This window comes from Struthio camelus, chromosome 3 (genome assembly GCF_040807025.1).
Source record: "Struthio camelus isolate bStrCam1 chromosome 3, bStrCam1.hap1, whole genome shotgun sequence".
Classification (NCBI taxonomy): Eukaryota; Metazoa; Chordata; class Aves; order Struthioniformes; family Struthionidae; genus Struthio; species Struthio camelus.
The window spans coordinates 147,037,494-147,177,371 of NC_090944.1; the positions used below are offsets into that span (position 1 = coordinate 147,037,494).

The window sequence follows — 139,878 nt, forward strand, 5'->3', positions numbered from 1 at the left end:
GCTGGAGGTGAAGAACATATTGCACCTCAGGTTTTCCGTTTGTTCGGGCAGAGCTGAGCGAGCACGGGGAACTGCTGAGCTGGAGCTGGGCAGCGGCATCGCGCGGCCCTGGCGGGGTGCTGGAGCGGGCAGCTCGCACGGGCCGAGTTACTGGAGGTGAACGTGCCTGGCTGGAGGCGAACAGAGCTGCATCCAGCTCCAGAAGCGTTTGCAACAGGCTGGCCTTTTGCGGAGAGCAGCGTAGGATGATCCTGACAGCGGTCTGCCAGCAGGAAAACAAATCTCTAGCGCGATGTGTGTTAAGAAACAAATCACTGCTGTTCGTTTGCACTGGTGCATGGGTGCTTTTCAGGAACCGGGGCCTGCAGGAACAGGGAAGGCAAACGTTTAACACTGGGATTGAATATTTACCTGAGTCCTCTTCTGCTTTGAACGTTGTGTGTTGGGGGGGCACTTCTTTTTAGTCCTAGTCTTCCAGGTCAGCCATGTGTCATGTTGTACTAGCCGCTGCAGTGCCTAGACATGTGGCGGGGTGGACGCTGCCCTGGGAGCGGTCTGGGTCGGTCTAAGGGAATGAGGCTGGGAGAGAGCAAGAGAAGGGATAGGGAAATGAGGCCCTCAGGGCTCCTAACTCTCCTTGCTTTCTAGGGGAAGTAGGTGCTCTTAAGGGTCTGGACTCCACCCTCAGCTTGAGGGTGGTCCTTAAAAGGCCTGTCAGAGCAACCAAACCTCTCGTTAGGTGCTGAAGACTGCAGTTGTGTCCCTCAAGCTCCCTATGCTGCTGTGTCTTGTGCAGGCACCTGTGGTCCCCAGTAAAACTGGCTTGACTAGAAATGTAGCGTTATAGACTGAGCTGCTCACTCCCACACCAAGGCTATCTTGTATCAGGATGCACAAACTTGACCTTTTCTGGCATGCTTGGACCAAGGACCCAAGCTAGCAGGCTGGGCTGTCTACAGGAACCACGACAGCAGGAGCCAGTGGGGTGGCCTGTGATGGGGATGTGACATCCAGCACCTCAGCCCTGTTGGATCTGTGATTGTACAGGCTTTGAATGATGGAAGTCATATATATCCTGTTCCATATCCGGCCGTGAGGATTATTACTTGCAGCTCTGTTTCTTGTAAGCTAGCACAATAGGCCCCAGAAATGATCAGAGAATGCTTAGTATTGTGTACCTTCCCAAGAGTCTGGAGAAAGGAAGACTTTCCCTTGGTTGAGGAGGATCGGGTTAGAGATCATTTAGGCAAATTTGACATCCACAGGTCCATGGGCCCTGATGGGATGCCCTCACGAGTGCTGAGGGAGCTGGCACACGTCCTTGCTAGGTGACTCTTGATCATCTCAGAAAGGTCATGGCAATTGGGAGAGGTGCTTGAGGACTGGAAGAAAGCCAATGTCACTCCAGCCTTCCAAAAGGGCAAGCAGGAGGACCCAGGGAACTACAGGTCAGTCAGCCTCACCTCGACCCCTGGGGAGGTGATGGAACAGCTCATCCTGGAGGCCATCTCTAAGCATGTGGAAATGAAGGTGATCAGGGGTAGTCAGCATGGATTCACCAAAGGGAAATCATGCTTGACCAATCTGACAGCCTTCTCTGATGGGAAGATTGGCTGGGTAGATGAGGGGAGAGCAGTGGAGGTTGACTCTCTTGACTTCAGCAAGGCTTTTGACACTGTCTCCCATCACATCCTCATAGGCAAGCTCAGGAAGCACAGGCTGGATGAGTGGCCAGTGAGGTGGATGGAGAACTGGCTGGATGGCCGGGCTCCCGAGGGTTGTGGTCAGTGGTGCAAAGTCTAGTTGGAAGCCTGTAGCTAGCGGTGTCTCCCAGGGGTCCATACTGGGTTGAGTCTTGTTCAATGTATTCATCAGTGACCTGGAGGAAGGGACGGGGTGCACCCTCAGCAAGTTTGCTGATGATCCTAAACTGGGAGGAGAGGCTAACACACCAGAAGACTGTGCTGCCATTCAGAGGGACCTGGACAGGCTGGAGAGGTGGGCGGAAAGGAACCTCCTGAAGTTCAACAAAGGCAAGTGCAAGGTCCTGCACCTAGGCAGGAATAATCCCATGCCCCAGTCCAGGCTGGGGCTGACTTGCTGGAAAGCAGCTCTGCAGAGAAGGACCTGGGAGTGCTGGTGGACAACAAGTGAAGCATGAGGCAGCAGTCTGCCCTTGTGGCCAAGAAGACCAATGGGACCCTGGGGTGCGTGAGGCAGAGTGTTGCCAGCAGGTGGAGGGAGGTGATCCTGCCCCTCTCCTCAGCCCTGGGGAGGCCTCCCCTGGAGTACTGTGTCCAGATCTGGGCTCCCCAGTACAAGAGAGACATGGAGCTGCTGGAGAGAGTCCAGTGGAGGGCTACGAAGATGATGAGGGGACTGGAGCACCTCTCCTCGGAAGAAAGGCTGCGAGAGCTGGGCCTGTTCAGGCTGGAGAAGAAAATACTGAAAGGGGATCTGATCCATGTGTACAAGTATGTGAAGGGAGGGTGTCAAGAGGATGGGGCCAGACTTGTCAGTGGTGCCCAGGGTGAGGGGCAACAAATAGGACAGGTACAAACAATCATGGGAAGTTCTATCTGAACATGAGGACAAACTTCTTTCCTGTGAGGGTGACAGAGCACTGGCACAGGTTGCCCAGAGAGGTGGTGGAGTCTCCTTTGCTGGAGATATTCAAAACCTGCCTGGACGTGATCCTGGGCAACGTGCTCTAGAGGCCCCTGCTTGAGCAGGGGAGTTGGACAAGATGATCTCCAGAGGTCCCTTCAAAATTCAACCATTCTATGATTGAATCTCCTAATTGTATGTAAATATGCAAAATCCCAGTTCTGCAAAGTTTTTGTTCATGCATCTGCTGCTTGGTTTCATATTCAAAAAACACCTCTGCAGCTGCATTCTTTCATTTTCAGGGATGACTGTATGAATAATTGTTTTTTTCAGTTTGGTTTTCAAACCAAAACAGCAGTTTTGGTTTGCCACGAACTAAACAACTTTTGGATTACTTGTCACAAAATATTCTGAGCGTGAAAGGATGCTTTTAAAATGGCTTCCAGTATTTCTAAGTGGACTCAGATCTTAAAATGTCATTTCAAACTGCAAAAATCCTCACGGCTCAGTTTTAAAATAAGATGATTTGACATACGAAAGAAATTTCTTTATTTTGACAGAAATTGGTTTCATAAGGAATCGTCAAATACATTTGACCCAGCTGAAGCTGCATCTTTTGACAAGATAAATTTATTACCTGAATAATTCCACCAGCTGTTTGCAGTTTGCGTCCAGTGCATCCTGCCTGTTGTTCAAGTGTTTTCAGCCCTGCTCCTGCTGATGGTTTATCTGTATTTGCCCACAGAAGTAAATGGATGAGAAATAAGAATCAGCCTGCTTCGAGGACAAACGCAACAGATAACTTCTGAGCTGAAGCTGGAGCCTTTCTTTTGGGAGGAGGCTGATTTGACCTCTCTGCTGTCCAGCTGCCAGTTCCCGTGGAGCAAGTTGGACGTACACACATGCACACAGTCTTCAAAAACCTCCCCAGGTTGCTTTGCAGCATGTAGCTGCCTGGAGACCCTCCATAATAATAGTGATGCTTAGTGATGTAGCAGTTGATTCATACGGGGCCATGCTGAGGTCCGTCAGTGCCTCGCAGGCAGCTTTGGGCGGAAGGTGGGACCTCGGAGCCCTCGGCAAGGCTGGTGGTACAGGCAGGGAGAAGGGCGGGCGAGAGCCTTGTGGGTGCAGCAGGTGTGTTGGCAGAGGTGGACTGTCATGAAACACCCTGGCTTGGTGCAAGGTGCTGGGCCAGCTCTGACTCCTTTACACCCATCGGTTGACTGGAGCACGTGGTTACGCTGCTATCAAACCTCATGCAGCAGGGCAGTGGTGGTCCCAGCAAAATGCTCAGTCAGTGCCTTAAATAGTGCTTCCTCCTGGGCAGGAAGGACAGGAGTCTGCGTATCGCATGTAACGGGGCCGGAAAGGGAGCCGTGGATGCTTAAAATCTGACAATAAACCTCATCAGCTCTGCAAACCTCATTGATGCACTCAGATCCAAGCTCACATTTGCGCTCGTATGCCGGCTTTTATGTGCACGTATGCCTTTAGATCCAAACCCCGCATGTGATCTCCCAGCCTGCGAGTCCCTTGCTTAAAGCTAAGTCTTTCACTCAAAGGCAAGAAGGGACCTATAAATAATCCTGATATGACTTAAGAGGGAAAGCTGTTTTTACAGTACGTAGGACTTGCATAGGAGGTAACAAGCTAGGTATGAACAGGCGTGCTTGTATCTCTCTGACTTCCAGCTGTCACTGCATCCCCGATAAGAGCAATCTGTGAGCACATTAAGGAAGTTAAGGAGTCCAACAGCAGAGGAGGATCGGGACAGGGAGCGAGGGGAGGTCAAGGGGATGGGCTGATAGTGCCAGATTCGAGGCTGGCAGAGACGAGAAATGAAAGCAGAAAGCCGGGATGAGGGCCTGACTCAACACGTTGTAAGCGTGAACTACTCAAAAACAGGAAACCAAGCCACGGTGTTGGTTTTATGGATAACAAGTACCAAGACGAGCAATTGGCCTAGTGGCAGGAAGCATAACTTTTATGTGGCCTCTGATATCAACGTATCTTTTATCTGGTTTGTGTTAAGTGAAACATTTCTCTGACTGAGTTCCCCTCTGCCTTCCCCTTCTCATCCCCACTGCTTGCGTGGAGCTGGGACTCCTAGTTCTGAGGATTGTGTGTTGCATTTTTTTGGGGAGGTGGTATCCGTTTGCACACCACCCTCTGGGTCCTATCCTCAATCCTGCTATGAGGCAACGGGGCCGTAGGGATGAGGTTTCCCTATGCACAGGGACATAGGGATGGGGTTTCCTAGTACTCCAGGCCTTCCCAGCTGCCAGGACTCTCTTCTGGACTGGAGGCTGGAAGGGTGGATGTGCAGGTACCCTCTGGGCTACTCTTAGGATGGAGATTTGCATTAAGAAAAGGGAAGTGTCTCCCCAGAAGAACATAACCAGCAAGCCACAAACAGGACAGTTGTGTTAGCCACCTAGACTGACCTTGTGTCACGGGCATCCTGGAGGAGTTTGCCAGGGAGACTGTGAAATGACTGTGCTCTCTGGTTTTTTACAACATGAGATACGGACTGGAAAGGCGAAGATAAAGTGAAGCTGTTCCCGCTGTGGAGTTAGTTCTTGCCCTCTGGTCTCTAGCACTGGCATCTCACAACTGTCCCCCTCTTGGACGGCTCCTGGGTGATGGCTCCATGCCTACCGCCCTGTAGGTTGAAGGCAGGTTGCTGCCTGTAGTCATGGGAGGCTGTAACCCAGCAGTGAGCCTGCTTTGTGGACCACCAGTGGCTCGCCAGAGGGAGAGCAAAGAAAAATGAGCTGTAAAACAAAAGGCACAGTGTGGACACAGGGCTCTCTTACCTGTGGGCACCCTGCTCAGGCAGCAGCCCAGGAAGCCCTGGCAGCTTTGGCCAGCGTGAGAGGAAACCCCTGTTGGCAGGAGAGGACCTGTGTCGTTGCCTGCCGTCAGCCTCTCTGCTTGCCTGTCAAAGCCCCTCAGCGCAGCTTGGCTGCCGGCGGTAAATGGTTCCCAGCTGATGACTTGGGTGTTGTCTTCAAACCCCTGCTGCGGTTGCTGAACGGCCATTCCTCCCTCTCTGCCAGGTTTGCTCCTACAGCCAAACCCATCCGATTAAGAAAGAAATACCCCACAGCCAGCTCTCATCCGTCCCTTAGTAATTACTGTTGAGCACCACCGAAACTCAGCCCGTGTCCATCTGAGCGTGGGGCTGCGGGGTTCCCCCCAGGGCTGGTCCCGTGGCTCTGCCCTGTTGCAACCACAACTTTCCTGTGGTCAAGGGGGATTTCTTGCCCATCTCAAAAAGCACAAGCCAGGCCCAGGCGGGGAAGCTTCTTTCCTAGTTAGAGCAGGAAGGAGGCACCATGTGTGGGGCAGGCCATGTCCTCAGGAAACAAGGATGCCTGCAGCTGCACGCTCCATGCAGCTCAGAGTGAAACCGGGCTGAGCTGGCAGCTGCCCAGCCCACCTGCCTGCGGGGTCAGGTGGGAGCCACCACAGGCTTGTTATGACTTTCCAGGGTCTCAGTGCAGAGGCTGCGTGTTGTAGATAATCCCTGATGGTGCCTCTGTAAGTGTCCTGGCCGTTCCGGGGTGATTTTTCAGGCCAAAAATATCACAGTGGTCAACTCTCGGGGCCAGATCTTGCGCCAGGGTAAACTGGCACAGAGCTGGTCACGTTAGCAGGTTCCCAGCGGTTCAGGACCTGGCCCCTTGCGTCCCTTTCAAGTGGAGGACTTGCAAGCGTGCTCAGGTGGCTACAACAGACGGGCAGAGCTGTGCGACGCATTTTGCGTTCAGAGACTGTTCCCCCGGCTCTTGCGTTACCAAATTTGCGCGTCCTGAGCCTTGCCGGGAGCAAGCTGCCTTTTGGGATGAACAGAGCCGTGCTTGCCCTGTGTTCGGGGTTGCAGGGGTGAAACCGCGCAGCGCGCTCCCCCCGAACTGCTGCAGGTGAGCGCGATGCTGGTTTTCAAACAGCCCCTTCGCCACTGATTATAAGCTAAGACTTAAAGGTAAAAAAAAGATACGAGGTAGCACACCTCTTTAAAGTGGAAAGTAACTCATGACCAGTCAAACAGGGATGCGCAAGTCAGGCTGGCTGGCAAATTAACACAGCTAATAGCCACTCTTTTAGTTCCTGAAAGTGGCAGGGCGTATTTTTAGCACCAGGCTTTTAGGTGGACTCCAAGCGTGAGACCTGAAACCTCCTCTGAGGCTGAAAGTCAAGCCTGCTTTGCAAGACCCATTCGGCTGCACTTGGGCAGCCAGGCATTTAAAAAACAAAAAAAGAAAAGAAAAAGAAAAGAAAAAAAGTCCACGGCTTGAGATTTCAAACAAAGCCTGTTGCAAAACCCTGGGATTGCCTGGTAGAACTCGTACGAGGTGGCAGAGCCAGGGAAGACAGCGGTTGACGGGGCGTATCGTTGCCCTTGTGCCTGCGTGTTGAAGAGGGACTTGGGGAGAAGGTTGGGGGTTCACTGCAGCCGGGTAGCGGACGGGAGACCGTGTGCCCCTCGGCTCACTCTCCACCGGTGGAGAGACAGGGACACCTCCAGGTGGCAATTCCGGTCAATTGAATAGTTTTCCAGGACTTCTCTGCAACCTGCAAATGAAACAAGGCTTAAGCCTTTTTTGCAGTTTTTTTCCTGAGACACTTAGGCCCAAAGAAGTCACCTCCCATTCTGAAAAACAGGGCCATTCGCTGCTTAATTTTTACTTGCGTGAGTCTTATAATTTTAAAGGGCTTCAGGTATCTAATTCCCTTTAGAAGATAAGTGAATTGGAGACTCCAGGCCCAAGCTGTTCTGTGCCACAGTTCTGGGGAAGTGACTGACCTTTTGGATAAGAAAGATTTGTGAAAGATCTGTCTTGTAGATCCCTCTTTTTGAGGAGAGGCAGTGGGGGCTGTTCGCAGTCTGTGCTGTCTGTGTACGTGGCACAGATTTCAGTTAAACTAATCCGGTAGAAATGCTGCAATATCCTCTTTAAATCCCAGTTTGGATGAGCTGAGCTGCTATGCTGGATGGGGAGCTGGAAGGGCTGGCAGGTCTCATGTTCCCCCTGCCACCCTGTGACAGGGTAGCAAATTCACGTAGGGGGCTTGTGGGATGGCTAGACCTATTTATGTAAGAAAACTTACATTGAAAAGCAGCTCTGAAACTTCTTCCTTTCCCCTGCTTTCTACAGAAACAAAAGGGAACAAAACTCTCAGCAGAGCAAATAGTCATTTGGGGTACACGGGTAGTCCATCCAGATTTGCTGGGTCAGGTGGTATTCCCGTGGTTTGTCTCCCCTTTCCACAAAATCTTAATTCTTCTTCATATCACAAAGACAATTTCCCTAAGGTGAGAGCACTGTGCCATGCAATTTGCAGGCCTCCTGCAACAAAATTTAGAGGGGACTACAAACCCCCACTTTCACGGGTCCTGATGGAGCAAAAGATCTAAAACCAAAGTGATGATATTCCCAGGTCAGGATCCAAGGTTGTTCTTGACACTGGGATGTGGCTGGAGGAAATCACGGGCAGGGCTTGGAAGGAAACAGAGAGGGAAAAGAGAAAGAGAAGACAGAAAGAAAAAGAGACCTGGGGTTTTTGGAGAGGCTGATTATGATATTAAACAAGCAAGCATAACAAAAAGCTAGCAAGCATGTTAAAATCATGTTCTCTTTGATCCTGTACAAACCTCCCATGCAGTACCTCATTTCTGACTCAGTCCACATTTGATTAAAAGTGGCTCTGGCGCCAAAGGCATCCTGCATCCTGCAGTCCTCCGCTAGTGGAAATGAGGACAGCTCAGCCACGTGCCAAAATCTCTCTGCTGTTATGACACTGGATGGGATGTTCCTGCAGCTCAGAGGTGGCAAACCAGTGATTTTACAGGGTCAATATCTATGATTTGTCAACAACAGCAGTTAAGTATTACCTTGAGACCTCTCCAGTGCCTTCTACTCCCATAAGCACAGTCTCATGCATCCTGAGGCAAAGTCATGCGTGCATCAGTAGAGCAGGGCCAGCAAAGCAGGGCTGTTTTCCCATGAGTGAGCTCATGCCGTTATAATGCATGGACCAGGGCTTTCACCTGGAGACTCAGGGCCTGAATCTCCCACTCTTTCTGCAGTGAGAGCACTAGTCAGAAGATGCATTTGTTCCTCAACACTCTTGAGATGTTTTAAGGAGTTGGACTTAGCCTGGTTGGTCTTGGAAGAATCGTTGGAAGGAACATGGTCAGATGGGTTTCCAGTGGCCACTTGGGTCAGACGGTCCCAGAGAATGTGGACTGGGGGGGGTGGTGAAGGTCATATAGAAAGGCTCCAGAGGAAAGGGGATCTTTTGCCTACAGACAAGAGCGATGATACTGGTGTTTGAGATAAATTATATGTCTCCAGCTAACTTATGGTGCTGATTCCTGCTCACTGAGCCTAGACAAGCCCTTCAGGGAAAGTCTAAACATTAACAAAGCAAGCGGTATGCACACAGTGAAGCAGCTCAAAAACAGCGTGGGTGGTATGCTGAAGGGCATTCATGCACAGACACAAAAGAGGGGTCCTCCCCAATGCTGGAGGTGCAGTGTTCAAGGTTGCATTGCATTGATTCATCAAATATTTGCTTGCATCCGTGACCTTCAGATATTCCCATCACAGGGGTGATTTCAGCTACAGGTGCTCTGGCACCTACTTCGAATTTCAGCATGGGCCTGAAAGCAGGGCGGGAGGAAAGATCTTGCAGGTGACGTTCCCCTAGGATTTTGTGAATTCCAGCCATCCCTAGTGCCAGGCCTTGCTAAAATTCTTCACTGCTCGGTGGCAAAGGTGTCACAGGCACCCTTTAGAAAGGCCTTACTGAGCAAAGGTGGCGGCGCAGGAACCTTTGTGTCCACATGGGCCAATCTTGTCAGCTGGCAGAAATCACTGCAGCTCTTAACATCAGTGGAGAGCAGTGATTTATAGCTGCTGGGGATCCGCTCTTTTCCCAGACAAGGAGAGGGCAAACTCTCCTTATGGATGCAATGTCAGGAAAAGGAGATCTAAGTCCTCTTCTCCGGTTCTGTGCAACAATGCAAGAAAAGCACAGACCTTCTGGTGATACTTTACGTGCAAGTGAAAACTTTTACCCGCTTAGGATATCTCACTTGACCTGAGGGAAAATTTGCGATAAGCAAGATGGAGCTGTTACAGTAAAGTTCCTCTTATTCATATTTAGGAAAAAGGCATCTTTTCGATTGAAGGCCTTCTTCCTGTCACGTAGTTGTTTACTCTTGTGGAAGCTGAGCTTCAAACTTTCGCGTCTCTGGGACGTATCCACACTGTACAGATAGGCTTTTCTCAGCAGCAACTTCTCTTAGGAGTTTACTGATGGTCAGTGTGAGTGTGCCTGCTTCCTTTCGTGTTTACTGAGTTTAACCTGCGATTACTAATAACCATGGCAATATCCCCTGCTGCTTATAGGCATTTCCTCTGTACGGGCACAACATTTTTTGTGTGTTTTATTAGGAAAATGCTGTGTTGCTAGCTAGACTCTCTCTGGTTAATATCTTTTCTGGATTTCTGAGGAAGCTTCCCCTTATCCTACCCCTCTCTTCTTCCTTTCTTTGGACCCCTTTCCTCTACCTTTCCCTACCTCTTGCCCCAGCGTAGGGTGCCCCAGCTGCTTTGCAGGGTAGCCTTGCTGGTTTGGTGGCCTACTTGCCTGCAGGGGCAGGCTCATTTGAGTCAGTCCTCCTCAAAAACGTGTTCCTTGGCCACCTTGGTTTTGTCCGTTCCTTTGTAGCGCAGAATGGGAACAAGCTCGGCAGCCAGTGATGACTGTGGCTACCAGTGGTGATGTGGTTCTTGTTTCAAGTCCTGTTTCCTCTTTCCAGAAAGGCAAATTGCTATAATTGGGCTGTTCAGTGACTAGGGGCAGAGACAGGGATTAGATGGCCGTGTGACTACAGGCAGGCTCTCGCTCTATATGTCATTTCCTTATGGGAGCAACAGGGCTAAAATTCTCTGGTAGTCAGGACTTTTGGCCGTGCTGACCAAAATTCACTTTTTTTTTGTGGTCTGCTGTTGAAGTGGCAGCATACCTTCTATATAAATACTCCAGCAGAAAATAGCTGTGTCTATTTTACATTTTGGGACTGTATGCTCAGTGGCTACAGATAAGCACCCACCCGAAGTTGCTGTTTCTGACAGAAACGTTGGAGAAAATAACAGAAATGCTGTCCTACTAAAAATTCCTAAGAAATGTGTATTTTTTTTAATGACAATTCTAATGCCAAAAAAGAGAAAAGTAAAAATGCTGTCCTCAAAAATTAATAGTTGTAATTAGACTATGTTGTGCCTTTCAGGAGTTGCACGATAGGTGTCTTGTTCTCCCCACTCTTTCCAATTAGCCAAGTTTGTCTGGACAACCACAACTTCCATGACGTACTTTATCTCTGGTGAAGGTGAAACACTACCTTTGAGTCTCTTATAAGAGTGCATCCTGGGAGATGAGGTCTTTCTGTGGAGAAGAGAGATAAATAAGCATCAAACTGCGTATCTTGTACCTCATTATCACTGTATGTTTTGAATCCATCTGCTTTGGAGCTTTAGCCAAAATATATTTGGAGAATTTCCTTTTCCTATCAAAAACCGCTAGAAACTTTCTATGAGGTGATAATTTTCCTGAAAGCATATGCAAACAGGAAGTTGGATCTGTACAATAGTAGTTCCAAATGAGAAATACTGTTAAGCCGCTGTTCTTATGTCCTGGACTGGGCATAAAATCACTTCTTTTAGTCTTTCTTGTAGATTTGGAGCATTCCTGTGGGTTACAGGCTGTACCCCATTGGAAATCACTCATCACAAGTTTTATCTGATAAAGGACAGTATGAACATCCTTCCAGCTATGTTGGGATAAGGGATCCGTTTATTTCTGGCAGTCCCCCTAAGTCTCTCCACATTTCACAAAAGCGCCTCTGAAAGAAAGGAGGAGGAAGGCAGGCAAGGAAACTAACGTCTCCAAAAGTGATTCCAGGAATCTCTGGCTCTGCCACAGAGCCCAGCTGAAGACCAGGTGTTCGGCGGACCCACTTCCAGCAGTCTGAGGTATGGTCACCGTGAGACAGTCGAGCAACACAGACTTCTGGAAACTTATTGAATGGGAGCCCTGCTTCCTGCCGGTGGCTGCTACAATGGCATCTGTTCTGCATTTTCTTGCTTCTGGGTCACTGCCATCCACCACAGGGGACGTCTGCTGGCATGAATCAAGCAGGCCAAATAGAAATCTTCTCTCTTTCTCTGTCACTCACTCTCAGAAGGCCTAAGGTTGCTCTAGAGGCCAGAAGAAAGGAGCCCAGGAGTGAAGTCACCCTCTGATGCCTGGCAGAGACCTGAGCCCCAGCTTGAGGTTGGAGGGAAGATGCCTATCATGGCTACTGCCACGATCGGAAGAGCCGAGCAAGTGACTTTACCTTGGGATGTGCGAGTGTGGTGAAGTAATGTAGCCTTCCTCCTCTGCTCCAGACTCCTGGAGCCTGCCCCCACCCTTCCTTTAGCAGTCTGCTCAGCTGATAGCCTTTTCTTTTGAAAGAGATGGACTTAGGGGTCACGGTTCCCCAGAACTGCTTGGAAGGGCAGCAGGCCTGTGCCTGTAATGAGCAAACTCACCTCGATGTCTTCCAGATGTGGCCAGGATGCCAAAGAACCGTTGCGTGTCCCGCTGGAGGATGGTGAACTCCTAACTGGCTAACTCCAGTTAGCATTTTGTACAGCAGGTTGTGACAATTCACTGATTGCGCTTGGACATGCCCTGGTCAGCTACAGCAGCTTGTCTTCAGAGGAAGAACCAGCTCCTTGCCACTGGTTTGCTTAGAGGCACTTCACCTCCATTTGCCCACGCATTTTTTTGTTGCTTGTCTGCTTTCACTTTTAGTTCGTCACTGTCTCTACTATGTATGTGTGCAGTGTCCAACAGAACAAGTTCTTGAAGTTGGTTCTGGTCCCAGCATGATAATTCAAACAATAATGTGCCATGCTTTTTGTTTCAAGTGGGTAAAAATTGCTGAGAACAGCTAGCGTTTTCTAATACATAATACATATGTATATCATCCCTTTGGAGACAAAGCTGTGCAGAAACATCTCTGGTAGGGGTTTAGACTCACTTTTTTGGACTCTGAATGACTCTCGATCTTTTTTTTTTTTTAAGCTCTGAACAGTGTATGCTTGATGGATGTTTAACCTGTGTTTTGAAAGATACCCATGTCAATACACTGACCACTCAGAGATGCTGGAAGGTGGCATTGGCGAGGAGCAGGGTCGCTCACCATCTTGGTGATTCACCATCTCTCTCATTTTATCTCCCTGCTCCCCATCAGGTAGGTTGTTGGGTTTTCTCTTGTGCCTCCAAAACCATTGGGCGGTATTATTGGTGTAATGCAGATTGGTCAGAGAGGTAGCAGCGTGGTGGAGATGGACCATGTCTATGGCATCCCATCTTACCCAAAGACTTGTATGTTCCTGGCCTATCCCCTTAGGCCTCCTGGCTGACTGGTCTGTGGTACATGCTGAGCAATGTGACCAAGCTGTGGTTGGAGCATGAATCTGTCCAGCATGGTGGCGTTCATGCTGAGCCTGAGCCTTGCACAGTTGTCTCCTGCCACATCTGCAGGTTGGAGCTGCTTTCCTTCCTCTGCCTGAGGCTTCTCGTTCAGGGCTAGTATAATAATTTCTGGTATTGTGTCAGCTTGTGAACTGAACGCCAAGATAAAAATGACTGCATTATTTAAGGAGATACTTTTAGCTGCAAAGAAGAAGGAGGCTAGAAAGCCTAAAAGGAAAAAGCCTCTGAGAAACAAAGGGTTTGTGCATCTGTCTTGCATGCACCCCTACACTGTCTTGTCTGGCAATCCTTCTCTCTCTGCTTTTCAGTATTTTATTTGCTTTTCCAAATTGTCTTCTACAGCCATGTTTTTCTGGGGTCAAGACTCTGCATGTTTCGCTACCCATCCAACCCTACTATTCACAAAGAGCTATCAGCTACAAAGCTGGGATGGAGATGCTCAGCTGTCCTTCCTCCCTCATAGTGCCTGGGGAAGATATGTTCTTGAGTTTTCCCTTCATCCTACTGCTATCTTCATTTTTATATGGTAAGGAAGAGCTTGGGGACAGGCTTATCTGTTTATGGAGTCATAAAGATACAGGGATGAGTTATCATCAGCAGAATCTACTCTTTGGCCCAAGTCCCGTTATCCTCAGTTTTTGCTTCTCTGGCTGATGACACCGGCACAATCCTTCATGCCTATACTGCATCCTGGCATTGACCTTCTCCCAGTGCAGGACAGAGATGGTACTAGCTGGGAGTTTCCTCACTATAGGATCCATCTAGCTGCTGTTTCACCTGGAAGAAGAGGAGACTTGAAGGGTGCCTTGCTGTTCTTCTGGTTGGAATGCATCTTAAAATGTGACTGAGGAGCTTTACGAGAGTATCTGAAAACTGGACATATAAGCAGACCTAGCTGGAGGGAAGGGAAGCATCTCTGTGCAGAGCCCTGGGGAAAGGGATGCTCTTGTCCAGCAGAGGTGGCCAAACCAAGGCCTAGTTGGGTGGCTGGAGTGTGAAGATTGGCAGTGAGCAGGAGAAAAGTCTGTTCTGTGGTGGCAGAAGACAGGATTGCTATGTCCCAGGAAACTAGTCTTAGGCTTTCATGTGGTATTAACTCCAGGAGCGTGAGTATGGGCAGGAGATTGGTCACAGCTGCTCCCAGCAAAGGCAGTAGAAGTAATGAATAGCCAGCTGCTGCCTCGTGCATGGCTCTGGGACTCCAGGGAAACGTCGGAGACCGGCTGCTGTCTCGACAGGCCATTGGATTGGGTTAGTTGGACCAGAGGTGTGATCCAGTTTGGCTCTTGCTGTGTTAAATTCTAGCATGCTGTTTCTAGTCCTGCTTCTAGCATCCATGAGGCTGTGGTCAGACCTGCCAAACCAGTGGGCATAAAACTCAGTAAAGGTCCCTGCATCATGCTCACCTCCAGTATCTGTTCAGAGCACCCAGCAGTCCCACAGGAACGTGTTGAAAGGAAGAGCAGCCATGTCAGTGCCTCATAGCAGGGCTTCGCCTAACCTGCCGGCAGTCACAGCATGGCCCCTATAGGACCCCCCTGCATTGGATGTGCAGTAGGTGCACTCCTCTCGCATGTCTGTACACTGGGGACAGGGCAGTCTGGGCAGTTCTTCTGCGCCATGGATGCCAAAGCTTTTCAAGGTCAGGTACCAAGGGTTGGGAATCCGTGTTGCTAATTTGCCTGGTAGGGAGAAATGCCCTTCTTCTGCACTTTGCTGATCTCCTGAAGTGACAGAGCAACCAGGGGCTCTCCTTCAAGCCACAGAAAGGGCTAAGCCTTTTCTGATCCTTATTTTCTGGGCGATGGTAGGTGAGAAGAAAAAAGGAACGTACATGTCCGACCCTGCAGAGATGCCTTTAAGAGAAGGGCTACGTGAGTCCTGCTCCATCCCTTTGCTGCAGTGCAATGGCTCAAACCATGGCAAGGAGGGTAACAGGCTCCAGAGGGGATTTTTCCCTGCCCACTCCCCACTGCAAGAGCAGCACTAGCTCCTTGGTGGCAGAGTGATTTGCACAGGCTGCTCTGAGTCACGGTCCCTCATCTCTCCCGCCTTTGGTATTTTGTCACTGGTCTTTGCCACGAGCAGTTTGCTCCTCCGTAGAGCTGCACGTACCCTTCTCTGTGCTCATGCTGCCCTCCAGCTCAGGGATGGAGAGGGGAGATGGCACATCTCATGTCTCCCGTGCAGAGCTGAGATGCTGGTAGCTCATGCAAGAGGACTTGATGTGTACGCTCATACAGGATAACACTTAAGCCCCAGTGGACGTACTGCCTTCATGGCGCAGCACTGCTCTGGACAGCTTTTGATTCACATGGTATGGGGTGGGGGGGATGAATAGGGTCCGTGTGCTGTTTACAGTGATGGGTCAAGCATTTACCCTCTCTGGAAAGCTAGGAAATTCTGCAATTTAGTCTTTCAAAATCCTGCCTGGCTAGCCAAAAGGGTCTTTCCGTGTGTTAGAAAGGCAAATAAAACAGAGCCCCAGGGAGCAGCCAAAACGAGCCTTTTATTGCCAGTTCTTCTTGGCTAGTCAGAAGGAAGGAGAGGATATTTCCTGAGACCTACTTTGCATCTCTCTCTCTCTCTCTCTCTCTCCCTTTTTTTTTTTTTTCAATAGGAAATTGTGAGAGCATGAGGTAAACAGAGCCCTGGAGAGTGGGAATCTCCGGAGTGGAGTGTGGACAGCCGGGTGCAAAGTTGACACATACATATTAACCGTGGATTTGACATCGTTCAACTGGTTTATGACAGTCTTTCTCCTAGCCTCCACCCAGGCTGTCTCTTCCCTTCTCCTGTAGCTGCAGGCTCTTTGTAAACCAAGCCGTCACAGCACCAAAATAATCACAGCCTCCAAAAATAATCCCTGCTCCCCCTCTCTCCCAAATAATCCTTTTTTTTTTTTTTTTTTTTTAAAGCTGGATCCCTTCCCTAAGCAGATCCATGCATGGCCCCCAGTCAGGGGCAGGGGGAGCTGCGCTGGATGCCTGAGGATGGGGCAGGCAGGGCCTCTGCAGCGTCCCTGGCTGTGGGAAATGAGGCAGCACAGAGCAGCGCCATAGGTTCGCTGCCGGGAGCAGGCAGGGAGATGCAATTCCTCTCCTCTAGTGGGCTAGCGTGGCTGGAAAATACGGGTGAGGTTTGAGGCCTGTGGGTCATTGCGCAGATGGCTCTCTCCTGCATCCCAAGGCCATCCTCACTGCAGCCGCTCTGCTCTGCCCGTCACAGGTCCAGTGGCAGAGGCTGATGCATGCTGTCCGTGCTGCAACGAGGTGAGGCGTTTCACGACTGGAACAAGCCCCGAAACTCTCTTGGAGAAATCTGAGTGCAACAGAGCACCAAAAACATTGACTGATGCTCCCCAAGTGTCAGCACTCCCAGTCTGGCTGCTGTTGTGTACCCTGGACCTCTTTGGGTGCAAGTCAAGCCTTCAGGTGTTGGCAAGAACATTGCTAAAGTGCCCTGACAACAAGTTGAGTCCAGGGTATGGTGAGGAGCTCTGCTGATGTTCCTGGGGTAGCCTGGGGGCACGTGGACTCACCCAAGCACAGTTTAATGCACGGCAGAGGTGACAGAGGCTTTGGTGAGACCATTTACCTTGGGCCAAGTCTCTCCTTGTGGGCGGGCCATGAGTGTATCCTTGGAGGCATGAACAAGGGAGAGGTTACAGTACCTAGTATCTGAAACAGGGGTGGCCTGTCTGTGGTATTTGCCAAATCTAGATTTTCCTGGCATCCTTCTGTCTTTGTGTTAAATTACACTGAAGAAGATCTGCTAAGTTTTGACTTGCAGGGATATTTAGCCGGATGATGTTAGCCCTGATGCTAGTGCATCAGGCCTGAATCCACCATGGATCTACCTGAGGTGTAAATGCACAGCCTGGTATGAAAGAAACCAAATCATATGCTAGTGGGAGATGTCGGGAGGAGCCAGCCGGGCTCTTGGCTGGTGTAAATCAATGTTTCTGCATTGGCCTTATACACCAGCTGGGCACCTGACCCTGTGTATTATAAGCGAACAGAAGATACGGTACTGTGTTCCCGGCAACCAGCTGGAGGGAACAGAGACCTGAGTCTGCAGTGACTTCTTACCTGTGCACCAAGCCTAATACGTTGCTGCCAAAACATGGAGGATCCTGGTGCATGATGAGCTCACGGGCTCTTTGCAAGACTCTGGCAAATTAGCAGGGGCAGGAAAGATTACTTCTGATTGCTGTTTTGAGGTCAGGCGCTCATGTCCTATTTCTTTGAGGCAGCCTTTGTTCACTAGGTGCCTTTTCCCGTTTCCTGCTAATCTTTCTATTGGTGCGAACGGACACCAGGTTTGCAATCTGGATCATACATTGAAGGCTAACAGGGCTCTTCGTGTCATCTTGTCCAAGATGCTTGTCTGAATATCACAGTTGCCCTGTGTCGAACCCAAGAGCTTGTGCTGGCCAACACAAACTAGCAACTAGGCCTTCTGGGCTGACTTTGAAAGCTCCAGGAGATGGAAAGATTGTGAGCCGCAGCAGCTCCTCCCACAGTTAATGCATGGGCTCTGTTTCTGATCAGATCATCTCTACCTCTCGCCTTCAGCCACTGGAGTCAGTTCTCTTATAAAATGGCACAGCTGAAGTGTGCCCAAAGAGAGGCAAGGGCGACTGGTGCAATTTTGCATATCTACTGAATTTAGGTGGAGAAACAGAGTGGTGAGAATGTAAGACTCAAGGGATATATTTGGGCCGGAAGAATAAATAAGCATACTTCCCTGTGACAAGTGAGTGTCTAGCTTACGCCTATGCAGCACTTCTGCCCTGTAGCGTCTGCCTGGGACTTTAAAGTTGAAAGATATCGTGCGCTATTTACTCAACTGTCTCCTGACGTTGCTAGAAGGAACAGGCAGTGAGTGAAGTTTGTGCTCTATGTGCAAAATCAACAGGGTTTCAGATGTAATAACTCAGGTCTCAGAGAACGCAAACCTCCCTGGATGGTGCTGAAGGGGATGCAGGTTCTGCTGCTTTGCAGTTTATTAATAGTAGCCGCTTCCAGCTGCTGTGGGATGGGTCTTTGGTTCAGATGAGCTTCCCAAGCAACGAAATGCAAATTCTTCAGGGCAGGGCCTGTGCCTGCCCCTGTGTTTGGACAGCGCTGGGCACAATGGGACCTCCTTGTTCTAGGTCTGGCTGCAGAGTGAGCTAATCCAATGTTATTAATGACAGTCAGAGCAGTGATGAGGTAATTTAAACCACTAGGCTTCTGCAAAAGAAGTATTATTCTTAGGAGTTAAGTTGTCCAAGGAAGGGGAAAAACACTATTTGGTACAGAGGGAAAACCTCCCAATAGTTCCAAATGCCATGGCAAAGAGGAAATAACTGAAAGAAAATAAAGCAGACCAGATCATCCTCTGGTGTAAGGTTATCTGGTCAATGAGCAGAAGCACATTGGTTTACAGAGCAGCAGAGATGTAGCTGCCAGTGCTACGGCCCAAGACTTCTCAATGGCTACTGGTCTGGCTCTCTGAAATGCTGCAAGGAGCAGGAAATCTTTGTCTTCAAGCAGAAATGTCCTCAAAAAGCAAGCCTCCAGAACTACACAGTATCGTTCCTTCCCTCTCCTGTTCGACCTCCCTTTCAGCCATTGCTGGAATGGGAAGCAGGCAGAAACTGTGCAGAAAGACCTTACTGTGTGTATGGATGCTTTAACTGGAAACCAGCCTTCTCCTGGGAACATAGGGTCTAGTTTGAGAAAGGCCTTCTCTCTAAAGAAGGTGAGTGCATGAACCCCACAGAGCTGAGAAGGTGGTGGTCAGGACTCTTGCTTATAAACGCAAGAAGTCTCAAGTCTGTCCTGAGGGAGTCAGGCTTGAGACTGGAATCCTTGCTGCCCACTTCCCAAGATATTGGTTATTGTCAGCCTCTGGGATTAGGTTATTTTGATATGGGGCCCATTTCTTTCTCTCTCCTTTTGAAATCTAGAAAATTTGGCTCTGCATGATGCAGAACTGAGTCACTTTTTAAACAGTGGGTGACAATGTCCCCTTTCTGTGTCTCTTCAGGACATTTTGCACATCCTGAGATCCAGTGCTTCAGAGCATTAAAGCGTTCTCTCAGTGAGAAGTGCTCAGCACAGGTCCTCATCTTTGCACAGACCGAGCCCAGCAGAAGTCCAAAGACACTTCCATGTAGATACATGGAGAATCAAAGCTGAAAAATTGTAAGTTGAAGCTGCTAGAGCAGGTTGCCTAGCAAACCAGAGGCGGTACCAATCAGCTCTTCTGGCAAGCAGCTGTAGTGACATCCCTCAGGAGGGAAAGGGTTGGAGCCCTTTGGTCTTGGCTTCCACAGAAGTTAAGCTCTGGCCTGCACTTGATCTGAGCCACTGCAGAGATGGGAAGCTCACAGAGACCTTACTGATGCCTTTCTGAGTTGATGCAAAGCTGTCCTTGACTAGATAATGCTAAATGAAGCCAGTGAGCTGGGCCATTAAGGGTACAGCTTTTATCTAACTTCAGAAGTAGTTGTTTTGCTTTGGCCAGAGTATTAGGCTAGCTCTGTGCCTTGACCAGCATATCTCTAGGCCTTGGACAAAACCCAGGTCCATCTGAGACAGGTTGGGAAGTGGATTGTCCAGCAAATCTGGGCATTTCTAGCTCTGGGAACCTGCAGAAAGCGAGGCACCTCTGTAATACTGATGGCCATCAAGAATGCATGTGCTGACCCTCCCGGTCAGGGTTCTATATTCGCCTTGTGAATGGACAATTCAGAAGGAAGATCAGTGCCTTAACACTGACAAATGCCAGAAGATCAGACTGTGCCTAAAAAAAGGAAGAGAATCCAAAAATGCTGATCATGGTGTGTGACTAATGTTAGTTTGGGATGCTTCCACCGTTACACCAGCGTTGCAACACTGGTGTGCTGGGAAGCTGCCTCCTTGAAAAGGGTTATAGCAATGACCCAACAAGAAGAATCTACTTGCTTGTGCACATCACAGTGTCTGCAGAGCAAGGACCCCGGAGTCACTCGGTGCAGATGAGAGGAAAGTCTAAGCGCTGCGTCCTCAGTTTGGCTCCTGGAGGAGGTTGGGTGCCAGGAGCTGATGTGGGTGAAGGATGGCACAGAAAAGGTGCATTTTGTTTTGTGCTTATAGTGAGCATCTTCTACAGGCTGCAAAGCAGAACTGGTCGGACTAAGGAGGATCTGATCTCCTGCCACCGTTTATTGTGGTGGGGGAAATACTGAGGAAAGATGCAGGTAAGCTTGCAGCAGGGGATGTCCCCTTGAAACAGCTGGGCTAACGGGGAAGCACATGCTGCAACCCACATCCTCTCCACGTTAGCAGTTGAGAAAGGTTCTCCGGCTCCTGGCAAAGCCAGGGCAATGCATCTGTTGGGGCTTTCCCTGCTGTCAGTCAAGTGATAGTTTCCATGATGGGCAAATGTGGGCAACCAGGAAGAGATGAGCTCTGCTGTGAGGTGAGAATGTGTGTGTGTGTATGTGTGTGTGTGTCTAACCCGCCATGTGGTTTCCCTGTGCGCGACCTGGTAAAGACCATAACGAAGAGATGTTCCTCTGGAGTCAAGGTCTAAATCTGTATCATCAGCAAGACCCGGCCTCAACCTTCAAGCTTTCGCAGAAGGACCTGGACTGAGCTCAAAACCTCCAGGAGGGAAAGAACCAGGTATGGTCCATCCCTTGTCCTCTAAAACAAAGATCCATCCCAAGTGGCTGTGCTGATCTGATGCTTGTTTCTGTGGATCTCTGTGTTACAGTGGATTTCCTGATATCTAATAAGGGTTGAACTCACATACCAGTCTCTCCAGTGAGGAGGGAGGGCTTCACAGGATCTTTTCTCTGTCCAGCTTCTGCCTTCAGAAAACTCATGGGAATTTCTTATCTTTGGAAGCTCTCCCTGTCTGTCAAATCTGCTTGAAATGGGTCAGTGGATTAAAATGTTGGAAGAGGGGGAAATAATGGGCAGATGCAGCATTTGCTTAAGTTTCATTGTCTTACCAGCCATACTAAACCATATTAAAAAAGAGTTGTTTCCAGGAAAAGTTTTCTGAAGTCTCAACTCGATTTGATTTTTAGAAACATGAAATCCTCTCTTCGATAAATATTGTAAACAAAAAAAAAAATCTCATTCTTTCTCTAATTGGAGTTAATGTTATAAATTCAGTGGTGGAAGGGAGCAGTCAGAAATAAAATCAGATTTCCCAGAGAGGAAATGTCTACACTTTCTCATGTAAAAGGATCATTCTTCGGAAGGCACTTTTTGACAAAGATCCTTCTGTTGGAGGAGTGTTGCTTTGCTTTGCTCTGACAGCCCATGGATAGTAAAACTTAGCGTGGAGAAATTGAGCGACCAGGCCAGACTTGAATAACATTAATATTAATAATGGCAATTGTCCCTCTCTAGCTTTACTGTTACTGTGCAAAGCAATTCCCTGCTATGAACAAGCCTTGAAGCTCTAGCCCAGCTGCTGACTCGAGGCACGAAGCTCTGGAATGCATTTTTTTTCCTAGATGTCACCTTGGTTTTTTCCCCCGCCTCTCTGGATTTCTAGGATATTTGAACTCCTTTTTTTTGACTTTGGTATTGCTGATGTGGATGGGCTGGGCTGCATTTTTAGGATCTGATTCAAAGCCCATTGAAAGCAAGAACAATTTGCTGTTGATTTCAGTGGTCTCTGGAGCAGGCGCTGTGTAACCGATATTTTTCATACAGACAATCACAGTCAAAGGGAGTGAAGAAAAAACTCATTTTATTCAAAAAGGAAATAAAGGAGATGCAGTTCTTCTGAACTCTTTCTAATTCACGTGCACCAGGGATTCTGCGTGAGAGCGCTGCCACAGCCTCCCACGCTGCCTGAGCCCCTCTCACCTCTGGGGGCTTTTGCACGTAGTCTGCAGCAAGTAGACACCATCGCTTTTTGTGACTTCCTGTGCCGTTTGATAAATGCCTTTCCTGCCTACTTCCTGCAACCTGAAATCAGGCTTTTTTCCCCCCACTTCCTGTGACGCTGGCACACGGCAACCTATTGCTTTTTAGGAAGAGGACGCAGAGCAAGAGCTGAATTAATCTTCTACCTTCTCTCCCCTCCCACAGCCTAACCCCAGCCGTACCCCGTCTCCTCATCTCCCTTGAGCCATCTTCCATCCTTGTGCTCCCTTTCCTTATTCAGCTCTCCTGCGGCATGCCTTCTGCACAGTCCTGTTCCTGGCTCCAAGCTCCTTCCCACCCCACATCCTTGCTGGCAAGCACGGGCAGCCATCTGGGCACAGAGGCCCTTTCAGGCGCCGTTTTGGTGGCCTGAGAGGTAGAATGATGGCCACTCGTCCCCTCGGTGCCTCTGTGGCCGTCGCGGCTGTGTCAACGGGGAATTTCCCCCTGCGCAGATGCCTGTGGTGAAGCCACCTTGGCTCCTCTGGGGCCAGCAGACCAGAGCAGGCTCCTGGCTCGTAGGGCTGTTGGATCAGCACGTGGGATGCAGTCCATCCAACTCCGTGCAACTCTGCAGCCTCTCTCCCCGTGCTGCTTGATAACATTCAGGCCATGTTCACCAGCTGCTGAGCAGCCAAAACAAGGCTCCTACTCAAACCAGTGTCTTGAATTAGACCCCCCAAAAGCAGAGAGAGATACCAAATTACTCACCCCTTGGTAAAACTGAGGAAAATCTCACAGTAAGATCCCTTCCCAAGAAGAAGAGCTATGATCTGGAGGAACTGATCTCTGCCTACTGACGGTAGCAGCTGAAGGACTAGGCTGGACAAGAGATGCCACATTTGTGCCTGGCTGACTCCTGCCTTTCCTGTACAGGCAGTGTGGGCCAGACCGAGCGCGGTGAATGGTGCAGTTCTGCAGACGTGGATGGGGCATCAGGCTCCTGCCTCAGCTCAGGATCTGACTCATGGCCACGTTGTTATCCTAGGGAGCGGATGATGTGAAATGAGTCACTGTCATCAACCTTTAGCATTCAAAGTGGTTGCATCAGGGCCCAAAGAATCAGGCGGCAGGCTTAAAAGAGCGGGAGGATCAGTCCAATGTTTTTGCAAGAGGTGAGATGTTCTCCTTTGCCTTCTGGATTGCAGACCTCTGGACTGCGGCCAGGTTGCACCCAGTGCTCTTCCCAGCAAGCACACGACACAGCTGGCTGGCAAGCCATGTAAGCAGAGCTTAGTCGGGACTACAAAGAGCCAACTGACTTCTTGCTCCCTCTCACATATGCCTCTGGGCCCATCTCTGGCTGGGAAATGGGCACCTGTGGGAGGCTGGGGGCTTCCACCCAGCGAGGGGTGTGTGACAATGGAAGGGCTTTTTCTTCAGCCTACTGCCTGGCAAGTGACCGGTTGCTCCTCTTGCATGTCCGCCTCAGGGAACATGTATCTGTCATGCAAAGGGGACACTGGTCTCTGTTGGGTGACCTGGGACTCCCAGGTACTGGGTTTGAGCGCTGTGGGTGCTCTGCAGAAGGGTTACATGGAAACGTGCTTCTTTTGTTGCTCTTCAGTTTTTGTTTGCTGCCCTATGAAATCTTGACATATCCTTGTAACTACAGAAGGATCACGGAGAAATGCCAAATATTCAGTCTCATGATAAAGTCATAGACACCAATGACCTGTTGGGAGAGCAGGACCCAGTAGCATTTTGTGGGTAAAAAATACGTAGCTCTGGGTACAAACTCCCAGGAATAATTCAGCACAGGGTCAAAGATACAAGTGAGGAGCTGCCAGGGAAGGTGAATGAGATCTAGGTGGCAATTGGGAAGAACTGGAGAGTCATTGGGACTGGACACTTTTTTGTCTTTCCTTGGGCTGCATCCAAAGCCTGTTAAAGCTGACATGATTTTTTCCACCGACTTCCGTGGGCTTTGGATCAGGACCTTTGTGTCTACAGGGTTATCTTGATTTCCTGGAACTTGTTCACTGTTTGAACTTACTAAGTATATTTACTGCCAGACTTCTTTTTTCTTTAACTAACTCCTGCAATTTCACTGCAGAAAGTTCCCAGCAGCTACTCGTTCGTCACAGGAGCTGCGTTGCTCTCCTGCAATGGGCCGTGTAACTCCCAGGGTTTCCCCTTCTGGGTTGGCTCCATGAAACTCTTAAAATCAGAAGCTCCACTACGAGTTTGCCTCTTGCAGAAACCATCTGGAGCAACTAAAGAAGTTTCAGGAGCTTTCAAAAGCATTAAATCTTCTCTTGATGAGCCTCAGACATTTGCAAAGGCACAACTCCCCAGAATATCGGTTTGCTCTGAGTTTATTACCTGTATGCAATCATTTAGCTTAAGGGCTTTTCGCAGTTAGGTAAGGTACTAGTTTGAGCCTCTCCAGTGCTGTCTTCGTGTGATCCCTGCCTGGATATGTAACTGCCCCTTCATCTACGTTTAGGCCTTGTCTCTTCCCATGTAGTAGGCAGCAGTCCTCATGGGAGCACAAAATGTGTGAGCATAAACCTCCTTGTTCCTGAGCAGCGGCGTGAGTGGAGCAGAGCATTTAATTAGCTGGACTAACAAATGTGGTTTCATCAATCCGCACATTCAGTGAATGAGCATGGATAAATGAAATGTTCTCATTGACTCAGCTAGGATTTATTTGAATTATTGCAAGATGCTGCAGAGATATTTGAGAGGGGGAAATGTATTTGTTTTCTAGGATTTACCAAGCTGTGAAAAGAACCCATTAAAACTGTCTTTTTGAAGGTGAAAAAGGGTGGTGCTTATTTCAGCCCTGAAATAGCTATTTCCATGGGCTCATGCTGACAGAGGTGACCTGAGGCAGGAGAAGAACTGGGGAGAAAGTGTAGCCTTGTGGTTCAAAACCTGACCTTTGCGCTGGGAGATGGGGGGGGGTCCATTTCAGGCCCTACTGTGACCTTCTGTATGGCCTACCGCTGCAGTTTTCAGCAATAATCCAGGCACAGAGACTTGTCTATTGTCTGCTTTGACTGACAGCTTTTTGGTAGCATACTGGTGAAAAGAAACGTAACCATTTTATGAGCAACTAGGGTATAAGCTTGCACAGTCCATAGGATAAGCCTTTCCCTTCCTTTTCAAGTGTCAATATAATGCTGACAAATGCAGAAAATGTTGCAGTAAAAGGCCTGGCTATAAGTGCTTATCACCTTCTGAAGAACAAGGCGGCCCAGCATTCAAAAGCAGAGAAACGCAAAGTGATGGGGTGGTTTGGAGAGCAGAGGCTGCGCCTAAGGGATGAGCGGTGTTGGAGGTGCCCTGCCTTCCTGATGGGGAGAAGCAGGGCTGAGCCCCTTGAATTGCCCGCGGTGTCTCCTTGCCACGGTCCTCCTTGGAGCCCCATCAGACGATAGATGGATATTGCTCTCCACTGCCTTTCCCTTGAGGTGGACAGCTTTGCAACTTCCAATTTCTCAGCCTGAAGAGCAGGTGCTGATGGTTGAGCAAGGTTTTATTAATCCTAGCTTAATCACTAAGAAAGTACTTTTAATCCAGATGGTGTCCCAAGCCTTTGACGACGTCTTTGCAACAAAGTACCCTGATTAATATCTAGAGCACTTGTAGACAAGTGGATAACTTGCTTTTCCACTCAGACTAGAATAGGTTGATAGGCTGACATGAGAGAGAGCCCTTTTGCACATGACATTTATTCCTTGGAGAAGAAGGTGTTCATGCATGAGTGACCCTAGATTGCTTTTACAGTTGGGCCTGGAGTCTAATCTGAGCTTTATTCATTTATTTTTAACTGGTAATTTGCATTTCAAAGGTTGATGAGTTAGTATACAATTAGAAGCAGAGGTGGATGTGCAGACAAGCTTTACATGTCCTTCTAAAGGTAAATATTTCACCTGTGTACATAGAGTCAAAGTACAGCTTGCATATACATATATATATATATATACACACACACACACACACACACACACACCCAGGGACAAACTGCAGTTTCCCAGCGGCAAATATGCCCATTTTGCTCCAGGTCAACGCTAGCCCAGTCCTCTCCTGCCAGCGTGGAGGGAGCTCCTGCAAGTTTAGCATGGACTTCTGACACGTTGAAGTTGTGCTTGAAGTCCTCTCCCCCAGCATCATGCCAACACGTGAAATCGCAGCTCTGTCAGAAAGCATGTGTGTTGATTTCTTACCTGATGGCTGGGGAGAAAAAGTCTGCCAAGTGTGACCTTCTTCCCTCCATTAAGTTTTAAGCATGTGATGACAAGTCAGAAAGACCCCGAATTTACTACTCTAAGTCATTCACTGTTTTTTTTTTAAAGATAATCCTGTAATTTATGTCACATCTTAGTGCTCGGGGTTTACAATGTGTCATTCTTGACAAGCAATTTCCACAGGTTAATTTTGCTGTATGAAGAGATTAATGAACTTTAAGAGAGTCACGGCCGCTGGCGGCGGGAGTAGGAACCACTTCTGCTAGCTGGGACGGACCCATGCCGATTCTGCACTCAGGATTTGGCTCAGCGGATCCAGACAGCCCTTCCCCCTCCACGACGCCCAAAAACTGCTGCCCCAAGCGAGCCTAGAAAGCCAGGGCTGCAGGTATCCAAAAACGCAGGGGGGCTTTTGGGTCCGTCAGGCACAGCCATCCGCTCTGCGTGGCAAAGTGATGTGCACGTCGGGAAAGGGCCGTTGCGCTGGGCGGTCCTAGGCCCCCGCAACCGTGCGCAGCAGGACGCCCCAGCTTCGCCGGGCAGCACTGTTTGCCCTTAGTACATGATTAGTGTTTGGTTCCCGGGGAAGCGTGAACACCTGAAAGGCCACTGCCCATGCACTGGGAGGCTTGGTTGGGTTGTGTCAGAGCGCTTCAAACTGACACATGTCAAGATGACCTTATGCCGCAGCTTTCTCCGATTCAATCTATTTTCAGTCTGGTTTTATTTTTAAGGGCCTTCGTCAAATAGGAAAAAAAACAAAAAATGCTCCCTTTTGCCAAGGCGATTGCTGGCCAAAAGTCCTCTTTTAATCTGAATGGCAGGTGCTGGCTTTCAGAAGCTCTCAGCCACTCTGGGAGAGCAAGAGCCAAAGAGCGTGATGGGCTGGGGAACGTGCCTTTCCCTCTGGAGCAGGTTTCACTTCGGCACACCTGAAGGGCAAGGTAATAGCACTGAAGTGCTGGTCTAGCCTGAAGTCACCAGTGTTTTAGGTGCCACACGAATATCTGGGGAACTTCAAAAGTGAAGAGGTGAGGCAGGCAAACAGCAGGGTACAAGGGATTTTGCATTCAAGCAAAGCGGTGGTCTACAAGCCTCTCTTGGAGCTCCGCTTGGTGAGATAGAGCACAACTTTGGGATGTCTTCCCCCTGCCAGGGTTCAACACCTCTCTCACAGGGCTGGCCCAAGGAGCCACCCCGTAACTGCCCCACTCTGGGCTGCTGTGTTAATGTAAGACTAGGACTGTGTTGTCTGAGGGCTGGGGAGCAAATGAGGCACTTCAGGCAAACCTGAAAGCAGACTTTGAATTTCTCCAAAGGCTCCCCGCTGCGGGCCCCAAAAACTCCCCCTGCCCCAGCCCCAAACTTCTGAAGTTTTGGCTGCATTTTTTAAAGCCATGCCCGGACAGTCGCTCATGGCTTGGTGCTGAAGGGCTGAGATTTCAAATGCTGAGGAAGTTCAGAGCAGCAAGGCGTTTGGGGGGGCTCTGCTCGTATATCTCAAGTGCAGCGCTGATGGCTTCTGCACTCGTCACTCCCCACTGTTTAATCACAAGTTGTTCAGTCCCATCGCTGGGATGAAATGTAAACCTGGGATGTGGGTGTAATTGTGTATTTATTCAAAGAGGTCTTTTTTTATTTGCTAATATAAAAATCCCTGCTCTGATTAGAGACTGCTGAGCACAAAATGTTGTTTTAAGGCTGAAAGGCAGCTAGCACAGCATGTTCTTGGACGATGGTGTGCAGGTATGAGGTGCTGCCCTAAGGAGAGTAATTCACCATCAGGAATTATGCTGGTATTATTTGGTGCCACTTCATGCCCAGATTTAACGTTTCCCAAAGCCTGAGGTTCCCTGCTATATTTTTGGGAAGGAAGATGTGCTTAAAATATATTTTTCTCTTTCTTTTTTGTTTTCTTTCCCTTTCCTTAACCCCTTCCCACTTCCCTTCCCTTCCCATTTATCCTTCTCCTCCTTCTCCCTCTCCTCTTTCTCCTAAGCATTCTCCTCCTCCTTCTCCTTCTCCTCCTCCTTCTCCTCCTCCTTCTCCTTCTCCTTCTCCTCCTCCTTCTCCTTCTCCTTCTCCTTCTCCTTCTCCTCCTCCTTCTCCTTCTCCTTCTCCTCCTCCTTCTCCTTCTCCTTCTCCTTCTCCTTCTCCTTCTCCTTCTCCTTATCCTTATCCTTATCCTTCTCCTTCTATTCTTTCTTTTTATTCAGCAAAAGGACCCTAGGAGAAAACCCTGGGGATAGTAAAGGCTTCTTCCCCCCAGGCTGGATCCCCAGCCATCCTGTGCCAGGCGCTGGGCCATCCCAGAGCCTCACCCGTTACTTCGTCTTCGCATCTAGCTCATTAGCCCTATCGCAGAGGTGCTATGTATGTTCAGAGCGCTCCCTTTACGGACGCTCTGCTTCACTGGGTAAACAGTGATTCCTAGGTGTGTCTATTTTAGAGAAATTTTAATATGTTTCTATGTAGATGTGGAAGATCCCAGGATGTCTAAAGCACCCTGGATGAAGAGGGGTCTGGCCACTGCCCACTCTGTGTTGTGGGGCCTGATGGAGCACTTGTGTCCTATGCTGGACGAGAGGGCTCTTGGGAGACCTGCCTACCCTGGTCCCCTGATGTTGCTTCCAACATAGGTACCTCCGACTTCCCATCAGCCCCCACTACTGATTCACAGATAAATTTCCACATTTCATGGGTATCCCTCTGTCACGGTCAAAACAGTCTTGACTTGGGGAATTGCACTTAATTTATTGCCAATTAACATAAAATTTTAACTACTGGGCACTGGGACATCACATTGCACGGTGAAAGATTAGGTAATTTCCTTCCCCTCTCCTCTGCAAGGTGTTTTGATTAGTATAACCATTGTGTTCCTAAATTAGCTCGTGTTCCTGGCCTTGCCTTTAGGCTGGCTTTTCCTGTTATGAGCTGCCCTGGCACAATGATATAGCGTCCCAACTGCTGTAGCATCACAGCGCCCAGCTTACGTCCTCACTGCTCGAGTGACACCGGCGATGCGCTGGGCTGAAGCACCGTACTGACCGTTATAAATCAGAGCCCTTTTCCCTGGAGACTCTGTCTGCAGCCCCTGAGGTGAGCATTCTCCATAGTTGCAGGGACTTGGAGTCCTAGACGAGATGTGAAGGCACCAGGGCCAGCACCCTACTGCCTGGGCCATCCTCGCGACGTTCGATGATCGCTCCTGGGGAGGGATGGATATCATGCCAGAAGACAGGAGAAACCAGCTTGTACCCTGCTTGGCATTTCTCCTTTTTGGAAGGATGCAGGGATGAGCAGTCACAAATCAAGCTGAGGTCCCTGATAAGTTTTTCCAAGTCTTGCTCAGGTTTTTCATTGCCAAGTTGCCCAGAGGGAGCCATGTGCTACAGCAAGGAGCACTGCTGCCATGCAATAAGAACACATGGAATGAAGATTTTTTTTTAACAGGAGAAGGTGCTTTCAGACTGGAACCAGCTGTTTATGGCGATCTTTTTCCCAGGCCTAGCTGGAATATGAGGATTACTGGCATGGAGACCAGGCTTGATGTTTATGTAGGGCCTATACTGTTCACGGAGACACCGAGCAGGCCCATCAGCTTTTAGTACCAGGGGGATCCAGCTCTGCTCTGTCTACCAGCTGCCTTTCCTGAGTGACCCGGGGCTCATGAGCCACTTCAGGGCAAGTCTGCAGTGGGGGAGCTGGGAAGGGCTGCTGAACCTCTGAGTGATGGGACTCCAGGTAGCTCCTCCTACAGCCCTGCAGCTCTCTGATGCCTGCAATAGGTGTGTTAAAGATTTCAAACCTGATCAGGCTATGATGTGAGGCTGGTAGGACCACGGCATCTGCTGGATTGAGACTGGGAGCAGCTGGGACAAAGAGGCATCTTCTTCTCTGCCATCACTGCAGAGGGAATTGTCACTTCTGGCATAGGCAGAGGTGCACAGCTCTGGGTAGCTCAAGCCACTCTGGTGAGATCAGCCAGAGCCCATCCACTAAATTCCTCTGCTAGTGGCTCACCTTCTTCTGCTTTCCTTCCCCTTTGCATTGCTCTGAACTGAAACAATGCAAAAATCTGGGACAAAAGGAAAAAAAACCCATAACACGAAAAGCTTTCAGAGCGCTAAGAAAACAGCTATGTTAAAACCAATTTTACTACTGCATCACACCATCAAAAGCTCTTTCTCTACTGTTTGACTTTCAAATGAAGGTAGTTTGTTTCAAAATGTGGGGCATTAAGTAGTTACAATTTCTCTCTCCAGATTCTGTTGGTCTTTTAGCCTATGCCTTGCTAGTCACATCCTAATGGATATGCAGAGGGATGGCGTGTTCATTTCCCAACTCTATTCTCCAGAGATATGAACAGACATATGTTAGGTCTGTGCACATATTATTTCTGCAGTAGTCCCTGTGCTTGTGGTTCACAAGTCACTAGGGTTGTTGCTTTAAAAAAAAAAACTCACTTGCACCCATATTAGAGCTATATCCACAGCAAAATTCTGAGGATCTAGTGGATACGCAGTGAAAAATGCTCTGGGTTTGCTGTAGCTGCTATTGTTCGAGAGTAAAGGCAATCTGTTGCTTTACTTCCTAAATATATCCAGAGGTATTGCGACATGCTAAGTTAAAGTTTAACTTTTTGTAAGGAAGTAGCTACTGCAGATATCACCATTTTCCCCAGAATATTTAATATTTCTTGTGGGGGGAAATGAGAAGTATTTCCCACACAATCTTCACTACTTTTGAAACATTTCTATCCCCTTGGCTGGTGCATGCAGAGCCATGGCTGCATGGCATGAAATGAGTCACTCGAGTCACATTGTTGGTTCGGGAGGGACTTTATTTAAGCCCAGAGAAGATCACAGCGAGCCCACCTGGTGAGCTGATACTTTACAGGGTGGTAGAGCACCATTCTGTTAGGCAGGTGGCACACTGCATAGCCTGCCTCGAACTGGCACCAAAAGTACCTTTCAACCACTGCTGGAAAATCAAAGCATCCTTTTTCAGGAGAAGGAACTGGCCTAGCAGGATGTACGCCTGGAAAGGGAAGCAGAAGAGCATTTATTGGCCCGCAAATGCCATTGCAAGAGACATCCCACTCACTTGCAGACCACGTTAGCCTCTCTGAAAGCCAAGGCTCTGGGTGTGTGAGCAAATGTCTGTGAGTAAATGTAGCTGGGATGGCTCATACTTCTGCTGCCCACCTGATGTCTCTCTCACAGGCTGCCAGACCCACACTTTAGGGGCTAGGTTTCCCCTAATCTCTGGAGAAAAGGGAGTAGCTATGGGGCTACATCTGCTCACAAGTCTCATGGCACTACCATGGGAATGGAGACAGAAGAAAGCACGATGCAAAAGCCTCCTTCTTGCCCTTCTTGGTTAATCACGGATTCCTGAGTGCCATGGTGAGCAGGAACTGCTTGAAGAGCCAGACTGATCATGCATGCAACTGGGAAGCTGAAGCTACTGGAAGACTCCAGGTTGGTGGGTCTCATTGGTGTCAAGCCTCATCTCAGAGGACATGTCCAGAGGACCAAAGTTGGTGGGTTAATGCTCATTTACTGCTAGCTGAACCATGGGAGGTGCTGCTGCAGTTTCACAACCCTCCCTCTGAGAAGCTAAGTTTGTTTAAGTACATTCTGAAAATTCAGAAAAAGTACATTTTGCTTAACACCTCTCCAAAGACAGGTGGAGGAACTACTGAGCCACGTTGATATTTGACCTTGCTCTCTTACATAGCACAAGTCATCGTGCCTTCAAACAGCCTGGAGCAATTGGCCACCAGATTTCAGAGGGATTTCCACAGTGGGACATCTTTTATGGCCAAGAGGGGAGAAGAAAGGATGCCACAAGAATGTAGTGTTCTTGATGAGGTCAGTGGGTAAAGTGGACAGTGGTTGGGAAGGAAGGAAAGAGGTTACCTAAGAGGTTACCTTGTCAAAACCTTTTGCAGCTAGTTTAGATCCAAGCTCCTCATCAACGCCGTCTACTTCTGTAACAGTCTTATTTCCCATGGGCTCAGAGACAAAGTCTTTGAACTTTTGGCTTCTGGTTGCCATTTCTGTAGGCTGGAGTGGCTGGAAAGGCGAGGCAAAGAATAACCTAAAGTCAACAGCACTGCACCTCGGGATTAGGTGCAGTTGTTAGTATAGCGGTAGTTTCAAGAGCACAGGCTTGGCCAGGAACCTCCGGAGTCACACAGCCTTTGATGCCTCCACCAACGACAAGTGTGCTGTGGCATCCCCTTCGTAAACCCGCTTGCTCCTTCAGTGCTGCAATTAGGGGTTTTGCGCTCACACGTCCCATGAGAAGCATCTTCTGGGTGCCTTACCTTGAGGGTCTGTGATTTTGTACCGACTTGTTTCTCTGCCAGCACGGCCTCTTAGCTCACTTAACCCTTTCCTCTTCCCAGCATGTTTCCCATCCTATTCCTTTTTGGTCTTCATTTTGGTAAGCTGAATAGCTAAACTCTTGGCTCCCTTCATAACTTGGGTTCTCCATTCCTCGTTGGCCTCTGTGCCCCTGGTCCTGGAAGAATTTGCTTCCTCTTTTGAACATGAGCAGCCAGAATTGCATCCACAATCCAGGAGAGGTCCTAGTACAATGCCATCAGAAATCCTGTGGAATTTCTGGGATTCTAGGATTGCAGTTGTCTTTCTTGTCCCTTGAATACTCCCATCCTTCTTTCCTTCAGTCACCTCCTGTGGAGGGATTCCCCATTCGTAGCACCCCTACCCGCATGACCTTGCACTTGGGATTGCTGAATTTCATCTTGTCCTCATGGTCCCTGCCTGCTCTACCATCTTGTCCTCATGGTCTACCCCTTCTCTGTCTTAGAAGAAGCACAGCAGTCCCCAGGTCCTGCATTACACTCCAGGTGACCATAAATAATTGTCTTCCTATGTAACTGTCACTCCTATTGCTAAGGTAAAGAATTTGGGTTCATGTCTAGCTCCAAACATGATTTGCAAGTTGCAGAACTTTACTGCCAACGACTGTGGCACCACTTCTGAATTTTACATGTGGTATATCAGCACTCGCCCCCAACCTACCACATGTCCCAAAACTGGGAGCCACCTGAGGATCCTGGTTTCCACCAGAACCCAGCCTTGTCTCAGGCTCTGTCCTAGCCAGATATAATGCCTGCATTCGGCAGCAGTGAAACTGTGTTTCTTACACTGGAGAGGCAGGCTGGGTGGGTGCCTTTCTTGGCTAAGTCACTGCCAGCTGCGTGGAAGCTGGTACCATAGCAGGGAGTGCACCGCTGTTGAACGACAGAGGCTTTCAGGAGTGGTGTGGACCTCCCAACAGGAGCCCACCCCTCCCACCCTAGGACTCCACAGTTAGTGCTGGTGACCAGTCCTCCCATACCACCAGCTTCAGGGCATCTCACAGACCAGGGGCTCTGGAGGCTGGGATGGAGAAGCCTTGCCATGCTAGAAAAGTCCTTCAGTGACATCAGCTTGCCCTGTGAGATCACTACTTGTCTCATAACCAGGAGGGAATGCCTGGAGCTCACCCGAGCTTTCACCCACCCCTCTGGGCCTCCTGCTCTGTGTGTTTTCTCCCTTTCCCATGACAGTGACTGGGTGGCTTGGCAAAATATGTGTCTCCAAGCCCCAGCCCTTGTGCTCATTAGGTTGTGAGCATTTCACTTCACAGGGCAGTGAAATAGGAATCTCAGGTGTGAATACTATGAGTGCATCCCTTCTTCCAGAAAAGGGATATTTTAAAGACATCCAGGGTTCTATTCAGCTGCTTAGACACAGGTCTTTAATGCCACCCGGGGGACTAGACTGTCCCACCTGGTCTCTGGCTGCCAGCCCACTAAGGTCCTGTTTCATACTTCATATTCAGGTCATATTTCCCTAGCCTGTGCGGGCAGCCTGGACGCGAGGCAATGGCGCTGAATACTTGCGTCTGGGTAATCAGACACAGTATGAAGACTGTTTTCCTGGATTGCTTAGGTCCACAGTCCTGGCCTAGGAGCACCAGGGGTTTAGAGACGGATCAAAAAACGGGCAAGCAGCAACGTATCTTGCTCCAGAAGCAGATGCAGTGAGTTTCTTAGCTCCACTGTGACATGGTGTGTTTTCTAATCCAAACTTTGGCCACGCCAGCAGAGAAATATATGCAAGGACGACTGTAATCCAGAAATTATTGCTATAACTTCTCTGTGGTTGCGCTGCAGTCCCATGTTGTGCTTAGCTGCAATATCCACTTTGAGTTTCCATTGCTGGAGCAAAGCTGCTGCTTATTAAATCCAGACCAGCAAGCACTTGGCAAAGCGTGAGGCCTGGGAGGGACTGCCAGGGAGCAGAGGGGACGCCAGATGTACCAATTCCTGCTTTTATAAAAGGGGAGGCTGCTTCCAGCACCTCCAAAGGGATGAACTGTGGATGTGGGGCCACTCGGAGGATCAGCCCAGCTCATAAATAAAGCAGTGTCATGTTTATCGTACAGGCAGCCGTCAAATCCTGAGCCAAAGGACACTTCTGTTCCTACGAAATGTTGAGGCATGTTTCTGTACCACTGTGGGAACAAGGATGACAGGCCTGTCCCTGTCTCCCCAAGACCTCAGGACTGGAACGCACTACCAAGGCCTGGGCAGTCCTCCTATAACAAAATACAAGCCGTGCCTGTCGTCTGCATGTTGAGCCACGGTCCAGATGTGGATCGCTTTGGGCATGGTCACGGTCCCAGCTCACTCCCAAGTAGGATTTCATGGTCCTCTCTGCACCATTTGGCCTGGACCCTGAGAAGCAGTAGGGCGGTGGGGGCTCTCTGGGAGGCCTGCAGACCGTCCCCCTGCTTTGTGGCAGGATTTGTTTGACGACTGCTGAGCAGAGCTAAAAATATCCCAGCGATGGTTATGAATTTAGGATAACTAATACATCTAGTGGAGAGATTTGGAGCTGTTCCAGGGCGAAACAACAGCTTCTTCACCAACAGCCAAAGACTTGTGGATGCAAAAATAACTAGGAATGAAAAATCTTGAGCTGGAGCAAGGGATTTTAAAATCAAACCAAAAAGAAACTTTCTAGTGGTGAGGACGATGATGGATAAGTGCCAGCACTTTGGGTGTTTTAAGAACAGGGTACACAGACCTCTGGCGAGGCCAGATTTGGCTAGATGCTGTTTCTGGGCAGGAGTCGGGCTGCATGACTTGTTGAGGTCCCCCCAGCCCTATTCATACCCAGCCCTGTTTTGATCACTGGTGGACAGACCCCTGCACTCAAACCGTCCTCCAAGACCCTTCAGTTTGGTTATTTAAAGGTGCTTTTTGCACATAAGCATGCAGGGAAGACTTATTCCCGTAACCTACTTCTCTACCCCACCTGAAACAAGGGCTCCTTAACCCCTGACCAGGGCTCCTAAGTTATTACTGTCTGGCACAATCATCAGCTCTCCAGGTACCTCTCCAGGTACAGTTTTTCCTGAGCGCCTGTTGATCTAAGCCCTGAAGTTTTAGGATTTCTGTTCTTCCTCAGGCCCTTACTGTTCTTGCACTTTGTGTTATAGCTGGATATCTTTATTAGCCATGAAAATCACTTTTCAAAACTCACCAAGCTCTTGGGACTGATAATTGCTACAGGTTAAGCATGAATGACATAGGGTAGATTTCTTCCCAGGCCTAATTTCCGTTTTGGTCCTGGTGGAAAAAAAATGCAGCAGTTAGTTAGGGAGAACTCCTTTGACAGGGGGTGAAAGCGAACCAAGCTGATACTCTTGGACCCAGCGGCCTGGATCGGCAACGCGGTGCAAGAATCAAAGGGAAAATGGACCATGGTGGGAAGTACAGGCTTGACGTCTTATAAAGCAGGGAAAGGATCCAGGAATAGAGGGGGCTGGCTCAGCTCCGTTGTGGATGACGATGCCAGTTAAATCAAAGACTGCGGCCGCGGGGAGGAATGCTGCTGTGGGGTGAATCTGTTTCGAATAGATACTGGTGAGCAGGGGGTGAGCAAGGGCTTCAGATGTCCCTCCACCGGGCAGCACCTTTCGAGGAAGCAGACAGTCCACACACCTTTCCAGCAAGTGGGGAGATGTGAGAAGGGCTAGAGGGAGGATCTGCTAATGCCAAGGAGAGGTAGGCGGTCAAATTGGCCAGCTTCTCGGCGGGCACAGCTTGATCTTGTTTGCCTTCAGGTAGGAGGTGCCACCACCTAGAAGATAAGCTGGGCGAGAGACATTCTGGTGACTCTGGGGTTTAAAAACGGAGTGGGTTTTGAAAGAAAAGGTCTGAGCGCAGAGGTACACACAGTCAGATGGGGTTTAGGCCTCAGAGCGCAGCGTGGCCATGGCGTAGCCTCCCAGCGCCCATACAGCTGGGAGAGCTAGACGCTTACCCATGGACACGTGCCCTGAACACCCTAAAACAGCCAACTGGAAATGCCAGGGAGAGATGCAGGACCTGTAGCCTCTTCGCCTCAGTGTGACCTGACCTCAGGGCGAGCGGCCTCCTTTCCTTCCTCATGTTTTGGATCCAAAACACAACCTGGGAAGAGGGGGTGCCGTCCTCTGAGCACCCCAGGAGCTTACACATGCCACTACGGGATAGGAAACCCAGGTTCAAATCCCACCAGGTCCGTGTGGCTTAGGTTTGAACCCATGCCATGCATCTACCAACCCATGCGTGCATTGCGCTCTCCTCGTCGCTGTTCCATGCTGAAGCAAACACTGGATTCGTCATTTGGCCAGCGAGAGTAAGAATGAGCCCATCACCCAGTGCTCAGGGCACTTGGCCACCCAGTGCATGCCAGTCCCTGCTCCAGTGATTAATGAAGTACTCGACACAATAAGCTTCACTAAGAGAGCTCACGAGAGCCCAGCCCCACATCCCCCACACGCAGCAGGCATGAGATCAAATCGCTCGGGCCCTGAGATGCTCTTGGCCTGGCGAGGCTAAGCAGAAGCAGGCAGGGTGCCCAGCTGGCCTGCTCCACAGTCACTGCAGCTGGAGAAGTGGGGAGCTACATCTCTGAGGGGGCTTCGGACGTCATTGCTGTTGAGACCTGGCATTTCTCCTCAGGCCCCGCTTGCTGCAGGCCGGAGGTGAGTTCTGAGCATTTCAGTCTGGGCAAGATCCTTGGAGGATTTAACCAGCTGGTGATCCTGGGAAGACTGGAATAGGACTAGATCCCAAACTGTTGTGCCTTTGCCTGAAGGGCTGAACATTGGATTGCTCTTTGCTTATGGCCATCCTTTGCGTTTGCGGGTCTTGCCTGTCCTGGTCTTTTCTGAGAGGGATAGTCCTGCTCTGCCTAGCCAGCCAGGTTGTCTGCAGTATGTGGAAGAACTACACAAGTCCCCAAGTTCTCATGAGTGCTGGGAACAGAAGCGTTTGTGCCTATTTCAGGACCCTCTGCAGACGCCACATTACCATACTTAGCTGAAATGGTTCTCCACTAGCATCTTTTTTTCTCTTCTTTCATCACATCTGTTTGTATGAAACAGTCACTTATTCGCCTTGCTGTTGTGTCAAGATGTACCAGGCTGCAAACGAGACCTGCTGCCCTTCCCCATCGTGCTTCAATAGCGTGGCTTGTTTTCCGTGCAAGGGGCAAAGATGCCATGGCAGCTGATGTAAAGCTCAGGGAAGCCTCCGAGTGCAGCCCTGATTGCCACCCTGGGACACGCTCTGGCCGATAAAATGCAACGTTTTTATCTGCCTCTCTCCTGAACTGCCCGAAATTTCATTCTGCTGAAACGCTGAACTTTCCCTGGGACCCAGCCTTTCTGCGTCCATGACACTGAGCCCCAACAGCAGGCTGCAAGGAGGGAGACTGCAGGAGAGTGGAAGATCCTGACAGCCTACCCTATGGTGCCAAATTATCGTTCCCTCCCAGCTACTTTTACAGTAAATGAACTTCTTATTCTAGATTCAGTACCTAGCACCTGCAAAAGCCGTGATGTGCACCACAGCATGGTCAGGGCTGTGTAGGAAAAGCGGGGAGATAGCTTTGTGCTTGGTGGAAGATGTGGAGATGTGAGAGACACGTTCCCACCTGCGCCCAGAGCTTTTGCATGTTTTTGAGGGAAGCGCGTAGCTAATGCAAACTCTGTATTACAGAGTAGGTAACAAATGCCTGTTTTTTGGTAGTCATTGGCTTACAGGTCCTAGCTGGTTGGCTGGTTTGTTTTGGAGGTAGGACCCTGGGAGCTGGGCCTTTGGTCAGACCCAGGATGGCTCTTATGTGCTTACGACACAGGCAGGCAGGGTGCAGCATTTCCCAAAGAGCGCTCTGGCTCTTCTCCAACAGTTCAGCCTAAGAGCTGATTCCCTCCCAGCTGAATGTGGCTCCTTTTTTTCATTTATAAGGTCCTGAGGCATCTAAATCATTTCCAGACAACTATCTCCCTCTGGTGCAAATAGGCACCCGCATAATACATCTCAGGTTTCTTCTCTTCCACCATGGGAGGTCACTGTCAGGCCAGGAGGTATGCGGAGGGCATGGGCCTAGGGGACAGTCACCATGCTGGGTGGCACTGGGCAGCATGAGCAGCTCTGGACGTGGCTTTGCCCCTGCCCTGGGGCCCACGAACTGGTGGGTCATGGAGCAGACTCTGCGGGGTGTAGGAGGAGTCCGGTCCCTGCCTAGATTTGTGCGTTAACGTGTCCTGTGCCCTTCAGAATCCTGCGAAAGACTCCCGCTGAGTTTGGGGCCCTGGCTTTTAGGGGTCGGTCCCTTCTGTGACTCCCACACCCCGCTCTTGAGATGGGTCCAGTTGCTGGCCAGTACTTACATCCCGTGTATGGACACTCCTCAGGTTTCCCATCCGTTCCTAGACGCGTTCTTGTCCTCACATAGGAGACAGCTGTATCTTATGGCCAGGTTATACTGGCATTATCACCAAGGACAACGGGTAGTACCAGTTCCCTGGTTAGACCGCGGGAGCCTCGTGCAGGCTGGCTTACCGAAGCGAGACGGAGCTGCTGGGTTGTGCTAACGCAATGTAAGAGCCGAACGCCCAGTCCAGCAGTTGCCTGGTAGTTCACTGGCAATTAAAGCCTCTTTCTTCCCAGCAAAAATAGCATGGGTAAAGGTCTGCAAGATTTCCCCAGCTCAGCGCGGACTGTGTATATTCAGTAATGACTTGTGATCCTTTATTTCTGACTCGGAATTAGCGTGTTTGCCTCCGTACTAATTCAGCGCAAGAGCTAAATCCAGCTTTAATCCTGAGCGAGTCCTTTGAAGTGGTGGGAAAAGGCAAGGTGACTCTGGCATCCTGCGCTGCTTTATCTCAGCCCGACCGCTGCCCCTTTCCCAAACCGCGCATCCCGCCCTCGCTCAGTAGCTGCGTTTCAAAGGAGCTCGTGAGCGACAGCGCTGCTTTGGGCTGGGGGAGAGTTTGAGGAACCTCAAGAGATGTTTCCAGGACGGCCGTGCAACCACGCTGAGCCCAGAGCCAGCTTTGGGAGAGGGCAGCGTTACCTTTCCCCTCCCAGGGCTGGTGCTGATGGGTGACAGAGCATTGGCACAGGTTGCCCAGAGAGGTGGTGGAGTCTCCTTCGCTGGAGATATTCAAAAGCCGTCTGGATGTGATCCTGGGCAATCTGCTCTAGGTGACCCTGCTTGAGCAGGGGGGTTGGACTAGATGATCTCCAGAGGTCCCTTCCAACCTCAACCATTCTGTGATTCTGTGATTCTGATCTTGACCGGGGGCTGAATCCCACCGCGCCCCGGAGGGGTGATCCCAACACCTCCAGTTCGCCAGGCGCCGGGCAGGAGGGCTAAGGGTTGAGCTAAGGGGGGCGCAGCAAACTCAACTTCTCAAAGCTGAAATTTCCAAAAAAAAAAAAAAACAAGCAAACAAACAAAAAAAAAACCCTGAATTGGCCAAAGCTCTCGGCCCGAGTAAAACAGCTCCGCGGGGACTACGCGCCCCACAATGCCGCCGCCCGGCCCGCCCCCCCCGGCCCGGCCCGGCCCGGCCCGGCCCGCCCCGCCGCGCTCACTGGGCCGCCGCGGGACTGAGTGGCGGCGGCGGCACCAACCAGGGCGCCGTCGGGGGGGGGACGTGGGACGGGACGGGACGGGGGGGGGGGGCGGCCAGCGGGCGGCAGAAAGTGCCACGACTCCAGACGGCGGCGGCGGCGGCGAGGTGGGTCCGCGCCGGCGGGGGGGGGGGGGGGGTTGTTTTTTGTTTTTTGTGGTTTTTTTTGGGGGGGGGGGTGTCCCGTTCCCACGGGGCCCCGGCGCTCCGCGGGGACCCGCCGCCGCTCCCCCCCTCCCCCCCAACACCACCCGGGGGCGGCTGTCAGCGGGGCCGGGGGGCCGCGCATCCCCCCCCCCAAACCCCACGCCGGCGGGGCACCCACCCGCCCGCAGCGGCCGGTTTCTCTCTTCTTTCAATTTTCCCTATTTTTTTTTCCCCCCCTCCTTTTCTCCCTCCGGTTTTGCCTCCTTCTCTCCCAGTTTTGCCATGTTTTTTTTTTTTTTGCCGTCCCTCCCCCTTTTGCCGGCCACGTTTGCAGCTGGCTCGGAGCTGGGGGGGGGGACGGGACGGGACGGGACGGGGGGACGCGCGGAGCCGCCGCGCCGGGGCGGTGGGACGGGGCGGCCGCGGCGGGCGGATGAATGAACCGGCACCGGCACCGGCACCGGCACCGGCACCGGGCGGTGCGGAATGGCGACGTGTGCAGGCGGCCGGGGGGGAGGCGCCCTGCCCGTGCCCGCGGCCGCCGCGTGATGGACGGAGCCTCCGCCGCCTCCCTCTCCTCCTCCTCCTCTTCCTCCCTGCCCCGGCGCAGCGCCGGCCCCCGCTCCCCCTTCACCCGCACCCATTGCAGCGCTTCAGCCTCTTTCAGAAGACATCCTCCTCATCCTCCTCATCGTTAACTGTTATTGCTGCTATTAGGATGACTATTGCCAACTCCTTGCCTGCTCCGAGGAGGTGGAAATAACGTCCCCCCGCTGCTCCTTCCCCTCCAGGCCAGCCGAGCACCCAGGAGAAGCGGGGCCGTCCCAAAGGGGGAAGGAGACGTCTGGGGACGTGCAGGAGGTGGAGCGGGGTCCCTTCCCCGGCGCGCAGCCCCCCTTGGGCACGGGCTCAGGGCGAGGGGTTTCTGGCCCCGGGGAGAAGCTGCAGGGCGCAGCCGGCTGGGCGCTCCGCTGCTGGGACCTGCGGGACTGCCCCTCTCTGTCAAGCTTGGCTTTGCGCTCGCCACCGCCCCGCGCCTTCCCTCGCCCCGGACGCTTACAGTCATCGCCATCTGTTCCAGATATTGGAAAGAAATTCCTCTGACCGTAGCTGAGAGCCGATCTTATGAAATTCTGCAATCTGATTACGCGCAGTCACAAAAAGGTCATAGCTATGAGAAGATCGCTCCTTTTTCATTAACTCAGCAAAAAAAAAAAAAAAAAAAAATATATATATATATACACACATACACATACATACATATATCTGCCCCGGAGCTCACTGCTGGCGTTTGGCACCGCAGACGGCGTCTGACCGAAGCAGCCCGGGGAGATCCGCGGCAGCGCAGGGTCTGGGTAGAGGCAAAGCGCTGAGCAGAGGGAAGCGCGGGAAGGAGGGCGGTGGGCTTTGCAGTCCACCCAGGCGGCTGCGTGCGGGCTGGGGCTGCCCTGAAGGACCGGCTCGACCTGCGGCTCCTTGGACACCCCACGCAGGCGGAAGTTTTCCTTCCAAAGAGGCGGTTGTAAAGGGCTCTGTCAACCTTTCGCGCTCAGGGATCGCGGCAACGCGTTCGGTGAAGGCAGGGGCGACCCTGAGTTTAAAAGGTGCTTGCCTGCAGATGCTTTGTCTTCTGCAAAACCAGCCTGGAAGCTGGGACCCTTCCCCCGAGTGGAAAAGAAGCGCCCAAATAGTTGTGAGAGGTGTTTTCAAGAGCTGATGAGGGCCAGCGATGAGACAGCCCTTGGGCTGGGAAGAGGAGAGCAGGTCTGTAACAGCCGCTGCAGAGATCAGTCAAGATGCAGCTGCGTTGCGGTGCGATCACGCTCGGTTTCCTTTAAGTATGTATGGGGGTGGTTTTTTTCCCTGCCTTTTTGTTATTTCTGCCGTTTATTTAGAGGATGTGCTTAAACCTGCTCGAGGCCTGCGGAGTTTTCCAGTTTTGTCCCCATCTATCGCAACAGGGCAGAGGGAGAGGCTGCAGGAGACGTGTCCCGCCGCCGGGCTGCCCTGCTATCAGCAGGATCGGCCCTTGAAGCCAGCGCTGCTTTGTCCCCGGCGACGTCTCCCTCCTTGAGCTGGCTTTTGGCAAGGGTAGCTTCAAATCAGGAGCAGGGCAGGAGACGGGACTTTATTTTCCAGAACCGCTGGAAGGCTGGTCAGTGGCCTCCCGAAACGGTCCCTTCGGTCTCTGAGGTGCTTGCCCCCGTGTCCTGCAAGGGAATTTTGCACTTTGAAGAAGATGAAATCTCAGCCTGGAAACTTTTTTTTTTTTTTTTTCCCCCCTTCCTAAAACCACAACTTTGCAGGCAGGTATTCCTTCAGACTGTGCAAAGCCCAGCCCAGCTGCACGACCCTAGTTTTCTCTTTCTCTCCCCTCCGATACCCACTCGCTTCTTTTTCTACGTTAACTTGGGATGCTGCTTTGACGCTATGGCAGAGTACAAGTCTTGGATTGCAGGTGGAGCATCTTTTCTTTTCCCATCCGAAGCACCTCTTTAAAGGCAGGGATCGATAGTGTATGTATTTTCCACTGTCTGCATAAGGAAATAAGGTTTCTGTAACGATACAACCTGTCTCTTCCTTTACTCCTGCCTGCCTAACAGTTGACCTGGCTGCTTTAAACCCAGCTGGATGGAGGTGAAAGTCTCAAAGAGACCGGATTCCTGTGCATTTCGTGGAAGTGTTTGCAGAGAGGAGAAAACCTGGACAGGTGGGGAGGCTGGATCCTGATTTTGGCTCTTGCAGGTCTCTGGCAAACGCAACTGCGAGACACTGAGCTTGGCCCTTGTGCCGGCGTGCCGTGCTGACGCGAGTTGGTTAGTCCTGGAAATTGTCCTGCGCTTAAAACTCGGCAAGGCTCAGTGCCTTGCTGGCTTTGCTGCCTTACAGCACGTTAGGAGGTTTGCTCGGAGCAAGGAGAGGTGAGTGCGTGCCCCAGGGTGGCGGGGGAAGTCCCTTTTTCTAGCCTGTCTCCTGGGATATTTGGAAATTTCATGGATAACTGGAAGAAAAACCACAGGAACTGAAGAGTTAGAGCCCGGCTTTTTTTTGCTGGCTCTTTTACGCGAGAAGGCAAAGTTTTGTTTTCTTTCGTAGCAAGTGAAATATCAGCTAGCTGTCTTGTTCCTGTTTTGGTGGCGGCCAAGAGCTTTATCTGAGCAAGTTATTTAGAGGAAGGAGCAGGAGGGCGTTGACATATGGCGATATTTGGTGATTTTCATTGCTTTGACTGGGCGATGGTTGGAGGATAGTCCTGTTTGTTTGAGAAGCTGCACGCAGGTAAGTACGCTCTGCACAGGACGTGAGCTTTATCTTTCCGACGGTGACTCTGATGGCTGGTGCCGCCCGTGCGCGCTGTCGGAGCGGCGTGCAGGCCCTCTCCCAAAAGAGTTCGGGCATCAAATTGAAAAAAGCTCCCCTGCTGTCGAGATCGTGAGCGTATCTGGCGAGGCCAGTGCCGAAACAAACTTCCGGCTCCTTGAAGGGAGAATGCTGAAGTTCCTTGGGAAGAAGGCAAGGTCAGGAAACACCAACGCAGAGCTTTGCTCCTGCCGTTAACGTTGCCGTACGTTGCTGCGTGCGTTTGTGCATCCGGAAGTTCCCAAAGGAAGACTTCTTTTTTTTTTTTTTTTTTACCCCCAAAATGCCGAATCCAGTCTGGTTTAATTTTAAATGCACGTGGTATCCTGTAACCTGCCGCTGTTTTTGCTGTCGGAGTGATAGGCTCTCCCTTAAAGGAGCTGTTGGGCCAGTTTGTGCCAAGTCTCGGCCGCAAGAGGAACGCCACTGGTGTAACTTGTTCCTTGGAGGCGGCGCGCGGGTCGGCGCGGGACCCAGCCTCGCGCCGGGGGCTTTGAATGCTGCAGAGGACGAGCTTTGAGACGGGACTCGGTTTCTCTTTGCTGTGATAACGCTTCTCTGATAATTGCTGCGCAGTTGTTATTTCTCGTCCTCGTTTCGGATCTTCTCGCGGCAAGGGCATGCCGGTCCTCGGGATAGCGGCAGGGTTGAATCCTGGGTTTATCTCATCAGGCGGCGTTGGCTTGCGAGCGGCCACGTGTGAGTAGCTGCAGAGATTTTGTGAACTTCGCCGGCTGAGACTCCACTTCCAGCAGGGATGAGGTGTCCGCAGCTTTCCTAGGTCTGCGGGATGGCGTGCTGCCCCTTTCCTTGTGAAGAGGCTCCGCAGCTTTGGCAGAAAATGCATGAATGGAGCCCCTTTTCTGCAGTTTAGCCATGTTGACATTAACTGACCAGATCAATTTTTCTCCCTTGCGTTGGAGGCTGGATGCAGCGAAATGGTTAAAGCTGCGGGAACCTGGTGGGGCAACTAGGGCCTCTTTGTGCTGGGTGCTGTGGGCTGCTTTTTGGTTGGGGTGGGTGCTGGGGTTTTTTTTTGTTTTGTTTTGTTTAGTCTTGTTTTGTTTTGTCATTGCTGTGTTTTGTTCGGCTAGGAAGGACTTTTTCATGCTAATCTGCAGCCTTATCTCCCTCCAGCTGTAAAACCTGAGAGGAGGCAAGGTACAGTTGGCTTTTACTGCAGCACGTTGGGTGAGGCTCTCCGCAGGGAGCGTGTGGCTCTCCCGGGCTCTTGCTGTGGCACGACACCCTGCTCCTGGTCTCGTTGAAGGGCCTTTGAGAGGGACAGCGGCCCAGGGTGGGCCACAGGGCCGGTGAGGCGCTTGGGCACTGTGGTCTCACCAACCTCGTGGCTCGAGTCTCCGCTCGGTGAGAGGTTGAAGTGGAGCGCTGAGATTTCCGAGCTGCCAAGGCTGCTCCTCTCCCCAGCCCAGCGCCAGGCGGTTGCCTCTCCGACCCCATCCTCCGTGGGCTCCTTCCAGCTGCCTTTTGGGGGAGGTGGTAGCAGCTGATGGGGTTGGAGTATATTTGCTCGGACTTTGTGTCCGAGCTGGGTGATGCTCTTGCCCGAAGATGGAACAGCAAATTTAATCTAAATATGAGTATGTGCTAGAGTGGCGTCAGGAAGGGTTTCTTCTTACCCATCTGTCAGGGTTGCTGGGCCAGGAACACAGATCTTCTTGTTCCTGTCCCTAAAACCATCCCTAGCAGGTCCCAGACACTTCAGTGCGACCATTAAAACCAGTGCTCCATAGTGGGTCTGTGCTCTCCAGCCCCGGGGTCCCAATTTCTAGTTACTGCTGGGGAGAGGAATTTCTGCCTTCTTCCCCCAGTAGGTTCGGAGTAATCCATCATAGCGGGAAGGATCCCAGAGCACTCGCTTCATTGCAAGCGTAATTGGAGAGATATGACCGAATATCAAACATGCTGGGGAGGGAGGGTGTTTAAATCCCAGCTGAACGTGGCGGACCTGAAATAGCAAGGTCTCTAGCATCACCTGGGATGTAGAGCAGCGCCCGTGGTAGACAGTTGGCACTTTTGGTGGAAGCTCGTTCCAGCTGGCGTTTGAAGCTCTCCTGCCTGCCAAGTTTCCCCAGCTTCGCCGGGGATGCTTGGAGAGGGAGAGCCAGGCTGCTGATGGAAATCCCCCTCCCCGCGCAGGTGAATGTCTCCGGTGGGAGACAGCTGTTTTGCGGCTCTGCGTGCCCTGCTCCGGTGCTGGAGAAGAACCTCAATGTGTAATGACGTGTCCTGAAGCGGCCGTCTTCGTTGCATAGTTGCCCCACTCGCTGCAAGAGCAAAGGTGGAGCGAGTTTCTGCTGCAGTGCTCCATCGTGCTCTCTTTTCACGCCTTTTCTGTAACGTGTCACTGCGGTGCCAAAAAAACTTCTGAGGTCTCTCCCTTCAAGTCCTGAGGTTTTGAAAAGATGCTCATCTCCTTCGTGTTATTCTTATTCTGCCTCTTCTGCTTCCAGTCCCCCTGCCCCCAACCGACAACCTCTTAAAGAGGAAATTTGATAATTTTTCACAGTTAAGTGTGGAGATGGGAACTGCTGATAGCCGAGGGCTTTCTGCCTTTTCCCCATTATGGCTTTTAGGCACGATGGCAAGAAACTGCAGCTTTGCATGTCCTGGAAGGTGCCCCTCCTTAGGTTAACCACCTTCAGCATTCCTGCCGGAGGATTAATGAGCCATTTCGGGGCCACAGGGAGGTTTTGCCCAGACAGGAGAAACACATGAGTGGGACAGCAGGGAACAGATTGGTTTATAAGCTTGGGACAAGGTTTAATTAGCAGTTAAGTGGAGTGCCATAACAGCACCTCCTCCCCGTGTGGCTGCACACCTCCTGCCTGATCCCAAACCACTCTCTCTTGTGGTGGGTCTCTGTTGCTGCTTATTGTCTTGTGGAGGCAGAAACTGAGGCTGAAGAGGAGGTGGGGAAGGACGTGTCCTGTGCCTGTTTTACCTGCCAGGCTAATAGCAGAGGTGGAAAGAGAAGCGCCGCATCCAGTATTCCCTTTGCAAGTCTCCTTCGCTGCTTCTTGCAAGCCTCGGTTGGAGAAGATGAGATAATTGATGAATTATTTTGTTTTTAAGCTTGAACTTAGGACTTTTATTGGTATTTGCATCTCAAGGAAATGGCCATGGCTTGGTTCTCGGTGTGGTGTACGTGCACGCGACCTCGCTGCAGGGCGTTTTCCTCACTGCACCAGAGCTGCAGGCTGCTGCAGAGAGGTCCCCTTCTCGGGATGCTTGCATGGGTGCTGCTCTCTGCAACAGCCCGGGTGTGAGATTCCTGAGCACATGTCGCGCCGTGATGCATGTCGCGTCACCCTCTTTACCATCGCAGCCCCATGTGTCTTTGTGGAGCGTGGGAGAGCCGCTCCGCATGCAGCATCTCCAGCTCGCGTTTTTGTGAGATGAGCTATATGTTCAGAAATTGCTGTTACCGCAGGGTGCAGATGCTAAGGGTGTAATTTTTTTTTTTTTCTTTTCCCCCCTTTTGGGTTTTTCTGGAGACTGCTACCGTCATTGAAATTACTCCTCGCAGTACAAACTGGGAATAGCTGCTGTGAATAGGCAACATAGCAGAGGGGCACGGACTTGGGGATGTATAGACAGGTGGCCCTGCCCAGGGTGTGCAAATCTCAAGCGTTTGTCGTTTCGGTGCAAGGTGCCGTTTGGAAACACAAATGTCTGTATGAAACTCACTGCTCTGGGCCATTGCATCTTTGGGTTTTTCCTCCGCTAACTTTCATTCTGGTGTCTTGCAGGCGCGGAAGAATAAGGCAGGATGGACGTGTACGACCCTCAGACGCTGGGTGTTATGGTCTTTGGAGGTTTCATGGTGATATCAGCCATTGGAATCTTTCTGGTATCCACCTTCTCCATGAAGGAGACATCTTACGAGGAAGCCTTGGCCAAGCAGCGCAAAGAGCTTGAGAAGACCCACCAGCACAAAATGGAGAAAAAGAAGAAAGAGAAACCTGTTGAGAAAAAAGGCAAAGCGAAGAAAAAGGAAGAGAAACCTAATGGAAAGATACCTGAGCAGGAGCTGACTCAGGAAGTGACAGACTCTTCCAAGGATGTAGTTCTTGAGCCTGCTGTGGTGTCTGAGCCTGTAATTATTGAGTCTCCAGTTGCAGCAGTGTCAGCGACCCCTCAGGAAAAGGAGAAGCCTGCCCCATCTCCTAAGGAAAAGAGGAAGAAGGAAAAGAAGGTGGCAAAGGTGGAACCTGCTCCTAGCCCAGTGTTGGCTTCACCTCCCATCAGTGTCCCCAAGAGTTCCCCTGTCTTGGAGGCGACCCCCAAGGAAGTGCCTGTTGTGGCTGTGCCACCAGTTGGCACGCAGCAAAGCGCTCCAGTCATCAACTCCGTTGCTGTCAAGAAAGCCGATGCTCTTGCCACCCATGAGGAGCAGAAGCACGATGGAGCTGTCAAGAAGAAGGCTGCGTCCAAGAAAAAGAGCGAGCCAGGTAAGGCCAAATTCCTCTGCATATATTCCCACTGAGTAAGCAAGCAGGATATCTTGGTGCTGTTAAAACAGAGCTGGCCTGTCCTGAGATCTCTTGATTCTTCTGTGTTAGAAACATGACATCTCTGGTGAGAAAGGCAATCTCTGGTGACATGAACCAAGTGCACAGAGGGAAGGTGATTGGGAAGACTAGAGCTCTCTCTGGGGAAAACAGAGTTGAAGCTAAGAGCTTATTGACTTGTTTTCTCCCTGTAATGTGTTGCCTCCTGCATTGGGTGCCCCTGCTTGGTACTTAGCTCCTCTGTCCAGCACACAGATGTTGGAAAGCTACAGGTTCCTCCCGGATTTGCAGTTGCGTCATAGGTCTCTGAGCAGATCTCGGCATGCTGAGAATGAACGGGAGATGCAGGTAGCTGCCTTGGGAGAGGGGGGTGTAAATAGGCGTAGTGAGGAAAGAAATAGCTCTGTAGCTGGATTCTTCCCTCTCGTTGCATGGATGTGAACAGTTTGGTTTTTATCTTTGGTACTGCATCTTTGAGAACACCTGAGAGGTTTCTCCTGTTTGTCCATGTGGGAACACTTCTACGAGAAGGGCTGCGGAAAGGTCAGAAAGCACTCACGTTTTTAGAGCCTGCAACGTGGCCACGTGCATTTCTTTTGTAAGTAAACACCTACTTGCTAGCCTTCCCCAACACAAGCCAACCCAAGCTGCAGTGTAATCTGGCAGTTTTCCCCCTGTGTTTCAGGAGAGGACTTGCTACTCAGCAGGATGGGGGGAGTTTTGTGCCCACAGGTCTCCCAGGGCAGGTGAAAACCCTTGAATCTGCTTGTCTGAGGAAAGGATTTTACTAAAGGCCAACTGCACAAAGGGATGAGGTTTGAAATTGTTTGAGCTCAGGAGCAGCCGCTACTGGAGGGTGTTGCAGAGATGGTGCTTAGGTGTTCAAAGCCATGTCCTCTGCCCTGATACAGATGGCAAAGCCGACATGAGTGGCTTGGCATGTTTTTTCTCATTTGGTTAGTTTTTAGCCTTTTGAAAAGGCTAAAAGTGGTTAACATATGCATGGATCCAGGGTCATCAGCTGTGATAATGAGACCCAAGCTTTGCCTTGTAACGCTTGTTGGTACCTGATCTTCGCTTCAGCAATGATGTGGTTCCCGGGCTCGGGGCTCCAGGCAGGGAGCAAGCTGTGTCTCTGGTGCCACGTATCTGCGAGGGTTTGAAGAGCCATGCTTTTAGCGTGGAGGTCAAGAGGGTGATCTCGAACCTCGTAGCGCTGGGGCTTACACCTCGGTGTTCAGGCCAGCAGGATGCTCAGGGTTATGTAGGAGCATCTGGTCATGGTTGGGAGAGTACAGAAACAGAGTTGGTTTTGGTGGAGAGAGGTACTGCCACAGCTGATAACCTGCCTAGAAGTAAGGGACCAGCTTGTAACAGGGAAAACAGCTGCAACGGCAGCTTGCCGAGGGCATGGGGAGCTGAATCTAGCTGCCTTACTCATGCTGTTGGCCCGGGTCACGGCATGCAGCAGAGTTTGTGTCTGGAGCAGGAGGGAATTGCGGTTGAGTGTAGAAGTAATACTGACCCTGAGGAATCCTCCCTTGCTCTGATCTGGAGTTTGAACCTGTTTTTTTTCAGTTTTTGTTGTTGTTGTTTTCCTCTCCTGGAGCTTTTAACTCAAATAGCTGCTTCTTGGGGAACAGATCATCCCCAGGGTTAGAGGAAAGCAATGTGGGCATGTGCTTCTGCTCTTGCGCGTGTTTTAAGATCATGAGCCAGATGGGTCTAGTCACTTACTTGCCAGAAGAGTTTTGAGCGTGGTGGCTATCATGGGCTGCATTTTTTATTTCTTTTTTTGCCTCTGAGCTCTGAAATAGTGGTGGTGGTGAGAGCTAGTGTCGAGCACAGGCTGGGATAGCTCACCACGCAGAGGGCCTTGTGCTGCTCCCCCTCTCTGTGGTCGCCCTTCCTCAGCGTGGGGGAGTTGCGGGATGGGTACCTGAGACAGTGGTGTGAAGGTTGTGCCCAGGGCTGTGCAACTTCTCCTGAAACTGCTGCCTGAATGGGTCCTGATCTCCGCATTCCAGAGACTTTGGTGTTAATGCCTTTAGAGACTCTGGGCTTATTGGAGTCCAAACTGCTTTTTCAAAGAGTCAATTCATGTGGATTGTGTTCAGAAAAACAAGCACACTGGGTCGTGGATACTGTGGAATAACTCTTAAATCTCTGCCCATGTCCCTCTATCCATCATGACCTTGTGTGCTGTGGGGCTGCAAGAGCATTGCAGTCCTGTCACAGACTACGTGATGCTACCTGGCCTTCCCAAGTTCGCAGAGGGGTAGGAAGGGGGTTGGAGATGCATCATTTCCTTCACAAAGAGTTGCAGCAAACCTGTGTGGTGGAAGAAGGGGGACTCCTAGCTCCACTCTGCTCCACCCTGCAAGGTGATGTCATGGTGTGGTCCAACTTCGGATCCCTCCTGGCCTAACAAATCTCTGATCTGTGGCATTGGTGAAACATGTCTTGCACCTGCGGGAGATCATTCACTTTGTTTGATGGGTTGGAGGTGACCTGTAGTTGTGTCAGACAGAAGTGCTAGGTGACTCCTGAAGCATGCTTGTGCAGTGAGCATTGTCTGTTCTCTAGCACTTCTCGTATTGCCCTCGTTTAAATGAGGTATAAAACATGAGTGCAGCAAACCGGCTGGATGCTGGGTTGAAAAAGCAATTGTCCGGCTGAAGCCAGCTAAGGTGTTTGGCTTAAAATCAAGTAATGCGACTCAGCTCCACTGCTGATGTGAGTGGTCTCAGTGCCTCCTCTTTTCTCTTTAGCACCCGTGGACTCAGATGGGCCCCTCTACCTGCCCTACAAGACACTTGTGTCCACCGTCAGCAGCATGGTGTTCAGTGAGGGGGAGGCCCAGCAGCTGATCGAGATCCTGACGGACAAAGCGGGCATTGTCCAGGATACCTGGCATACGGTAGGGTGGCGAGCTGTGGATGCTTGCTTCTTCATGACCAAGAGCCACCTGCCATTGGCTCTTGTCACCTTAGCTCTCAGATGAGACTAGGGGCTGGGATGTGATGTGCTGAAGGAAGGAAAGCTCCATGTTTTAAGGCAGGTTGGGTGGCCTACTGGCTACAAAACCAGCAGGGCGTTCTGGAGGATAGAGGGCTGGATCCTTTATGAAGCCGCTCCTGCAGGTTTAGGAGCCACTCCTGCTCTGTGCACGCAGGGACAGAGGAAATGGGATGGATTTGGAGGTCCCCATTAACATGCTCTCTCACTCTCCCAGGCAACACAGAAGGGTGACCCAGTTACTGTCCTAAAACGCCAGCTGGAGGAGAAGGAAAAACAACTTGCTGCCGAGCAAGAGGATGTGTCTGCTGCCAGAAACAAGCTGCGGGAGCTGAGCAAGGTGAGCATTGCGGGGCCTTCCTGAAGTCTCTGGCATGGGCTCTCTCCTGTGCTGATCATCTTGACTTGCTCCATCTCGGCAGAGCAATCCTGCTGGTGTGCAGCAAACCGCCTAGTCCCTGCGTGTGGTCCCACTTGGAAGCAGAGGCCAGTGGGGTCCGGGTCCTTAATCCATGTGCTGTTTCCCCAGAAAGTGGTGGTTCGGTGCAGAGCTTTCGTCTGTGGAGCGTGGGCGCTTGCGCTCCTGCGCTGCCCGATCGTCACGCTGCTTCCAGGCCTGATCTGGAGCAGGGAGGTGTCAGCCCAAAGGACTGTGTGATAGAGCAGGTGTGTGGCCTGCAAGAAGCGAGGAACAGTGCTTTCTTTAAAAGATTGCACCTTGCCTCAGCCTCATTTTAAATGTTGAAATCAGAATGAACTTTTGCCACCTTGAGGTGGCCTTGCGATCACCAGATTGATGGCCTTGGCATGGCTCGCGTTGCTGCTGATGGGAGGTGGGAGCAGTGAGCCTGCCCGTCTGGTGGTTGGCAGGGGAGGAAGGTAGGAGAGCGATGTCCTAAGAGCCATAGGGGTCTGCGTTCACGTGGGCGGGAAGCAAGCTTTCCTGTAGTGTCCACGTCGAAGGAGGTCTAGCACCCTCAAATCCCAGCCTGAGGATGTCCCTTTCTTTCACTGCTTTGCCCTAAATTTTGTGTAATATAAAGCTTATTGGTCTGGAAAAAATCTAGGCTGTCTTACTCCTTTCTCTTAGCTGGCTCAATGTGGAACAACAGTGGCATCCAGTGGCCACAGAGCCCAAAACAAAATACAGGAAGAAACATAAGTGCTAAACAACGTGGCTTGGCCATGCAGTTTTGGCATGGGACTTCACAGATCGCTTGTAGCTCTAACACAGCTGAACTCTTAAGTCTTCCAAACCAGGAGGCCTGGTTTTGTGTTCCCTTAAAGCAAGCAAACTCAAAGCAAGTGCTGAGAACTAAGCAGATGGCTTCTCTCCTCGAAGGAACTCACGGCGGAGAAGGCCAAGGCAGTGGCCGTTGAAAGCAAGCTGAAAGAGCAGCTGCTCACTCGCGAACGAGAGATTGCTGCCGTTCAAGCCCGAATGCAGGCCAGCTACCAGGATCACGTGAATGAAACGCAGCAGCTCCAAGGAAAGGTAGGCTGTGTGTTGTGCTCTAGGGTCTTGCTCTCCCCTCTGGCTGGGGGATAGCTTTTGGCACACGAGGAGCAGATGCATGGCTGTGGCCTTTTCAATTAGATCGACATATAGGGTGCTGCGAGGGGAGCAGAGCCTTAGAGAGGGGAGGAGAGCCCATGACGTTCAGCTTCCTAGCGAGGGTTTTGCTGAACGTGGGACTGAGGTAAGGGGAGACCTAGTGCGTGGTTTCACCATGCAACGAGATGGCAGGTGCCCCTTCCTGGGAGATTTAGGCTGTCTGATGGGGAGGGACCACTATCTGAGGTCCCGAGTACTGGAGACTTCAGAGGCACCTCCTAGCGCAAAGGTAGCTCTCGAGAGCAATCTGTTTTTTGGTGTTAACTGCATGAATCGCTGAAGTAGCAGAACCAGAAACCTCGCTTAGCCCCAGGCTGCCTGGAGCATAGTGCTACGGGGAGCATCCTCATGAGACTTTACATACCTGGGGGCTGTAAACGTCTGTCAACTGAGCAAGGGGGCAAAGTGCACCTGCACAACCCATGTGTGCACGTGTGCATCCCTCCGTGCTTAACAGGCTGGGCTGGGATGGTACATGGGCTTCTCGGGAGAGGAAAGGGGCTCGCAATGGAATAACCCGTGTTGGGGTTCCCTAGATTCGGGCTCTGCAAGAGCAGCTGGAGAATGGCCCCAACACCCAGCTTGCTCGCCTGCAGCAGGAGAACTCCATCCTGAGGGACGCGCTCAACCAAGCCACCAGCCAGATGGAGAGCAAGTAAGGGGCCGGGGTGTGGAGCGGAGACAGGGACTGCATTCTGGCAAACGCCAGGAGTTAGCTCTCCTTCACAGCTGGCCTGTCCTCTCTTCCAAGAGGCCTGTACAGAGACCACCCTGCAAAGGCTATTGCCGACTTCAGGTAGCTGGAGATAGAGGAGGGGGCGACGAAGAGTTTGTCAAATGGCCTTTTGGTGGCCGACAGAGGAAACGTCAGTGTTTTTGCAGGCTGCAGCCCATGTCAAAGGGGAAGGACAGGGGAAGGAAGCCCTGTTTGCCTTGAGCTGTTTTGATGCTAGAGCCAACAGATAGCGTGAGGAAGAAGGCAGCTCAGCATGGGCCTGAGATGAGAGATGCTCACTGTGTTGTCTGCACTGCACAGCAGTTGTCAGGGGACAGAGCTTTGGGAATGGAGGCTTTTTCTCTCTACTAACAGAATTAAGATGCTGTGTAGGACTTTCCAGCTCATGCAAGCTCATGCTTTCTGACTTCAGAAGACATCTAGCGGGTTCTTTGTCTTTAAAACAAGTGATGCTGCAGAGAACCAAGACCTGCTTGATGTATGTAGAACAAATATGAGCCAGGTAGAGGTATTTCACACTCCTTTTCATAGAAAATAAGAAATAGCTGGTGATTAACAGCAGTAAAATAATTACTGACTGGACTCCAGATGCTTAAAGAACTTCCTCTTGTGTCTGGGAACACAGATCCTCATGTTTTCTACTTCATAGGAAAGGAATGTCTCCTTGTGACTGAAACGTAGCTTTTGAAAAGTGATCTGTCAACTCTTTCCACCCCCTCCGTGAAGGACCACGCATGCCCTAGAAATAGGAAAATGCAACTGCTAAGATGTTTCCAAGTTCTGTGTTATGCCCACAAGAGGTTGTATTACCCCATAAGTATAGTGAGGATGCTCAATTGGCCTGTAGGTTAAAATAACCCTGCTTTTCTTGGTCCAGGCAAAATGCTGAGCTGGCAAAGTTACGACAAGAATGCAACAAGCTGACGAAAGAGCTGTCTGAAAAACTGGAGATGCTGCAGCAGGAGGAGCAGCAGAAAAAGACCTGGGAAATCAAAGCGGTGGCCTCTGAGAAGCAGATCGAGCAGCTACAGGTCAGGCAGGCACCAGCAAATCTGCTCTTCTCACAGAGATGCTGCGGCTTGCAAGAGGAGCCTTGCCAGCTGCAGCTTGAGTTTACAAGACGGGGATGTCTGGCTGGAGCAGAACAGGAGTGCTGCGGTTTGCCAGCTGTTTTCCCTCTGATCTTGTCTGGGTTGCTTAATCTCCATGTGTTTCTGGTCCTTCTCTCTTAAAACTGCATGCATGAAGGTGGAGAGTAAAAGAGATGCTTCACTGCAGGAACCAAGCCCGTGCAGTGTTCATCTGCGTTTGTGTCCTTATGAGTTGGGTTTAGGTGGTTTTTGGTTTTGTTTTTGTTCTTTATGGAGATGGGAGCTGCTTAGAGCAAAGGCACCACCAGCCTTCAGAGGAGAAGGTGCTTGATGACAGACAAGCACTGACTTCTCACTGCTGTCTTCGCAGCAGCGTGATCATGGAGGACGCTGGCTATAGGAAAGGGGGTTGTGTTAGTTCAGCTGCTCAGAGATAAGGGTGTGCGTGTGCCCTTGATGGTGTGCACATGTATTCTGCCCGCACCCGTCCGCGCATGCACACCCGCCCGTCCACCCACCCACCCCTTACCATGCTAGATAAAATGTCCCGTTCCAGGTTGGTTAGGGGCTGGCAGCTTAGGCGTCATGCAGGATAACTGAATTGCACGGGATCCTTGGGCTTGGCCATGGGAAGGACTTGGAGACAGAGTGGCTGGGAAAGGCGCTGCCTTGCAGATCTCCAAATTTGCCTCCCTCACGTTGGTTTGTCAGATGCAACGCGCTCTTGTTATAGCATCACCAGCGAAACCCAGGGAGCACGTGGCCCTGGTTAAGACTGTTCTTTTCACACGTCCGTGAAGCTCGCAAGGCTGGTGTGAACAGATGGCAAAAACCCAGGGCTGGAAGCCCTGCTGGCTGGGGGATGAGGGCTTTTCTCTTGCAGCAGCATGGCAACCCCATGGCTCATGCGTCTCTCTTCCCTTCTTGCTAACAGGACGGTTGTCTGTAGAGAGTCCCTGGCCTTTCTTTGCCCCAGGAAATGTGACAGGAAGCCCACCAGCCCCTGTCACACTTGGGTCTGTACTCACACAGATGGGCTTGCGTGCTCGCTCTCTCTCTCAGCTCAGCTGTTTTTGAGGTCCCTCGCGCTCCTTTCCTGGCAGAGAGGTAGCGCTTGTGGCTTTTCTGTTGTCGTCAGGGTGTAGCTGAGGTTTTTATGGGTCTTTAAAGGATACATCCTGAATAGCAAGCAGTGCATTGAAGGTACCTGCGGTGATGGGGAGAGCTCAGGTTGTAAGCGTGCTCAATAGCAATGCCTAGAGCTCTGAGTTGAGGACATGGTATCAAATCTTCAAGGAATGGAGGAATCCCCCTTTTTTGGTTGTTCGGGAGTTACTGTTCAGACAGAGACCAGGCTGTTAATTTGCCTTCCTCTTTCCCCCCTCTGCAAAGCGCTTGGCGTTTGCAATGGTATGATTCATATTCAGAGAGCTGCCGGTTTTCAGCATACTCATCATATTCCTCACTCTGCTTTCCCCCTCGAAGCGCATGCCTTGGCCAGCCCTCTTCTCTTCTGCTAAGATGGAAAAAAGTCTTCTCTGGCCCAAACCACATCATAGAAAATTCCACTGCGTGTGGAAACACACGTCTGGATATCTCTAGGCCCCTGACCTGCTAAGTGCCGTGGCAGGACCTCCCCGTGCCAGGCTGGGGCTTCAGCACACAGCATCTGCTTTCCCTGAGCAAAGAACATTGAGGGTGATCTCCCTGTCATAAAGAGCATCTGATGGACGGGTGTTTCCTCCGTCCCTCCCAGCTGCATAACGGCAGCTACAAAAGCATTCGGAGAATGAAGCCGCTTAGTGGCTGCAAGAGCAAAGCAGTAGCAAAAAAAAAAAAAGTTTGGAGATGTCTGTGCATGGTCCCGAGCGTGGTGCGTTTGGGCTCTGAGCACTGACTGGGGCTTTGCAAAGGGGAGGCTTTCTGCAGCGCTGCCTTGGCTGGCGTTGAGTGTAAGGACTAGAGCTTTAAGAGGTTTCTCAGAGCTTAACTCTCTTTTCCAGACTGGAGGGGAGGATGGCTGCCGTCAGTCGTCTTGGCCCAGAATTGAGACGTTAGGGTGTTGTCTAATTCCTGCTTGAGGGCTGGCAAATTACAAACTAAGAGCACAAAGCAAATGCTTCTTCACGCGCAGGGAGCATGGGGGAAAGATGACTTAAATGTCCCAAAAGCACAGCTTCAAAACAGCACTGCGTGACAGCTTTGCTTGGAACTGGCCAGGGTTCCTCACCTGCTGTTTAAAGCCTTCTCTTCCTGCCGCGCAGACTTCCCAAAGAGAGGTGGAGGTGATGCTGCAGAAGAGGCTGGACGAAGTAAGCGACGAGCTCCGCAAAACCCAGAGCAGCTACAAAAGCCTGCTAGCAGAGACAGAAAAGGCCAAAGGACAGCAGCAGAGCATTGCTGGTGAGGAGCTGGACATGGCACAGGGAGAGCTCTCTAGCAGCTGAAATACAGAGCAGATTTTGAGCACTGCTGTGAGCTCTGAGATGGTTCCTTGATGGAGCTGGTCGGGGCGGGACGGAATGACCCAGATGGGTTGGATCATCCGGTGTCAGTGCAGGATAGATGCAGGGCTTGTCTGTGGTCATGGTTGAAGGACAAGGCCTTGGTCCTCTCCTGGGATGCCATTCCAACGTCCCTCTCTTCTTCGTGGCTGAGGCCTCTTTGCCCAAGGGCCCTGCTGGGGCAGGGGAGGAGAGTCCCTGAATGTGATTGCACCTACCATCTTAGGTTTCTCCCCTCTTCCACTAACAGAACTGCAGGCCAAGCTGCTGAGCTCCGAAGCGGAGGTTAAAAGCAGATTGTCGGAGCTTGACAGCCTGAAGGGGAAACTGCAGGATGCCAGCTCAGAGAACGTGAAGCTTGTGGAGAGGATCAAATCCATCGAAGCTCTGCTGGAAGCGGGCCAGATGAGGGAGGCAGAAAAGGACAGAGACTTGCAGGTCAGATGCTCTCTTAATTTGGGGGTGGGAGTGTGCAGGAGAGGTGGTGCTCAGTGCCAGCCTGGGATGTGCAAGAGATGTGTTTGCACCGACCTGTTTGTACAGATCTGTTTGCAGCTCCCAGCTGGCAGCATGTGGTTCGGCTCTTAGCACCAGATGTTTTGCACGGTGACCTTAGCACCTGCATTATCTTTGATGATGGATCCCCTCTGGGATGCCATCTGCAAGGGCTGGTCTGCTTCAGGTCTCTGAGACAGGTAATGACGGTGTTTTCTCTCTTCCAGGCAGCCAATGAGGCAGAAATGAAGCAGCTGCGGTTAAGGTGAGCCTCGATGCTGTCTAACACACAGCAGGCTGTCACAGCACCTAAAACTTGCTGTCTGAATGTCCCAGACTTCCCCTGAGGCTGATCCCTGTGGGTGAGGGCTTCCTGCTCCCTCCGTTAGAAGGGTGAGAGGGATTGGGAAGCTGGGAACTTGAGGTGAATCCTGGCCAGCGCAGCTGTTTACAGCATTAATCAGTTCTAGCGCTGGCCCCAAATAACAGCTAATCCATCCTGAAGTGACACTTCAGTTGCTGCCAGGCACACGAAGGCTGGCGTCTCCTTAAAATCAGGCTAGGGAAATGGTGTTGATGCTGAAGGTAGGCAAGGACCTCTGGATTTCCCTGACCCAAGCGCCTGCTCAAAGCAGGGCCACCTAGAGCAGGCTATTTGGGGCTGTTTCCAGGCAAGTTTTGAATTTCCCACCTCTCTGGGTGCAGGTTCCAGTGTTTGGCCCCCCTCACACAGAATCACAGAACGGTTGAGGTTGGAAGGGGCTTTTAGAGATCATCTAGACCAACCCCACTGCTCAAGCAAGGTCACCTAGAGTTTTTCTTCATGTTCAGATGGAGCTTCCTGTGCTTCGGTTTGTGCCCGTTGCCTCTCGTCCTATTGCTGGGCACCACTGAGAAGAGTCTGGCTCCGTCCTCCTTACTCCCTCCCTTCCGATATTTAAACATACATGGTGAAAAAAGGTTTCCTAGCATCTAATTGGCATTTCCCATGTTGCCACTCATGCCCATTGCCTTTCATCTATCTGCTGGATGAAAGAGTCTGTCTCTGTCCATGCGGGGAATAATTTCTTGGGGGTAACCTCAGATGGTCCTGCTGCTAGCAAGCATCCGGCATTCCTCAAAAGGAGGGCAGTTGTTCAGCCTGACCAGAGGTCCTTGGTCCCCAAGAAATCTGAGCAATTCATGTTGAGGAACTGCATCTTCTTTGGTCTGCTCAAGCTGAGACTCCTGTCAGGGTGGATGGTGGATCTGAGGGTATGGAGGGAACCTGCAGGCTCTTATGTGTCTACTTGGTGGCCCTGATTTATGGTTACCCAAGATAGTAAGATGATACTTTTAAAATGCAGAGCTGTGGGCTATCTCAGCCTAATGAGCCATGGAGGGGACGTGCTGGGAGCAGTTTCAGTTGTGTAACCTGGAATTTGTGGCCTTTGAATCAGGTTACTGCTTCCTCTTGTCCTGGATATTCAGCCAGCCAACTACTCGCTTGGTTGTTATTGCTGACAGGTCGGTAGAAAACTAGATCCCACTTCAGCATTGCGATGGTCTTTCATTTTTGCAGTTGCGGGTTTTAGTCCCGCTCACTCTCCCCATGCAGCGGTGACTTCCTGCTGTTTGCAGAGCCTGCAGCAGACCCCGAGTTAGGAAGGGCTGCAGTCCCATTTTCTGGAGCTTGCTACCTGGGAGGGAGGTGGAGGTTGAAACTCACTCCCGCATCATGCTGTTCCAGGCTCGAAGAAAAAACCGACCAGCTCTCATCCTTGGAAAGGGAAGCGGCAGAGCTGAGGGAGACAGTGGAGCAGCAAAAGACAAAAAACAACGTACGTGAGTGAACTGGATTCAGCTTTGGACGCTGAAGATCTTTTCCTTCAAAAGCCAGATCTTCAGGGCACAAACAAGGGGCGACAGCTCATTGTAGTCAGCTAACGATCGCTCTGTGGTGCAGCAGGAGGCTCTTTCAGCCATGCAGAGCATCGCGGGTGTCGTTTTGTCTGGCAGGAGACCAGATGTCTGTGCAAGGTGCACAGCTCAGGTGCTTGAGCTGATGGGCTTATGGCAGCAGGCAGTGGGCCACGTGGGTGGAGGTGTCTGTCCTCTGTACAGCCACGAGGTTTAGGACATAGTAAGCAAGAGAGATCCTATCCTGACAGGGTCAAGGGGCTCTTTGGAGCTCTTGTCTCCACCTGGCTGTGCTCTGCTCCTGCAAGAAGGCCACTGCCCGAGCACGTTGTGGAGTCAATGCCAGTGAGCAGCGTGGTGGCCTTCAGTGTAAAGCGTGGCTAATTGCCTTCTGTATGTGTGGTCTCGGCAGGACCTCCGTGAGAAGAACTGGAAAGCAATGGAAGCGTTAGCCACAGTGGAGAAGGCATGCGAAGAAAAACTGCGTGCTACCACAAAAGCAAAGGTGAGCTCGGTGTTTCTGGCAGTGATGCCAGTGTTGTAGGGGAAACGTTCAGCCTCACTGAGCCATCAGAGTTGTTTGCCATGGGTTGCCTGCCTCCACCTGAGGAGCGGTGCTGGCCTAATCCTCCTGGCAGCTGGACCAAATCCCAGCTGAAGCTGGATTTTGTTCTTGCAAATTGGTCTTCTTGTTCCTTGCTGTGCAGAGCTGGGGCATTCAAAGGACATCCCCCGGCTGTACGGAGGGAGATGTCAACAGCTTTCTGCTGCATCTTAGGCTTTTATTTGTCTTGAAGGACTTATTTCTGCAGTGCAGGTCATGGTCAGGTAACTAGGAGCATGTGAGGACCTACTGGACAGAATAACACAGTTCTTAGCAAATCCTTCTTTTGCTTCCAAGGTGGCAACATGGAAAAAAGTTAAATGATAACTGTCAAACCAGCATAATTCCATTTACTTTTGGAGAGGAAATGGGAATGAGTCCTTTGCTGTCTGGAGGTCTAAGGAAAATGTGCCAGAACCCAGAGTGCTGTGGCTAAACTAGGATGTTTCACCGATTTTTGGTGGTAGCGATTTGCAGCAGTAGTAGTTTTTTCTGCCCACTGGTTTTCCCATGCCAGTTCCCCCTCGTAGGCATAGAAAAGCGGGACTGGCGTTTCCAGCCTGGCATGTGTGTGCCGGAGGCCTCCATCCCACGACAGCCTGGCTCTCTTGCAGGAGGAATCGGAACAACAACTTGACACGCTCCAGATGCGAACCAAGGAGATGCTGCTGTCTGCCTTCCCAGAAGTCACCATCTCCTTGCAGCAGGTTGGCATGCGCTTTTCAGGCCCCTGCCACACAGGCATAAGAGACACCCAAGCATCCTTTTCTCTTCCCTTCCCCTCCTCTTCCTGTTTTTCAAACTCAGGATTATGATACGTGGCTACAAGAGTTTAAGGAGAAGGCAGTGGATGTGCTAAAGAAACACCTGACTGCAAGAGAGCACCTGGTAGGTGAAGGGTCTGGAAAGCAGAGGGGCGAGGGAGCGCTGAAGAGCCACTCATTTCTTTTCCTCATCTCTCCCTCCATCCCTCCCTTCCCCTTTCAGGATTCAGCACTTAAATTGAAAGAGGCAGAGGAAGCGCAAAGCACTTTACAAGCAGAATGTGAGCAGTACAGAGCTATCCTTGCAGAGACGGTAAGTTTGGTATTGCAGTGTCTGTGTCTACGTGGCCTTCAGTCCAGGTCCAGCACTGAGCTGCCTGTCACCCTCACTTCCTCCAGCACGTCCAGGGTGTCCAGCCCTGACAGTGGCTGCGGTGCCCTCAGGAGGGCTGGGAGGAGGCTTGGTCTCAGCTGGGGCTTTGCCAACAGGAAGGGATGCTGCGAGACCTGCAGAAGAGCGTGGAGGAGGAGGAGCAAGTGTGGAAAGCAAAGCTCACAGTGTCTGAAGAGGAGCTACAAAAGGTGCGTGTTTTGGGTCTGTTGCTCATGTGCTGATGGCGCATGAGCACCTGAAGGCTCATGGAGCTGGACTGTTAGAGTAGAGAGGCTGTTGGCTATGAATCAGGTGGTGACCCTAGTTGTTCTTTCCAACCTTGAACTCTTGAAACATGGGGACTTTCTCTCCTCCCCGATTCCATCCCTCTTGTCTCAAAACTGACAGATGAGAATCCCACCCCACTTCAAAGCTGATGGCTTCCTGCCATGGTGAGCCACAGGTTATACCCTCCTCCTCCTGGATCCCACCTTGCTGTCTGGTGTGTGCCTAGGTCCTTCCAGTGGAGCAGGAGGAATTGTTCCAGGTCTCCACTGCAGTCATGGTAGTTAGGAAACCGTGTTACTGTTTCAGTGATCCAAGTTCTGCAGCTTGGGAGTCTGGCTTGAGTCCTTCTGCGGGCAGAGTCCCTTGGCTTGACTGCAACAGAGCATGTGCAGTGCTCCAAGAATCTGATTTTTAGAAGAACTTGGCCTGCTTTCAAACTCTGGTGCTGGTTGAGGCTTCAGAAAGGAGCTGAAGTCCAAGGCACGTGCTGTGTGCAGTTTTTGCTCCAGCTGTTTGTCTAGCTCTGGGTACACTCTTGCTGATTAAAACACCAGCTGGCAGCTGCCAGAGAGCCGCTGCTGCCCAGGAGTGTTGAGGGGAGCATATTTCATGAGCTCTTGGGGCTTAGCTGGTGCCTAGGAGGATTGGATGGTCATGCCTTCTTGCAGAGCTGACTTAAGTTATCTCCTTCCTTTTAAATGCAGAACTGAAATGAAGTTACTTTTCACAGCCTCGTTGCTCCCTGTCACAATGGGGTTAAGTTAATTGGAACTGCCAAGAGGTGAAGGGAGCTATTGTACGAGAAGCCTTTAAATTCTCAGCCTGTTATCGGCTTGTGAAGTCCCAGTGCTGCCGGCCGCCTTGCACCAAGATCTAGCGTAGGACTGCATGGAGGTGCTGTGGCTGCTGGTGTTGATGGTCAGTGCATGGTCAGTGTGCATGACAGGGTGAATGTCGTGGCTAGGGCAGGCCCCAGAGCTGTTCTGCCTCTCTGTGGAGAAAAGATGAATTCCTCCGTTACAAAGTATTCAGCAACTGTGAAGTCCTCTTCAAAAATAAATCCAAGTTTAAATGCAAACCCCATGCCTCGAGCTTTTGGATGGCATGGCTCTTCTTAATAGCAAAACCCATGATGCCTCATTGGAAAAAATACCTTGCCGCTTCCAAAGCAGAGACACTTTTGATAGGAAACTTGCGCTGGGTTTGGTGCCAGCTTCATGAGTGTTGAAAGCTGACAGCAGCCAATTCAAATCTTGCACGCAAAAGCTGTTACCTTGCTCCCCAATTTACAACCTCGGCTTATTGGACTGAAGCTCCCTGGGAAGAGCAGCTCCTGCTGGCTGCAGGCCATGGAGCTCCAGTTTGGTGTTAGGACTCTTTTGTGCTTGGGTGCGGGACGAAGCAAAAGAGGTGGGAGCGAACCACTGGGCAGTTTTTAGTTGTGTGAAACATGTTCAGGATCGAAGTGAAACACTATTTACTGACCTTTTCTGATCGTTTCTGGCTTAGTCACAAGTCCAGTTGAAATCCGTTGAAGACATGGTAGAGAAGTTGAAAGCAGAGCTGCAGAGCACAGACCAGGTAGGTCTTTTGGCTACTGGAGAAGGCCCAGGCTGTGCCAGGTCTCCTTGCATGCCCTGCGCAGGTGCCAGATGGATGTGTGCTGTGCTTGGGTTGAGTCAGGGCTGGTCTCCTGACTTGCCCTGGAGAATGCAGCGCGGGGTGTGTTTGGGATGCTGTTGTCCAAGTGTTGCACCTCAACACAGTCAAATCCTTCTGCTTTCTTTCCTTTTAATCCAGCTAAAAGAATACACCTCTCTTCTGGAAGCACAACTGGAAAATCACTTGGAGACGGCCAGTTCTGAACGCCAAAACTATACAAAAGAAGTCGAAGTTGTAAGTGGGTTGGGGCTGTTGCTTTCTTACGTTGCTTTCTTCATTCTTCTAAGCCTGATTCATCCCTCATCTGCAAAGAGGGGCTTTCTGGAGAGTGCCCTGGGCCTTCACAGCTTTGCGAACCAGAAGGGGAAGGTGGTTGGAGATGTTTGCCCCGGTCTGGGTTGTAGACATTTAATGTCAGGAGATTTGTTGGTAGGGAGATGGGGCAGGGGGATCCGTATGGAGACGTTCCCTGCTGCTCCTCAGTGGCCTGCAGACTGTGGGATTTCTGTGGCTCAGGTGAGGCAAAGCTGTTTCGTGGTTGTCTCCATCTCTCAGAGCAGGCTTCAGCAAGCAGGTTAACAAGTGATGCCGTCATGGTCTTTTTGAGGAGATGCTGCATTATAAAAATGGTTCCCTGGGCCAAAGGGCTCTGAAACCAAGTGCATAAATGGGCTGCTTTCCCCTGCCCTGCCGAGAGCACTGGGGCGACTGGGCTGGGGAAGCAGAGGGCAGCAAGGCAGGATAGAGAGGAGCCACAGCTGGGCTAGGTGGTTGTGTGACGTTGCGGGGTCTGCAGGGGCTTGGAGGGATGAGTGGGAGGAAAAACCGAAGCCCTAAGTGCTATCATTTGCTACCTGTTTTCCATTTCTCCTTGTCAGCTGAGGCAGCTCTTATCAGAGTCCCAGGAGCAGCTGGAGACAGCGAAGATGGAAACACAGAAGCAGAGCAAGGAGCTGGCCCTGGTAAGGGGGGGACACTTGCAGCCGCACTGCTGGGACCGGTAGAGCTGCATGCAGGCTGGCCGCTTTGCTGCGGGGCAGTTCGCAAGCTGGGACCCAGGGCTGGTCTGCCTGGGGGCACCTTGCTCCTCGCTGCAGGTTCGGAGAGGGGAGGAACGTACAGCCAGGACACAGGCAAACTTGGTACTTCTGGACACAAAACGGATCCAGTTTTAAAGTGGATGTTTGTGAGCCAGGAAAAGATTTTATTAGCCTGCCTTTCCTCCTGTGTGAAGGTAGCTGGGAAGGAAGGGAGAACAGCAAGGCTTAAGCAAGCTGGCAGAAACCCCAGCTCTTGCTGCTATGGACCCTATGATTGCAGGAGGTTGAGTGCGCTAAGGGTCCATCAGTCCACCCCTGGATGGGAGGACCTGGGTCGTGTGTCCCATGTGTATGGGAATCACTTGGAGAATTTGAGAATGAGGTGAAGTTTCTGCAGGTAAGTGGGCGAGAGGACTGGGACGGAGGGCTTGGAGAGCCAAAAAACTGCCAAAATTATGAAGGCTTTTGAATTTTAATTACATTTTTGGTTGTGAAACAGAAGCTGCTACTTTGCCTTCTCATATTTAAATGCTTCATTCTTTGGAGCCTAAGCTCACCCACAAGGTCTAGGAGTCTGTTAGCGTCTGGCTCCAGCCCTTCAGGGCTCCCTTAAGCCCTGTTGCAGTGAGCGGAGGGTCAGGAGATCCCCTCGTTCAAAGCTCTTGTTTTTGAGATCTTGAGGTGGTATCGCTGGTTTGCAGACCTGCTCAGAGCAGCACAAGCCAGGAGGTACCACCCGGTGCCTCGGTTTCAGCTTCTCCTTGGTGCTGCAACTCTTCTGAGCGTTGCAGTTGTTATCATCCGGCTCACTTAAGCCCGTGCAGCCCTTTCCTCTCGAGAGTGCTTGCTGCTGCATAGTCATTAACTGTAATTAAATGGACAAGCAGTTGTAAGTGTTGAACGCATCTGTGTTCATCTGGCAACCTTCCCTTCCTTCTCCTGAACGCACCACCCTGCCTTGGCTGCTTCGTTTAACAGCCCAACTGTGTCAGTACAAGCCTTTGGTGGTGGCTTTACGCCAAAGGACTGAGTGGTTAACCAAGAGCAGATGAGGTGTGAGCAGGTCTGCACACCTGGGAGCCATAATGTCTTAAACTGCCCAGGTTAGCTACGCTACACGTTGTCTAGCCAAACCCGAGATGATTTTCCAAACGTTTTTGCTCACGTGCAAGCAGAAGAACAATGAGCATTGTCTGTAGGTCCCTGTGGGTCTTGTAATGGCTGCTGCATGTGGGTGCGTAACTGAGCCAGGCTTGCTGGTCCTCCTTGCAGGTCAGGCAGCAGTTGAGTGAGATGAAGAGCCACGCGCAGGATGGAGTAGTGGGGTTACAAGCTGACCAAAGCGACCCCGCGCCCCTCGAGGTTAGGGTGGTGAGACTGCTGCCCACGAAGGCACTGGCCCCCCTAACCATGTCCCTTGTCCTGTGTCACCGTCTCTAACAGCATGGAAACCTGCACGTGGCTTTGCTCAGGGCGGGGTTGTCTTCTGTCCCGTGTGTGTGGCGCGTGTCCACCCAGGTCGCGGGAAGCCAGACGCCAGCCCCTTTAGCCACCCGTCCTACTCCCGCTGGAAAAGCGTCGCCATCCGGCTTTGCTGACGCCGTTCCCCTGGGGGACCCTCCGGCACGGGGGCAGGCTGGTTTGGGGAGGCAGACGGGGAGCGCCGCTGCGGGGACGCCGCCAACCCTCGAGCGCTGAACCGGGAAGGGCATCGCTTGGGTTGCCTCGGAGGAAGGCCGGACCCCACTGAGGAAGCGGATGCCCCGACGCAGCTGGGCTGGGCATCGTTCCCAGTTGGAGGCCTTCTCTGGGGATTAGGATTACGGCGCCCGCCTCAGCGCAGAGGCTCTGTCCATCTTGCTGGTGTCAGGCTGAAGGAATTAGCGGTGACTGTTCTCTTCCAGGCTAACACCTCTTGCTGGTAGCTGGCTGCTGCCATGGGCAAGACTCCGGTTCTCTCCTTTAATCCCACGAACTGTGGAGCCTTCCCCAGGGCGCCGTTCAGCTGGCGCAGCGCGGGCACCTGTCGGATATGTCCTCCGCTATGTTTCACCTCCTGTCCTGAGTCCCAGCTTGTGCTGCCCCGCAAGCGGGCAAAATTTGGCAATGCAAAACTGAGCCCTGGGCCCACCGTTGGCGTCCTCTCGCCTTTTGTGCAGAGAGGAGGGGATACCGGTGCCTACGGTCTTTCCGTGCCTTGGGAAAAGCTCCAGGTTGTGTTTCTTCTGTGTAGCCCAGCTTTCATGGCAACGTCTCCCCTCGTTGATCTCTGTCCTTAGTGCTGTTTTTTTAATATTTTTTTCTGGGTCTTTTCTCCCTCTCAATGCAGTTGAAAACTCAGCTAGAGCAAAATGAAGCTCTTGTGGAGAAGGAGCAAGCGCTGAGGCAAAAGTTAGCGCTGGAACTGGAGGAAGTAAGTCTGGGACAGGGCTGAGGAGAGGACAGTGGCTCGCTGAGCCAGAGCTGGGGGTCAGCCGAGAGCTGTGGAGAGGCTGTGGGCAAGCTCCTCTGCAGAGGGAAGGGCCCTTTCTGCCAGCATCCATGACCTTCTTACAGTGGGATTTACAGCTGGGCTGGATCTGCAGTCCCTGCTCTGTCTGATGTGGAGCATATAGGAGCTTTACCCCAGGGCTGAAATGCAAAGCGGAGTCAGCTTTCCTCCGAAGCTTTTGAGTTCTTGGCTACTAATGGAGTCCAAGAGTTGATTTGAAATTTTCTCCATCCCTGCCTTCGTCTGAGACATCGCCGCACTTTGCCTCGTGCTGCCTCTGGAGCAAAGGGAACTTCTTACGGTGGCTGTGCCAAAGCCACCATGCAAACATCCCAGTTGCTGGACCCTGAAAGTGCCCCTTTCCAAGTCTCCCCTTTTCGGCCAGCTCTTTCCCTTGAGGATTAAGGGCTTTAACTGGGCTTCGTGCTGCTTCTGGAGAGACATGCCATCTTCCTAGTGGAAATTCGAATAGCAAACCCAATGCATCCAGCCATCTGACAGCAGCTGCATAATCTAGCGCTTCATCAGAGGTAGACCCACCTGGGACTGGGGCCTTGCTAGCTCACTGTACGGAGGCAGGGTGCAGGAGATGCTTGCTGTCATTAGCTAGTGTGTTAATTGAGCACGTTTCTCTCTTCCAGGCACAAAGGTCTGCATGCAGTTTGCAAGCAGAGCTGGAAAAGCTGAGATTGGCTGAAAATGCAGCAACTTCCGACACGGAGGAGGCCCTGCAGCTCCAGGTGATTTGGCTGCCCTGGTTTCTTGTGTTTGGTGTAGAGGCAAGACAGCAACATCCTTGGCGAAGCGGGACTGCGCGCATGGTCTATCTTTCTTGGGGATGCTGGGGCAACGTAGATGGTTCCCATGCAAGTAGCTCCCTGCCCCAAGCCTGGCTGTGAGCTTTGGCGTGGCTGAAGGGTGAAACAGGATGGAAATCAGCCCCTAGATCTGCGTTGGCCGAGATGAGAAAGGGAGAGGGGTGATGCCCTGAGCTGGCTGCCTTAGCAAACGCTCTTGCCAGCTGGGCTTTTCACGTATTGGGAAATAATTCTGCTCCTGTGAGGTTGGCTCAGCCCAGGCATCTCCTGGGTTTGGCAGGGAGCCAGCATGAGCCGTAGCTGCATCCCTGCAGCATGGGGTGACATTTGGCCAACACAGACATTTGGAGGGAGCTGGATGTGCCTAAGGCTCTTAGTCAGCAAGACTGCTCAGTGCAGACCCACTGTGACGGGGTGGAGGGAAGGACTGGTTCACCTGCAAGCAGCCCAGACTGCAAAGGCAGGCTCACAGGGATGGCTTCTTTCAACTCCTGTGTAGGAAAGACTTGAAAAAGAAAAAAAATTAACAAAGGACTTGGGCCGGGCAGCAACCAAACTACAAGAGCTACTGAAGGTTACCCAGGACCAACTGGCCAAAGAGAAAGAAACAGTGAAGAAATTGAAAGAACAGCTTCAGGAAATGGTATTTGTTCCAGGAGCTGGGATTGGGGACTGAGCCCTTGCCTGGGGTGGCTCTGGAGTTGTGACTAGATGAGGTGGCAGGATGGCCCCCATGAGAATCCGGCCGTGGTCGGGTGGGAGAACTGCTCAGCCCTTCGTGCCTGGGAGGAAAGCTCAGGTTGGAGCGAGCTCTTGCTGGGGGTTACTGGGAAAGGCTGTGGGCAGAACTGAGCTCTGCCGTGCTGGAAGCTCCGTCCTTCCTCTTGACACCAGCGGAGGCCACGAGGAACCGTGTCACATGGTTGTCAAAAACTGGCGGCAGTGCAGTGCAAACTACCAACAACTGTCTTGGTGGCTCTAGGCAACCCATGGGACTCAGCTGGAAGGGGGGGGGTTGTCACAATTTTGACTGTCTGGAAAGGAAGATCTGACCAGTCCGTAAAATGGTTTGCTACTTAAGCTGCTATGAAAGTAAGAAGTTAGACCCAGTTGAGTAACCCACCGCTCTGCTTTTCTTCTTCCAGGGGGAAGAGGACGGTTCAAAGGAAGGGACTTCCGTTTGATCACTCTGTGACCTAGAACTTACTCTTCCACTTACCAAAATGCCTTACACATTCCTAAAATAAAAATATATGCTCAATTTACTGTAGATAAAAGATACAAGCCATTAGTGACACAAAACCTAATTTTAAAACCTTAAAAATACCAGTAAACACTGCAGGTATACATTTGTAAGAAAATCTTCATACCGTTTTGTACAACTATTCCTCTTGAAGCCACTCCGACCGTGTCGGGGTGGGCGCCGGGGTCCGACCCTTCTGTAGCAGCAGAATCCATGAGTGTGTGAAAAATGGAAGACTGTATTTGTACATCAATTGGTGCAATTATTATTTTTTTTTTTGGCGTGAAAGACGTGTGAAAGGAAGGCCCATGACCATATGATGGAAGGAAGCCGCTCTCTGATTGGGGGGGGGGCTCTTGGCACGTAGCCTTTTGTGTATTTCTGGGTGCTGATGCAATTAAACGGATGTTGTAGTGAAATGAGCTTGTCCTTGCTTTATTTTTCTGGATTTATGTATTTATATGTTTGTTTGGTTTACGCTTCCAGGCTAGCTAAGTGTTTGGGATCTCTAACGAATGACCCCCCCCCCCACCCCCGTTGGGCCAGAAGTGGATCCCCTAGTCCCACCGTTCCTTCCAGTGGAGTGAAAACAGAGGGGACAGGTCTTACAGCGCTGGGAGCAAAGGGGAGACGTGTCTCCTTCGAGCCACGTGTACTTTTTGTGCTCTTAGCTGCGGCTCGGGGCGCCCTTGCTTTTGCTGCACCGCACCGGGTGGCAGGGAGGAGGCCTTGCTGGAGGAACGTAGGCTGGAGAGGACGTGTCTGTCCGAGCGCGTCGCCCGGCAGAGGGAGTACGACACCCGCCGCGGCCTGTAGCAGTCCCTGCCTGCCGCCGGCTTCGTGGGAGCCACGTTTAGGGTTCCCCTCCCCTGCAATTTGTCCCTGCCCATGCGACGTGGTGGGCCTTGCTTGCGGCTGGCTTCTCCAGCAGTCAGCTCTTGCCTTCTTGTGGCTTTTTTTTTTTTTTTTTTAAAGCGTGTTTCTTAGGAAGTAGCAGAAGCCACGTGACTGCTTGGTGTCCATCTCCCCACAAGAAAGCGGCCAAGCCTGATGCTGACATCAGCTGGGCTGGAGAGCAGGGAAGGAGGCCCCCCCCCCCCGAAACGCTCAGGTCCTCCAGGGTTTGTGAAGAGCAAGGGTCAGGAAGAGGTTGAAAGACTCCAGAGCAAGTGCCTGGATGGTGCCTTGCACTGCTTGGGTTGAGCCTGCTGCAGCACCAGCTGCTTCCCTTTAGGAAACCTGCAAAAATGCTACAGGGGTGTGTTGTTTTTTTTTTTTTTTGGGGGGGGGGGTGCCAGCTCTTCCAGCTGTTTTTGGCTGTGATGGAGATGGCACAGCAGGTATTAGCAGGGACACACACCCCTTGTATTGGGGCTGTGCCCCATCTTTGACCAGGAGAGACAAGGTGCACAGCTGAGCACCCCCATCCAAAGGCACATTGGATGCCTTGGGTTTAGGCAGCCTTTTAGCTGGAGTTCACCAGCTCTTTGTGACTCGAGGGGGTGGCAAGGGCTGTTTCGCCCCCAGCTTGAAGTCCAGGCATGAGACATCTCTGAGCCCATCAACACTCATTGCAGAAATGGCTCCTGTGCTTTCAGCAGGGCGGTGGGGAGCTGCAGAGAGGTGGCGTAACACAGAGGGTTGGCTAGTCTTGCAGGGCTTCCCCTCAGTTGCCACTGTCTGTCCAGCCTGTGTTTCCTTGTAGGCTGGGAACGGGACCGGTGGGTGTCTGGACACGTGGCTGTGCTGGCTGGAGAAAGCCCTGCCCCCCCCCCCCCCAAAAAAAAAAAAACCCTCCTGCTTGCTCCCAGCCCCACAGCTGTGTTTCACCAAAACCTTGTGCCCAGGGATGGTGGTGCCAGACAACAGGTCCCTGGGATCAGGGCATCTCCCACTCCTTGTATCAGGTGGTGGCTGGGCAAAATTGGGGTCTGCAAGCTCATGTCATGGGAAAATTGAGTCCTAGGAGTCCTCTGATGAGCACAACGGCGAGCTGGTTGTGCATAATGTGATGGGACATGCTAAGTAGGCTTGGGCCTCTGCTGATACTCGGCTTTTGGGCTGTAGACTTTGGGCTTTTAACGGTCCCCCGGAGGGAAGTAACTCTTGGATTTACCAGGATCGCAAAAAACCCAGTGTGTGTAGTGCTGGGCTGCTGAGAGAGTTGGGGTGGCCGGCCCTTTCCAGAAGCAGTTCATGGGACATCCCCCAGAGTAACAGGCACAAAGAAGTGATGAAATCCTTTGGTTTTTCTCACTTTGTTCTTTTGCAACAGTGATTTCCTTTATTGTGAGTGTTTTTGCAGAACAGACCAAAAATAATCAAGTGCTAACACGAGAGCAGTAACAAAAGCCCCCCCCCCCCACCCCCCCAAAACACATAGCCACCAGGAAGGGAGCGGGCAGCATCAGGAGTACGTGGCAGGGCCAGCTGGGTGAGCTTGTATGGGGGCTTCAAAAGCTGCACGAGAGAGCACAGTTGGCATCCTTAACATATGGGGCATGACACCCTTCCAGGACATCTCCTAGTTGGCTATTTTAGGGAGGGGGGGCTGCTCTTGTTAAGATGATGATGAAAACAAGTCTCATTGGAGAAAGATGTTACAACCCCAAGGGGTCTTGCAGCCAGGTGCTTTTTAAAGATCCAACAACCTCCCAGCTATGGTAATTTCACACGGGAGCCCTGGATCCTTCTGCTGATTTCAGTCATGGCCAGCGCTACCTTTTCAACCTGGATAGATGGGATTAGTCACAGTTTAGGCAGTCAAGCTCACCTTTGAGCAGCTAAAAATTGCTGTTACCTCATGCGCTGCTTGCACTCAGGGCTGAATTAGCAGGCTCCATCTCCCCATCCTCTTCCTCCCCCCAGTTTCCCAGTAATGGACAAAAAAAGGCTTTTGCTTGAAGGGGGTCTCCACTAGCTTTGCTCCTGCTGCAGCCAAGCTTATGCTACTCGTGCAAGGCTGTGGCCCAGGTCCAAGCTGCAGCCATCACCCCAAACTGGCACCCCTTCCTCTCACCTGGGGACGGGGAAGGCTCCCTTCTTTGTTCCTCCACCTTGTAGCTGGGCCAGGTCACGCGCCAGCTGGATTTGCTCGGCGCCACTAGGCTGGAGCGAGGAGGCTCTTGGTGCAGGGAGGACTCCTTTGTCGCACTGGCACCCGGTGCCTGTCACAGCGACTCACTCCTGCAGCGCTGCCTGGTGCGGCTTGGTCTGTGCCAGGGAACTGCAGCTATCTCAGCCTAACAAAGGCAGCCTGCTTCAGCAGACGTTGCACGGAGCCGCTGCCTTCGCTTCCCCACTCCGCTTCCCTGAAGGCAGGCGGTCAGGATCTTGAAAATTTTGCTTAGCTAAAGATTAGATGCCTAAGGGCCATTTTTTTGGATGCAGTGCTGGAACCCAAATAAATTGCTGTGCAGCGTCGTTCAGTCAGCGTATCTACTGGCCTTACTACGCTTCTCAGTTGCAGGTCATTTCTTTTGATGGCGGGACTCCTCTCCTTTGGAAGAAGTAGCCCTGAATCACTTCACTTTCTTCTTGTTCATGCAGCCCTGTTAGAAAGTAAGCCGTCTCCCCAGCAAGTGGCCCTGCCCTAAGAAACGTCCCTTGTGCTGCGGCTCATTGCTTGTCTTGCCTTTTCAAAAGGTCAGGATGATTTGGGAAAAACTTTAACTGAGAGGATTTGAAATAGTCTCAGGAGAAAACACCTTTCTGTCCTTTTCATCCCCTCCAACTTCAGAAAGGCAAAGGACAGGGGGAGATGGTAAAGTTTGGCCCGCTGACACCCTGAGGTGGACAAATCTGAAGCATCACGGCTCACGTGTGCGGGCTAACAGCTACTGCCAGCACTGGCATCCAGGACTACTCTTTCAGAGAGACTCTGAGGATCCTAAAAGCAGCCAAAGCCACTTAGATCAGCTGTAGCTGGGAGAGACTACACCCAACCAAGGCCCAAAGGGTCTGCATCTGCCTCTCACTGAGACCTCACATTCCTCAAAGTACCAGGACCAGGGCACTTTGCACCTCAGTCTCTAATCTTAGGGGCTTTCAAGTTGTGGGAATGCCATCCTACTTTCCAGATCCGACTTTCTTCCCCCTTTGTGGGGTCTCCTCTTTTCTCATCTCTCTCTCAGTTTTCTACCCAAGAAAATAAATCCTAGGCAGAAGTCCACCATGACTTCCCTCAGGCTGGTTTTCTCTGCAGAGATGCCTGCAGCCTGGAGGCTCTATCTCTCAGTTGAATCCTGGCTGGGAGTTCCCTGTTTGTTAGGCAGCACCACTCCCACTGTGTCACTGGGTCTGGTTTTCTTATCTGAACCTGGACTTTAGACAGATACCAGTGCTGCAGACACCTAAGCAAGGAGGAGCTTTTTATGGGGATGATTATCCACTTGGGTGAGTTCAGAGCCGATTAAACATATGCTAAAGGCACCTGCAGAAACCGTCTGACTCCTTTTCTCAAAATCAAAAAGCTTCACTCTGGTAGATCTCTCAGTATTAGAAAACCTTGTGCTTTCAACCCCGTGACCTCCGTGGGTGCCAAGTTAGAGCCAGCAGTCAATGCTTGCCATTGATTAAAAGTTTCAGCTATGAGTACAGCCAGAGAAGGCTCATGCTGAATTAGGGGATGGACCATTATTTCCCTGGTCCCACAGATAAAACAGTGCAGTGCACTGCTCTGCTTCAGCAGGCCGAGGATGCAGCCTTCGGAGGAGACGCGTGGACAGTCCATCTGCCTGTCCCTGCACATCTGGCAAAAGCTTGCAATCCAAGGGCAGACTGTAATTGCATGGGTTTTGCTGGGCTGGCTCCGAAAAGCTCCCTCAGGTCTTGTAGGGAAAGCAGCACAAGATAACTGACACATGCTGGATCTTTCCTCGTTAGATTGTAAATACAAGATGCTTCCTAGGAAGCTCCCCTCCCCCTGGAAATCTGAGTCTGAAGCCGAAAAGGAAGAGACCATGTGCTGTCAGGGAGGTAGAGCCTGCAGTAGGCTGGCATTCTCCTGGCTGTTAATGGGGTGCAAGGCCAAAGAGGGTATTATTACACCACGCAGACAAACGAACATGCTTTCTGCCTGCTCTCCCCAACTCCATCAGCTCTTCTTTCCAGGCTGTTTCCCCAATCCTTTCGCACCCTGAAGTGGGAAAGGTCAGCAGCTGCAAAAGGCATACCAGCTTCCTGAGCGCTTGCCTCGGGCAGGGCACTGCTTTGTTCTGCCCTGCAGAGCTGGCCCCACCATCCCCTGCAGGAGGATTAATACAGAAGTTGGAGAGGAATCAGTCACTGACCCAGGGGAGGGAAACCCCATTTATTTAGGCTATTAGAATTTGGCACGCACAGAACATATCACAGTAACGCACTGGAGGCTAAGGGTTTTTTTTTTTTTTTTTTTCTACAGACATACAGGAAAACTCTATGCAACTCCCATGTACAGATTACACAAAAGGAAACAGCTTTAATCAATCATTGGTGAACCATGGAAGCTTTTAAGATCTCTGTAGCTGGCACAAGAATGTTCTCTGCCCCCCATACAAAAGGCATTTCAGATCAAACCTTTAGTAGGTGATATTTCCATGCATTTCTACAGAATTAAAGAAGCTAACAGACAAAAAGCCCAGATCAAGCCATATTAATCAGACCGGTTGGTTCTTCTAAGTTAAATCAACAGTAATTACGGACAAATGGACCAAGTGACCAAAGACTGGGGCTGAGAACACCACTTACAAGAGTTTCAAGTGGCTCCTTCTCATTGTACTACACATAACTGGAGAGTTCTGAAGTAAGAGTCTGCATTCGTCAAAGCCTCGGAAACATCCAATCTGCTAGTAAGTGTGTATTAGTGAAACTAAGGTAGTTCTAAAATTAGACTATTTGGACAGAAAAGCGATTTTTATAGAATCATTCAGGCCGGAAGGGACCTCAAGACACTTCATAGTAAGAAAATTGCACCTGTAGAACAAGTGAATTTCTAGATATTACTACACCACAATGAGGTTTATGAGAGAGTGGATTAGGACTACTTCTCCAGAAGTGTGTGCCCATTTGTATCTTTATTTTAACTTCACGATTAACCTATATTAATACTGCTCTGCAACTGCAATTGCTAAGTATTTAACCCAGTTTCGGTGCCAACAGGTTGCTTTAACATGACTTTAACTACCGTTTTTAAATTTTGTTTTAAACAGTTACAAGGGAAGGTTTCTAAGTTTGGCAGTTTGGCCAGTAGCCTCAAAAAAATTGTCTAAGGTTTTTTGTTACAATTTAGAACAAAAAGGATAGGAACCAGATTGCTCTCTCCCACCCTTTCATCCCATATCATACTGCAACACTGGACCAAAACTTTTTGAGACCTTTAGTGTTAATCCGTCAGGGACAGTATTGGGCTGGACAACCAATGCAAATATTAATACACCAAGATAAATCCTTAGACTTGATTTATTTAGGGTCATTTGTACATACGAGCTACATCTCCAAAATCTACTTTATTCTACAAGACAGCTTCCCTACAGTTAGTGAAACCCTTGCCTAGAATGGTTGCTTTACATAACTGATATATTAAAACATGGAATGCTTGTAGAGTTGTGGCACTGTATGACATCTACACAGGACTTCCTTCAAAAGCTACGACTAGGGAGCCTCCTAGCTTCTCAGCAATACAAGCTCGGTTGAGGTCCTCTGGCCCATTTGCTTGGCATTCATGCTTTATGCCTAAAAAAGATGCACAACACTCAATAATGCAGTATTTCAATATGCCAGTAATCAATCAAAAACAACCATACTTGGTAGTAATATTAGAACAGGCAGTTTGGTCGTTCAAGCAAGCAAGCTCTGCCTTATCTCAGAAGGCATAAGGAATAGGGATATTCTTTTCCTTTGATACGTCACAGGAGAAGTCTGACTGCACAACTAAGGCACAAATATCAATGTAGAATTATCAAGAAGAAAGTTTCCACTACATCAACACTCAGATTTTTAGGCTTTTTATTCCAAGCTAATTTGTGAGTGAACCTGTCTCACTTCTAGTCCTACCCTGGATAGGGCAGCTGAGGGAGCTAAACACAAGCAATAAGATGGCTGACTCTGTTCCTGTCTCTGGAAAGATGGGTGAAAGGATGAAAGTGGGAACTCGGTGTGCAGAGACTAGAAAGACTTTGCTGGTATAAGGAATTAACAGTTTTGAAGGTGGGGAGGGGAATCCAACCCAACCTTGCCTTCTGTGGAGAAAAGCAGGAAAAGCACAGGATTTTTTTTCCACCTTCCATATGTGCAGTACACAACAGTATACCGGACTAGTTCCAATCCATTGGTGAGTTGTCTTGTGAAGGCTGTCTGGTGCTGCTGCACACTGCTCTTGTCTTTCTGCCACTTCAAAACTTTGCACTACTGCAAGCCCAAAGGAACTGAAGGGGTCAATACTATCTGGTTATGAGCCATTTTGATGACTTATTCCGAACAAAATTCCTCAATGCTGCAGCAAGGTGTTTATTCCTTGGTTAACAGGGAGCTTTGCTTCTACACTGGGAGGTGAAATCTATATTGCAGTGAATAAGCAGAACTGCATCAAGTCAACTTTTAAATATTACAGCACAGCGAGTTTACAAGATTGTGCGTTTCAACAGCTGAAGGGCTGAAAGTCCTCTGCTAGAGAGGCAGCTCTTAAAATTCAGTTCAGTGTTAAGAACATTATGGTTTCTAAGCTGTATGGCACAGATGTGCTGCACTGTTCTGTGCCGCAGTGGCTTCACACATTGCAAAGCCTGCTCTTGTCCTAGGATACAGGTCTGAGCACAGTTCTAGCGCCTGTAAAATTTAGTCAAACCCTATAGCCTCCACTTATTTTAGAGAGCTTACTTTAGCTCTGTCACACGGCATTTCAGCTATGAAGTTCTCATCTGTTAGCAGCTTTTTTTTTTCCTTTTTTTTTTTTAAAAGCCAATTAACCAACAGTCAGGTCTTACTGTGCAAGCATTCTAAGGCACATGGCACAGACAGAAGCCTTAGCTGTATTACGTACCTTGAAACTTCTTTTTGATTGCATCCTTGGAGCTTGCGTAGATCATCTTACTTTTGAGAGGTGCCTGTTCTGGTGCCCTAGTGGGGTAAATCAAAGAGAGAGCAATTAATGACATCATTATCTAGCACGGACAGAAGCAGTATCCTACTGACTATGGACAAGTGAAAAGTCTCCTGGCTGCAACTCAGAATTCAGACATAAGGCTATCATGATTGCTGACTGTTTCTGCCATCTTGCAGGCCTGGGCAATACAAACGCTCGTAGACCTCATCTACAATCCTTGGACTTCGTGCTATAAATAAGTAAGTTGAAAACACGGCTTACCACAAGAAAAACATCAGCTCTTCTTTTTTGGATTCCTTGGTCTCAAAGCTTGCATCATACAAGGCATAACGGCAATCCTTCTCGGGAAGCATCTGCACAAAGTGCTTGAAAGGGTCGGTAACTGTCACACCGACATCTCCCACTAGAATCTCTTTGCCTTCTTCCACAATAATGCACTTTTTGTCTGGACTGAGGCAGAAGATGACAGCCTTCTTCCTCTTCTTAATTTCCTCAGGTGTGGAGCACTTCCGCACTTTCATATCATAGAAGATACGGCATACCTCATCAGCAACTTGTACTCCAGATGCCTGCAGAGACAAAACAGCAAAGACCTTTAGGGCTACCACTGCACATTTTCACAACTGCATTACTGTACTGCCTTAAATCTGAGGCTAGAAGACAAGCGATACTGGCAATAGTTACCAATGGCTTGCGTGTGACATCAGAAAAGGCTGCAGGCCCTCCTATTCCGGGCTAAGTTAAGAGTCTGGAGCCTTGAAGCTGGCCACAGCCAGCTGCCAAATCAAAATGATTCTGAAGGCACAGTCCTACTTACACTGGAACACTATTTTGGGGTAGTTTTACATGCATACCTCCCACTGTCCTGAAGATTCAGCTGTGGCAGATCCTTTGGCATTGCAACAGCGTAGTTTTGTTAGCCATCTCAGGATGGCTAGATATCTGTTAGGTCTGCAACGATCATTTCTGTACAAAGTGTCCTATTTGTTTCTAGCATGCTTGCTATCAGATTTTGGAAAATACATAAAACATGGCCAAATTCCATGCTTGTCACACGTATTTGATTTAGAAATCAAAAGTGATGTAGCGGGGTAGTGGGATGCACAGTTTTCAGCTGTGAATAAGCCAACCTTTACAAGTTGCTCTTTTTTAGAAGCTGCTTTTTTTTTTTTTTCTCCTTTGGAAGTCTGAGGGGAAATTACTTAGTGACACACTCCTGTGTTAGCTGCAATAGGAGGTGCAGACGCAGCATTATGGATCTAATCTTAAAAGCAACTGCACAGATTAAAGAGGACAAGTCCTAGCAAGAATGACAAGAGGTTGAACCGTATTTTCAGTTTGCTGCTTTTTGGGAAGGTTGAAGGAAAATAGAGGTGGCAGGGTAGAGGCACTCAGATATCTAAGCTTTATTCTCAGAGTGCAGCAAAGCTCGAGAGCTTAAAGGCTGCTGTGTAATAGGGGAACGCTGCAAATACAGGAGCCACACTGACAAGTAGAGAATGCTAGAACAGCAGCGTGCCTAGACAGTAGAAAGCAAACTGAAACCTGTCCAACAGTCATCTATACCTGTTCAAAATGCTGCATGCAGCGTAAACAGTGCAACCTCTTTCTAATACTGCTTCTTCCCCCTACTGCTTTTGGGGCTTCCAGATTCAAGTGACATTATCCTCAGACTGGCAATTCATATCTCAAAAGGAAAGCCACCCTCCTCCCTCTGTGTAAATGGTCACACGTCACTGTTATAAGCACAGTCAGAATGACTAAACAGTCAGGTAAAGCCAGTGTGCGAGATCCCAACTGAAAGAGACTAAAGGTTGTTCTTCGTTTAGCTTTCCTTTAAGCTCAGCCCCAAAACATCTGCTCTACAGATTCATTTGCCTGGGACATTATCCCTTGTTTGGAGTGAAAAATGTTTTAAAGAAACAGCACAGTTCAGCTGCAGAATCAGGGAAGGCAGTGATGAAGGTGAACTGCTTAGTGCTAACTTCCAAATGCCTGTCCTTGAGATGTGGTTATTGACTTGGACCGCTATTTGACGTATTTTTTAAAGCCTCAACCAACCGCTACCATGCACTATTATGAAAGAGGACCTCAGGTGAGCCCAGATCCTTTTTTTCTACCAACAGCTCTCCTTCTGTAGCTTCCAATAGCTGGCATAGTTTTGCTAACCCAATGAAGGCAGGTCCAGGGCTGTTCCAAGCACATAGCTGGCATATGCAGACACAAACGGCAGAATCTATTATCATGGAGTCTGCCCTGATTTTGCACAACCAGCACTTGGGAGATTTAGATGTCAATCTCATACAGTAGTGAGTCTGAGACAGAAGCTTTTTTCCAGTGTGAAAGAGTAGTGCTCTTTAAAGGTTTACTCAAATACAAAAGAGCCTTCCCTTCGAGGTTTACAATGCACGGCTTGTCTATTAAGGATAATCTACCTAGAATTCCTCTGCATTTACTTTGGGGTAGAAGCACACACACAGAACAGGGAATAAGTCACTGTGCCTCAGCTGCTTGGCAGGCAGCCACCCTTCTGCCTATCTTCTATAAGGCAAGGCAAGTAAGTGGAGAATGCTTGGTGTTTGCACTTTTACTTGAATTTATCCTGGAATAAGCTAAGCGACTCATTCCTACGTTCACCTCTTCCACACAGAGGGACTGCACTTTGTCACAGTGTGACAAAGTACATTATATTCCTTAAGAATAAAGGTTTCTTCCCTCCAGTCTCTGAACCCCTGCAGTTGGTGTTAAGAGCGCTTTAGGAAGACTAAATATCTAAGGTCGCCCTAGAGTGGAGTGACTAATGCTGTTGCATCATTCACTAAGGACAAATCCACAAGTGAATGCAGGACAATTCTTTTCCCCTGAGGTTTGTCTTGTAGCTAATGACATCTCAGCAGCTGACAACAGATATAGTCATGCCTGCATACATCCATCCACATCCATTTATACACCAGTATATAAATGTGCGAGAAGTTTTAAGATTTCAAATAGTAAACAATTAGAAAGACTGAACTATCTGGGGAAAGAGGAGCCTAGTAATCCTATGAAAGCAGTTAATGCCACCTAGCTCTGCCTTTATCGATTCTTGATCTTCGCTCCAGGATCACAACAACTTCTCTGCACCAATTCCTGTTATCAACAACTTACTTCTCTTACTCTGAAAAAAAGAGGTTAATACTTCGCAGAGAGTTTGAAAGCAGCAGCAGCAACGGAGCTGCAAGTTGATGCAAACTGTGCAGCCAAAAACATATACTTGTGCTGTTGCAGAGCCAGAAACACATCTCCAAGTTGGGAGACAACTTGTTTCCTTATAAAGGAATTGAACACTGCTGGCAAGTTGGTTCAAATTCCAAAAATGTTGAGAGTACTCAGTCTGGAAACTCAAATTCACTGTTAATCTGCAGCAGATAACTGGGACTGACCAGAAGGAGGAAGAACAACACTCAAAACAGAATTCTTATTTTTCAAAGTAAGAGGCTGTTACTAGCTACTCCTTTTCACAGCTGCTGCACAGCCCCTGGATTTATTACACCAGCTGATACCAGCAGCTATTATACTGCAAGGAACAACGCAGATTTGTTTTGTCCTACCTAGCTGAGAAAACCCTATAGCTGTGTCTCAATATGGGTTGAAATGCACCCAGAAATGAAACAGGTCGGAAACCTACTGCTCTAGCTTCTTAACACTTTTAACCTGCGCTCACAATGTAACTAACTGCTTCCAAAAAGAAGATACGCTTCTGTAACTTTAGGGCTTCCTCTCCAAGCCTCCCAGTGCATTTGTACCAGCCAGAATGGCAGAATAGCTTTGTAAACATTCTTTAAAAAGGAAAAAAACCCCAAACCCTAGGCAGATTTTGTTGCAATTTAATTGCATTCATTCAGGGTAGGGCTGTTAAGGGCACTGGAATAAGGAGAAATGCTACACTTATAAGTACATGTTTTCAGTCTGCATTTTAACCATGTCTCTGCTGATTTGTCCAGAAGAATAGCTAAGTGAGATGCCTCCACCCCGCCAGTAATGACAGAATAAATGTGCATTTGTTACTCTGCATTTTTTCTTTGGCCCAATATTGTGCTGCTCAGAAGATTCAATACAGTACATTCATTATTATCTTGTGCATTTTGGCTTGAATACTGCAGGGCTAAGACAGAGTTAGCTTGGTTCTGTTCCACGTTCAGTACTAAAGCAGTTACCCAAATCTGGTCTACAGATATGGGTGGCTGTTCACTGAGCAGCGTATGTTACATGTACTCAAAGGATCCAAGACCAAAAGTTGATTACTTTTTGATGCAGGGGACAAACTGACCCTGCAACACGGACAGCACCAGTTCTCAGGATACAGCTGCAAAGAACCAGCCACAGTCAGGTAGCCAAACTCTTTCTGTCGCTGGTTCAGGGTCTTAACTAAGGTGCCTGTTAAACTAACTGAAGAAAGGAAGCGGCAAGGAGGCAAGCCACCTAATTAGCAGAGGGAAAAATGAAGAGGCAGTTCAGGATATTCAGGGAGACTGTAGGTCTGCTCTGAGGGAGTTCAGCAGCAAAAATCAGTTCTTCCCCAAAACTTCCTGCAGCTATTGCAAAGGCGGTGTATCTGTGGGCTGTATGGAGTTGTAAATTTTTTTTGGATCACTCGTACCAGCACCTGCTTTGTATTTTCATACGGGCTGCTGCAGGCACATGAGGTAACGGTTGCATTAGATGCCTTGTCAGCACGCACTGCAGTAACACAGCACTTCTTACTCCTTTCACAAAGCCCTGATGTTCCTGCCTTAAGGGCAAAGCAATGCAGCAGCCTTGTGAGAGCAGAACGCCATCCCTAATCTCACAATGCAAAGAGAGCGCTTTCTGGCCGGCAGTCTTCCAACTGCAGTAGCTGTCTCCATTAACAGCTTCCAATATCTTGCCCTCATCACCAACTACTCCAGAACTGAAATTTAATCTAAATGGGACCTTTGAGGAAGGGGAAGGTTGCAGAATAACTCAAGCTTTCTCCCCCCTCCCCAAGTCCCTGCATACAGAGAGCAAGTTCAACACTGAGGAAGATGACAGATGCCTGACAGACTGGATCTGTAGCAAGCCTGCATTCCAATGCAACTCCGGCATTGGGAAACTGGCCTCGCGCTTTGTTAGGCAGCGCTGTGAACTCAGTATTCTCCTCCAGTATTTAAGCTATCTTAGCAAAAAAGTCTTTGTTCTCTCTGTAAGACAGCCAAGGAGGTTTTAAATCAGTGACTTTGTCTCAAGACAAGTCCAAAGGACTGAATTTGCCTTTAAATGTTGACAATTTTACAGCGTAGGTTCTCTTCCTTGTCATTAGAGCCTAAAAGCCCTTCACAGTGATGTCTGTTATCTACAGAAACATTTTCAAGAATGAGTTTTTGACTTTTATTTAGGAACCATACATGCACACATTGTATGCATCAGTGTAGACTATCCTCAGCCACTCGAGAACAAACTTTTGCTTCTTGGAAAAATATCGATTTTTCCAGAATTTGACACCAAGAATATATTCCTCAAGTATTCCCGGTTTAACTGTTTGCTAGTCAAATTACCAGCATAGACGTCGCTCACAGTTTTGTCAGCAAATACCACATTCCCCCTAGGCCTGGCGTACCCTCCTCTTCATCTCTTTTCAAAGTGCTGCCGCCACCCCTTCCTCGTGCTGCCAGGACCGTTTGTGTAACCACGTGGCATTTCCATCCGGCCCAGTGATGTGTCATAGGACATCTCTGTGACAAACATTTTTTTCAGTTAAAACCATTACCATGCAACTGTTCTGGGACAGTACCCTCACCAAAGCTGTCCCTTATGTTGCCATGCAATATCCCGGGACACCACTAGCACTGAGATTTTGGAGAACGAAGCCAAGTCGGCTCCAAAAGCAGCTGATAGCTGAGCAGAGAGGGCCATATAGTCTGGCTGCAGCTAACTGACTGAGAGATTATACCAAATTAGACCTCAAAAGGTTACAGCTAAAACGTGCAATGGCCTACAACTTGACTGAAGATGTGGGGGGGGGGTTAAAAAAAAAAATCTAAGGATCTTCAACATTGCTTTGCTTTGCATCTGTACCAGAGTACTCAAGAAAACCCATTTATCACTCCCACTTTATTGAGTGGGGAAGGGGGCAACATACAGAGCAACTAATTTAATTTCTCCCCAAAGGCCAGCACCACTTTGGGAACACCACTGATCTCCTAAGTCCCAACAGGCCTATTTCCTCTGCTACCTACTGCTGGATAGTTTAGACACCCACTTTTATACCAGGCAGTCTATGCTGCTGAAAAAAGCCCAAGCTTTGATTCAGATCTGTAGCATGAAAGGAAACATTAACTGCCTTTTTACTGCCTGTTGTGTAAGAGGCCATTATTTACACACCATAAAACAGCAAAAAGTACAGAGTTATTTGCATATCACTTGTAGGCAGATCTTGCCAGTTGGACTGAAGTGTTTTATTTTGCATTATTTGGCCTCTTTTATTGGAGGGGAGGGGGGGATCACAAGTCTATTCAGCTTTTTTGTTCCTGCCCCCCCCCCCCAAATCATCAACTAGACAAGAACAGAGGAGGAAAAGAACAACTAAAAAAAGCAGAGAAAAAAATCTCTTCTGAATTCCTTGAGGTGCTTCCTCAGCTTTCAGCCAAATAGGAAACCATCATCTTTTCTCAGCTCTCAGGAAGATCATTTCTGATGATTATTAAGGTAGGTAACGTACACAATGCCCACAAAGAAAGGCAATCCCAGCAACACTTTTGAAAAAACAGGAAGCGTGGTAGCTAGCTAGCAGCAGGGCAGAAGGTTTGAGCAGGACCCGTTCCTGTGCTGAAACTCACATTTAGAAAGCGATATGGGTGCAAGCTGGCACGCGACAGAACTCTTACAGGAATGCAAAGCTTCTTAGAAACACGTTCAGCACAGAAAGGCGCTATTATGAGCCCAAGAATCAGTAAGAATCTCCTGGTGGTCCTCCATAACTCAAAGCTCATCCTTAAAAAGAGCCTTTGAAAGCTTTCTTTGGGCATCCTAAAGGGTTGTTACCAAGGTATCTTTCTCTTGGAGATAGCTGCAAATACAGAACAGATGGGCAAGCGAAGGCTCAGAGCAGCTTTAGATGCAAGTGCTGGCTGTTTGTGGTCTCTGCAGTATGAGATCTGAGGTCAGCCCTTGCTTCCCACAGGAGCTTCTTGATAGTGATATTCTGACAGGGCAAGTGGGAACACGTCAGAAACACCCACACTACCAATAGTCAGGAGGCTGTAATCTTGTATATGAGGCATATGTACCTTGCAATTACACAGATTTGGGAATGGCAGCAACTAACAACCAAGAAAAAAAAAATAATAAAAGCAGAAGATCCAATGCTCTTTTGCTTCAGAATTATGCCCTCCTGCTGGCATTACTGCACTTTGCCAGAAGGCCTGCACTCTTTGCCTAAAAGCAGGTTTATTTGCTATAACAGAAGCATCTTAAAAAAAGATGCTTTTCCAAAAAGGGAATCACTATGAAAAATACTAGTCTTGACTGACTAGGGAATTGTCTTGTTCTGAAGCAAGATGAAGCCTGACACATTCAATAGTCATTCTCAACTAGGTGTGCATACTGCAGAGGTGGTAGCTAGCTTGTTCAGACAAGCCTATTTCAAACAAGAGCTGCAAGCCTTGTCAGAATTTTAGTAGCTTCGCCTGCAGCTTCCATTAGCTGTGTTCCATGCTGCAGATGAATCCCAGAGATGCTTTTTTTTTTTTTTTTTTTAAAAGGAAGAAAGATTAGTAGTACATCTTGTCAGCTGGTTCTGTGCAGTATAGAAGTTACCTGTATGTAGGCTTAAACACGTAACCCTTCTACTAAAGGCAACAGACCTAGCAGAGTATGTTAAAACGCACAAATGTTTGTTGCCAGGCAAGCGTCTGTGCGTGGCTCAAGCAAAAAAGGGACAGCTGCTATAACCGCGTGCGCTAATTCAAGTGAATTTGTCAATCCGGGGAGTCGGAGTTAAATAAAGGTGCAAACGTGTAGCCTAGGCAATCCAACTGCAGAAAAGGAACGATACTGAAGCATAATGGCTGGCGGGTCTATTCCGTCCCGTTTATTAAAGGAGCCCTTTGCCGTTTTTTTCCCCTTTCTCTCTCTTTTTTTTTTTTTTTTTTTTTTTTGGAAGGCCAGTGTGTGCATCCAGTACGTTTTTTTACCGTTTCTCGGCTTCCAGCATTGCTACCTTGCAAGGGCACAAGCAGAAAGGCCCCGCAAACGCTCGCGAGAGGGGGCCCCCCCGAACGGCCGCCCTCAGGACGCGCTTGCCCACACCGGCCTTTCCCTTCCGTCGATGCTGCTTCTCACCCTTTCGTCGGCTACGCGCATCGGCTGACGCCGGCCGGGCCGCAGGGGCGCCTGCGACCAGCGCCGCCGAGTCACGGCCCGCCCGCGCCGCCCGTTTCTAGGCCAGGCCCGAAACCCCGTCAGGGAAGATGGCTCCGGGCCGGCCGCGCCGCCGTTCCCCTCCCGGTCCCCGGCGGAAGCTCCCATCCCCCCACGCGCAGCTTCACCGGGGGGGGGGGGGGGAGAGAGGGAGGGCACCGCCGCACCGCCGCCCCCCCCCCCACCACCCAGCTTGGCCGCGCCCTGCGGCACGGGGAGGGGCCGCGCATCGCCCGGCGGCGGAGCCCGCCCCGCTCTTCCCGCCTTTGCTCGCTCAGCTTCTCCCCCTGCCGCCGCCCCCCCCCCCCCGCCAAATTGGACGCGTCCGCCCCTAGCGCTCACGCGCGGAGCGCACCATCGCCTCATCACGGGGAAGGCGGAGGGGGCGCGGACGGTTCCATAGCCGCCCCCCCCCCCGGAGGTAGTGGGGGGAAGGGAAGACAAGGAACATTCCACCGCCTCGTGGCGGCGCGGGGGGGGGGGGGAGAAGGAGGCGCAGTCCCCGCCGTAGCGTTCAGAGGCGGGCGGAGCGGGCCGGGCTCTGCGGCCGCTGCGCGCGGGGACGTCGGCGGTACCAACCGCCCCCCCCCACCCTTCCCCAGGGATGGGGGAGGGGAAGGTACCGGACGGTGCCCCCCCCCCCTCAATCCGTCCATCCGTCCGTCCCCCAGCGCCCCGCCGGCGCCCGGCTCCCTACCATGGTGTCAGCGAGGCGCGGCTGGCGGCGGAGCGCGGTGCGGCGGCGGCGGCAGCTGCTCCCCCTCGGATGCTGGGCGCGGCGCGGGCTCCGACAGCAGGAAGAGAAGTGGCGAGGGCGCGAGCCGGGCGGAAACGCTGCCGACGTCACGGCCGGCCGTGCCCGGAGGAGGAAGCGGTTGCTATGGCAGGAACCCTGCGTGGCAACGCCCCCTCCCCTCCGGCTGCGCGCGCGCGCGTACCCGCTGCCCCTCGCACCGTGCCGGCCTGCCCGCGGCGGGGGCGGGGGGAGAGAGAGCCGGCGCATCCGTCCAATCACACAGCGAGCCGCCGGGTGATTGATGGGGAGGCCACGCGCCGGCCAGCCAATGGCGTCGGCTCCCCTCCGCGGCGGGGTGGTGCTACCTGCCCCAAAGGCGTTGGGGGGGGAGAGGGAGGGAGGCAGCGGCGGTTGGGGCAGTCAGGAGGGGGCGGGGGTGAAGGGGGCGGTTTGAGGGGGAGCAGTTGGGGGGCGGCCGAGGCCGGTGGTGGCCAGGGGGGGGCAGTTGGGGGGCGGCCGAGGCCGTGGTGGCCGGGGGGGGGCAGTTGGGGGGCGGCCGAGGCCGGTGGTGGCCGGGGGGGAAGGCAGTTGGGGGGCGGCCGAGGCCGGTGGTGGCCGGGGGGGAAGGCAGTTGGGGGGCGGCCGAGGCCGGTGGTGGCCGGGGGGGAAGGCAGTTGGGGGGCGGCCGAGGCCGGTGGTGGCCGGGGGGAGGCAGTTGGGGGGCGGCCGAGGCCGGTGGTGGCCGGGGGGGGGGCAGTTGGGGGGCGGCCGAGGCCGGTGGTGGCCGGGGGGAGGCAGTTGGGGGGCGGCCGAGGCCGGTGGTGGCCGGGGGGGGGGCAGTTGGGGGGCGGCCGAGGCCGGTGGTGGCCGGGGAGGCAGTTGGGGGGGGCCGGAGGGGAACGTATGCGTGTGGGGACTGAGAGGAGACGGGGGTGGCGGATCAGAAGAGCTGGTGAGGAGGAAGTGGGTTGTTCTGGGTTTTTCCCCCCCCCCCTCTCCTTTGTGCTTTTTTTTTTTTTTTCTTTTTTTCTCAATACCTACTTTGGTGCGATCTCAGTCAGCCGCTGCTGATTGGCCCCGGCCGGGCGCTTTGGCTGCGCGCTGCGGAAACGCTGCGCGGTTCTGCCCGGCGGTGGCGGCGGTGCTGCTGCTGCTCGGCCCAGGCAGAGCGGCCTCTGTTTCAGGTGGCCGCACCGACGAGAGACTTGTCTTGCAGAGCAAGCTGAGCGCTGGGGAAAGGCTGCTGCTCCGTATTCACTGCAGCAAATCTAAAACGCTAGGGAAAAAGATGACTTCCTCGACGTTTCTGGGCAGTGCAGATTGGGCTTTCCCTGTAATCCGGCCACCATCTGGTTACAGAAGCATCTACTTATGTTAAAAAACAAAACAAAAAAGTGTAAGCACTTAAATTTCATTACTGGAGCTTGATTGCAACTGCGTTCCTGGTTTAAGTTGTCAGGAATTAACAAGCAAAGAGCTTCTACCCCTATTGCTCTTCTGTGCTATTAAAGGTGTGAGCCATGCCTTAACAGTTTTCACCTGTGTCATTGGGATTATGGGTGTGATTTGCTGCATGTCCCAATAGATGCCTTTCTAGGGACTCTCTTATGCCCGTTCGCATTAGATACAGGTTCCTGGAAGATCATTTATGCTGATATTGAAAAAGCATTTTTAGGCTGGTAGGCTCTTTCATTGGGTAGCTTGCGCTGGCAAGGGGTCCCTTTTGTAAGAGCATTTGCATCAGATTTCCTGTTGAAATTAGCAGAAGGTCTAATGGTATCACTGTTAGACTTAAGTTGGAGCGGGTGGGTAGTTCCTCCCTAGGTTAAGTATATCAGAAAAGAGCGTAGGAACACTTACATTTGGACTAAAGCTGTAACTGACTTTGGAAATAAGAATTGATTTATGGATACGTTGTATTTTTAACATACAGTTCCAGAAGAAGTCAGATAAAAAGCCTCTGTAATAGGAAAGCTTCAGTCCTACAAATGCATTTCTCCCAACAAACTGCTCTGTCTGTCTGCTGTGACTGCTAGCCTGGAGAAGGTGAAAGCCAAGCTCACCTGCAGTGAGAGCGTGCTGTGTGTCTGGGAGAGAAAATCAGGACACACACTGCTTGGCCATCGGAGCCTTTTTGCCAAGTATCGTAGCAGACCTTAATTCCAGTTTGAGGAATGAGATAACTGGGACCTGGTCACCAAAGCAGCTGTGCTTTTTAGTATCAGTTGATGTAAGTATTGTGTCTGTTATTGGTCCACATTTGCTCTTAATAAAGTGGTTTTTCCGTGACAGAGGAATATAGAAATAAGACGTCCAGGGGAGGAGAGGAAGGGATGATGTGAGGCCATGAGAACAGGACTGAGGCTGTTCTATGTTGTATACTTATAAGGGAAAATGAGTTGAAATTGGCCTGTTGGCTCAGTCTGTTTCAAGAGGTCTTGCTGCGTGTTTGAAAGCATTGCAACGGGCTGAGAAGGCATCTAACCAGTTAAAGGAACCTCAACAAGGAAGAGCTTGAGAGAGGACAGGAACTCCTTCATCAGTATTGTAAGGGAAATCTCTCCCACTTTTTTTCCTGCCTTTTGTGAAAGCCATTTTTGCTGTGGGAAGGGCATGTTATGGGAACAGTGATGGCCTTCTGAAACGTTACATGCCCGAAAAGACAAAATAGCATAGTCCAGTGAGGCATGAGCACGGTGGCCATCGTGTTTTGGAGAAGCTAGAGGTAGGACTTGCATCCTGAGATGTACTGGCAAACGCTTGGCTTATGGTGGTACCAGTCTGCTGTATCTTAGGACTTGACAGACTCTTTTATTTGTGGTACCACCACAGGCACTGGCAGCTGCCTACCGTTGCCTGCTGATGATTAGCTGTATGTACGATATGGCTTGGGAACTCCTATCCTAAGTAAATCCTGTGCTGCTTCTAGAGAGTAGGGGAGTCCGATTTTCCAGGCCTGTGCTGCTCCACTGGCTGAACAGCTTGTTCCTCATGTGCCTATGAACTGAAGCGTTCCCCAGAATTTCTGCCGCACTGTGGTTCCCCTTATAGATGGACTTGCAGCAGCATCCCTGTAAGGCAGCTAAATAGCTGTCATCTCAGTGCCTGAACTGAGGGGGAAAAATCCCTATTTTGGGTGGGCACGGGGAAATTTTGGTGCTTATTTTTAATAGGCCTGCTTTTATCCGTCCTGCCCTTGTCATGGGACAGGGACCTGAGGTAGAGATGAGGAAGTTGTGCCTTGTGGCTTATTGCCACGCTGATGCTATCCTGCTCATGGCTTAGTGCTCCATTAATGTGCATCCTGTTATGGCCAACCTTTGTGACAGTGTATGACTGAGCAAGGTTAAGGCTTCCAGGAGTTAAGACTTCCCCTTTAGCCTCCAGGATTTGAATGCAGTATGAAGTTGTTAAAGGGACCGAGTTATGAAGAAAAAATGAAGACAGTAGGTTGCTGCAGCAGTGTGAAAATGGCATTTTTGACAAGATTTCCTGCCTTTAGACGCTAAGTAAGCTTTGTCCTTTTGTCCCAGTGTTAATGTTGTGAATAATCTATGCTGAAAGCTCAAGGTGGACCTTTGAACAAACCATCTCAAAACGTGAATCCCCTCTAACTTCCCCACCCTCTCTTAAGGCAAACAGCTTTTGCAATTAATTCAAAACTTCCCTCCAAAAAATCCTCCCCCCGGCCATGAGCGAGCCTGAGAAATTTCAGAGATCTTATAGCCAACGGGGACTGCTTTGGCTCCAGCCTGAAGCACTGGCATGAATGCCAGCCGCTGAGCTTCTGTTAAATGAAGGACCATTTCAAAACCCAGTATGGCCCATATAAAAAGTCCCCTGTGGACTCCAGCTTCCGAAAGACAAAGATGAATACATCCACCTCGCTGACTTTCTAGCGTTTGAGATGGCGACTTCTTGCTTACTTTATATGCCTCAGCTATGTGAACTCCCCCTCCTGTCCTCCAAGCTACTGACTCATTTCCTCCTGTAAAACCTTCCTTTTTTAGCCTTTCGCTCTCAAGTATTTGGTGGCTGTTCTGAGCTGCCTGTTCCTTGCCTTACTTAGGCAAATTTCTACACAACAGCCCTGCAAGCCATGCTTTTGCACTGTGGAAATGAGGGTTTTTTCCAATACTTTCAGTTCTTAAGGGCAATTGTAGATATTGACTGTGCTCCTAGGCAAAATTGCTTGTTTGCTGTTGGAAATCAGGGAGGCAGACAATTGGCAAAGCAGCTGGTGAGCCGAGACTGCTGTTGCTTATGCTAATTGCTGTTGTCTCCCCCGTTAGCCCTGCGCTTCCCCATCTGTCTGTATCCACCTGCTCTCTTTTCATACGCTTTCACACAGATCTCACAGTTCACCACTCTTACTAGGAGAACAGGGACCACAAAGACTCCTCTTTGGTTTGACCCCCCCCACACACACACACACAACCGCAGAGCACGCAAACAGCAGGATCAGGCCTTACTTTCTGTGCTCTCTCATGCAGTGAAGAAACAAGTCATATCCTGTTGTGTGAGGCCTAAAACCGTGGGGACTCTGAACTTCGGTCACGACAGACGGATGCTACTGTAACCTGACTAGCTGTCTGGGCCTGAAATTCAGGAGTTTATTTTTCTTCGAGCTTATGGAATATTGGCGCTGAGCGCTCGGTGTTGCAAGGCTCAGCAGAGATAATTTTAGACAGGAACAGAAAGTCTCTGTAAACCTTGCAGCCGTAACTGTTTCACTGACAGAAGGGCAGTGATGAGAAGCGGTGCATTGCTGTAACTTTCAGCCGAGTAGATGAACTAGAATCAAAATTTGCAGGGAAATTGCCTTTCAGTTAATCTCCCAGACTGCAGTGATGGTCCATTCCTTTTCCGAGGAGGTGGTGTGGCCTAGCAGACAGCGATCAGGAGCCAAGAGTCCTGATTCTCTTCCAGACCCCCTACCCTGGCCCGTGGGGTGATGCTGGGCAAGCTGTTTGACCTCCTTGCCTTAGTTTCCTATTTGTGAAACGTGAACTGCCTTTTCTATATGTTTACTGCCTCTTCTGTAATTTGTGATCTAGGAGAGTTCAGAGCTGAATGTTGCTTAGAAATACATGCTATTTTTACAGTAATGAAAAGCTTGTCCTAGTTTGCTAGAGATGAATGTTGGAACTAGTTCTTTTTAATTTGTTCGTGACTTCCACTGTTGCTGCAGGTTGCAGTTCGTTTAATTTCCATATAGTAAAACCTCTGCAAGCTATGACAACTGGATCAAAATCTTCCCCTGCGCGCTGGTGCAAATCCTGACTTAACTTTATCAACCACATCAGAATTATTCTGGAGCGAGTGTGATGGGGAAGGTAGCTTGATGCTTGGTTACTCCTGAGACGTTTTTACCAGTAGAAGGACAAAGGAAACAAGAAGGCAGTTCAGGAATGGAACGGCCCCGTGTTAATTTAGAAATGCAAGAAGTTGATCAAGCTGATCTCCTGGGTGTTTGCTGTTGTTGCCATTAGAGCAAGGCCTGTCCTAACTACTCTGTATGATAAGAATGGAATGCATCTTGCCCCAGCATCAGCTAGCCACCACTCAGCTCTCACTTAAATCCTCAAAATAGGCAACGAACAATACTTAAAATGGTGTGTTGGCTTCCCTGCATATAAGTGAGTTGCATCTTGAATGCCCCTCGGTGTGAGAAGGGAAGCTAGTGGTGAGCGTACTGAGGACTTGAACTTCTCTTAACCAGTGGGTAGGGCTTCAAAGAGTATCTCTCACCGTGTTATCTGAATGCTTTGTGATGTTTAGTGTGGTTACGCTCCTGAGCTCTTCCTGTAAGACATGGCTGTGTTCTCAACTCCCTGTACAGAGGGGCAGGGCTGAGCTGTGGGAGGTTGCATGACTCCAGCCCCTGGCAGGAAACCTGCAGTAAGCCTGACCAGAGTCTTCAGTGCCATTACAGGGCAACACCCTAACCTTTAGGCTGTTTCTTCCCTGGGCATGTAAGATACAGCGTTATCCTGTCGAATGCTGCGTGGCTGCAAGAATTTCTTTGGGAATAAGCACTTGCAGCTGACGTGGGCTTTGTTCCAGGTGTGGAGGTGGTTGCTGCTGACATCTATCTGCAATGTCATTGTTAATTTTTTTTCCTGACTACATTAACCCCCACTACTCTCACACTGTGACCCAGACAGAAGGTTGTAGCAGGTTGTTTGTTATGATAGCGTTTGCAGTCAGCTGTATCAGAATAACGAAGAAACCTCTTGGTGGTGCGTTGCTTCAGCAAGGCAGCTGTTTCTGGATCGGGAACTCCAGGCCTGTTTGTGTTTATCAGGGCTGAGACCACTTGTTGAACCTGTTCAGGTTTAGCTCTCAGGAATGGGGGGGAGCTTGGCTCTTTTTACTGGGGTGGTTAAAATCAGGAGTTTATTATAAGCAGGCCTTCTAAAAATAAGATTAGATGGCATGTGAATTAGCTGCATCACACGTATCACCAATTGTGCAAGGTGCTGTACAGGCGTAGACTGGAAAATCCCCACCCTAATCTGCTTACTGTCTAACCATAAGATAAAAAACACATGGGGTAATGAAAAAGGAAGCAACAAGACCATATTAGTCAGCATGATGGGTAGTTAAGTTCATCACCAGGAGCCTGATAGCCAGGAAGGTCTTAGGGAAGATTTGCTGGAGGTAACGAAGGTTTCTTTCAAAACCGTCCAAAGATAATGAGAGAACACTGAATATAATTTCCGGGAATATCTTTGTTTTATGAGAATTTATGAGAACTTTGTTCTGAGAATTTAAGAATTTAAGGCTGTTATGGGAGGTCTGTGGTGCAAAGGCAGGTTTGGAGGGGTAAGCACCCCTTTCCCAAGCACAGCACTGGCAAGAAGCCATAGTCTGCACAGCACTGCCCATATCTGTCAAGCGCAACAGGAGGGAGAGCAGCAGGACAAGGCTCGTGCCTGCAGCCTGGGACTAGATGGGTAAGGAGAGTGTCTCTGTAAGGAGAGTGGAAATGTAACCAAACTTAAGGGCTATGAGAGCTGGCTGTGCCAGCAGCATTCTGGATGGGTGCTAGGGAGAACAGGCAAGCTAGATTGTGCATTTTTCTATTTATTTATTTATTTTTGCCTTCCAATATACCAGGTAGTCTAAAAAAGGATGTGGCTTTCCTGGTGAACCTGCCTTATACATACGTAGACAGCACTCCTACTGCTTCTGCCACGTGGACTATGCAAGGCAAGAGGGTGTTTGTCAGACGAGTAGAAGGAAGTTGCAGATAAAGACTTGAAAAGAGGAGGGTCTAGCAGTGTTTCCTGCAAGAGTGCAGGCAGATTGCAGCCACAGCTGCCATCGAGGGGAAAGCTCTGACTGTATCCCTGAGCACTCTTGTATCTGTTGTGGGCATGATCAGTCAGCAGGATGTGGTCTTTATGCATAGATCAAGGGTGGCTCAGTGGCTATTGCTCTGCTAGTCGTCTGAGCTGATAATTGGCTCACCATGGGCTATTTATTCCTGCTGTGGTTGGTCTTGTCCAAGAGAGTGGCCGTGGGGAAGTCTCCCATGATGTTACTCCACTGACAAATGCAGTAGCGCTAGCTAGCATCCCTCTCCCCCAGTGCCATCTTTAGTCACTGGGATCTAAGCCTGGATCTGTGATGGTGGGCCATACTCGGTGTGCCAGTTCTCCTCTGGCATGCTGGTTGGAGAAAAGCCAGCTGGACTGATGGGATGAACTGGTTTGGTAATCTTACGTGTTTCCAGTCTTCAGCAACCAACGGTGGCCTTCCGAGCCTTTGCATTGCCAGAGTAGTGCAACACAGATATCTTGATGGATAGCCACCATCAAGACTGCTGTAGGTGGGTGCTGGCAAGGAGCATGACTGTAGCAGCATTTCAGAAAGAGGCCAGAAAGCATAGGTTGCCAGTCAGTGTTATATGGACTGGATCTGGCCTGGCAGAGCAACTCTCTCTTCTGCAGCCCACCCTGCGATCTTTCCCCAGGGTCCTGCAGCTTCCCCTCATTCCTATGGCTGAATGTAACTAAAACACAATTCTTGGACTGTGTTCTCCGGTCAGATTCCCCATCACAGAAATCTTTCTCCCAACAGACAGTCCTTCACTCTCACAGTACCCAAAGAGATATTTCTGACTGTTGTTCCAGCCCCATGAGTCTCACGCTCAGGCAGGTGGTTGTTTTACCCTCCTCTCCCAGTTCCCAAACCTCTCAGTCCCGGGTTCAAAGTCAGCATCATGCCCGTTCTGGGAAGAAATAGCCTGCAGCTTTGGGATCACCTGCTGGGGAGGCCAGGGTCCTGAGGCAAAGCAAAGCTGTTGTTTCTCTCTCGATGCCATTTTGAGGGCAGCACATCAAATCCCAGCGGGGAGCAGGAGAGCAGAGGATACAGGGCCTGCTACAGAGGCCTGGCCTTTTTCCGAAAACCAGGCAAGCTTTCTGCCAGTGCCTGAAGGCAGGGCACCATCTTGTGGCATGAAAGGAGTTTGTCTGCATGTCTGTAGAAGAGCAGTCCCGATTTTTCTCCGCTAGGTAGAGCCTGGTAGTTTCTGACCTTTTTTTCTTGCAGCCCTGCTTGTCTTCCGGGGCTTTAACGCCCTCCGCGACTTTCCCTACCTGCCCGAAGTACTTGTTTCTCCCCAAGTGCTGAGACCGCCGCTTGCAGTGAGGCTTGCGTTGACAAACTTGGCCAGCTCCGTGTTGTTCTCGTGCTGGGAGGGTTACAGAGCTGCACATGGAATTGCCCCAGGACAGGGTCTGTTAGGCCCTCAGGTATGACAAGTCCACTCACAATAAAGCCATAGCTGGTCAAATCCGAGGACTGTCTAGCCTAATATCATGTTCCTGACATCAGATCCCTAGAGAAGGACAGAAGAAGGCAACAAACAGGCAGTAAGACACCTGCTAGATAGTCTGCTAGGCTCCAGCGTGCAGGGAGGAATGTCTTGAGCTAAACATAACGCATCTGCTTTGAATAGCCTTCAGTGAATTCCTTCCTGAATTTGGCTAGGCACCATTTGAACCTATGAAGACTGCTAGCGTTTGCTACACCTTGCAGAAGGGCAGTGGGGCAAGAGGCTTCTGCCCTGGGCCAGGAGGTGGGGACAGCTCTCAGAAGTCGCGTAGACATCATTCAGCTGTGTGCTGAGGCTTGAGACTCAGAGCACAGGCCAGAAAGGACTTGCAGTATGACACTGCTGTCTCTCCTTCCAGGACCGTTGGAGGGCCAACAGATATGTGAGCCTGCTGCTCCCATTTGCCAGGCCTGTGCGTCTGGATTGTGGATATGCTGATCCCCAAGCAAGGAGGAGCAATGGTGTAGAGCTGAGAACCAGCTGTCAAGGTGGGCCTTAAAGTGAGCCTTATATGTGAACCATCCATATGAGCTGGGGTGCCATCTGGCTCCTCCAGATCCCCAGAGACCCCAACAGTTCAGGACCCACTGGCCACTTGAGCTTGACTGTCCCCTAAGAAGGCAGTGGCAAAAATCAGAGAAAAGCAGAAGTCCGTTGTGTGAAAATCATGGCGATCTGAGGCTGCCTCTTACCCAAATTCTCCTGTTGTTTGGCTGTATCTTGTTCCTGTTGGGGGTCTGGTGAAAACTGGAGGGTGATGACTGATGCACTTTTCCCCTCCAGATGCTTAGCTGGCAGGTTACACAGCTGCTGATGTCCCTCCAAGCAGACCAGTTTCCCTCTCGCTTCCTAGTCATGTTACTTTTGGCTTCCCGTGAGACACGCCATCAGCTTTCTTGTTCTCTGACTAGTGTCGTCTTGGTTTCCTGGAGCAACGTTGTCCCCCATTTTTCTACTGAGCCATGAGGAGCAGGCTGCAAACTGGGGGTAGTGCCAGGCTCAGAAATGGGCACCCCTGCACTGAAAAGCTTCTTGTCCAGTGTTGAGGTCTGACTGTACTCATGAGAGAAGTGCTTTGGTTGGATCTGCTTTAGGAGAGGGCAGCATAGGTCTGGTTTTCAGTTATACTCTTGAGTCTTTCATGTGAGTAGGGCAAAGCAGTGGGGTCACTGGAAATCCATCTTTGCAAGCTCACATTTTGCCACCAGAGAGCTCCCATCCCTCACACCAGTCTGAAGGTGAGGAAATATTGGCCAACATGGAAAAATAGCTCTGTGAAGGCTAACTTGAGGGGCCCTCTATCCCCACCACGTCCCGGTGCCCATAGCGAGGGCCAGAGTCTGTGGTGTTTGCTCTGTTTGTCTTTTTTTTTTTCCCCTTCTTGTAAAGCTTCGATGAGTTTTGCTCCTTCCTTACAGACTTCTTATGAAAAGGGGACTATTTTAGGCTCAAAATGCAGTGAGTAGGTGGAAATCTGGTGGCAGCAATGCAGTCACACTCTCTCTGTAATGGTTTGGATAGTCTTGCTGATAGGGTACCAGGGCTTCATAGGGTTTGCCTGAAGCACATCCTCGCTGTTAGTAGTCCTATAGAAGAACCTGGCACTTTTATTTGCATCTGAGACCTATGCTTCTAAGAGCAGTGTTGGCATAAGCAGTATGTTTAGGTTTGTACTTATTTTGGTTTGTAATCACTGCTGATCATTTTTCTTTTTGATTTTTTGGGTTGAAGCGTTAACTCCCTTGGGCATCCTAATTCTAACCTTTTTCATCTGCTCTCCTCCCTACCAATGTCTGGCTCCTGTCCCAACTCTTACTCAGCAATTTCATCCATGCATATTCCTTTCTCCCTGTCTCTGCTTTGTAGAGGAGACCGGTCTTCCACAGTTGGAGGAAAACGTGGACAATTGGTTTAGTTCATTAAATGGCTTATATGTGAAAATGATAATTGAAACATTAGTCCTGGATGATCAGTATGAATGCTACAATGCATCTGGAAAGTAACTGTGCTCCCTTCTTTATGGGCCAGTGTTTTGTCAGCTAGCTGTTTTACCTTCCTTGTGCCTCTCTCCTCCCTCCCCTTACCCCCACTGAGAGCCTGGGGAAGCCCTGGCTCACCTGCAGCCTGTGAGACATCAGCCAAGGAGCAGCTGCCTTCCCTTTCTTGCTACCTGTGTGGCATCTTGGGGGAGATGAACCTGCAGGCTAATAGCAATAACTCCCTGCTCCAGCAGAGGTTGAATGGCCCTTTCTTGTGACTGCTGTGAATTTATTCCACCTTTGTTTAGACAGCTGGGCATAACGGGCTGTTTTTAACCGAAATGTGTTGTGCTGCAAACTCTGCCTTGCTGCAGTTAAACAGGGGACATCTGAGAGCTAGCCAGGCTTTCCCTCTTTTCTGAGGTGCCCCATGTCATGCCTGACAGAAATCCCAAGGAACTGAAGGTTGGGGAGCATAAGTCACTAGAAGTCCAAATAGTCACATCTCATCAGATTTAGTCTCTTTTGCTGTTTAGAGCCACTTCAGCAAAGGAACTATTTCCCAGCAGTTCCTAAGGTCCATAGGTCAAAAAGTAGCAGTTGCCTGATATTTAAAGACACCTGTAGAGCCACAGACCAGCGGATGCCAGCTGTGTAACTGTGCCCCAAAGGCTGGCTCCTTCCCCTCCTCACCTTGTTGGCTGGAGGTGAGTGAGGGCTACATTTGGTTGTATCTGTGGCCAAGAGGGAATCCTGTTCAAAGCCAGTGCACTTTCTCGGAAAAGATAGTGCAGAGTCATCAGGCTCCCTGCTTCCTGGAGCAGCTCGGTGTTGTGGGGAGTTTTATTCTTTGAGTTCATGCTGAGGACAAGCTGTGTTAGTCTTAGGACGTCTGTTTTGGGATTAGAAAAGTTTTCAAGGATGAGGATAGGAAACCAGTGGAATAGGTTACTTGGGAAAGAAATTAATGTCCTTTCTTGGAGGTTCTTAAATAGCAACAGCCACCAAGAATGGTGTAACTTCCGTCCATGTCCTCAGCTGGTCTCTCAGAGGAAAGGACCTCCTTAGCAAAGGCTTCTGCAGCATAGCGAGAGGGAAGGCAGAAGGTGGGAGGCAGAAGCATGCCTCCAGAAACCTGCCTATCAAGTCTCCTCTTCTTGGGCCCAGGGCCTTTCTCATGACGGATCCAAAGAAGTTGTGTGCGGTGTCTGTTCGAATCTGAGTAGCATAGTACCAGCGAGGAGGAGGGCAGAAAAGAATGAAAGGAAGCCCTTCAAAATCCAGGTGGTTACCAGGAGAATGATTTTACCCTGGGAAACCAAGGACACAGCTCTGTCGCGTTTCTGGTCGATGCAGCTTCCTTCTGACCCTGGTTGGAATTAGTGGTCCAGGCACTAGACCACTGGTCTAGCCCTAGCCTAGCCAGGGGAGACCTGTTCTGCAACGCTGTTTTTTCTGTAGTCACCACCAACTCTAGCTGAGGTGGGCAGCAGCCTTACAGCAAACAAGATCGCCCTAAGCCAGAAATGGGAGCTTGTTGCAGTACTAAGTACAGATCAGTGATGTAAATCCTTGTTCACAACAAGGGACTATATCAGCTTGAGGTAGTTTGCGAGAGGCTCTGGGTGGGGGGCTGGTTTCATTCTTGGGAGTGCTGAGTTAGGTAGAATTGCAGAGACAAACCAGTAGCTCTGCTTGCGCTTTCTGACCTACGCGGCAAGTTCTGCCTCACCAAGAAATAAATGGGCAGAACTGGACTGCTATTTCAGAGCTGGAGATCCGATCAGCAAAACACTCCCTCATGCTAAGAGCTCCTTGCTCTGGGTGCAGAGCCTGATTCTCACTCCAGCATGCGAGGATTTTAAAAGGGGGTATGAATTACACAGGTGACCTGTTAAAGGTCCTTTCTTTCCCGTGAGCAGTGTAAAGGATCTTGAGCATAAATGAGAACTGGCTCTAGTGCTGCAGCAGCTGCGAACCAAGTGAGTTCCATTTAAGCTGAAATAGTTTGCCTTTTCACTAAATTATTTTTGCTCTCCCGACTTGTACTAGAAACTTATATTTAAAGAATATATATCTTTAGTGATCATCAAAATGGCTTCACAGTCTGGAGAAATGCTGCTTTTGCAACACAGCTGCATCGCAGCAGCAAACCCTGGGGTAGAGATATGCATCCTGGAAGGCTTTCTGCCCTGTAAAGGTATTTCAAAACAGCAAGACATATGCAATTGTAAACACAGTACAGGTTAGGGGAAACATTTCAAAAGGTAGGAGGGTCTGAGAAGGTACATATCAGAAGATCAGCATATACTAGCGTGCATCTGTGTATGAATATCTGTGAGCGAGAAAGAGCCAGGGCCCTTCTAAAGCAGAAGAACTCGCGTCATCATTTATTTACACGTTCCAACACTGTTGCTTAGATGTTCCATGTACTTGCCCAAATAAACACAGCACAGGACTCTTCTAAGCTGTCAATGAAATCATTAAGGGGCTCCATGTCCACTTCTTTAAGCTGACTTGGAGATACGAACATAAAATCTGGCACTCACGGGTACCGTATGGATTTGAGATGGTCTTGGGAGTACTGCTTCTCCATGAAACTGTCTCAAACACATCTAAGCATAGATGTTTGTTTGGGGCAGGAGTAGCAGCATCAATGATATTTGCTTGCTGAGCCATCCAAGTCATGTTTTAATGGAAGTTCTTGAAAGAATTTGCAAATAGTTCATTTTAGTACACTGGTTCAGTAAACACTGCAGTAAACATTTTGATAGAGAGACTGCATTATAAAGATATAAGAGTTACTGTGAAGGGGAAATGGGCAGTGTATGTCCCTTTTTTTTTTTTTTTTTGGTATCATATTGCAGTGGTTGCCAAGCCTTATGGTCTTGTCAGCAGTCTCAAGATGTTGTATTTTTTTTTTTTCTTAAAATCTCAGCTGCTGGAAAGAAGATGTTGCATAAGAATCTCTATTAATATTCTCATTTTAAAAAGAAGTAAATTTCTCACCCCTGTGATTTGCTTAGAAAAGCATGAAAACATGAGCTGCATGTTCCAGATAGGATGTTGAAATCAAAACCAAACACAATGGAAAACTTGGTTCATAGCTTTAAAATCCAGACAGCAAATAAACAGCGGTAGATTGGTTCAGAAATCTTGCAGTTTACAAATGTATTGATATCTGACTTTGGGGGCCTGACTCCTAGCATGAGGCCACACGTGAGTCTGGGGTCAGAGTTATTTGGCTGGGAAATTCCATGTCTCTCTTTTGGGTTACAAAATACTGATTTTCATCAAAAGTAAATATGTTTGTAACATAGAATCTGCTCTGAAACATTTTTGGTGAGAAAACCTGTTTTTCAAAACTTTCTTCAGGCATTGCTCAAGTCTCATTTTGCCTCTTCTTTTGTTTCGCAACTTGTTTTGTTTTGTTCTGAGGTGAGAATTTCATTCTGAATCTCCTTCAGTTTATGCTGCTTTCCCTCATGAATTCAATCTTCCTGTTTGGAGATCCACGTTTGGTTTGGTTTTGATGTTGACCTTGGATTTGGTGTTTTATTCCTTTTTTCATTTTGGCTTCTTCATCCTGTTCTTTGCTTTCCAGCCTGGTTTTGAGCTGCTGCTGGAAAATTCCACCTTGGATGGTATGGGATGTTGCACCTGAGCGTTGCCTTTTGTCTGCTGAGTACATGAGTTTCCGAGCGTCACAGTGCAGCCACTTGAGGCCATATGCCATATTTCAGCTTATCTTTTCGTGACCAGATAAGTTGTTGGTTTGTTTTGTTTTTCCAGAGGAAACGACTGATTTTTTGGTGAAAGACATCTACAGTGCAGGAATTCATGGAGAGGGGATTCCAGCTCTCCTAGCAGAACTGGCCCTGTGGGTCTGTAGCAGCACACTTTGGGGCTTTACTGCTGGTGAAGCCCTGGGATGGTGTGGGAGAAGTTGGAGGGTGCAAAGCAGGGAAATTCTTCTTTCTCTTATCCCCTACTTGTGTAACATGGGAATGATGATTGTGTATCCACCTCCATCCGTGCCACAGCCTTCAGTCCAGGTTGTTCTTGCACACCATTCCCAGATCTAACAGGCAAATTCAAGCTCAGGTGTTGGCTTGGCCCACCTGAAGCATGTGGTGCTTCATGAGAGTTGGGGGATGGAGGTCTAAACACGCTTGTTTTGGGCCTACAAACTGCTTCTGGGAGCTGCTTGGATCGGGCACATCCCCATCCACACCAGCTAGCCTTGGCGTAGTCCTTCCAGGATGAATATTTTGAGCTCAAGCTACAGTAATCTTAGCAACCAGTAACGAGAACAGAAACTCTGTTATATCCTCTGTTATGTACCCTTCCCTTTGTCTTGCAGAGGAAGTCCATTTTCTGATCCTCCTGCCTAGCTTCAAGTTTTATGTGGTGGTTTTGATTCCCTGTTTGCGCAATGAAAATAAAGGATCTGCAAAGCCCCAGTTGCTGGAATCCTAAGGAACAGCAGTGGAATGAAACACAGTGGAGTATGATCTACGCAGGGAGCTTGTGACCCGAGTCTGTATGGGGGAAGTTCTGCCCCTGGGAAGGTGAGGAACTAGCATATAGCACTGTCCAAAGCTGATAGCCCATCTGAAGAGGATCCTGAGGTACACGTGACTGCAGTGGGTGCATGAACAAAGACAAGGGAAGATGTGAAACTAGCATGTCTCTGTATAGCCCAGCTGCATATGATGGTGTTTCTTTTGAGCCACCACAGCTATTGGCTCTTGTCTGAAGACTGTCGCCCTGCTCTAAAATTGTCCTGGACTGTTTTGGAAGCAGTCTGGTTGCTCTCTTAGATTTCAGAAGGAAGATTGCTGCCCATGCCTCTGTGTTTAGGGAGGAAGCCGGGGCGGAAGGTAGTGCTTCCACACAGCAGCGAACTCTGCAACAACCCTCACTGACTGCAGTCTCTCAGCTCCTCCTGCAAACAGTCAAGCTCCTGCCTTTAGGATGATTTCCTTCTGGGAGGACTTGGTGCCACCACGGCTTTCAGTGACTTCTGCCAGCTTCTTGAAGCAGCTCTCAATAGCAACTGTCTAGCTCAGGCAAACACAGGGTATCCTGTGTGACTGAGGACACTGGACATGTGGCTGTCCTGCCACCACCTCCCTGTGTTCCCGCAGGGCAGAGCGTTGTCCCCAGGAGTGAAGTAGCAGAGGGTGGATGTAACTAGACCCAGGTAGCCTTCACTTTCCATCTCATGTCTCCTCTTCTGTTTCTTCTGCCTCTTCTCAGGCTTTTGTTTGTAGGTAGAAGAAAAATGTAGTCTCCTAATTCTGCTGAGTAAGTTGTCATGGGGAAGGTGGAGGTCAGCATGGCCAACTGCAGAGCTACTATGCTGGGGAGAAAAGGAAAGGTTATTCCACTTCTTTCTTTTCAGTTAGAGTTGGTTAAATAATGCATCTTTTCAGGTTTTCCAAAACTAAACTCTCAGCCTTTCTATGTCATGAAAAATGTTACACTTTTGTCCCAGTTCAGTGAGAAACGCATTTAAAAAAAATTCTTACTTGTGTTTATTTGAACTTGTATATATGGAATTACTAATTTCTGGCCACCTAGGAGAAGATGCTGATGTAGTGTATCTTTAAGTTAACTGCACACAGAAAACATCTGTAGGTGAAATGATGTTCTTAAATCAGGACCTTGCAGTGTTTAGGATGAGACAAAGACACTAAGTCTGGTGTGATTTTTTTTTTTCCCAGCTGTATTTCATTATTTTACTAAGGTTAAAAAAATACAGAATAAGGTCTGCAGCTCAAAGCATCATATATATGAGATGGAAACGTCTTAAATAACCTCAGAGAGGCTTGCTAGAGCTTATTTGTCAAAGTCCTTGTTTTGAGAGCAATGATCTAAGCATTAAGGAATGTGTGTGATGGGCTGCCAGAAGGTGGGGACAGGGGCAGCTTTACCCCTATTTCAAGCTAACAGAGAGAGATGCTTCCAAGGTTCAGCTCCCATTGACTGGACAAGACCCTGAATAACCTGATCTAGCTGGAACTGCTTTGAGCAGGAAGTTGGACTTGATAACCCCCAGAAGTTTCTTCCAGCCTTTATTATTCTACGACAAATTCAGCGGCATCATATTGTAGGGGACTTGCTAGAGACCATATACGGAATCTGTAACAGAACCAGGGCATCCTGCATCCTGCCACAGTGAGGCTGAGACCTGCCCTAAGGTAGGCTCTGCCAGCATCTGCCTAATGAATAAATAACAGTAAGAGCGGAATAGCTGGGGAGAGAGAGAAATGGGGAACAACATTCCTTTGAGCTAAACCTCAAGTCAGGCCTCATAGCATGGACTCACTTATCTATGTTTGCCAGTGTTTAATATGAGGTATGTAAGCACATGCAGTGCATGTTCTGTAATATTTTCTTGAAACTGACTGGTCCTGTATATATTCCTGCCAGTCAACTTGTTTGCCTGTATATCAAACAGAGAGAGTGAAGCTTTGTCATGCTGCATAGCAATAATCTTTCTCAGCTTTGGGGTCTAAGGGATCTAGTAAAATGTCTAGGGTTAGGAGATATCCTCCTCTCCTACCTAATACATGCATGGCTAAGGCATTGCCATGCTCTTCATGATGTCTCTACTACCCTTCCTTCCATCTGTCCCCTGTACTCTCCTTTGCTATCCGTACAGACCCCTCTTCAGGTCATTAAACTTCTGAGTAGTCCACATACTTCTGTAGTGTGTCCTGAGCCTAAGAAATGAGTCCTAAGCAGTAGTCTTACCTAGTGTTGTGGACTGGATGTTCAGAGCTTGTGAAGGCATAAAGCCATGTTCCTGGAGGTGGGTGCTGACTTTGTCCTAGGGACAGCGGATGGGGAGTAACTCTAACACTATGAAACTAGGAGGTTGGAGATCTGGAAGACTGCAGTTTTGGGTTGCTACAGATCAAGAGACTGTGTGTCACTTGGTGTTAAAAGTTGGTGAGCAGGCCTTGTGTCCCTGGGCAAAAGCGGAAAGCAACAGAGGGAGCTGAAGCCCAGACTTTCTGTCCTTTGCTAAATGAGATGTAATGCATTGATTTTTTTGCATTCCAGGCAGTTTCTGTTGTTCTCCAACACATCAGTGTTATTCACATCAGTGGATGTGAATATTGTGCTAAACTGGTCTGAAGAGCCTGCAAAAACCAAGCAGATGGTTTGATTTGCAGCAGGAAAGAAAAAGATGGAGAAAAAGTAAGTGTTTGAAACCTATTCCCACCCCTCACCCCCAGTAAAACTCTTTAGGGTAACATGCATAGGGTGTAGATTTGGAAGGAAGGGACTCTACCTCTGTACGCATCCTAGGATCCCTGTGAACTTGATAGCTGAAGTGGATGTAGCCAAGTAGGAACACAGGAACAGGGCACCTAATGTTGTTGAACTTTTGGCTGGGAGAAGCGTCAAGCCAGATGGGGATGAAGCTTGGAAAGAACAAATGGCTCCCTGGCTTTTATATCTCCTGATGGTCCCCAGAGGACTGTGGAAATAGAAGAAATTAAGCTGGAAATCTCAGAGTGAGGGTTGTTAAGGAGCATCTCCCACATGTATTTGATGAAGTGTAGCCCTGAAGCGTTCTGAAGAGCCAAAGAAGTACTCCTCAGATGAAGAAGAATTGGCTCATGCCTTTTTTCCTCATCTCTGTCTTGAGCGCTAGCTGGATGTGACCTCTCGGGGTCTGGGGACTTCCAGGTCGGAGATCTGCCTTTGGCAGTATGTATATTACACATGGACAGTGAAAGTGGCATGGGAGAAGAGCCGCCTTTTAGAATCCAGGGCCTCTAATTAAACAGGCAGTGGGTTCTTGCAGTGGAGATGGGTTGAGTAGTGCTCTGGCATCTGCACTGCCTTTACTTCCAATGGTACGTGCTGTTGATGCATCACCACACCTGGACTCCTGCTACAGGGTGACCACGTGGGTCTTATGTTCCCTTTTCTTCACATCGATGTAAAGGAGAGACTCAGAAAACATTGACCTTCGCACAGCAGAGGACAGGACTGTGGCTGTGGGATTTCACAAGCAATGTGACAGTCCTCTCACCCATGACCCCACGTGCCTTTACAGTATCTGGCAGTATGGCATCTCCCATCCTTTGCCTGGTTCATCTAGGCTCCTCTGGACTTGTCATTAGTTCTGTTGTGTTGCAAAGATCTCTTGCTGGAGAACATTTCTGCACTCTGCCACAGTCATACCCCTGCTCAAGGTGGGCAAGTTCCCAGAACAGCTCCATGTTTTCCGTTTTGTGTCTTTTCCCCCTGGATTTCTGTAGATCTGTTGCCTTCCTCCAGCGCTGCTTTATGTCTTGCTTTATGTCAGCACTGCTTTATGGCTTGTGGTCCCTCATACATGGCAAAACTCTCTGGGCTTGCTCAGCCTGCTCTCATCATCTGGCTGCGCCGCTGGTGTTGGCAACAGGGCTTTGGTTTCTATGACCATGGGACCCTGTTTGAAGATCAACAGCTGATGGGGAGAGACGGGATCCACCTTACCAAGCAGGGCACGCGTGTCTTTGCCAACAGATTGGCCAGCCTGGTAAGGAGGGCTTTAAACTAAGCAAGATGGGGGAAGGGGAGTGGTATAGTGGCAGGAGAGTCAGTAAAACACCGCTCAAGTCAGGATGCCTCCAGCGGGTGCATACAGCCAGGGGAGACAGCATGCAACATGGCTATGGAGGCTCCTCTTGCACCTCTCCTGGGAAGCTTGCATGCTTGACTGGCTCTCTGAAATGCCTGTATACCAATGCACGCAGCATGGGGAATAAACAGGAAGAGTTAGAGATCTGTGTGCGGTTGCAGGGCCATGATCTCATTGCAGTGCCAGAGACATGGTGGGATAGTTCACATGACTGGGATGCTGTCATGGATGGCTATGTGCTTTTTAGGAAAGACAGGCCAGGAAGGCGAGGTGGTGGAGTTGCTCTTTATGTGAGGGAGCAGCTAGAATGTATGGAGCTCTGCCTCGGGGTGGATGAAGAGCAAGTTGAGAGCCTATGGGTAAGGATTAAAGGGCAGGCTAACATGGGTGACACTGTTGTGGGGGTTTACTACAGGCCACCTGACCAGGAGGAAGCCATAGATGAGGCCTTCTACCGACAGCTGGAAGTAGCCTCATGATCACAGGCCCTGGTTCTCATGGGGGACTTCAACCACCCTGACATCTGCTGGGAAGACAGCACAGCTAGGCACAAACAGTCAAAGAGGTTCCTGCAAAGCATTGATGATAATTTCTTGACTCAGGTGGTGGAGACGCCAACGAGGAGAGGTGCAATGCTAGACCTTGTACTAACGAACAAAGAAGGTCTAGTTGGAGATGTGAAGGTTGGGGGCAGCCTTGGCTGCAGTGACCATGAGGTGGTGGAGTTCAGGATCCTACAAGGAGGGAGCAGGGCAACGAGTAGGATTGCAACACTGGACTTCAGGAGAGCTAACTTTGGCCTCTTCAGGGACCTACTTAGGGGAATCTCCTGGGGTAGGGCCCTAGAAGGAAGAGGGGTCCAAGAAAGCTGGTTAATATTCAAGCGTCACTTCCTCCAGGCTCAAGAGCAGTGCATCCCTCTGAGTAAGAAGTCGAGCAAAGTGGGCAGGAGACCTGCATGGATGAGCAAGGAACTCCTGGCAAAACTCACACAGAAGCAGGAAGTGTACAGAATGTGGAAAAGGGGACAGGCCACTTGGGAGGAATACAGGGACGTTGTCAGAGCGTGCAGGGATGCGACAAGGAAGGCTAAGGCCCATTTGGAATGAAATCTGGCAAGGGATGTCAAGGACAACAAGAAGGCCTTCTTCAAATACATCAATAGCAAAAGGAAGACTAGGGAAAACGTGGGCCCGCTGCTGAATGGGGCAGGTGCCCTGGTGACAAAGGATACAGAGAAGGCAGAGTTATTGAATGCTGCCCTTGCTTCCGTCTTCACTGCTAAGGCCAGTCCTGAGGAATTCCAGACCTTGGAGACAAGAGAGGAAGGCTGGAGAAAGGAAGACTCTCCCTTGGTGGAGGAGAATCGGGTTAGAGATCTTTTGTCCAAACTGGACATCCATAAATCCATGGGCCCCGATGGGATGCACCCACGAGTGCTGAGGGAGCTGGCGGATGTTATCGCTAGGCCACTCTCCATCATCTTGGAAAGGTCCTGGAGACCAGGAGAGGTGCCTGAGGACTGGAAGAAAGCCAATGTCACACCAGTCTTCCAAAAGGGTAAGAAGGAGGAGCCAGGAAACTACAGGCCTGTCAGCCTCACCTCCATCCCTGGAAAGGTGATGGAACAGCTCCTCCTGGAGGTCATCACTAAGTATGTGGAGGACCAGAAGGTGATCAGGAGTAGCCAGCATGGATTCACCAAAGGGAAATCATGCTTGAGCAATGTGATAGCCTTCTATGACGGAATGACTGGCTGGGTAGACGAGGGGAGAGCGGTGGATGTTGTCTCCCTGGACTTCAGCAAGGCTTTTGACACTGTCTCCCATCACATCCTCCTAGGTAAGCTCAGGAAGTGTGGGCTAGACGAGTGGAAAGTGAGGTGGATTGAGAACTGGCTGGATGGCAGAGCTCAGAGGGTTGTGGTGAATGGCGCAGAGTCAAGTTGGAGGCCTGTGGCTAGTGGTGTCCCCCAGGGGTCAGTCCTGGCTCCAGTCTTGTTCAATATATTCATCAATGACCTGGAGGAAGGGACAGAGTGCACCCTCAGCAAGTTTGCTGATGATACTAAACTGGGGGGAGAGGCTAACACACCAGAAGACTGTGCTGCCATTCCGAGGGACCTGGACAGGCTGGAGAGGTGGGCGGAGAGGAACCTCCTGAAGTTCAACAAAGGCAAGTGCAAGGTCCTGCCCCTAGGCAGGAATAATCCCCATGCAGCAGGACAGGCTGGGGGTTGACCTGCTGGAAAGTAGCTCTGCAGAGAAGGACCTGGGCGTGCTGGTGGACAACAAGTTAAGCATGAGCCAGCAGTGTGCCCTTGTGGCCAAGAAGGCCAATGGTCTCCTGGGGTGCATTGGGCAGAGTGTTGCCAGCAGGTGGAGGGAGGTGATCCTGCCCCTCTCCTCGGCCCTGGGGAGGCCTCCCCTGGAGTACTGCGTCCAGTTCTGGGCTCCCCAGTCCAAGAGAGACATGGCGCTGCTGGAGAGAGTCCAGCGGAGGGCTACCAAGATGATTAGAGGGCTGGAGCACCTCTCCTCTGAAGAAAGACTGCAAGAGCTGGGCCTGTCCAGGCTGGAGAAGAGAAGATTGAGAGGGGATCTCATCAACGTGTACAAGTATCTGAAGGGGGAGTGTCAAGAGGATGAGGCCAGCCTCTTCTCCGTGGTACCCAGCAACAGGACAAGAGGCAACGGGCAGAAACTGAACCACAGGAAGTTCCATCTGAACCTGAGGAAAAACGTCTTCACTGTGAGGGTGACAGAGCATTGGAACAGGTTGCCCAGAGAGGTGGTGGAGTCTCCTTTGCTGGAGATATTCAAAACCCGTCTGGATGTGATCCTGGGCAATCTGCTCTAGGTGACCCTGCTTGAGCAGGGAGGTTGGACTAGATGATCTCCAGAGGTCCCTTCCAACCTAAACGATTCTGTGATTCTGTGATTATAAACTGAGGGGATGCAGAGTCCATCTGGGCCAGGCAGAGCCACAGGGCTCGCATCAGCATCTTTCTTTATCTGAAATCATACCTGGCTGCTTGCAACAGCGAGGAGGGACATATGATTGCCAAGGTGGGAGGACAGGGAAAGAAGGCAATTTCCAGGCCACACTGAGGAATTTTAGGGCAAAGATATATGTATTTGGGTTCCTGGGAGGGGGGATGACAGACTTTCATTCAGTGAGACACTCCAGCAGGGGAGTTCAGAAGAATGGCCCTTTGTCATGCAGCCAGAGGAAGAGTAGGTTTGGTGCCCGTAGCACTGGGATCAACAGTGTTGAGGCAGGGATTGAACTGGAAGGTCAGCCAGTGTGTTTGTGTGCTGGCTTGGGAAAGAGAAAAGGTAGGGACTTGCCAGCTTGTGTTAAGTATGCCTCCATGCAAATGTGCGGTGTCTACAAAGCTTTATAGGACTGGTTTGGTCCTGTTGGTCCCACAGAGAAGCTTAAGAATAAAGGTGGAGAAAAACACGTGCTTCTGTACAAATCCTTGCCTACTCTCTTTTTGTCCACTAAAAGCGTTGTACTGCAAGAAGGTGGCTGATTGCTGTAACATCTAGTGATACACTCCACAGAGGAAAGAAGCAAGTACCCAGCTGGAAGCAGAAGATGTGCTAGTCTTGCAGTGCTGTTTTCTAATTGGATACTCTTTTATTTTTTTCAGAGCAATGGCTCTAGCAGTTTGAGAAGAGGCCCTCCATTGACAATTGATCTTTCTTATGTAAGTAAGCATTCAGTACCTAAATAGTCCTACATTTCCTTGTCTACCTCCTAGATATGGGGCACAGAGCTTCTGACAGCTACTGCTTTGTCTCTGTGCTTGGCAAATTTGCCTGGCTGTCACAGGGGCCCTGGTTAGATTTAGATAATATTTTTGAAAGGCCTTGTTTTTTCCAGGGAAGCCATCACTGTTGGCATTGTGCTATTCGATCTCATTGTGCTGGATAATCACTGGCATTGCTTGCCTCTGAGCTCTCAGTATATTATACAGCTGTGATTTCATTTTTCCCTCTTAAAAAACCCACTAAGAGGATTGGTGTGGTTGGTGAATGGAACAGTTTTTCAGCTGCGTTAGTCTTCCCAAAATGACTTCTCTACAATAGACAAAACCAATTAGAGCTGAAGCCTCTCATTTCTTCTGTGTTTAATTGTATGTAGCTGGCAGCAAGGATGTCAGTGAACAAGCAGTGAGGTTCTTTTTAAAATGGTATTAATTGGAATAGATACATGTGAACTTACTCCAGCCTCAAAGCAGCAGCTGCAGAAACAAGAGTTACTTGTTTATCAAGACTGTGGTGCGTGCAAGGAGAGACCTGTGCTACTCACGTTTGGGTTTCTGACATGCTTCTTGTCACTAGGCAATGGTTTGCCTTCACCATGTAGTTTGTGTAGTTTTCACTTCTGACTTGGCATTAGTCAGAATGGCTTCCAGTCCTGGCAGTCTGATGTATTGTTCTAATTGGGATCCTGTCATCTGGGAAATCGAGGCCAAATATCCTGCCTCGATGAGGCCCGTACATAGGCAGGTGGCAGTGTTGCCTAGTGGAAAAGGCACGAGGGTGGGATTCCACAGTCCAGTACCAACTCTCAGCTCTGCCAGTGGTTGCTTGAGAGGCCCTAGGCAAGTCATCTCCCTTCTTTCCTCCCCTTTTTTCCATTTGCTTTTTACTGGGAGCTCCTTGAGCCAAGGACTGTCTCATGAAGTCAATGGCTAGCCAACCACCCTCATCCTATGGGACATGTCCCCAAACGCCCACATAGCCTGGTACTCCTCTCTGATCCTGAGACCAGCTATTTATTTCTGTTTATTTTTTTTATTTCCAGAATCTCTAACATCAACTGTTTAGCCACTGAATGACTCCTCTAGTGGTGAGACGCTTCCACCACTTACATTCTATATTAAGCGCTTCACAACAGAAGATGGCTTGTTGTGGGGATAGGTTGGTTATCTGCTCTCTTGAGAGAGAGAGAGATGGTTTTGGAGAAAGCGGCTTTCATGTGGGGTCTGGGTCAGAGAGAGGCGTTGGGACTACGGGGGCAATAGCTCCATCTCTAGCGGGATCGCCACCGCTTGCCATAGGCTTCAACTTACTCACCCTGGCAGTGAGTCACATGTTGAGACAGAGCTGGTTAGGCCCGGGCAGGGAAGAGAGAGCAGCAAGGGATCAGAACCAGATGGGTCTGCAGACCCTATGTCTGATGCTTGGGATGGAGTCAGGAGGGGAGTAGAACAGGAGCAGTTTTGAGGTTCCTCGTGTTTCCTTTTCCCGAAGGGCAGGTATCTTCCTCCAGCAATGGGGAGAGGATGTCCCGGTTTTGCCTTAAGTTAGAACCACTCATTTTCCTCATGCAAATTTATATAAGCAAATGGGTGAATAACTTCCAACACTGGGCTGCTGGGGTGACCTTGAAATGTTGGACACTTTCACAGCCAAAATCCTTTGGGGTTCGGGGGAAGAGAGCCTGCATTCCTGATGGTATTAAAGTGGATAATGTTAATTATGTGTGAGGGTGGATTACTGCATTCCATGCAGTGAGACATTAATGCTGATCAATCAGATGTACAAGGAATATGCCTTTACTAGCAATGACTTCCTGGAGAGACTTTCCCCCTGTGGGTGAAGGTAAATATGCTGAGGGGAGAAAGGAAGAAATAATAATGGAATTAAATGAGATGTATTAAGGCATGTTTCAGATCTCCCCTTCCTGATTCTGGGCCCTGATTCAAAAATTATTCAATGTATTCAGCTGCATTCTGTGATCTTGAGCAATAACCTTGCTTGTGCTGATTTTACAAGCAATCAGTTGAACTAAGAGTTCAATAAAAAGGCCTATTCATGGCTCCCTGACTTCACAGTTTACTTCTCCAAGAAAACATCTCTGATATTCTTCAAGAAAGATGCAGAAAGATCAGGCAGATCGGCCTAATCCTTTGTGCTTTGGGCCAGGTCCTCACCCAGTGCAAACTGACAGAAGTTCAGTGAAATCCAAATGATTTGTATTACTGTAGGCTCTAAGCATTGAACTTGTGGACTGCATCTCCAAATGCTGTACCAGCATAGAAGAGGGGGGCAGGTCTTACCAGCCAGAGGTTAAAACTACTGTGTAACATGAATAGCAACAGCTAGATCTCAATAGAAGGGAACAGTAGCAAGGAGCAGAAAGGCAGGGCCTGCATGCACTGACTTCCTATCTACTGCTTATTGTTCAGAATTTTTTTTTTTATTATCGCCAAAGCAAAGTTTTATCCTGGGATTTCAAGAAAAATAGAGAGGTGGCTTTGGAGTAGTTTAGATGAGCACCTCTGGAGGAGAAGCTGGTCTTTGTTTGGGGAGCCAAGGCTTGAGAGACATTTCGTCAGCTTCAGAAGTTATGGAGAGCTAAGGCATTAGGTCCTGCTTCTGCTATTTACATCAAGAAAGCATGATCCTGCCCCACACTGGTTGCGTGTGTATTTTCAAGCCCAGAATCGGAGTGCTGGACTGTAAAGCCTTCAGACCTCTTGCTCTGTGCAGACCGTGCTCAACATCACGGGACTTCTAGATAGTTAACGCTGCTCGATGCTGAAGTTGCCATGGCATACTTGTAATGGCCGCCTCAAGGCGTACTCAGTTGCTCGCTATTTTTGCAGTGAAGTGCAGCTGTGGTAAATAAGGCCTTTTTGTTGTTGAGTGATTTCCTAATGGTCAAAAAACTGTTCAGTTGCTGTCCTGAAGTTTAACGGCCAGCAGCTAAGTGTCCAGTGGAATACTTAATGCTGGGAAATATGGAGAAATTATTGAATTTGATGTTTTTTTCCCTTTAACCTGATGCAAAACGATTCAGAATAATTGTAAGGAAAGTATCAAGTGTTCATGCGATTAATTCTGTATCTGGCTGCCTAACTTCTCCTTATTCCATCCCCTCTGATTTTAGAAGTCGATGGCTTTTGAAAAGAGGAAGGATGGAAGGTCATAATGTTAGTGAATTCTCCAAATAAGGCTGGCTAATTAAGCAGGAAGTTACTCTTCAAACATCCGAGTGGCAATTTGGTTTTTAAAAGCAGTGATCCCTCAGGAATACAGGCTCATGAGCAACTTATTCTTCTAGCAGTTCTCAGTAATTCAGGTGCTTATTTGTTTATTGGATTAGCATCTGTGCGAGCGCTCAAACGCGTGTGGTTTTATTTGTTTGCCCTTAATCCAGTAAGGAACATCTTTCACCTAGTAAATGTCTCTGAGTACTACATGCTGTTGCCGGGCTGGTGCATCTTTGCAATGATGTATTATGACAGCCTTGCTAACTGTTACGTGTTTGGTCTCCTGTCAGAGATCTCGCAGTAAGTAGTGGGTTTTTCTTCCAAGTTCCAGCCCCTGGAGCTGTGTGAGTGTATGCAATCCCTGACATTTGTTATAGTGCATTTGTTTCAGGCTGTCGTTTTTGCAGAGGAACTCTAAGGACATCGAACCTTGATTTATGATTACTGTTTTTTAAAGAAGAAACCAGAAAGCAGATAAAAAGCATTCAGATTGTATTGTCTTTAAAACATGAGATATTTCAAAGGTATTCTTCTAGTTTTAGCCAGTGTGGATCCTGAATTTTTAGCATCTGACGTTTGCTATCTTGTTGCTTAGTAACAGTAAAATGCTGTTGTCCTGTTTGCAGGCGCTGGTTTCCATCCTGAGTGTTAGCAGAGACTATGGCTTTGCAGGTGGCTTCCCAGCTCTGGAGGAACCAGAATGGGGCTGTACTAAGTGTAATATCTTTAGATATTACTGTGGACAGTAGGCCTGGAATGGATGTAGTTAAATAACTTGCAAGTGACTGCAATTAACTGTGGTTATTTTGGGAAGTGCAGCTAAACCCAGAAATTCTGTTCCCACAGAACAGCTCTGCATACAAGCTAGGAATTGAGTCTAGCCCAGCCTGAGAGCAAATGACAAAATCTCCTGCACTTAAGTATGTTCTTTTCCGAAAACCTATGCCCTTCTGCTTATTTCTATACGTGAAAGCAAACTTGGGAACATGGCATAAAATAGCACTACCTGATGATGTGTGCCATCATGATGGGGGGCACCTTCACCTGCCATTTCTGTTGTCTGTCTCTTTATGAGCTTAATCCTACAAATCTTACCCTTGAATTAAACCAAAGATCTTATCCTTCGGTTCCACTGAGACAGAACTTCTCACGTAACTGTCTAACTGGAAAATGTTCTGGATGACCCTGTTTCACAGGATTCACTTTGCCCATACAGATGGCAAGAGGCTTTGGCTGGAGGCTAAAGGACATTTATTTGAAGGATTTTCTGAAAATGTGAACACATTGTAACATCTAGACCTTTAAAAACAAAGCTTTCTTGTGCGAAAAATATACTTTGAGGGGGAGGAGAGAATGAATTAAATGTTTCCTAATTTATTACTGAATGCTTGTATGCATTAATGGCTTAATACTCATAAAACCAGCAGCATGCCAGGGACAATGGAGGAGACCATGCGGTGGGTCTCTGCATGTTTCCTTGCAAAGCTATGCCAAAGCTCTTCAATCCTGATCTTAATTATTTCAGTGGAAAGAATTTACTGAACAAAGAGCTGCAACTGTATCCAAACTGCAATGGGACTAAAGCTTCCAAGTCCCTGCCCAGCTGCCATATGCGTTGAAACCGAATTTGTTTCTGGCTGTATAACTGAGGAGGGATGTGCTCACACAATTTATTTTTTCCTGCTCAGATGAATTCCTTTAAGCTGACTAGCCACGGTGTTCGGTCTGCTTTTTTACAAAAGCATGTGTTATGCAGATCGCTAGACAAAGGGTTTGTTTGTGAGCAGGTTAATGAACTTGGAAGCTGCTGACACCCCTCCTTTCCTATTCCTTTAACCCTCCTAAAGTCCCTTTTTAAAGTTTGTGGTAGTGGCGTTTTATAAAAAAAAGGGACTGCATCCCTGGCTACTTGCATGTCGTGATGTGCCTTTCTGTCTTGCTGCTTGGATGACTGAAGCTTTTGAACAGGACCAAACCAACTGGCATCCAGCGGATACCAAGCAGTCTTGCTCACTCTCAATTAACCTTATTCTTGTTTGAGTAAAAATATTACTGTGAAAGTGAATCTTTCCTCATGCGCTTGAGGTTACTGAAACCCCAAGGATTGCTAGCTGTGAGCGTGGGATGCAACATGGCCTCAGGATTAAGGTTTGGGGACTTTCTGTGTATTCATTAATGATAATAGGTATATATACTCTCATTTATATATAACGATATCTGCTCTTTAGAAAGGCCCTTTGCTGTTTCGGATTGCCTGGACTTTTTGCTAAATGTACATGTGTACACAGCTGGCGCTCTGAGTGAATTTTGAGGGTGCCCAAAATTTCACTCCTCCCTTGAGGAAATAAAAGCCATTGGCCAAGTATTCCAGTTTGTCTCATATGAATGACTGTCAGTTGTGTTTGCAAACTGCTTTGGCTTCCTAAGGATTTCTCTCTTGGAATTTTAAGCATAATATGGGACCTTCCCCCCGCCCACCCCACACTCCATGGTTTCTAATCCAACAAACACAATGTGGAAAAGAACTTAAATCCTTTCTAATAAGAAGCAGCCAGGAGTCATGCTAGCAAGTTAACCTCTTGCAAACAGGCTGTTCCCTTCTCTGGGTTTGTTCCCTTCTCTGGGTTTTGCTCCCCCACACCAAAAAAAAGCCTTAAAGAGTCAGAATTTGCTACTCTGAAATGCTGAGTGAGCAGAAATCCTAACCACTCCAAACCAGGGACTCGCACAGGTTGCGCATACACGGGGACTGAGAATACCTCCAGGTTGTGCACCACTGGTTTTGCCTTCCATCAAGAAATCAATGCCATTGCTTGACAACACAACAGTTGTCTCTGTGCCAGTGATAGAGTCTGTCTGCACAGTGATATGCAGCCCAAAGCAGCCTGGCATCTGGCTCCCAGCAGGCTTGGCTCCGCTGGGAACATAGCGGAGCAGCTTACTTTGTCCTACAAGACCTTTAGGTTCCAGACAACCCTTAAATTGTAGGTTTGTGCAAGCATCAGAGATTTGTACTCATGCTCCCTGTGAGTGATCTTTTATTGAGCTTAATGAATTTTTGGAATCCCCAGATTTGTGCTGTGTCCTAAAGCCTTTGGGCTTAGCGGTAGTGAAGTATGGCTACAAGCTGTTGTCGAGGGAGGAGAGGAGTTGTTCAGTTTATACAGAAGATAAAGGTGTTGTGAGTAGTGAACCACTCTCTCCTGTGGAGTTTGGGGGAACTCTGCATGGATACCATGCTACTGTAAAGGAAGCTCTTTCCTCTCTAGGGTTCCTGGGACTTGCAAAGCCTTAGAGCACCAGCGCTCGTCTTCGCAAGCTCCTCTGCTACGCTTTGTTTCTCTTCTGTGTGCCGACTGGCTCAAGCTTGAAGAAATAGTCTGTCTTTATGGTCTGGCTTTTCTTGTTCACTAAGCAAACTTCATCTGACTGTTTCACTCCAACTTTAGAGGCTGCTGCTGGAAGAGACGGCAATAGACGGTGCAACATACCCCATCAGGCTGCTAGAGGGGCTGCTCCAGCACAGCATACAAGCATATACTTAATTTTAGGCTTATTTTTAGCATGAGTGAAGTCACTGGTATTCTTCAGAGGCTTAATTTAAACATATGCTTCCGGTTGGATTGGAGACTGAGTGCAGAACTCCTTTTCTTGGTCAGCTCTGAACCAAACAATTCCTGGGAAGAGAAAAAGGCATCTCGTAAGAACAGACAAATAAAAATCTAAGGCAGTCAAGCTATTTTTCCTGTGGCCTGGGATGAACAAATTGAGAAGGAAAGGGAATGGCCAAATTGTTCTCAGTAAGTACAAGTGGGAGTCAAAGGCACTAGATTGTATGAAATCTCTGGTGATAATTTTGAATACATGCTCTCTCTGTGCCAGCTTTTATGATAATATAAATTATATCTCTCAGGATAAAAAAGGATGACTGTGTAGTTCTTATTTGCTAATCTCCCAAATGCCCCATTACTTCATTTAAAGCTTCATTCACTATCAATGCCACTGCTTCAGTTGTACAATCTGACCATAACTGATTGCTTGCAGTTGTTTGAAATGCAGCTTTTCTGCTGGCAATTACTTTATTTACTGCTTGCCTGAAAAACAATAACGCATTCCCTTGTGGGCACAAAAGCTGATTAACATCAGTAATTACTAAAGCAGACGTTTGTCTGTGAATTCCCATTTCTTGGAGGCAGATAATCTTCTGCATTGGTTTACTGGAAAGGGATTCAAACCAGGCAATGCTGTCAAACCTCAAGTGATGTGAGCGACATGGGACTCAGCAGAGAAAGCTGAGTCGCTCATCCCACCCACCTTTCATCCATCTCGCAGGAATCACCATCTGGACAATGATGATCACTGGACAGAGCCAAATATTGACCATACTGAGCTCAATCCTGAGAATTGCTTAGCATTTAATTCCTAAAAGCGACTGCCAGCAACTCAGCAGGACTATGTACTATTGGCAGAATGGTTGAGGGTTTTTTTTTTTTTTGGCTGTTCCCCAAAAATTTAGGGCAGTGCTTTCAAGGCTAGGTGCTCCGCACCTAGACTGAGGGCCTGTGTTTCCGAAGAACTCAGTTTCCACTGAATTGCCTGAAAAACGCACTCAGCACTAAGTGCATCAGCTTATCTGAAGAGTAAAAGTATACGAAGTAGACCGTCATTAGCTCCCCCCAGGATACTGTGAAGTGTGAAGAAAGCGTGCTTATGTCTCAGAGGGACTGCTTCTCACCCAGTGGAAAGGATGCCAGCTTGAGGAAGGGTCTTTACAAGCCTAGTTGTATTGCCAGGCCTGGAAGTTGTTTAAATCAGCCCTCTGGTGCTTTTGAAACCTGTCTTGGCATATGGTGCCCTTGCGGTCTCTCTGGAAGGAACGCCCTCGGTTGCCCGTGGTAGGAGCTTGCCAGTGTGGGAAGGAGTGTGTATGTGCAGAAGAGATGGGGCCGTGGTCTCAGTTCTTTGTGGGCTTTCAAATCAGCTGCTTAGATTTCAGAGACCGCCTTTTGAAGCTGAGAGCAAAGATAGGGCCCCGATTTTCCTCATATGAACAAGTCATGGCATTCCCTCCATTCTTCTCTTGAAAAACTGCTTCTGGGAGTCAGAGCAGGGAGTGGATGGGGTGGCCGTGGGTCTCTAGGGAAGGCAGAGGCTTTCTATTTCTCCTGGCATCACTGGATATCAGGGCAGCTGCTACAGGAGGGGCATGGATGGGTTCATTTCCACAAGCTCAGGGCACACTTCAGCAGCAAGAAAGCAGCTGTGCCTTTGCTATCGAATCATTCTCAGCCCTGTCTCAGAATCTGCTGACTCTTGCTCAAGTGGCTTTCAGCCTTCAAAAGCTATTGTTTTACAAAACACCTCCCTGCCCTCACCCTGTGCTAGTTACATAGCAGGATGGGAGGAGAAGGGGGAACCGTGTCAGCACTCCATCCTCGGCTGCTGTGCATTCACTTTGTAGGATGCAAAGCGCTACTCCAGCGTATATTTGGCCTGCTCCTTTTTTTTTTTTTTTTTTTTTTTGCTGATCCCTGGGTTAAGAGGAATTTAAACCAGATGTTTAGTTTTCAAGCATGCTTTTCCTATTGTTCCTGCCTCTGTCACAGTAATTACTCTCTCTTGAGGGTCATTCAGAGTTCAGCTTTGTGGAGAAATTGTTACTCTTGATTAAAGGACGGGTTGCTTTTTCAAATATCTCCCTCTAATTATACTTTGAAAGGCATGTTGCAGTATTCCAGAGCTTTTCATTTAGCTACTGAGAAGAAACATTTCTAATTGTTTCTTTGGATGTTGGAGGAGAGATGCAGGATGTTGTCAACAGCAAGGGCAAAGAATGTAGCAGGTATTTGGAGGAAGGAGCGTGCCTGGACACAAAAGCTCGCCAATCCAGTGTGAAATTGAAACAAAGACAAAAAGGTACAGGGAAACATACTGGATATTGCACAAATGCTGTTGAACGAACTGTGTGGTCTGCTGTAAGATGACACTAAAACTAATATTTTTCTGGTCATACTGACAGCACACAGCATTACCAGCTTTTACTATATTATCATGAGTCTCCTGCTTCTTGGTGTATTTCTTAAATTACCAGCTCCTTAGGTTATCTGATTGTTTGAGAACTTCTGTTTAATTTATTTTAAAAAAATTTTTGATAGAGAAAAATGATTGTGCCCTTCAGAAACAAAAGGACTAAATGCAATTTTATTTTATGAACCACATCCCCTTTATTCACTGATTGTAAAGCATCACTTTTTGCCAAGCCTTTTTTTCCCAGAATTGCTGATTTTGTGAGGTTTGGATTGGCAATACTGAACCGATACTGAACCGACTCAGCTTGATTCTGTTTTGACTGTGGTACTGCAGGGCTCATCTCTGGCCCTGGTGTGTGGGCTGAGAGAGGTCAACAGAGCGACCTTCCTCAAAACCTGTGGCCCAACCTGGAGAATCAGGAAATCCAGAGGGCAAGTTTCCCTTTGCAACCATTCTGCATAGTGGAGCAAGGCAGGAACTGTGCCAGCGCTGAGAAAGAGGGACTCTGTCAGCCACCCTTTTGCAGAATAAATGTTGGTGCATCTTTTAGGAAAGGTGGAGAGAAGTTCTGGGACCAAAGAAACTCCAGGATCTGACACTGCTGAGCAGAGACCGGCTCTGCTTTCTGGAGTTATACGTGTTCAACCGAGTGAGGTGTGGATGACCAAGGAAGAGGGCGACATGACATTGACCAAGGTGCAACTCCTTTCAGACATTTTGCATCAATTGTTTGGCTATTCCTAGGCTGTCAGGCATGCTCCGGTTCTCCAGTCTTGTCTGTTTTCTGTGGGAGGGAGCAGGAATGCAGAAGGACCAGGGGAGAGGATTTTGGTGCCTGAGTGTCACCAGTGCTTAGGACCTCCAGCCTCTAAGTTGCTTGGCAAAAAGGGACCAGGCTGACTTCTAAGCTGGGAACCCAGCACACTCCTTCCTTGCATGGGTTAGCTTGTAACTGGGGAGGAACCACTACGTGGGGATAGTCTGTGACCTTAAGTATCACAGTGATATAATGTCAGCGTGCCCAGTGCATGGAGAAAAAGCAGAGTAGTGTAGATTCGGCACCTTGTGGGAAACATGAAATATGTTTTGCACAGAGACAAGACACTACTGCTGCCCGTGGCAATGGGATGGCTCTCCCTTCCCATGCTGTGCTTGTGCTTATGGCCAGGGAGCTGCAGTCTCCCCCTCCCTCAAACAGAATTTGAACTTTGCCTCTGGGTTCAAAAGTTGGTGGTGTGAGTAGGAGGACAGGGAGAGCTTTTGGAAAGCCTGTCTGCAATGTGCTGGAAGTGGTCAGCAATTTTGCAACAAAGGAATATTTCCTCAGAAAATGTCATTGTGCCTCAGCTGCAGCTGTGAGGAACTGGTTTGACAAGGATAAAACTTTTGCTTGAAACCCCACAGAGCAACTCCCCCACCTACAAGGTGCCAGTATTTAGGGCACTTCCCAAGGAGAGGGGAGAGCAAGGCTAAAGGCTTTGCTTCATAGGTCTCAAAACAGAGACTTCCACATCTCTGCCTGGGCTGTAGCCTATTTATGGGCAAGATAGTTGCTGTCTGTATTGGACCTCTTCCATTCTGGGTGAATGATCATTCACCTAGGGAGGGGGGACAAATCTTTTCCTCCCCCGAAGTGTCACCTCCTCCCACATTAATGAAACAAGACTCCTCTGCTTTCTTGGTCTTTTCTGTTGGAGTGGCTTCATGGGATTAGTTATTCATTGGGCTAGTGACAGACTGGCATGTGAGAAGAAACAGAAGCCCTGGGTGATGCTTGGAGGCAGAACAGGGCTGACTGAAAGGGCAGCACTGTGGTGTCAAAGCACGGGCAAGAGGGAATGGAGCTGTGTCATCCCATACCTTGAGCAATGTCTCCTTGCAGAAGTAACTGAGAGATCATCAGGAGTGTGCCAAGAGTGGGCTTATTACCTTCCCATGTGAATTTAAGCTACCTTGAACTGAAGAGTGCTATACTTCAGGAAGAATTAGGCTGGAGTATGCCTTGTTTTGTGGGATACCTCAGCTGCAGTGAGGTGACCCCAGCATGGCTATGACTTTGCTTGCCTGCATGGCAGAAGTGCCCCAAGGGCTGGGCAAATTTTTAGCTTTTCACGGGAATTAACAAGAGCTATTTCTCCTTGCCTCTCTCCTCAGTACATAAGAGGAAAGCATAAAGCCTTTTCTGTCAGACCTCAGCTCTGAGTGGCTCTGAGGAAGGAGTGGTCGAAACCCCCTGAATCCCAAAGGCACTGATTTTCCCTTTCTTATGGCGTTTCCCTTGTGTTGATGTGGGAGCAACAGTTTCTCCGTGCGTCTAGGACTTGCCTGAGGGTGAGAGGGTGAGTGTGGATAAGAGCAGCTCTGGGATGGACCTTTCATTCCACCCTGAGTGTGAACACATGAGGTGGTGGTTTGCAGGTGGTCTCCCTCCTTCTTCACTCTACAAATGCATACCGTGGGCTCCCTTTGGGCTTGGCAGGGAAGCACAGCATCGCACAGAGCTGGTGAGCGACACCAGCAGCCAGGGCACTGCCCAATGGAGGCCTGAGATAGCACAGGGCAGAGCGAAGAGACCCGGCAGGTACGTTGGAAGTGCAATGACTGATTTAGGCCAGAGCCGGCTGCTCTCATTGGTAGTAGTCATTGACAGTACCAGACCTTTTCACCTCTAAAAGACACTGAGAACCCTAACCTTGAGTTTTAAACTGCTCCAGTGTGGATCTAAAGCCAACTAGGGGAGAGATAAATGGAGACAGATTCCTGCAGCTGTTAGCAGCTTTGGCTTGTACCCATGTCCCTGTCCCCTCTCTGCATGCACTGTACTCCTTCAGCAGTGCCCATGTGTTTCTCTGGTTGTACAAACTACCATAATGATCTGTTGCTGTTGAATTAGTTGCACAGCTTGTTGCCAAATGCAGGGATTTTTCCTATGATAATTCTCATGCTGGATATTGCTAGTGCTCAGCAGGACATAGACAGTCTTTCCAGTCAGTGCACAAGCCCTTTCCTTTTCATTTTGAGGCTGTGTTGCAACAGAGTAGATACTGTTTTTTAAAACATTGCTTTCTCTTAGCCTAGCAGCAGCACAATGTCTTAAATCTCACTTGAGCTAGCTCTATAATGCTACCACATTAGGTCCGGTCTTTCCAAACTTAGGATTCCTGGCTGGATGGGAAAGACAATGTGGTTATGAGATGAAACTAGGACTTGAGCGATATGTTCGGGAAGCCAGCCCCACCACATGCCCCTCTGACCATGAGCAGAGCAATTAATGTAGGAGACGAGGTAATACCAATGCTGTGGAGGCAGATATAGGAAATGACACCATGTTTTGTGCTAGAAACCATATTTGTATCTTAAAATGCTCTGTGGCTTTTTTTTTCCCTCCGCAGTAGAGTGGAAATAAATGCAAGAATAACCATGAGGAGGCAGAGCCTGGAAAATTCTCCAAGTTCCCGGACTCATGTGGGAAAGCAGCCTCCTCCGTCCATATCCCAGAGGAGGGCTGTGGCCAATGTAATTCCAGATTGGGCAGAGCTGCTCTTGCCGTGCCAAGATCTCACCTACATCCTGTCCCCTCTCTGAGGGACAGAGGCGACAGGTGTGTTTCTACAAACATGATGGCTTTGGGGCAGAGAAGAAAACATCCTTAGCCTTGCCCTAATACAGAGAGATTTCATGGGTTATTGAGACCCTCTCCTATGCAAAGCACTGCCTTTTCTAAAGAGAAAACCAAGCAGCACCACAAAGCAGTGAAGTCCTTCAGGTTCTATCCCGAGGCCCTTGGCAGCTCCCATGAGAGGCACATGGAAAGGACAGAAAAATGCCAGGCACCTGTGCATAGATGGGTTATATGCTGAGAGAGGGGGGACAGTTACAAGCAGCTGAAGAAGTCAGGTGGCCAACTGGCATGAACTGAACCTCTCATCTTCTTAGGAACCACAGAAGCTCCTCAGCCTTAAGTTGTGACTGTGTGTCTACCCACTGAGCTGAGATACGGCTCCAGGGTTTTTGCTTTCCACTTAAAGATCATCTTGTGATCTTCATTTCATGGCTGAAAGACTTCCAGAGGACAGCTTCTCATTTTGCACCTTGCCTGACTAGAATGACGGCCTGAGTTCCCCCTAGGGTTCAGATACTATTTTTTTCCTATTGGGAGTAGGATGCAGCTCTTCCAAAATTCCCCAAATAATTGACAATGAAAGCATCCAGCTGAGTCACTGGCATAAAACTCTCTTTCTTGCATCTTCAACCTGCAGGAGTGCTTCCTTCTCCAGTTGCTAGCAGGACAAAATCCCATTTAGGCCAGGCCTTTTCAGCCTTTATTGCTTCCATTGGAGGTGCAGACATAGAGTTATATCTTCCTGACAGTAGACTTCACTATTATTTGCCCCTTTGGGGTAGATCCCAGGCACCCAGAGGCCCTGTGATGGTAGCCAGTGTCTAGTGCTGCACAGGAGGAAACAGGAACCTCGTGTAAGGCAGTTGTGAGATAATTTAGCTTGCCTGTAGGGTTGCTCTTTCATAAGCCTAAGTGTGCAAATATTGTTCTGTAGCTTAAAGAACGACATTCTCCATACATATCATGAACTCTTGGATTGGCTGGTTGATTTCTGTAATCTTTACTGCAGTAACTGTTGATGTATTTATTACCTATCTAAATGCCCATTCCTTTTCTGAGTCCTGCTGAGCTGAAGGCCACACCAGCTTTTAAAGCTCTCTGACATTGCTATGAGACAGCCTGGTCTATAGACCTGACTGGGCATGAATGTGACTATGGACCCTCTGAAAATTGGCACTTAGAGATTGTGTGGGTCACTGAGTCTAGCTGTGACAACTGCAGGTAAGCAAGGAATTGCTGTTGAGCCCAAAGGTTACAGTCAGCTAACAGTCGGTTTGATGAACAACCTTCACCTTGCTAGCAATGGCCCATCTTTGCCTTCAGTTAATACCTTTGTTGAAATTTGACATTGGGAAAATTGTGTTAAAAATTAAATACTGAAGCAAAACCTCATCTCTGCTCTGAGTCCAGTTGGGCCCTGCCCTACTGCACTTTCCTTTCTCTTTTTAAATAATCTTATTGATGCCAGTGGGATCAGAGACAAGATGGGGCAGTAGTTAGAAAGAAGAGGCCCTGGACTCACCTGCAGGATTTTAAAATCTACCCTCCTGAGAAATGAAATGGACTCAGCCAGCCCCTTGAAGGTCATTTTGAGCATCTAAGGGACTGTTTCCATTGCCTGGCTGTTGTCTCTGTGGGAAGTGTGTCTGACTCTCGGCTGCTGCCAGCCTCAGACACAATTATGGAGGGACACCACAGCCACAAAAGAAGGCAGCCCCCATCCCTGCATATTCTAAAACCCTAACAGCTTCACCACAGCTTCCCAGATGGCCCCACCATCTTCTGGCACTGTTGCCATGAGATATGCTCAGGAAGATGAGTGCATCTGCCCTGGATGGACTGATTCTCCTGACGCTGGCCTGGCTGAATACGCTGTGGGGAAACAGGCAAAAGCAGGGATTCACTGCTTCATAAAAATAGTCTGCTAGTTTCAGGCAGCCAGGCTTTTATGGATTTAAGTTTATGTGAGTATTCCCTTAGGGTCTTATTCCCTGCTGAGAGTGTAAAATGTTCACTTAGGCTATCTGAACGCACCCTTCAGTGGTTTGATAAATGACTTAACCAAGAAATAAAGCCAGCCCATGCGTTAATTACTTAAATTGACACATGTTGGGCAAAGAACCGCTGCCCCATGCCATATCTATAGATCTGTGTGCTGGGCCTCAGTCTCTCCCTCCATTTCTGGGAAGCGTGGCCCGCTCCAGTGAATTTATCTACCAAAGTCCAGCTCAGGGATACTTTTGAGCCTTGGTGGCTCACGGTGAGCTGATGTGAAACAAGGGATGCAGGCTTGTCCGTGCTGCGGTGGGAGCTGATGGTCCCGGCCGGGACAGATCCTGTTCCACTGGCAGAACGGGACCTGTCCGAGGTCAGGATGGGAAGCAGGCAGTGCTGTGAGGCGAAGCACGAAAGCAGCTGTTTCGCTGCCCTGTCGTTTCTTCAGAAACCTGTGTGGGAAGAGGGCAAGTCCTGACTCGGCCCTCGTGCGTGAGGCAACGCAGCCGCCCGGCGTTTTACCATCCGCGGCAGGCTGGGGCCCCTGTGAGCGGGGTCTGAGGGATGCCGGCTGGGGAGCTTGCCGAAAGCCTCTGGCAAGGTGGATTTAGAGGTTTTCGCTGTCCCTAAGAAAGCAAAGCAGCAGGGAGGCGGGCGATTATTAACGATTTCTCCTTTGGGGACTCAAATCCCTCAGCCCGTCGCCTGTCTGCTCCCCTCTAGGCAGTCGCGAGGCCCTGGATAGTTATTTTCCTCTCACCCTTAAGTTGTTTGCCCTCCAAAGGCCTTTTCCACCAGCCGCCTTGGCTGCGGAGGCGCAGAGGTATTTGGGGAGAAAACGACCGACTAACGAATGCGTTTAGCCTACGCGGTTTTATTTATCCGTAGGCTTCCCGCTCAGGGAAAACAGTCCGCACGGTGAGGGCAGGCCCCCTTGCGATTTAAAATCTGGCTTTTCTGGGGCTCAAAATAGAAACAATGGGCTGCTTTCCCCCCCTCCCTCCCCCCGGTCCCGTCCCGTGTCGAGGCGGGGAAGGGGCCGGGCAGGGGCGGTTTGTCCCTCCCCACCCCGCGGCCTTAAAATGGCGGCGGCGGCGGGCGGCGCCTGGCAGAGCGCAGCGATGGAGCCGGCTCGCGGGTGGCTGGTGGCGGCTGCCGCCGTGCTGCTGGCCGGCGCCGCGCTGGGCAGCGAGGAGCGGCCGCGCTTGCTGGGCGCCCCCATGGACGTGGCCAGCAACGACGAAGGGCTGCAGCGGGCCCTGCGCTTCGCCGTGGCGCAGTACAACAAGGGCAGCAACGACAAGTACTCGAGCCGCGTGGCGCGGATCATCAGCGCCAAGAGACAGGTCGGTGCCGCCGCCGCCCTCAGCGCTGCCGCCGGGGCGAGCGGCGCTGCTGCGTCACGGCGGCCCTGACGGGCGGGTAAACGGCCGCGGGCGGCGCCCGCTCTCGCCGCCTCAGCGCTGGCAGACCCGAAGGAAGGGCGTTTTGTTTTGTTCTGTTCCCCCCCCCCCCTTCTTATTTCGGAAAAGTGGGGGAAGAGGGAGAAAGGTTTCCTTCATTGCGGCTACAGACAGTTCGCGACTCCCACGCACCACGACCCCTCCGTCCCCCGGTGCCAACTCTACAATCTGACCTAGGCTTTATAAAAAAAAAAAACAACAACAAACAACCACCCGGCAAATCGGGACGGTGAAATTTGTAATCATCCTCTCCAGTGACAAGAGTATCCCTGGGTTTCGGGGCAGGTGCTTCGAGGGTTGGCAGGGGTGGTTGAGGGCGGTGCAGACCGCTGAGGGGAGGTGCAGGTAGCTTGGTCGTAAAGCGCTCAGGAAGAAACAGATACCTGTGTCTTCAGGTACCTACCTACCCCGCGACCGGTTTTGGGGACTTGTGAAATGTTATTGACTGCCGGGATCTTTAGAGTTAAAGCTTCAGTTTGTGGACTGATGTGACTCCATGGGAATCTCCACTGCCCATCTTTGAAAAAGAGCAGGTTTCAAACTCGAGGGATTGGGTTTCAAACTCTTTTTCCACAGGAGGCCAATAAAAGCGTGAGTCATAGCTCAAGTCTCATTAACATGGATGCCTTTGAGTGCTATGGTTTAGGTTACTGAAGATGTTAGTATGCTGTTTGACAGCACTGCTTACGAATAGACATGTGACTTTGTTTATTGGTTAAGGAAGCTATAGTGTGTTGCATTTGCTTACTTGCGCTTTGTCTTCTGGTCTTCAACAGATGTAAAGTGCCTTTTTTGTCAAGGTTGCCACACACTATCATGTCTGTGCTTGCTGAGTTTGGTTTCAATAATGTAATTGCAAAACAGCTTTCCTTTCTGTTAGGTTTCCTCTCTGCGGAGAGGTCTCCTGTATGTGCTGTAAATAAACCTGCTTCTGCCTGTTGTCTCCTTGCAGATTGTGTCTGGAATCAAGTATAACATGGAAGTTGAGATTGGCCGGACAAAGTGCACAAAGTCAGTAGCTGATCTCCAGAGCTGTGCTTTTCATGATGCACCAGAGATGGCTAAGGTAGGCTCCAAAACAGAGCATGCTGGTCCCCAGGTTTTCAGCCCCTTCCCTCCAGCTGATCTAGTACAGAGAGTTAGGGGCAGTGTTGCTTGTCTGCCCCAGCTGAGATCAGAAACGTTACACTTAACTGAGGAAACTTTGCTAACCGGGGTTGGTTTCAGGTCTCCCGGCCTGGTGCCCTGAATCCCTGTATCCTTCCCTGCTCCTGTTGTCTCATAGTCATGTAAACAAGCTTGACTCAACTCCTTTTTCCTAGGGACTCCCGTTACTGCTGCTAGCGCTTTGGCTAAGTGCTGACAAGTGAATGGCAGACTACCCTGGTTCTCTGTACCCACCAAGCTGAGTTAGGCACAAATTCTGTCTAATTACAGAAACTCTTTAAGGACTGCTTTAGCTTCTCAGACGAGAGCACCAAATGTGCGTCTGCCTTGATCTGATCGGAGTCTGATTTCATAGGATTTTATTACTGGTATTAATCACCATGATAGGATTAACTATCTTAACTAATGCATACATTCCCTTTGTACCTGCATGCATGAGTACTGTAACTGCACACAAGTGATCCATGAAGCACCTCGCTAGAAACTTCTTGTGTACCGCTACTACAGCTGGAGTCCTGGAATGATGTGACAGACATATGCACAACTGAGTTAGCTGCACAGATGTGCTTACCCATGCTTGAGAGCTTATGCCAGAGTCTATTACCCAGGCTGAAAGCTTTCCAGCAGTGGGAACTTAAGAGCGAGTGGAGGAAGTAACCTGATCTTCAGAAGTGCTGATTGCTCAGCTTTTCTGTTAATGTTTGAGAGAAGTGGCTATTAATATTTGAGAGAAATAGTACTGAGTGCATATTCACAAGAGTGGTATTCCAGAATGCTTGGCATGAAAGTGCAAATAATCTAGAGAGCCACAAGAGTGGCATATATTCTGGATCACTGAAAATGTAGCAAATATGTGTGTGGGAAAAATGGTCAGTGATTCTTTGTTTTATGCTCTTAATCTGATAATTGCTTTTTTTTTTCTCCTTTCTCTCCTTAGCATGTCACTTGCAACTTTGTAGTGTACGTTGTTCCTTGGCTAAACCAAATCAGACTACTGAACAGCAGCTGCGAGTAAGCCTCCTTTGGTTCCAGCAGAAACCAGCAACCAGTTGCTCAGATTTAAAAAAGAAAGCAATAACCTGAATTGAGATGGGACTATCTATTGCTCTTAACTCAAATACTTATGTATGCTTGTGCTATGCAAGTTAAACTACGTAACCTTCCTTTAAAGCACAATATGATCTCAACTTTGTTTTCCTTCTTTATAGTTGTATTTTGGAACAGTTGTTTCCAAGTTTATCTTCTCCCAGCTTTCCCAATAAAATAACTCCCACATCAGAATTCTTTAAAAAAAAAAAAAAACACACACACACACACACACACACAAAAAATTGTTGGCAACCCTCTTAAGTGACTACTGTAAACATTAAAATTTAATTAATCATTATTGTAACGTGTAGTCGTCTTTGTGATGAGCATCTGTTGCGTTGGATGTAGGGCTTTCTTGTAGTGAACTAGTCTATCATGCATAGAAGGTAGAGTGAGAAGGAATGTGAGGCCCCATTCACAGGAGAGAGGTGTCTCTGTACTATCCCACCCAGTGACTTGGCTGTCCTCCAGCATCTCAATTTTGAATAAGAGATGAAACTTCTTAGCTGTTCTCACTGAAGAAGACTAGTCCTGCTTTTGAAAGGAATGGAAACAATGCAGTTTGCAACAATTGCTCTTGTAAAAGGTAACAAAAACTGTGCTGAGGAGGTGATTATTTTGGATCCCATCTGAAGCTGACTCTCTTGGCACTGTGAATTGCAGGGCTGGATGTAACTGTGCTGTGTAAGAATTAACTGTAAGGGTACTTCAGGCATCTTTGCTTCCTATGGCATCTAGTCTTTAAAGTTTATCTTGAGCTATCCCTAGCTTTTGCGAGTCAAAAACTCCCAGCAGAAAGCCCCAAGGCTTTCTTTTCAGTCCAAGTGGTGGCATGGCCCAGTTAACTTATAATGTTAAAATACGACCAGCAGAGCCGGAGGAACAACTTCTTCAGTAAATATGCTAGGCCCATCCTAGCTTCCATTTACAGACATACAAGAGTTCAGAAATAGCTGGAAGGTGAAACCGGCGATAAGCCTGTCTGGTGGAGAGCCTGAACTATAATCTGACTGTATGTTAGCTAAGGAGAATTTGAATGTCTAATCAGGGCAAGCATCTTTAAATCAGCAGGCAGAGAGGATCAGCACCTGAGAACTCTTAAAGAGAACTGGCAGGGGAACTTTTTATTGAACTATGATGAACTTGGACTGCAGGGAAATGGAGGATGCTGTGCCAGCAACAAAAAGGGGCAAAAGAGATGACCTTGATATCAGTAACCTACTTAGCTGGAGAATAGTCTTTCACTCAGTCAAGCACTCTGTTGCTGGTTTCAGCGCGTGTGGCGCCATGTTTGCGACTGGTGCGAGTTTCACAGGGAAAGATAGCTATGGATCTAGGAAAAAAAACTGTAGTTTTCGAGTGTCTTGTAATACTAAGTCTAAGAACACAGGCAAAAGAAACAAGGAAGCTTCCATAAGCAGAAGGTGAGAGAGACTGCGGCTTGGGCTGGCACATAAGAGGCGTCTTTGTTTTTTGCTTGTGGGGGAAGACTTGGAGAGAGCAGAATCCCCTTAAAAGAAAGAAATCTCATCTTCACGTAGCAGGGGAAGTTGTCAGGTTGAGAGAAGGAGCCGTGAGAATGGGTGAGGTACTGAGGTGAATGATGGAGATGCTTCTTTTTTTGTATAGCCCTAACAGGTGCATTTTGTTATTCTACCTTATATCTTTGCTTCTCCGGATTTTGAAGTGAACATACTCTTTTCAGTGTAAGTCTCATGTGGGGATAAAGTGAATCCAGTGATCTGCCATGCCCGGTGTTACATCTTGAGGCCAGGAATCCTGTGTCCAGATCTCGTGGCCCCGTTCTGAAAGGATGGTGAGTAAACTGGGAGAGGTGCAGAGATCTGTTGGACTAACGTGATGGCTGGAGAAAGCAGCTTGTGGTGAGAAGTGTAAGGCTGTGTAAGAAGTGTCAGAAAGGTGTTCTTTGCCTGATAAAACAGTATCTTGATGAGAGCTGATAACAACCACCTCTTTGGGCATGGGGAGGCTCTTGAATCTAATTGCTTGAAAAGCAAAGCAAGAGCCTTCGCCTGGAGATGAGATAACTTACAGAAAATTGACTTTAGCCCACTCCATGTGATAGGGCTCACAGCCAAGTGGAACTGCATGAAAACAAGAGCTCGCGATAACTACAAGAGCCCTCTCAAGTGGTTTAATGGCCTTAAATGTCCTCCCTAGGATTGCATCTTCTGTGGGCTACTCTTCCTTCCAAGGGGAAGGCCACCTCCTACCACTGCCACGGTTTAATGAGCTTGCAGTGAACACAAAGCCAGATCTATTAACACTTTCAGCAGGATGAGCTGGGTGTCTGATAGTGGGGATCTTCCTCCAGGACCTACTCAGATCTGATAGGAATTATTCTCCATGCCCCCATTCCTAATGAGGGCAGTGTGGAAGACAGCACATTTCTGTTGCCTGTGAGATTAGTGATTATGCAGATATTAAGTCTATTGTGCTTCTGTTTTAGTAACCCTGCTAATCGAGTAAATCATGATGCCAAACCTCTCAAATACACTCACTTGTCATTTTTCCCACTATCCTTTCATTCATACCTGCTTATTCCCTCTTTGTAGCCTATCCATGCAAGGACTGGGCAGTGGTGAATGGGCTCCATAATCATGTTTTGGCAGGTTTGCCCATGTTTCACACCTCCCCCTTTAGTCCTCTTGGGTTGAGGCCCACGTGGATAGCTGTAATGTTCTTGTTGGTAGGGAGACTAGGAAAGCAGGGATGCAGATGGATATAAACAGGCGTGTTTTCACCACGTTAGTTATATTTAGATGATCTCCAGAGGTCCCTTCCAACCTCGGCCATTCTGTGTGATTCTGTGATATTTATTAGCCTGCAGCTCTGAACAGCATTCAGGAAAAACAGTGGCCATGCCAGAGAAAATGACTGGTTGGATGACATAACTCCTGAATTCCAAGGTATTGCTCTTTCATGTTGAAATGCCAGTGACTAAGGGCATAAATGAATGGCACAGATCACCCCATCCTCACAAGCTGCTGAGCGTCAGCCTTGGTGACTGTCTGTAAAGGCTCTCCACTCGGAACAAACACTGAAAAAATGTGACCTAATTTAACCACCTTCCACTGTGGGCTGTGTTATTTTCTATTTGCTGCAAGCTAAGAGCATTACTGGAAGTTCCCCTGCCAAGAGCTTGGCAGTTCCCTCTGTTTGGCTGATTCATGGTAACTTGGCAAGCTGTTGAAACCTGCCTGAACGCTGAGTCCTCATTTTTAACTGTATTCGCTGCCTGACTTTTTCAAACGGCAGTGACAGATGTAAACAAGTGACCAGACTCGTGCTTATTTCATGTTGTGTCTTGTTGCACTTTGCTTGGTCATGAGGAACCAGTTCCGGGGTCATGCCTCTTCAGGCTCAGGACTGCTGGAGCCTTTCCCTGCTGAGTTTTTAGACAAGGTGCTTTGTTGCTGCACAGCTCATGGACCGCAAACTTTTTCTTGGCTGCAGGATTCAAGAGATCTAGGGCCAGTGGGCTGAAAGGTGGGGCTCTTAGCAGTGCCTGCACCTGCAAACCCATACTCACGTGGACGTGTATTTCCCAGCTCTGCAAAGCACATTGGAGACACAGAGCTGTGATCATCATGGTGTTTCTAGAGCCTGTAGACATCGCTGGTGTGCCAAAACCATGGCATGCTCAACTGAAGACAATGAGCCTATATCCTTCCCACATTCAAACAAAAGTATTGATCCTACCTAATCAAGCTGGCAGCATTCAGCTTTGCTGGCTTTTTTGAGGTCATCCTTCTATGTGCGAGTCTGTGATAAAAATAGCTTTATTATGGGAAATGAAGAGTATAGACTGTTTAAAAAGGGGTCACAGGTTGCCTTTGCCTTTTTATCTCCTCAGATCCCATTTCTCTGTTGCTCCTCTCCTCCTCCTGGAGGACGGCTAGCTCCCTATGACCTCCAGCCATCTCAATTTCAAGAGAAAGAGGCTGTTATTTGCACTGTATCTTTGGTGAAGAGCTCTAATTTATAATCCCATTGTAGTGTCGGGGCTCTGCGGGCACCACTAGGTCTTAACTGCCCTGAGCAGCCTCACCTGCATCTCTGACCCACCCACCCTCTGCTCGTGGTCCAGGAGCCCATTTAAGCTCAGGCCTGGGCCCCCCAGTCCCCACTTGAGCTCCACTGTAAGTAGGTTTGTCTCTACCTCTGTTTGCTGGATGGACCTTGGACCTATGTTGTAGCCATGTCACCAACCTTCTCTGCTGCTCCATCTCCTGCTGTTCCTCACTGGGTGCCCTAGATGTACCCTGATCCTGGTTCATCCCTTCGCTGTGTCTGGGCCTGTTGATGGACCCTGTCTCTGTCTCTGCCTGCTATGTTCAAGCCCTGTGGGACCGCATCCTGCTGATGAGGGAGTGACTGCACTGGGCTTCCCCTCGGCTCCTGGCTCACCCCCTTGCCCTGTGGAGCGGTCCTGCTTGTGCTGCTCCCTGACGTGTGGTCCTGCAGGGTCTTTCTAGGGTCCTTGAGACTAACAGTGCTCCTGCCAGGTAAGGTGACTTCTCTCTGCACAAAGCCTAAACTGCAGTTTCCTACAGTTATAAATGCAAATGATCTCATGAGGACCCATGTCACCCTGGAGCGCTACAGAACTAGGGTGGCCATTGCTGTTGTTAGTGAAGGTCCATTGCTGATGCACGTGTAAAGCAAAGGAACACTACTTCTCGTTTCCACCATGGTCAAGGCTCAGCACTTGGGTGCATCCACTCTCAGGAGCGGGGGGGGGGGGGTGGAACTTCCTCTGGAGATGGCTGGCAAGCCTATGATTAGTCGGGTGCTTTTTAACATTCAAAGAATGTTTTCCTCTGGATGCATGTCTTCTAGATATAGAAGTCTTTAGATGGAGGGTCCCACTTCTTTTCATGCTACCATCCTCAAAGTGGAGTCATTGGGCTCAGATTAACCCTTCTTCTTCTAGAAGGCTACACAGTCAATTAAATGAGTGATGGTAAAGGTGACATAAAATTCAGGACGAGTGTCAAATCCTCATTTCACATCTGAAAAAGCTGTGTGTGAATTTTGCAAGGAATAGACTGCCTTTGTATGTAGTGCCTGTAGGTTGCGTATATGCTCAGGATATACAATATTTCTTAGCTTAAGGCATAGTGACTTCTTATATGAGTGTTTGAAGATGCTAGGCTGCTTGTATTCATTATTAACACGCAGTGCCTTAGAATCACTTTAGTGTAGATCTTTGTAGATCTTCTAGGAGGTCAAATTTACTCATCAAACCCAAATCACATTTTGAATCCTTGGTGCTTTATCTCCTCTGACCTCATTGGTGAGGGAAGATCTGAGATCCCTTTCCTTGCCCAGTACAGATGTGTCCTGAGTTAGATAGATCATTGCTAGTGATGCTGTGTCCAATTCTTCCTATGGTTTTCTCTGCTGTCCTCCTCTTTCACATGGGAGTTACAGAGGCATGGCTCGATGCAGTGGCAGTTTCGGGTGGCTGGACCCATGACCCAAGGTGAGACTGTGGCTAAAACCTCTCTCCTGTGTCGTCACTAACTTGCATTGCATTGCTCAACCTTTGTGAGCTGGCAGACTCTTGCTACAGGATTTTGCAACACCAGAGAAAAGGAGAAGCTTAAATGTCCATCCCTGTGATCAGCCCAATGCTAGTGCGTGAGAGTTGGGGTGTGCGCTGGGGACTATTTCTGGCCTTGCTGGAGATGGGAGTAGGTGTCTATGTGCGTAGGACAGAGGGTGGGGAAACAAATCGTCCACTTCCAGCTGGAAAAAAATTACCAGTGATTCATGACCCCCTTGCTGTGTAGACCCTCCCTGGGGCAACCGTCCCCTCTTGCCTACCAGTTGTGAGATGCAACATGTTGTGCGTCATGCCACCTCCACCTCTTTCTTTAAGCATCCCAGGGTGAACTGGCTTTGACTGAAGTAAGCCTATAATTAATGGAGGAAGACATATCCTCCCTGTGCTTAGCTCTTGACCCACCTCCGTGGGCAGGTAATGCAGGGGATGGCTCCCACGGCTCGACTTGCAAACAGGCACCCCGGCTTCCTAATCCTGGCAGTTCACAGCAATAGTCTGTAGGGGACACTGTGTGGCAAGTATCTCTTTGTCCTCCCCACTTCTCCTTGAGAAGGGGGGGGAGATACATTAAAATGAAATCTGCATGTGTTAACACTGTATCAATAAAAAAAAATCCTATGAGGAGACAGGAATCAGTATGAGCACTAAAAAGCAAAGCTTTTTCCCCTGAAGGGACCATTCTGAAATGAGTGTGTGTGTGTATACAACTGCAAGAGGTTGCAATTATTAGCACCTGAAGCCGCTCTGAGGTCATGTACTTTCCTCTAACTGCTGTAAGCAGATGGTCAGGCACCCCCAGACTACATTTTACCTCTGTCTGCTTATTTGTTTTTTTTTGGGGGGGGGGGGCGCTGAGGTTTACTCTCTCTGCCGACTTCAAGGCTCATGGAGTGTTATGCTGCTGGCCAAAAAAAGCCCTCTGACAGTCTTATCTGACAGTCCCAAGTCTCACTTGGTCCCTAATGCTTTTTTTCGAGGGATAATGTGCATGCGCGTGTACACACAAACACGCACACATATATGCATACATGTCTTGAGAAACATACATATATATATGTATATGTATTTACATATCAGTGCCAACTGTCTGTCCTCCCCTTAAACTGCAGGAGCTGTCATTTTTGTGATGCCTGGGATTTAATTGCTCTGGGATAATCCCATAGACAAGCCAGACCCCTTAGGACCCTGTCCGTCTTCCTACGGAGCGCAGGTGTCACCCACGGCACTCTCCCGAGCAAGGGCTCAGAATAGAAATCCTTGGCTTGCAGGCAAGGAGGCAGGACTTGGCGAGAGGTGTGGGGTCAGGGTACTGAGGGTTGTGAAGCTGGGAGGCCCACGCTGCCCGCTGGTACTTATGCACCCTAAAAAAAACTGGGGCTGAGGCCTGGACATGGAATTGATTTTTATCCCTTGAATATAAAAGCTAGCAACATAAGCGCAGTCCCAGGTAGAGTAATGGCATTTACACTGAACACTCCCCGCTGCGACCCCCCGGACTTGCTGGGAGATGATATGAAGCAATGTGCTCTGCCAGGCTATCTGGATCTAACTGCTTTTCACCTGAGAGCAGGCTAATATCTCAGGGGTGAAGCCTGCTTTTGAAATGAAACTGTTGCTTATGTCCCTGGAGAGGGAGGGATTTGGGGAGGATGCTACTCGCTTAGTAGGAAGTGTCTAGGAAAAGTAACCCACCCTAGCCCAAGGAAACTTTGGTAGTGGTGCTGAAGGGCAGTTTGATTTCTCCTGTACGATGCTGCTTGATGGCAGCTGAGCCTAACCGGGGGACTGCGTGATGTGGGGGGACTGGTGCAGCTGGTGGGTACTGTGCTTGCTCCTGTGGGGCCGGTCGCAGGTGCAGAAGAGCTTGCTCACCCTTGCCCAAACAGTCCTTGGAGACAACGATGGGGCCCCACTGTGTGCTTCCTTCTCCTCTCCAGCAGGAAAACTTCTTCCTGGCATGAAACCTAGTCCTAAATTTGTCTGAGCATGTGATTTAAAAATGTTTTCCTTGCCACAGGTTAAGCCCATCTATCTATACAGATGAGCAGTGGGTCCCTCCCTCTCTGTGGGGCTGGGGTGGGAAGCCCTGACATTGCTTTAAAAAATTTACCATCTCCCAGTGCCAAAAGTAGTGAAGAGGGGTTTAAAACCTTTGACATTAACTTCAGTGAAGCCATGTTTTTCCCTTCTGATACTTGTGTTTTCTCGGTGGTCAGGACACACTGGCTGCAGAAGGGCTAGGAACAAGCCAGTCAGTGAAGAAGCTACTCTTGGCACTGTGTGGATTTGGGGCTGCCAGAAAAGCATCAAATGTTGCAAGAAAGAGCAGCTTTGGAGACGGGGAAGCAACGGCTTCCTATTGAATACAAGTGGGGACACCCTATGTTTGGTATCGGAGAGAAGGGCAAATCTGGCACTGTCTCTCTTGGAAGCAAGAAGAGGCTGCCTGGAGGAGCGTGGAGTCTCTGTTCTTGGAGACTTTTCACAATTTGACCAGGCATATCCTTGAGCAATGTGGCCTAGCTTTAAAGCTAGTTCTGCTTTGAGCAGGGGGTCAGACTACAGACCCACCAAGGTCCCTCCCAGCCTGAATCCCTCCATGATTTCCAGTAACATTGCTCACCCTCAACTGTGGTATAGGAGGTGAGGTTAATGCTGTCACCCTCAAAGGCATATCTGCTTCCCATGCAGTGACATTCTGGCACTCACTAGCGATGAATGAAGCATGGATCACTTCTCGCTGAACGTCGTTACCTCCCTGTCTTCTCCTGATTGAATTTCCACAGTGACAAGTTCCGCTGGGCTGCAGATTGCGATGTGATGGAGTGGAAAATGAAATGCCACTCTCCTTTAAATAGAAGCCTGTATGGTTGCAGGACTGGTGAGCATCTCTCATAACCTGCTATTTTTTCCATCACTGTAGTCCTGGGTTGACTGAGGCGCCAGCCATCAGGCAGAAGGGTCTGTTGCAAATGCACATCATACATCTCACTTCTTGGTCTGAGTAACAGAACCAAAAGCTTCTGTATGCTAGAAGAATACAGGAATAGCCATGCCAGGACCCTTCCCTGGCCCATGGAAGTTGCTGCCTCTGTGTAGTGAAGGCAAAAAATCATGGTGATATCCCCCGCACAGGATCATTGGGAGGGTTTCATGGTTCGCTAGCCTAGTGGTAGTCAGCCATGCTGATGAGGACAAGCTGGAGAAAACTTTGGCTGGGCTTTGTGGGTGGCTTTGGTCTGCAAACAAAGAGCAGTGCTACTTCTGAACACGTCTTGTCCAGAGGAGAGTGGGCACCGAAAGCATTAGAGAAGACACCCCTTGGCATGATATGGAGTCACTCTTCTGTTTAGAGAGTGCCCAGTGGCACCATAAAAGCTTAAGCTCCCTGGATAGGAGAGTCTTCCTTTCTTGTAGACTGGAGGAAAGCAAACGCTTATCCTTCTCATCTCATTTGGAGTGGAGCTGGACGTACGGATCTCTGCTTGCCTGGCAACGTGACTTGGCAAACTCCAGGCTCACAGGGCCAGTCGCAGAAAGGACATCTGAGAACTGTTCCGAAAGAGCTTCCCCTTTGGGAAGAATAGTAACTTGTAAAATGAAATTAGCTCTGCACCTCTGAGCATGGCTTGGCTGGACCGATTTGCTAATTACACAGCTCTTCCCTTGTTAAATCTCATGCGAATTGTTAAGATGCCTACAGGTTCTTTCAATTCTTTATTTTTGCTCCCCAAATAGTAGATTTTGTTCACTGCTTTCTGAGTTGGACAGATAATATGGTGGGAAATGCATTTTTCCACTTCAATTTGACACTCTGTCTGTCTCCTTTATTCCCCAGATGGCTTAGTGAAAATTATTTCTACTGTGAAATGTTGAAAAAATAACAACATGCAACTTTTCCACAGCTCTGACATACATTTTCACCCAGGCAGCTTACTCTGAGGCTTTCAGAACAAAACTGGCTATGGGATTTCAATTGGATGGAAAGATGAAGAACTGGCAAGAAGTTTGGACTTTTTGCTCTGTGCCATTTTAAACTATTCTCTCCCAAATATAGCAGGTGCTTCCTGCAGATGCTTGTGCTGGGAAAGCAAGACGCAGTGGTGTTCAGACAGGAGAGGAAAAGAAATCCAGGCTCACTGACAGCAATACTATTCCGGCACAAATCAGAAGCGCTCAGACAAATCTCACTTTGACCCGTTGATTACCACCTCTAATGGAAACAATGAAAGCCCAAAGCCTGCACTCAGTAGGGGAGGCAGCAGCTGTAGAGAAACCCAGTTTGCAGAGCAAGAATGTAGAATTACGTGCTTAGTCACCCAAGTAGATGTTATTGGGGTCCACCGTGCCTGTTGCTGCACCAAGAGACGCAGCGAGACGGCGTGGTTTGCACACGCTAGGGTGTGCTGACGTGTAGGTAAACGTGTTGTGAACCTGTTGCTGTAGGTAGACGAGTGTCGCAGGCGGCTGCCACATCACATCCGCCTGGAGAGCATGACTCCGGCATGGCTGCAGCTGGTTACATAGAAGAAAAGGCCTGCTGCAAAGCCCTCACTGTGTGTGCGGTGGGGGCGGTTTGCCGTATGCTACTGTCGAAACAAGCAGGTTCTGGGTCTGCTCTGCCAGCGCTGCAGACCTGCGACTGCCATGGGAAAACCGGCTAGAAACCAATTTTTTCCACCTCATCACAAAGACTGTCGGTTAAATTTTAATTGCAGGGCATTTCTGATGATAACGATGGGGAAGGCAGGGAAAAAAAAAAAAAAAGCCCTGATTAGTTTTCAGACCCTCCACTGAATTTGCAGTGCTGACAATTAGAAAAAAACATCCTTTCACTTTCAACAGAGCCAGTTTGATAGGGAAGTAATTGAGTGAGAAATTGAATATTGACCCTCATTTTTTTTGGTCACGTTCTGGATACTTACCACATTTTGCATTGAGTGTGCCGGAATTGGCTTATTTGCCCCTAGAAGGGAAAAAATGCTCAGCACTTTGCTATTTCTGGAGCTAAAAAGTGGAAAAAGGAAGACAATGAAGGGTTCCCAGTCACCAAGATGATGCTGAAGTTGCGGGCCCTTTTTACAATTTCAGTTGAGTCATCTGGCCAAAAGCATGCCAGCCCGAGCCAACACGTTTGTAATATAAAAGGGAAAATTAATATAATTAAGAGATAAGCAGTAACATTCTTGTGATGCTCCCATGTTTAATTTTTCAGCCACGGCTAATAGTGCTCCTGTACTAGGGAGTTGTTATTGTGTCAGGCGCTTTTTCATTTGCTGTCATTTTTTCACTTCCCCTCATATATTCACCTCTGCAGTCCTTGGGCCTGATTGATTGTCAGGGATTTATTCAAAAAGTAGTTGCAGATAAAGATAGGATGAAAGCGGGCAAGCGTAAAACAGTTGTTAGCATCAGCCCTTTAAAAATTAAATAGCAAATACAATAATGTTCTCGAGAGCGATGCTTGCGGCCGAGCCTGGCAAGGAAGACAATTTTCGATCTGAGGCAATGCTGCGCGCCGAAGTGACTTGCCTTGGAAATGAGCCTGCCTGCGAAGCTGAGTTATAAACTACAGCAGGCTTAATGTTTTTGTCTCATTAAATCTTTTCTCTTCTGCTCGTGTTTTGTACCCTGCCACCCTAAGGGTCAGCACCTGCTGCTCCATCTGGGCCAGGCTTTGACAGCGTGCACAGGGCTGTAGATCCTCCATGGTGTGCTCTGTCTCTCGGGGCTTTGGTTGCTAAAGGGTTTAGGCCCCAAAGGATACAAGCTAAGACCTTGAAAACTTTCACGTGACACCAAATACCTGCTCCAAAGGGAGTGGGACACTGTAGAAACCCCTTTCTAGCCAACAGATTCGGAGAGGTACGCACTTGACCTTCATGGCTGGAAACTCTGACAAAGGCAAGCAAGTTTTGTTTTTTAGTTTTGTATCTTATTTTATTTTATTTACAGGTGACGTGACTGAGGTGTTGCAGAAGTATCTGTCTTTGGGGCAGGTGCTGTCTGACGGGGTCTAAAGCAGCTTGCGAGCTGCAGATGTGACCAGAGCATCTGCTCTGCTGCCATTTGCGCTGCTCTTCCCGGAGCTTCATCCTCAGCATCCACGTTTTCCTGTGGCAGCTGTGTCCTCTTGTGGAACGTGCCTTCTCACAAAGCCCCCTCTGAAAGATATGGTTTCTGACCAGTCCACTTGCATCTGCCAGGACTGGAATAGAGAAAAAG

General features: G+C 49.4%; 3 protein-coding genes and 1 long non-coding RNA gene across 11 annotated transcripts; 3 read left to right on the plus strand and 1 right to left on the minus strand.

Annotated features, from left to right (window-relative positions):
- The first annotated feature begins 20,670 nt into the window (after positions 1-20,670).
- RRBP1 (ribosome binding protein 1) lies at positions 20,671-69,390 on the plus strand. 7 transcript variants are annotated; one of them, XM_068940806.1, is made up of 24 exons: positions 20,671-20,828; positions 47,569-48,270; positions 51,102-51,250; positions 51,566-51,688; positions 52,691-52,843; positions 53,500-53,618; positions 54,577-54,730; positions 57,055-57,193; positions 57,545-57,732; positions 58,017-58,054; positions 59,519-59,609; positions 60,101-60,193; positions 60,907-60,999; positions 61,100-61,180; positions 61,280-61,369; positions 61,546-61,638; positions 63,227-63,298; positions 63,518-63,613; positions 64,258-64,341; positions 65,692-65,781; positions 66,749-66,832; positions 67,552-67,650; positions 68,228-68,371; positions 68,874-69,390. In XM_068940806.1, exons 2-24 carry the CDS (start codon positions 47,589-47,591, stop codon positions 68,910-68,912), a joined length of 2,994 nt encoding a protein of 997 aa, XP_068796907.1. In that variant the 5' UTR covers positions 20,671-20,828; positions 47,569-47,588; the 3' UTR covers positions 68,913-69,390. The 7 variants fall into 7 exon arrangements, with proteins under 7 accessions (XP_068796907.1, XP_068796905.1, XP_068796911.1 ...); XM_068940804.1 differs by lacking the exon at positions 20,671-20,828 and adding an exon at positions 40,303-40,396; XM_068940807.1 differs by lacking the exon at positions 20,671-20,828 and adding an exon at positions 41,036-41,599.
- Positions 69,391-75,391: 6,001 nt separating this feature from the next.
- On the minus strand, positions 75,392-86,492 carry DSTN (destrin, actin depolymerizing factor). The gene is made up of 4 exons (XM_068940829.1): positions 86,167-86,492; positions 77,313-77,620; positions 76,989-77,065; positions 75,392-75,682 (listed from the first exon to the last, which is right to left on the minus strand). Exons 1-4 carry the CDS (start codon positions 86,470-86,472, stop codon positions 75,573-75,575), a joined length of 801 nt encoding a protein of 266 aa, XP_068796930.1. The 5' UTR covers positions 86,473-86,492; the 3' UTR covers positions 75,392-75,572.
- Positions 86,493-87,120: 628 nt separating this feature from the next.
- On the plus strand, positions 87,121-123,647 carry LOC104142929 (uncharacterized). 2 transcript variants are annotated; one of them, XR_011140615.1, is made up of 8 exons: positions 87,121-87,601; positions 88,139-88,435; positions 95,412-95,541; positions 100,637-101,603; positions 101,856-102,238; positions 104,107-104,244; positions 109,341-109,397; positions 122,117-123,647. It is a non-coding gene; the product is annotated as an uncharacterized lncRNA (long non-coding RNA). The 2 variants fall into 2 exon arrangements; XR_011140614.1 differs by lacking the exons at positions 87,121-87,601; positions 88,139-88,435; positions 101,856-102,238 and adding an exon at positions 94,836-94,970.
- Positions 123,648-124,889: 1,242 nt separating this feature from the next.
- On the plus strand, positions 124,890-128,287 carry LOC104142960 (cystatin-like). Its single transcript, XM_068940830.1, has 3 exons — positions 124,890-125,687; positions 126,757-126,870; positions 127,909-128,287. The coding sequence occupies exons 1-3, from the start codon at positions 125,424-125,426 to the stop codon at positions 127,984-127,986; spliced, it is 456 nt and encodes a 151-aa protein (XP_068796931.1). The 5' UTR covers positions 124,890-125,423; the 3' UTR covers positions 127,987-128,287.
- Positions 128,288-139,878: the final 11,591 nt, after the last annotated feature.

What these genes read in the sequence shown, in the direction of transcription:
- RRBP1 (XM_068940806.1), top strand. Translation starts at nt 47,589, where the DNA reads ATGGACGTGTACGACCCTCAGACGCTGGGTGTTATGGTCTTTGGAGGT. An exon ending in AAAAGGACAGAGACTTGCAG is followed by an intron (nt 57,733 to 58,016) that starts GTCAGATGCTCT and finishes TCTCTCTTCCAG; the next exon opens with GCAGCCAATGAGGCAGAAAT. An exon ending in AAGAACAGCTTCAGGAAATG is followed by an intron (nt 68,372 to 68,873) that starts GTATTTGTTCCA and finishes TTCTTCTTCCAG; the next exon opens with GGGGAAGAGGACGGTTCAAA.
- DSTN (XM_068940829.1), bottom strand. Translation starts at nt 86,472, where the DNA reads ATGCGCCGGCTCTCTCTCCCCCCGCCCCCGCCGCGGGCAGGCCGGCAC. An exon ending in GAGCTGATGTTTTTCTTGTG is followed by an intron (nt 77,066 to 77,312) that starts GTAAGCCGTGTT and finishes TTACCCCACTAG; the next exon opens with GGCACCAGAACAGGCACCTC. An exon ending in AATCAAAAAGAAGTTTCAAG is followed by an intron (nt 75,683 to 76,988) that starts GTACGTAATACA and finishes CATCTTTTTTAG; the next exon opens with GCATAAAGCATGAATGCCAA.
- LOC104142960 (XM_068940830.1), top strand. Translation starts at nt 125,424, where the DNA reads ATGGCGGCGGCGGCGGGCGGCGCCTGGCAGAGCGCAGCGATGGAGCCG. An exon ending in TCATCAGCGCCAAGAGACAG is followed by an intron (nt 125,688 to 126,756) that starts GTCGGTGCCGCC and finishes GTCTCCTTGCAG; the next exon opens with ATTGTGTCTGGAATCAAGTA. An exon ending in ATGCACCAGAGATGGCTAAG is followed by an intron (nt 126,871 to 127,908) that starts GTAGGCTCCAAA and finishes TTCTCTCCTTAG; the next exon opens with CATGTCACTTGCAACTTTGT.